The sequence below is a fragment of the Oryx dammah genome, unplaced genomic scaffold, assembly GCF_014754425.2.
Source record: "Oryx dammah isolate SB20612 unplaced genomic scaffold, SCBI_Odam_1.1 HiC_scaffold_5, whole genome shotgun sequence".
Classification (NCBI taxonomy): domain Eukaryota; kingdom Metazoa; phylum Chordata; class Mammalia; order Artiodactyla; family Bovidae; genus Oryx; species Oryx dammah.
Genome location: NW_024070189.1, coordinates 73,859,238 through 74,003,416, shown reverse-complemented (window position 1 = coordinate 74,003,416; position 144,179 = coordinate 73,859,238).

Here is a 144,179-nt window from a genome sequence, read left to right as displayed (position 1 = left end):
GTGTGTGTTTATATAGCATGTGTGTCTGTGTAATATCTGTGTTTTACTGTGTGTGTGTTAGGATGAGTGATTAATCAAATTCTGTTACTCTAGTCAATAGATATTTGTCCACTTTAATGATGAGTATTGTTCTATGTGCTGAGATGAGATGAATTCTTTATGTGACACATATAAAATCTTAATGGGAACATGCATTCTCCTAGGAAAAGCCAGAAGAAACCAGAGGAGGATAAAAAAGAAAGACAAATAATGAAAGGATATAATTTCACATAATAATATGAAGATTATTAACAGGAAGATTAAGAGAATACAAAATGATAAGGTGATCAGGAAAACAAAAATTAGGATGTAAGCTGTAGGGAGATGAGGGGAAGAACATTCTAGTCTTTGAAGAGTAAGTGAAAGTCTTTAAGGAAGACGTGAGCTTATTGTGTTTGAAGAATGACAGGAAGGCTATGCAAGAGATGCTTTGGTAGGATATGAGTTGAGATAAATTAAGATAGTCAGGGGTTAGATATCAAGGTCTTACCTGTTTTGTTTATTAGTGTCTTCCCATCATGAGTTATGGTTGAGGGATTATGAAGAGCAGGGGAGCATAAAAGGATTGACGCAAAGGGTAGGATGGCTGTAGTTATAAATCAGCCAGGAGAGGATGGTGGTTTGTGGAAGAGGATCAGAGACTACACAGGTATTCAAGGTACAGCCAACAATATTTGCTGATGGATTAAGTAGAGAATGTAGATGGAGAGAGGATGGAAAGCAAAACTAACCTTGTTTTAGGTCTCTGCAGCTAGGTGAATGGTGACGGCATATGCTGAGATGGAAAAGATTGGGAAAAGAATGGATTTGAGGAGAAATTAAGTATCTTATATCATATTTTGAGCATTTTACCATGTCAGGTTATGCATTCAGATGTGCCTGTTAAGCACCCAAGTAGAGATTTGATTATGAAGTTGGGTACGAGTATGGTTGCATTTAAAAAATCTCTTGTCTTTGACACAGAACAGATTGTTGGGGAAGCACTCTTATCTCACACCCTACTCTTAGTAACCAAACTGTAGTCAAAGTGTGATTTAAATACACATACTTAAAGGAGGAGGTGGTTTAAGAAGGAGGTGTAGTCATAGTCAAGAGTTCCAAACATCATTTAGGTTTCATAGTGGAGTTGGGTATGAGGGTTTCAATATTTCCCTAGGTATTAGCTGTCTGCCAAATTAATTTGGTTCTTGTTTCCTGATGGAGGAGGAAAATGAGACATCCTCCGCTTTCCCTTTAATTATGTAACTCCTCCACAGAGCATCATGTAAGGCTGCAGACTGTGCCTACACAAATTTAGGAGTGATGCGCCAAGGATAAATCCTAACACTACCCCTTGTAGTTGGGTAAACTGGCAGACTTTCTCCTACTCTACTGATGAGTATAAAGCTATGCTGTATAATACAGGAGTCGCTGGGCACACATGGCTATTTAAATTTATTTAAATCAAAATAATATTTAAAATTCAGTTGTTTGGTGACACTAACTTCATTTCATGTGTTAAGTAGCCATGTGAGGCTAGTGGCCATCATAATGAACAGGGCACACAGACACAATATTTCTATCACAGGAAGTTCTTTTGGACAGAAAGAAATGGCTTAGAGTTTGGAGTTATTTTTGTATTTTAGTCCAACCTCTTTCTAGTGAGACTAAAAGCAGATATTTCTTTAGTTTGGATAATCTAGTCTAGATTCAGATTTAACAGGGAGTTTATCATTGGGACTACCAAGTAAGTTGGAGCCATCTATCTCCAAATTTTTCCTTTATGGATCTTACCTTGAAAATATTAAACACACACACACCAGCTCATATAATAAAACAACAAATCATTGCTTTTTGGAATTGAGGCCAGGGATCATGGCTTCTGCATTAATGCAAAGAAATATAATGAAAACTAGAGCCAGTCAAAGACTGTTCATTCTATTTAAATTCCTAGAACTGTACCTTCTATTCCTATTGTCCCGGTTTGGTGAAGCTTTGCCCTTATAGTGAATTATCTAAGTTGTAAACAAAGAGCTGCGTCATTATGAGCAGAAGCTAATGTAATATCAGCTTTTACTGGTCTTTTTATAAACCTTGTATGAACAGCAGTGCCTCTCAGAAAAGCAGCACAATTGATTTAAAGAAAACTCATTGTACACACTAACTAGAACAAGAACAAAGGACATCCCACCAAACAGTGAATGGTACTGAAATAGAAAAAAATATGTGAGGCAAGACTGCCAAATTATTTATCTTTCATAAAAGGAGAAAATCACACGTAATTATCTCTGGTAAATGAGCATGTTTGTGAAAGCTGGCAATGAGCTCAGAAATAATAGGCATAAAAAATATCCTACCCTTAATCAACTTAAATAACTGTCTGTTTTTATATTAATTGTAGAAAAGGGACTTCTGAATAAGGAGTGCATTCAAAAGGGCGTAGAAATAGTTCCCTGAGCCCTGCTTGATCCTCACTATGGATGGCACACTATAGATCTCCTCAACCAAGCTGAGTAGTTAATCCAGGCTGAAGGGTTCCCCCCCCCACCCCTGTAACCTAAATGACTAAGAAGTTACAATGTGAAGCTTCATAATTCATGTATAAGCAAGTAACAACTAAATGTTTTTTAGTCAGGGACACTTAGAAGCTCATGTTCAGAAAGGATGCACATATGCAGTACTTTGTGATATGTGTGTGTGAGTCTGCAAAATTAAATGGAATGTGCCAGAATTAGACATCAAGTAAAAATTTGCATTTTAGCATGGAGCTAATGTGCAAGTGTCATCTCCTTGCTCTCAGCATCAGAAGGAAAAAGTCTCAGCCTACTAAACCTGAACACTTTCAAATTTTAGAATAGCTTCGCTTGGGATTCTATAGATAAACCTATTGGTATGTAGAAAGCAAGGATCTGCCAAATCAAAAGTTTCTTGGGCTGTTCAGAGAAACTCTCTTTCTCTTTCTTCTCTCTTTTTAAAGGGGCAAACTACTCTGCCTGTATATATTCCTGGCAGAACTTCTGAACAGGCCTCTCTTGATATTCATTGAAGACTCTTGTCACCTTAGAAAAAATGGAAACAGACTCCAGCTCTTAACTATTCTAGGAGAAACTGAAGTGAGAGTGGAAGGGTTTTTGTTTATCTAGCATGATCGAGCGAAAGCTTTTGCAAACTTTGAAACTTCTGAGAGAGGTAAAAACTCACCTCAGAAGCAAGGTGGCTGTCTCTGGCCACTGACTGCTTCTCCATGATTCACAGTTACTTTAAGAGCTCAGATAAATGTTCCCTGATACTGCCATGTTAGTTAATGATTATGGCACCTCCAGCCCCCTCCTCTTTTTCTTGCTGTCCTTTAAATAGAAGACTAGATTCCCTTTTCATGGACATTCTTTCTTTTAAGGAAATGTGTACATTACTTCATAAAACCATATCTTAGAGTTCTTATTATTATTACTATTTTTTGGCTTGAAGAAGCTCTTGGGCCCTTCTCTTTTTATGTACACTTCCCAACTTACATAGATAGCCTGAGTTCACAACAGCCATTGTTTGTTACAAGGAAAGAGAATTTTAGGAGCCACATTGGTATCCTTTTTGCTCTCACTGTTATTTTACCTTGACAGATTATTTAGATTTAAAGGCTCTCTTTCACTCTGTTGTCAAAGGTAACAACTTGGATTTTAAAGAAACAACTTCCTTCTTCATAGAATTGTTGAATGTCAAAGCTGGAGGAAACCTGAAAAATAATCATGTCTATCTCCTTAAGTTTAAAGATTTTAAAATGATGATCTAGACACAGATGAAAGTCAAGAACATGAAAGGAGAGTCTAAGGTTTAGGTCTCTTGATACCCTTTTTTTTTTTTTTCAACACCTTGCATTCTGATATTGATTTCCCACAGTGTTAAATCTCTTATTTATTTCCTTTCCCTCCAAGTGGAGTTGCCAACATGCCCCCTTCCTGGCCTCTGGGGGGCTTGATTCTTTCCTTGTGTGCCCCACCTCATCCTCATGCCTTACTGACCCTCTGTGGCTCCCACCCACCTTCCGTGAAACAGCCCTATTCCTTTCTGTGATCCTCTGACCTCTGTTTCCCAGCCATCATTTTCTTTCTCCTCCTCTGTCTCTGTGCCTAGGAGTTTATCTGAAATCTCTTCTCAGGATAAACTAGGCAGGCTATCAATTTCCCTTATAGGGATTTTTAGACAGGAACAGCCTGGATTATCTAGAACTTTGTCACATCAAAGATTTAGGAAATGTACTTCATCTTCTCATGGGAGACATCTCTCAGCAAAGCTGGAAAAGAAGAAAAATTAGCATTTCTCAGGTGTACTCTGTTCCTTTCTAACTTTATGTGTTCCTTTATGTGTTCCTTTCTAACTTTTTAGTAAGTAATTCACTTCCTGGACTATCATGAGAATACAGTATTGGTAATAAACACAATAATGAAAAGCTTAGCCTAGTGAGGGAGAGAATTGGGGGTGATAAATCATACTGAACAGAAGAGGAAACTAGGATCTAAATATATCATAATTATTATTGGTGAAGAGGAGTTGAGTACTGCTATTGGAAAGATCTTCCATGTTGAATTGACCATACTTTTTCAGACAGATTTAATTCCCTCCAAAGGAGGGGAAAGCTGGTTATAAGTGGGGGTTGGGAAGCAGAGAAGTGACCTGACCATGACGCTCCAGGTAGGGAGGAGAAGGGAAACCCCAGGGAAGTGCCTCCTCCAAGGAGGGACCTCTAACCCAGTGACTTCCTTACTCACAATCCTACCCAGATGGAAGTGAGGTGACTTCCAGTTATCCTCATTAGGGATGTTCCTCCTGTCACGAGGGCTGAGTAAGCCTCAGGAAGGATTGTTCAAAGATTCATTTTGAGTACCTCTAGAGAAGTCAAAGATGGAGAAGCTCTATACAGTCAGCAAAAATGAGACCGGGAGCTGACTGTGGCTCAGATTGTGAACTCCGTCTTGCCCAATTCAGACTGTAATTGAAGAAAGTGGAGAAAACAACTAGACCATTCAGGTATGATCTAAATCAAATCTCTCATGACTATAAAGTGGAGGTGAGAAATAGATTTAAGGGACTAGATCTGATAGAGTGCCTGATGAACTATGGATGGAGGTTCATGACATTGTACAGGAGACAGGAATCAAGACCATCCCCATGGAAAAGAAATGCAAGAAAACAAAATAGCTGTCTAAGGAGGCCTTACAAATAGCTGTGAAAAGAAGAGAAGTGAAAAACAAAGGAGAAAAGGAAAGATATAAGCATCAGAATGCAGAGTTCCAAAGAATAGCAAGAAGAGATAAGAAAGCCTTCCTCAATGATCACTGCAAAGAAATAGCAGAAAACAACAGAATGGGAAAGACTAGAGATCTCTTCAAGAAAATGAGAGATACCAAGGGAACATTTCATGTTAAAGATGGGCTCGATAAAGGACAGAAATGGTCTGGACCTAACAGAAGCAGAAGATATTAAGAAGAGGTGGCAAGAATACACAGAAGAACTGTACAAAAAAGATCTTCATGACCCAGATAATCACGATGGTATGAGCACTCACCTAGAGCCAGACATCCTGGAATGTGAAGTCAAGGGGGCCTTAGAAAGCATCACTATGAACAAAGCTAGTGGAGGTGATGGAATTCCAGTGGAGCTGTTGCAAATCCTGAAAGATGATGCTGTGAAAGTGCTGCACTCAATATGCCAGCACATTTGGAAAACTCAGCAGTGGCCACAGGACTGGAAAAGGTCAGTTTTCATTCCAATCCCAAAGAAAGACAATGCCAAAGAATGCTCAAACTACCGCACAATTGCACTCATCTCACACATTAGTAAAGGAATGCTCAAAATTCTTTCTTTTGTCTACTTAAAATGGTTCGTTGTTATGGAGTAAATGTATCCTTCAAAAGTTCATATGTTGAAAGCCTAACTTTCAATATGATGGTATTAGGATGTGCATCCTCTCGGGGTGATTAAGTTATAAGGATGGAGCCCTTGTCAGTGAGATTAGTGTCCTTGGAAGAAGAAACACTGGAAAGCTTGCTTCCACTCTATTTTCTAACCTGTCAAGACACGGAAAGAAGATGGCCATCTGTAAACCAGGAAAAGAATTCCCAGCCAAAGCCAACCGTGCTGCTACCCTGATCTCAGATTTCCAGCCTCCAGACTTGTGACAAATTTATATATGTTGTTTAAGTCATCTTGTCCAAGTTTTTGAGTTGCAGCAGCCTGATCAGACTAAGATACTAGTTATCAGATGCTATTCATATAGTTTCATGGGGAAATTTTATTTTCTTTGAATTCATTGAATTGATGTAAATGAAGGTTGGTCTTGTAGTTTCCTTCTTTAACTTTGTCTCAGACTTCTATTTACAAATAGGCGTATACTTTGGCCTTTTGTTTCTACTTGTAAATAGGTCCTGGGTATTTTCCATTTATGTGTGTTAATTTTTCTCAAAATAGGACTTCATGATGTTGAGGTTAGGTGACATCAGAAGATTCCAAAGGAATAAATCTTTAAAATACAGTATTTATTTTCACAAGTATTTAATGAATTCTAAGCACTATTACAAGAATTGGAATATATTACTGAAATCAGACAAAAATCCTTGTCTTCCTGAAGCTCATGTATTTCTATGAGCTTTTCTATGAGCATTTCTCTTTCCATAGTTTTTAATGAGTTATACATTGGTATCACTGAGGGAACTTAAAAAAATATTGCTGTTTGTGCCCTTTTACAAAATATTTGATATACTTGGTCTGGAGTGTGGCCTGGGTGTCATCAGATTTAAAAGATCTCCACAGGTGTTTTTAACATGCAGCCAAGAATTGAGAAACACTGTATTAGTATAAAAAAGGGCCATGTACACAATGTAAGGCAAATATTTTTTTATTGACTACTTTGTTAAAATCACTCTCATTTTTACTTATGGTATTTAAACTCTAGGAAAGTGAGACAAATTAAGAAACTTTTTTTATGTGAATTGTTGAATTGTTGAATTGAGAGGCTAGATATAAAACACCAAATGGATCAGTGATTATAAAGCTAAAAGATGGTAATGAAAGGAGAGCTTGAGACTTGTATAAATATCCTCATCAAATGGATGTTCCTTGGCCAAATCATCATACTGCATTTTGATACCCTATTCTTCTCTCACATAACTCACATACATGACAGTATAGTGTTTTGCTGCAAGATTAAATAACTGGACCTGAAAAAGCCTTTTCTTTTGCATGTTTCCTTTAGCATCAAAGTTCTTCTTTACTGGAGGGCTGTAAACAAATGTCCAGGGCTATTGTTGTTTATTCTTGAGGAGGGGGGGTGGATGCAGTGCATGTATGAAATCTCTTAATACACAGTTTCGACTGCAGATCACATGCCAAGTCCTAAATCCAGGAAATTATGGGGCATCTGTTTTTTTAATTGTGGATTTATGTTTGTGCTGGCAAGGTTGAAAATGAGAGCTTTTCTGCCCTCTCCCCTGTCACCCCCTACCCCAGGGGGAAAAAAAAATTTTTTTTTTTTTAAATTCTGAAAAACCTGACTTGGATGAGCTGAGCTATCCAACTATGTTACCACCTCAGTCTTGTATCATCAGTCTTAATCACATGGAATCCTTCTTTGAAATGATGCCTGTTTAGGTTTGCATTTAAGTGTGTCTCCCTCCTGCTTATTTAGCTGGAGAGACCCATGGACAGAGGAGCCTGGCAGGCTATAGGCCGTGGGGTTGCAAAAGAGACCAACAAAACTTAGCAACTAAACAGCAAGAAATGTATTAGTGCATACCTGCACACACATATACGTGAAATGACGGACCTAATCTAGTAAACTTCGGACACTATATAATGCCAACACATTCCTGTCATCATAAGACTTCTCTGCTAGTTAGGTTTTTAAGGAAAAAAATCTTATGCTGTGGTAAAGAGTATGGCCTGGATTCAAATTTGGATTCTGCCAGTTACTAGATCTATTAACTGTGTCTAGTTATTAAACATTTCTGTGACTCATTTTTTACAACTGTAATACAGAGATGATATAATCAGTTCAGTTCAGCTCAGTCATTCGGTCATGTCCGACTCTTTGCAACCCCATGAACTGCAGCACACCAGGCCTCCCTGTCCATCACCATCTCCCAGAGTTCACTCAAACTCACATCCACTGAGTTGGTGATGCCATCCAGCCATCTCATCCTCTTCCCCTTCTCCTCCTGCCCCCAATCCCTCCCAGCATCAGAGTCTTTTCCAATGAGTCAGCTCTTCCCAGGAGGTGGCCAAAGTACTGGAGTTTCAGCTTCAGCAGCATTCCTTCCAAAGAACACCCAGGGCTGATCTCCTTCAGAGATCTCCTTGCAGTCCAAGGGACTCTCAAGAGTCTTTTCCAACACCACAGTTCAGAAGCATCAATTCTTCGGTGCTCAGCCTTCTTCACAGTCCAACTCTCACATCCATACATGACCATAGGAAAAACCATAGCCTTGACTAGACAGACCTTTGTTGGCAAAGTAATATCTCTGCTTTTCAATATGCTATCTAGGTTGGTCATAACAATTCTTCCAAGGAGTAAGCATCTTTTAATTTCATGGCTGTGATCACCATCTGCAGTGATTTTGGAGCCCAAAAAATAAAGTCTGACACTGTTTCCACTGTTTCCCCATCTATTTCCCACGAAGTGATGGGACCAGATGCCATGATCTTTGTTTTCTGAATGTTGAGCTGTAAGCCAACTTTTTTACTCTCCTCTTTCACTTTCATCAAGAGGTTCTTTAGTTTTTCTTCACTTTCTGCCATAAGGGTGGTGTCATCTGCATATCTGAGGTTATTTATATTTCTCCTGGCAATCTTGATTCCAGCTTGTGCTTCTTCCAGCCCAGAGTTTCTCATGATATAATCAGTAGGTATCAAGTGTGCAGAGAAAAATGTGGTACTTAGTAATAGTTGTATACATATTTGTTGTTATTATTGCTATATCACTAGTACTCTTTTTGGTTTGATATATTCCTTGAAACCAAATTATGAAGTTAACTGGCCAAAGAACGTGCTCTGCTACAGAGCAATGCCAAAATTGAACTTATTGTATTAAGAAATTGTTATCAAATAAATTATAATTCTCATCAATATCATGTTATATTATTAAAGACTCAGTAGTGATAAGCTTCTAGTCATTATAAAAGTAGAATTATGCTCTGCTTTAGGAAATGTGGATATATATTTATTATTTGAAATTTCACAGATTAGAATTATAAATAAATACCTCCAGTACCATACCTTCAGTTCAGTTCCGTTCAGTGGTTCAGTCGTGTCCGACTCTTTGTGACCCCATCCATGGACTGCAGCACTCCAGGCCTCCCAGTCCATCACCAACTCCTGGAGTTTACTCAAACACATGTCCATTGAGTCAGTGATGCCAACCAAACATCTCATTCCCTGTCATCCCCTTCTCCTGCCACCTTCAATCTTTCCCAGCATCAGGGTCTTTTCCAGTGAGTTAGTTCTTCACATTAGGTGGCCAAAGTATTGGAATTTCAGCTTCAACATCAGTCCTTCAAATGAATATTCAGAATGGATTTCCTTTAGGATGAACTGTTTGGATCTAATTGCTGTCCAAGGGACTCTCAAGTGTCTTCTCCAGCACCAGAATTCAAAGGCATCGATTCTTTGGTGCTCAGCTTTCTATATAGCCCAAATCTAACATCCATACATGACCACTGGAAAAACCATAGCTTTGAATAGATGAACATTTGTTGGCAAAGGAATGTCTGTGGTTTTTAATAAGCTGTTTAGGTTGGTCATAGCTTTTCTTCCAAGGAACAAGCATCTTTTGATTTCATGGCTGCAGTCACCATCTGCAGTGATTTTGGAGCCCCAAAATATAAAGTCTGACACTGTTTCCACTGTTTCCTCATCTATTTGCCATGCAGTAATGGAACCAGATGTCATGATCTTAGTTTTCTGAATGTTGAGTTTTAAGCCAACTTTTTCACTCTCCTCTTTCACTTTTTTTTTTCATATTTTATTTTATTATTATTATTTTTTTTTTAACTTTACAATATTGTGTTGGTTTTGCCATACAACAACATGAATCCACCACGGGTGTACATGTGTTCCCAAACCTGAAAAAAGAGGCTCTTTACTTCTTTGCTTTCTGCCATAAGGGTGGTATCATGTGCATATCTGAGGTTATTGATATTTCTCTCAGTAATCTTATCTAACGTGTGCTTCATCTAGTCCAGTATTTCTCATGAGGTACTCTGCATATAAGTTAAATAAGCAAGGTGATGATATACACACTCCTTTCCTGATTTGGAACCAGTCTGTTGTTCCATGTCCAGTTCTCACTGTTGCTTCCTGACCTGCATATAGGTTTCTCAAGAGGCAGGTCAGGTGGTCTGGTATTCCCATCTCTTTCAGAATCTTCCACAGTTTATTGTGATCCAAACAGTCAAAGGCTTTGGCACAGTCAATAAAACAGAAATAGATGTTTTTCTGGAACCCTCTCACATTTTCGATGTCCCAACAGATATTGGCAATTTGGTCTCTGGTTCCTCTGCCTTTTCTAAATCTAGCTTGATCATCTGGGTGTTCACAGTTCACATACTGTTGAAGCCTAGCTTGGAGAATTTTGAGCGTTACTACTAGCATGTGAGATGAGTGCAATTGTGCGGTAGTTTGAGCATTCTTTGGCATTGCCTTTCTTTGGGCTTGGAATGAAAATTGACCTTTTCCCATCCTGTGGCCACTGCTGAGTTTTCCAAATTTGCTGGCATGTTGAGTGTAACATTTTCACAGCATCATCCTTTAGGATTTGAAATAGCTCTACTGGAAATCCATCGTTTTCCACTAGCTTTGTTTGTAGTGTTGCATCCTAAGGCCCACTTGAATTCGCATTCCAGAATGTCTGGCTCTAGGTGAATGATCACACCATCATGATTATCTGGGTCATAAAGCTCATTTTTGTATTGTTCTCCTGTGTATTCTTGCTAGCTCTTCTTAATATCTCTGCTTCTGTTAGGTCACACGAAAAGTTCCCTTGGTGTCTCTAATTTTCTTAAAGAGATCTCTAGTCTTTCTCATTCTATCATTTTCCTTTATTTCTTTGATTTGATCACCGAGGAAGGCTTTCACACCTCTACTTGCTATTCTTTGAAACTCTGCATTCAAATGGGTATATCTTTCCTTTTCTCCTTTGCCTTTCACTTCTCTTCTTTTCTTAGCTGTTTTAATGCCTTGCTCAGACAACCATTTTGCCTTTTTTTCATTTCTTTTTCTTGGGGATGGTCTTGATCACTGCCTCCTGTACTGTCACAAACCTCTTCAGGCACTCTGACATAGTTCTTCATCAGGCGTAGTTCTTCAGGCACTCTGCCTATCAGATCTAATCCCTCGAATCTATTTGCCACTTCCACTGTATAGTTGTAAGGTATTTGACTTAGGTCATACCAGAATGGTCTAGTGATTTTCCTTACTTTCTTCAATTTAAGTCTGAATTTGACAATAAGAAGTTCCTGATCTAAGCCACAGTCAGCTCCCGGTCTTGTTTTTGCTCACTCTATAGAGCTTCTACTTCTTTGGCTAAAAAGAATATAATCAATCTGATTTTGGTATTGACTTTCTGGTGATGTCCATATGTAAGTCTTCTCTTGTGTTGTTGGAAGAGAGTGTTTGCTATGATCAGCGTGTTCTCTTGGCAAACTCTGTTACCCTTTGTCCTCCTTCATGCTATACTCCAAGGCCAAATTTGCCTGTTACTCCAGGTATTTCTTGACCTCCTTCTTTTTCATTCCAGTCCCCTATAATGAAAATAACATTTTTGGGGGTGTTAGTTCTAGAAGGTCTTGTAGTTCTTCATAGAACCATTCAACTTCAGCTTCTTCAGCATTATTTTGTGGGGCATAGACTTGGATTACTGTGATATTGAATATTTTGCTTTGGAAATAAACAAAGATCATTCTGTCATTTTTGAGATTTCATCCAAGTACTGCATTTCAGACTCTTTTGTTGACTATGATGGCTACTCCACTTCTTCTAAGGGATTCTTGCCCAGAGTAGTAGATATAATAGTCATCTGAGTTAAATTCACCCATTCGAGTCCATTTTAGTTCTCTTGATTCCTAAAATGTCAATATTCACTCTTGCCACCTCCTGTTTGACCACTTTCAATTTGCCTTAATTCATGGGCCTAACATTCAGGTTCCTATGCAATATTGCTCTTTACAGCATTGGACTTTACTTCCATCACCAATCATATACACAACTGGGTGTTGTTTTTGCCTTAGCTTTGTCTCTTCATTCTCTCTGGAGTTATTTCTCCACTGATATCCAATAGCATATTGGGCACCTAGCGACCTGGGGAGTTCATCTTTTAGTGTCCTATTTTTTTTTTTTTTTTTTTGCCTTTTCATAGGGTTTTCAAGGCAAGAATATTGAAGTGGTTTGCAATTCCCTTCTCCAGTGGAGCACATTTTGTCAGAACTCTCCATCATTATGTGTCTGTCTTGGGTGGCCCTACACGTACAAGGGCAGAGAAGCCCCAGCAAGATGGTAGGTGCTGGAGCAGAGACTGCATGGTGCTGGAGTGACTTTGAGGAGATACCCAATGTCCATGGGCACAGGTGAAGCCCCAAAAGGACGGTAGGCGGGGCAAAATCGCGTTTAGAATCAAACCCCCTACTGCCAGAGAAACTCAGAGGGCTCAAACATACCTTGTGCACACCAGGACCCAGAGGCCACACAGACACTGAGAGAGAACTGTGTTTGGGTGTCTCCTGAGGCAGTACGACGGATTCGAACTCCTGACCTCCGGAACCTAGCCTGCCTGCCTGCCTAACTGCTATGCTATGGCAGCTCGCTAAAGAAGAGGTGGCAAGAATAACAGAAGAACTGTACAAAAAAGATCTCCATGACCCAGATAATCATGATGATGTGATCACTAATCTAGAGCCAGACATCTTGGAATGTGAAGTCAAGTGGGCCTTAGAAAGCATCACTAAGAACAAAGCTAGTGGAGGTGATGGAATTCCAGTGGAGCTATTTCAAATCCTGAAAGATGATGCTGTGAAAGTGAGGCACTCAATATGCCAGCAAATTTGGAAAACTCAGCAGTGGCCACAGGACTGGAAAAGGTCAGTTTTCATTCCAATCCCAAAGAAAGGCAATGCCAAAGAATGCTCAAACTATCACACAATTGCACTCATCTCACATGGTAGTAAAGTAATGCTCAGAATTCTCCAAGCCAGGCTTCAGCAATACGTGAACCGTGAACTCCCAGATGTTCAAGCTGGTTTTAGAAAAGGCAGAGGAACCAGAGATCAAATTGCCAACATCTGCTGGATCATGGAAAAAGCAAGACAGTTCCAGAAAAACATCTATTTCTGCTTTATTTACTATGCCAAAGCCTTTGACTGTGTGGATCACAATAAACTGTGGAAAATTCTTCAAGAGATGGGAATACCAGACCACCTGACCTGCTTCTTGAAAAAATCTGTATGCAGGTCAGGAAGCAACAGTTAGAAGTGGACATGGAACAACCGACTGGCTCCAAATAGGCAAAGGAGTACGTCAAGGCTGTATATTGTCATCCTGCTTATTTAACTTATATGCAGAGTACATCATGAGAAACGCTGGACTGGAAGAAACACAAGCTGGAATCAAGATTGCTGGGAGAAATATCAATAACCTCAGATATGCAGATGACACCACCCTTATGGCAGAAAGTGAAGAGGAACTAAAGAGCCTCTTGATGAAAGTGAAAGAGGAGAGTGAAAAAGTTGGCTTAAAGCTCAACATTCAGAAAACGAAGATCATGGCATCCGGTCCCATCACTTCATGGGAAATAGATGGGGAAACAGTGGAAACAGTGTCAGACTTCATTTTTTGGGCTCCAAAATCACTGCAGATGGTGATTGCAGCCATGAAATTAAAAGACGCTTACTCCTTGGAAGAAAAGTTATTACCAACCTAGATAGTATATTCAAAAGCAGAGACAGTACTTTGCCAACTAAGGTCCATCTAGTCAAGGCTATGGTTTTTCCAGTGGTCATGTATGGATGTGAGAGTTGGACTGTGAAGAAAAATAAGCGCCAAAGAATTGATGCTTTTGAACTGTGGTGTTGGAGAAGACTCTTGAGAGTCCATTGTACTGCTAGGAGATCCAACCTGTCCATTCTGAAGGAGATCAACCCTGGGATTTCTTTGGAAGGAATGATGCTGAAGCTGAAACTCCAGTACTTTGGCCACCTCCTGGGAAAAGCTGACTCGTTGGAAAAGACTCTGATGCTGGGAGGGATTGGGGGCAGGAGAAGAAGGGGACGACCGAGGATGAGATGGCTGGATGGCATCACGGACTCGATGGACGTGAGTCTGAGTGAACTCTGGGAGATGGTGATGGACAGGGAGGCCTGGCGTGCTGGTATTCATGGGGTCGCAAAGAGTCGGACACAACTGAGCGACTGAACTGGACTGAACTGAGGAGGTAGGTTTCAGCAGCGGACTGCTGTGGGGGCAGGGGCTCTGGGGGCAGTAGACCTGGGTCTGGCATAAGCTCTTTGGAGGTGGTCGCCATTAACTAACCATAGAACCACCAGAACTTACACAGCACTGGGAAACAGACTCTGGGAGAGCACAAAAAGAAACTTATGTGTACCAGGACCTAGGAAAAAGGAGCAGTGACCCCACAGGAGCCTGACACAGACTTGCCCATGAGGGTCCAGGCGTCTCCAGTGGAGGTGTGGGTCGGTGGTGGCCTGCTGCAGGGATGGGGGCACTGAGTGTACCAGAGCCTGCATGAGACCTTTTGAAGGAGGTCTCCATTATCTTCATTATCTCTAGCACAGTTTGGCCTCAGGTCAAATAATAGGGAGGGAGCACAGTCTCCCCTTCAACAGAAAATTGGATTAGAGATTTATTGAGCATGGCCCCGCCCATCAGAAGAAGACCTAGTTTCCCCCTCAGTCAGTTTCTCCCTTCGGGAAGTTTCCATAAGCCTCTTATCCTTCTCCATCAGTGGACAAAAGGACTGAAAACCACAATCATAGAAAACTAACCAATCTGATCATATGGACCAGAGCCTTGTGTAACTCAATGAAACTATGAACCATACCTTAAAATGCCAAACGGTGGTGGTAAGGTACCTCGTCCAAGGTAAGGAGCAGCGGCTGTGCTTTGCTGGAGCAGCTGTGAAGAGATACCCCACGCCAAGGTAAGAGAAACCCAAGTAAGATGGTAAGTGTTGCAAGAGGACATCAGAGGACAGACACACTGAAACCTACTCACAGAAAACTAGTCAATCTAATCACACTAGGATCACAGCCTTATCTAACTCAATGAAACCAAGCCATGCCTGTGGAGCAACCAAGCCATGCCTGCGGGTCATGGTGGAGAGGCCTGACAGAATGTGGTCCACTGGAGAAGGGAATAGCAAGCCACTTCAGTATTCTTGCCTTGAGAACCCCATGAACAGTAGGAAAAGGCAAAATGATAGGATACCAAAAGAGGAACTCCCCAGGTCATTAGGTGCCCAATATGCTACTGGAGATCAGTGGAGAAATAACTCCAGAAAGAATGAAGGGATGAAGCCAAAGCAAAAACAATACCCAGTTGTGGATGTGACTGGTGATAGAAGCAAGATCCGATGCTGTAAAGAGCAATATTGCATAGGAACCTGGAATGTCAGGTCCATGAATCAAGGCAAATTGGAAGTGGTCAAACAGGAGATGGCAAGAGTGAACGTTGACATTCTAGGAATCAGTGAACTAAAATGGACTGGAATGGGTGAATTTAACTCAGATGACCATTACATCTACTACTGTGGGCAGGAATCCCTCAGAAGAAATGGAGTAGCCATCATGGTCAACAAAAGAGTCCGAAATGCAGTACTTGGATGCAATCTCAAAAACGACAGAATGATCTCTGTTCGTCTCCAAGGCAAACCATTCAATATCACAGTTATCCAAGTCTATGCCCCAACCAGTAATGCTGAAGAAACTGAAGTTGAATGGTTTTATGAAGACCTACAAGATCTTTTAGAACTAACACCCCAAAAGGATGTCCTTTTCATTATAGGGGACTGGAATGCAAAAGTAGGAAGTCAAGAAACACCTGGAGTAACAGGCAAATTTGACCTTGGAAATATACATACACATAATAATACAAATGACTGTTCTATATCACAACATGATCAAGTTAATATGTTATTGACCCAAGTTAAATAAACATTTAATAGTTTTCTGTTTATCAGTACATTAGAATATCTCATTTATGCCAGTTTTTTTAATGCTAGTTTTAAGAATTAATGATTTGTACATGTAACAAATATGCTCAATGTTATTTATATTTATAGAATGGATTTTTGGAAGTAAAATTGCTGGCTCAAAAAATATGTACATCTAAAATTTATTAGCTACTACCAAAATATCTTCCAAAGAGACAGTACAAATTTATACTTCCAACAAGAACGTGTGAATGCTCACACTGTCTATAATAAACTTTCTTTTTCTAAACTAAGAGAGAAAAATTGATATCACAAAATTTTGATGTGCTTTTCTTTCAATAATTGTGTTGGTTATTTAAAGGTTTATGTAAGGGTATGTGTGTGCATAGATTGCTTGTTCATATCCTTAACTCATTTTAAAAATTGAGGTTTTTACCTGTTTTCATCTTAAACTTATTTATCCATATTAATGATCACCCATATTAACAGCTGGGGTCCTTCAGAAATTCTTAGATGCTTTAGAGGATGGCATTAAGTTTTGTCAATATTGATTTTCAGATAAGGAGAGTTAGAAATAAGGAACTTTGTTAAGAGATAGGGAAAGGTCACATAAAGTGATAGCTAAAAGTAACAGGGACAGTTTTTCCTTTTCATCAAATAATTAATGCCCCGTTTATACAGTGGAGAATATTTGTGAAAAAATTTCATCATTTTCCTCTTAAAGTTCAACAGGATGCACCTTTACTTATTTTTTGAGTACTTTATTCTTTCCGTCCATTTGTACAGCTTCTGTGCTAAAATATACAAGGTCAGCAAAATACATCAAAGAGATTCAAAAATATTGTTTCGGTTTTGACCTCTGGATATTTGAATAGATCATTTTTATGTACCCTGGTCTTAGATAAATGTTTCTTCCAAAATAAACTTCTATGTCTTTCAGATTTGGTAAAGCAGTTAATTCAAGGCTATTAGCAACTTTCAGAAAAAAATATTATGCCTGCTCTGACTTATTCATTAGATATATTTCCTCTGGAAAATATTAAACAGTATATTCTCAAGACAACAAAATATTATGTAACTATAAATATAATGCACAATGATAATCATATGAAGGCAGATATAAATAGACATTTTAAAGTTAGGAATAATTTTATTTTAGAGTATTCAGAAGAGACTGATTTAAACAAATAATCATATACAAGCCACGTAGTCAAACATAACATTTAAAAATATATTTAGAAATTGAAATGTCATGTGAAAGATTTAACTTGACTAATTCTTTGCAGACCAGGTATTTTTGAGACAGACCTCCATTTATTGATATGATCCTCTTTATAGTCAAATATAGCATTGATTTTAAGTTCTCAGAAGAAACTTAATATAATCTCATATATGAATCTCCTTTTATATGAAGACATTTCTGGTCCACTCTCAGAAAGTTTATTGCAACCTTCTCCTCAAGAAATGATGATAAGGTTGAAGAAATGTATTCACATGATCCAAATATGATTCCCTTAAAGAAATAAGCCATCCTGTTTTTGAAAGGGTACCAGTTTTTTTGAGGAAGTGAGATCATACACTAAAAATAGCTTTTTGAAGTTTAATAGCAATGGATTATGTATTTTATTTTCAATATTTCTTTTAAAAATGTAAATAATGTTTTAATGCAAAGGCAGAAAAGTGAAGAAAAACTCAACAAGCTTCTAAGAGATGTTGAATACTGCTGGGCTGTGTACCACAGTGTGAGTGGCAAAGCTTAGGAGCACTTTTTACTTTTGGAGTCGAACACGTACCCAGATGGAAAAGTGGGATGAATACACTATGCATCAGTCTCCTAATCTGTAAAATGGGATCTTGATGAGTTTACCTTTATAAGTTTATTGAGAGGATTACATGAGTAAATACACCTAAAGTCCATTTAATAGTCCCTGACAGGTGGTAGAAATTCTTGACACTATTATTTTAATTATTATTTATTTCTAATAAAGCAATAATGTGCTGTGATATTATTGCACCCTTTGTGATATTACTGCACCCTTATGGCAGAAAGTGAAGAAGAACTAAAGAGCCTCTTGATGAAAGTGAAAGAGGAGAGTGAAAAAGTTGGCTTAAAGTTCAACATTCAGAAAACTAAAATCATGGCATCTGGTCCCATCACTTCATGGCAAATGGATGGGGAAACAGTGGCTGATTTTATTTTTCTGGGATCCAAAATCACTGCAGATGGTGATTTCAGCCATGAAATTAAAAGATGCTTACTCCTTGGAAGAAAAGTTATGACCAATCTAGACAGCATATTAAAAAGCAGAGACATTACTTTGCCAACAAAGATCGGTCTAGTCAAGGCTATAGTTTTTCCAGTGGTCATGTACAGATGTGAGATTTGGACTATAAAGAAAGCGAGTGCTGAAGAATTGATGCTTTTGAGCTGTGGTGTTGGAGAAGACTCTTGAGAGTCCCTTGGACTGCAAGAAGATCCAACCAGTCCATTCTAAAGGAGATCAGTCCTGAGTGTTCATTGGAAGGACTGATGTTGAAGCTGAAACTCCAATACTATGGCCACCTGATGCAAAGAACTCATTCACTGGAAAAGACCCTGATGCTGGGAAAGATTGAAGGTGAGAGGAGAAAGGGATGACAGAGGATGAGATGGTTAGATGGCATCACCGACTCAATGGACATGTGTTTGAGTAAACTCCAGAAGCTGGTGATGGACAGGGAGGCCTGGTATGCTGCATTCCGTGGTGTCACAAGGAGTTGGACGTGACTGAGTGACTGAACTGAAGTGATGCTGTGATATGGATATAGAAATGATACAGCAATGATACACTGCTACCCTCATCAGAGACATTAGAAATAATCTAAGCAAAATCCCTTGTTTACAGTCTCAGGGTTCAGATTGGTTAAATGACAGAAGCAGCAGCATATATTAATCTCCTGGTATATAGACTGGTGGGCTTCTCTGGTGGCTCAGCAGTTTAAGAATCCCCCTGCCAGTTCAGGAGATGTGGATTCAATCCCTGGGTTGGGAGGATCCCCTGGAGCAGGGAATGGCTAGCCACACTGGTATTCTTTCCTGGGAAATCCTATGAGCAGAAGTAGCCTGTGTAACAGTTTATGGAGTTACAAGAGAGCCGAACATGACTCTCTATAGTGTTTGGAATTACAAGTCAAACATGACTTAGTGACTAAACAACAGCAACAATACATACTGTTGCTTGTTGCCACCGTTGCTGTTGCTGTGTAGGGCCACCCAAGATGGACGGGTCATGGTGGAGAGTTCTGGCAAAATGTGGTCCACTAGAGAAGGAAATGGCAAACCACTTCAGTATTCTTGCCTTGAGAACCCCATGAACAGTATGAGAAAACAAAAATTACCAAGAGGCAAATCATAGTCTCTATCAGCTAGAAACCCAGATATTTCTTCAAAGTGACATAAGAGCAATTTGCTATTATGCTTCTGTTTGCTATAGTAGTGATACACTGCTACCTTCAAAAGTATAAGCTATATCCCTGATGTTATATTTTCTTTGAATAAGATAGAGAACTGGAAAAAAATAAGGTGGATGGGATTCTTTTCAAGCTCCTGCAACGCATGCATTGATGGTCTTTGCTTACAAGAATGTCATTGTTATGATTGGAAAAGTGGGTTAGGAAAAATGTAACTTCTCTGAAGCCCTGGTAGCGCAGTTGGTAAAGAATCCACCTGCAATGCAGGAGACCCTAGTTCAATTCCTGGGTCAGGAAAATCTACTGGAGAAGGGTTACGCTACCCACTCCAGTATTCTTGGGCTTCCCTTGTGGCTTACCTGGGAAAGAATTCGCCTGCAGTGTATGAGACCTGGGTTCGATCCCTGGGTTGGGAAGATCCCTCTGGAGAAGGGAAAGGCTACTTAGTCCAGTATGCTGGCCTGGAGAATTGCATGGACTGTATAGTCCGTGGGGTCACAAGGAGTTGGACACACGACATAGTGGCTTTTACTTTCACTTTCTGCAGCCAGAGGATGCTTCTATGGCTCAAAGATATAACATGGCACTGTTGGAAAAAGCACCTGTGTTCCAGTGCCTGCATACATCTAAAGACCAGAAAGAACAAAAGCTGCTGCTTGTTTTTTCTTATTCCTTTATAACAGCAACTGGTATTTACTCTCCAGAAAAGATAATTTCTGCTAAGATTGACTGGATTGATCTCCTTGCTGTCCAAGGGACTCTCAGGAGTCTTCTCCAACACCACAGTTGGAAGGCATCAATTCTTTGGCACTCTGCCTTCTTTACAGTTAAGCTCTCACAACCATATGTGACCACAGGAATACCATAGCCTTGATTATACAGACCTTTGTCAGCAGAGTCTCTGCTTTTCAACATACAATCTAGGTTTGTCATAGCTTTCCTGCCAAGAAGCAATTGTCTTCTTATTTCATGGTTGGAATCACCATCTGCAGTGACTTTAGAGCTCAAGAAGTGATTTCATAGCCCAAGGTTAATGATTTAAGAGTTACTAAATAATTACTGGGGTCAGGTACTGTATTTAGCATTAAGGAAGGTGCAGATATATAGATAAAGCAAAGTTCAGCTTCCAAGAGATTCATAAACTATAAAAGTATACAAGGATACTCACATTTAGTTACTTCTAAGGAACAATAAGACAATTATTACAAAAGAAATATTGGTAGTATTCTGAGGTGGACGTCAGTTTTTCAGGGGAATCTTCCAGAAGGAAGGGATACTTAAACTTACCTAGAAGATAGGAAAGAATTTTAATATATAAACAGAGGGAAGCATATCAGTTGGAGAGTAGATGACAGAGAAAGTCCTGGGAAAGTTCTGGTTACTCAGGCATTCACATTTTGGCATCAGCATAAATTAGTTAATGGTGTGAGAGGAGGGCATTTTAAGACCAGGTTTTAAGGAAATTTGTTTGCTGTGTTAAAGAATTTGGAAGAGACCTTGCTGATGGGAAAGACTGAAGGCCAAAGGAGAAGAGGTAGCAGGGGATGAGATGGTTAGATAGCATCACTGACTCAATGGACATGAATTTGAGCTAATTATTGGAGCTAGGGGACGGCAGAGGATGTGCCCATGGTGTGCTGCAATCCATGGGCTCGCAAAGAGTTGGACAAAATTTATCGACTAAACAATGACAAGGAATTTGGACTGTTTGTCTTCTAATAGAAATGGGGAAACACTAAAAGATTTTACACAACAAAGGTGACATATCAGAATTGTGTTTCCTGGGCATGCCCAGATGAACTGGTGGATCTGGGACAAAGATTAGTGAAAATACAAGTGGGCAAGACAGGATAATCTGTGGCTGTAGGCTTCTTCCTGCTTTATGATATGTCAGAAGGCTGAGACTAAATAACCCTTAGTTACTACATAAATCTAATTTCCATGTAACCCCCATGTCATATCTATTAAATTCTATGATTAAAATCTATTTTCCACTCTGTCAGCACAACAGAGTAAATATGTAGTGTAGAAACTGTGGTGTGAGCACCATCTGAAAAACAGCTTTGCTGTATTCTGAATCTAGACAGAAGCTTACCTCTTAGTCAAATCTAAGGGGAAAGGAACATCGGCTGTGACAGAAGATATTGTGTTTCTAATGGTAACAACTAGTAAGGAAATTATTTTAATCAGTCAAAGTTGATGGAAGTCAGAAGATAGATTGAAAACAATATAATAAGTTTATAAGATTTAAGGATCAATTAGTACATTAAAAGGCTAGCATGTTAGCATGTTTTGTTTTTGTTTGCATCATGTACCTAATATTAGCCTAAATTATAGACTTTTTATTTCATTTATATAAAGCAAAAAGATTTGTTTTAAATCTGGGGTCAGAGGAACTATATGAAATCTTGATGACTTGTCAAAAACCATTTGGGCATATCTTTCAATTAGTTCTTCAGTTCAGTTCAGTTCAGTCACTCAGTCGTGTCCGACTCTTTGCGATCCCATGAATCACAGCATGCCAGGCCTCCCTGTCCATCACCAGCTCCCGGAGTTCACCCAAACTTATGTACATCGAGTCGGTGATGCCATCCAGCCATCTCATCCTCTGTCATCCCCTTCTCCTCCTGCCCCCAATCCCTCCCAGCATCGGGGTCTTTTCCAGTGAGTCTTTACACAGTTCTATTTCATAGTTGCTATTAACTCCTTCTTCACAGATGAGGAAACAGTCTTGGAAATAAAAGCATTTTTCTATATTCATACAGTTAGCAAATAACAGAGCCAAAGCTAGAACCACATTTATGGGCTCTAAACCCCATATTTAAAATGTTCACTCATGTTGCCTCAAGCTCCATTAATCTATTTTACAAAAGAATTATAAAGCAGGTTATTTCAGTCATTGAATTTGAGTCTGAGTAGCCAAGTTTATGTTTGGGCTCTGCTCCTGAACTAACTTGGTGTCATCATATATGAATTGCTAATTATTTCTGGACTTCTTTGTAAGGTCATGGTATGTGTCACCTGCCTTGTGGATACTGCTAGACTAATGGAAAAACTTGATATCATCTTGATCTTGGGTGGTGTCAGCCTGCAGCAGCTAGAAGTGAAGCTTTGTTCCCAGACAGAGACTGAAGTCGGGGAACACTGAATCCTAGCCACAAGACCACTGGCCCTTTGCTTTGCAAAAAAGCATCCCTACAAATACAGAAAATAGTGAAACAAGTAGAGAATTTATTAGCAGGAAAAGAGTACAGCATGTGTAGATAGACACATGGGTAGATTCAGAGATAATTGCTCTTTTGTGATAGTTTGATAGTTTAAATTACATTTATGGAGCATTTCTTCTGGATTTCCTTTAACCAGTCATCTAGCTTTGCCTGGTTCAGAGTTTGTATTTGATTTATATCAGGGTCCTTCCATGAGTGTGCGTGCATCTCTTAGCCAAGATGGACTCTAGCAAAGAGGCCTATGGGTAGGTTGACATCTCTTACTATGAGGTGATGTTCCCTCTCTTTTGACCTCCAAGGAGCCTTTCTGTGCATGTGTAGTCGAAGAGGTCTCCTGACTCTGAGAATAAGAAATATATGTGGTCTCTTCTATCTGGGCAGGGCCCAGCCTCCTCCTTTGATTGTCCTGCTGTTTTTGTCTTAGAGCATACAGAAAATGAACTCCAACTCTTTGCCCTGGGAGCTCATCTATATCTTGCCTCAAACTCATCTTGCAGTGTCAGTTAAGCTTAATATTATATAAATAATATCAGTGTCTAATATTTCATTAAACATTAATGATAATAATAAGAATATTGACTGGGTTTTGTGAAGTTTATATATTGCTATTAGTATGTTGCTATTGGTTCTTATGTTTAAATAGAGTTATTTCCATCTGTCCAAAATATACACAATATCAATTTAGAGGCAGAAAACCAAATGTAAATGGTAGATAAGCAGCTTGGGATATTGGTAAGCATTTGGTTTATAAGTCCCATAGACTTGGCTTGATTGTCAACTCAGACAACCCTGGCTGTATGTATGCAGGTAAATTACCTAACTCGAAATATTTCCATATTTACAAAATGAGGCTATTAAAACATGTGGTTAAAGTTGTTTTGAGGATCTGAGATCCTGTACTTAAAAAATCTGGCAAATAGTGAAAAGCAGATACTACCATAGTTACTAAATTAATTTTCTATTTAATTTCCTTTTGTAGATGAAACTGTCACAATGATGTGGCAAAGGAGATAGCTTTGGCAAAGAATATTTTATTTTCCTTCTGAAAAATTAATGACAACTAAGATAACTAAAAATTAATAACAAATAAGGGCCAAAATTCATAACATCCACATTCTCAGGTTGTTTCTTGACTTTTACTATCATGTCAGTCCTAAGTAAAATTATATACTGACCAAAAATAAAAAGGAGATGATGTGTTCATGTTGTTGAGGTTCCTTTACTACAAAGCAGTCTTATGTTTAGGTACATAAATGATAACAGTTTTTTGAGATCACATGTATATAGAAACTTTGTATATTACTTAATTTATAATCTGTTACAGGACTCATACTCTCTCAGAAATAATGTAAAAGGAAGTAATTAACCAAAAGACAACCTCCTTTGAAGATTGCTCATATACATTCTAAAGATCATAAAATAAATAATCTCAGGTCAGACCACTTAGTTTTATTCTGGCTTGTTTCCTGCTACTTACATGAGGTCCTGGTGTGCACAAGGTGTGTTTGAGCCCTCTGAGTTTCTCTAGGGGTAGGCAGTTTGATTCTAAATGTAATTTCACCCCTCCTACCTTCCTTTTGGGGTTTCACCTTTGCCCCTGGATATGGGGTATCTCCTCACAGTTGCTCCAGTGCTGCACTGGAAAACAGTAGAACAGGAAAGACTAGAGATCTCTTTAAGAAAATTAGAGACACTATGGGAATTTTTCATGCAAAGATGGGCATAATAAAGGACAGAAATAGTATGGACCTTAAAGAATCAGAAGATATTAAGAAGAGGTGGCAACAATACACAGAAGAACTATATGAAAATGATCTTCATGACCCAGATAATCATTATGGTGTGATCACTCACCTAGAGCCAGACATTCTGGAATGCAAAGTCAGTGGGAAGCATCAAATGGGATGCTTAGGAAGCATCACTATGAACAAAGCTAGTGGAGGTAATGGAATTCCAGTTGAGCTATTTCAAATCCTAAAAGATGATGCTGTGAAAGTGTTACATTCAATATGCCAGCAAATTTGGAAAACTCAGCAGTGGCTACATGACAGGAAAAGGTCAGTTTTCATCCCAATCCCAAAGAAAGGTGATGCCAAAGAATGCTCAAACTACCATACAATTGGACTCATCTCACACATTAGCAAAGTAATGCTCAAAATTCTCCAAGCTAGGCTTCATCAGTACGTGAACCATGAACTTGCAGATATTCAAGCTGGATTTAGAAATGGCAGAGGAATGAGAGATCAAATTGACAACATTTGTTGGATCAATGGAAAAGCAAGAGAGTTCCAGAATAACATCTATTTCTGCTTTATTAACTATGCTAAAGCCTTTGACTGTGTGGATTGCAACAAACTGTGGAAAATTCTTAAAGAGATAGGAATACCAGACCACCTTACCTGCCTTTGGAGAAATCTGCATGCAGGTCAAGAAGCAACAGTTAGAACTGTATATGGAACAACAGACTGGTTCCAGATCGGGAAAGAAGTTATGTCATGGCTGTATATTGTCACTCTGCTTATTTTGCTTATATGCTGAGTACATAATGAGAAATGTTGTACTAGATGAAGCACAAGCTGGAATCAAGATTGCCTGGAGAAATATCAATAGCCTCAGATATGCAGATGACACCTCCCTTATGGCAGAAAGTGAAGAAGAAATAAAGAGCCTCTTGATAAAGGTGAAAGAGGAAAGTGAAAAAGTTGGCTTAAAACTCAACGTTCAGAAAACTAAGATCATGGCATCCAGTCCCATCACTTCATGGCAAATAGATGGAGAAAAAATGGAAACAGTGACAGACTTTATATTTTGGGGCTCCAAAAATCACTGCAGATTGTGATTGCAGCAGTGAAATTAAAAGATGCTTGCTCCTTGGAAGAAAAGCTATGCCCAACCTAGATAGCATATTAAAAAGCAGAGACATTACTTTGTCAACAAAGGTCCATCTAGTCAATGCTGTGGTTTTTCCAGTAGTCATGTATGGATGTGGGAGTTGAATTATAAAGAAAGCTGAGTGCTGAAGAATTGATGCTCTTGAGCTGTGGTGTTGGAGAAGACTCTTGAGAGTCCCTTGGATAGCAGGGAGATCCAACCAGTGCCTCCTAAAGGAAATCAGTCCTGAATATTCATTGGAAGGACTGATGCTGAAGCTGAAATTCCAGTACTTTGATTACCTGATGCAAAGAACTGACTCATCTGAAAAGATCCTGATGCTGGGAAAGATTGAAGGTGGGAGGAGAAGGGATGGCAGAGGATGAGATGGTTGGATGGCATCACTGACTCAATGGACATGACTTTGAGTAAACTCTGTGAGTTGTTGATGGACAGGAGCCTAGTGTTCTGAAATCCATGGGATCGCAAAGAGTCTGACAGGGCTGAGTGACTGAACTGAATTGAATGTGAAGTTAGATAATTTTAGTTTCAATTTCAGCTTGTTCAGTTGTTTAAAAAATAATGTATAAAAGGACTAACATCTGCTCTTAAGGCTGTAAAGATTAATAAGAACATTTATGCTGAGTGTATTATGCAATGCCCTTCCCAAATGCCATTGTTACTACCATAGTCAGGAACATCAGCAATCATTGTGGAGCCTCTGGTCTTATAGAAAATACTGGGCACAGGGCTGCCTCTGCCCTGAGTAGAATACTCCTTTGGGTTCAGTATGTAGTCATCATTTATTTGCTTGCCATTTTTAAAATCTTTCTTCCCAAAATAGGTTAGAATGCATTATGTGTATTTGAAATGTCTCCATCTTTGATTACAGACTGATGACAGTTTTCTATTTCTGTCTAGAAATGTCTTAGTCTGTTTGCAGTACCAAATTTAGAATATTTTACTAATTGAAATCAATTTACAAAAGCAAAATCAACTTTTAGCTTTCGAGATAGACCCGTAATTTTTCACCTCTGATTTCTCTGCATGCCAGAGTGCACACTTCATGGGCAAATCTCATTTTCTCTTGAAAATCTGCAGACATAAATTTGCAAGCCGCTTTCAAAATGTTGCTTCATTACGCCTAATCCTTTTTGGAATCATACTAAACTATTTGCTTCAATAATTTCCTTTGGGAACTAGTTCCATGGGTTAACTCAGCTTTATGCAGAGAAGTATTTCTTTTTATCTATTCTTAATTTCTTGCCTTTTAATTCTATTGTGCCTTACTAAAATGGAACATCTAATTTATATTCTCTGTACCACTTATTCAAATTTAATCCTGTGTGTGATTGACAGGATATATGCATATGCTGATAGTTTGTTAAAATATTAAGAAAACATGTAAAAACAGCACAAATAGTCTACAACTTACTCAGAAACTAGACATCCAAGTCTTGTTTGTAATTTTATTTTTTGCAATAGGGAATGGATTTTCCATAATAATGATTGAAGAAATAGTAATTAGAATATAGTTAATTTAGATTTATATTTATGGCACACATACTATGTATGAGGCTCTGTGTCCTATTCCCTACTGGGGACATGATTTCTTACCTAACATATTCTACAACATACTTGTTTAATAATAATAATGAGTGATCATTTACTGAGAACTTATGCTAAATATTCTACAATAAATGCTATATGTACATTATCTCATTTATCCTTCCCAAGTGCCCAGTGAAGTAGATGCAAATGTTATATTCAATTTATAAATGAAGAACCAAGACTTACAGATATTTAACCAAGACTTACAGATATTTAGTGTGCCAGTAGCCATCTATGGTGTCGCACAGAGTCGGATATGACTGAAGCGACTTAGCAGCAGCAGCAGCAGCATTCAGGAAGTGGCAGAGTCCTTATTTGAAACCAAGCCTGTCAAACATCAAAATTCATATTCTTACCCATTAAGTGGTAGTCTCATTTGCCTTGCATTGCTACTTCTAAGAAACACTATTTACTGGATATATGTAGGTTAAACTGAGTACCTAATTACCATGTATGGCACCACTTTCGTCAAGAGTATCCCTCAGAATGTCAGTACTGGAAGTTAGCAGGGACCCCTTCCAACCTCAGGTCTAAAACTGAGTCCTGCTGGCTTTGTCTCAGCGATGATGGCAAGAGCAGGCATGCCAGCGGAAGAGAGTAGAAAGGTGTTAAGGTCCCACGTGAGGTCAGTATCTTTGCCCTGAAGAGAGGTTTGCATTCTAAATACAAATGGATGAAAAGGGTGATTCTCCAGATACAGACTTGTTCATCTACTTGTTCCATGTATATCATCTTGAGTTGGTATTTTAGGAAGCAAATTGTAAATGGGAAGGAGTTTCAAGGAAAAAATGGTTAACTAATGGAATAATAAAATAGAGAGAAATTAGGAGAATATAGTGTTGTTCAGTCACTCAGTCATGCCTGACTCTTTGCGACCCCGTTGACTGCAACACACCACACCAGGCTTTCATGTCTTTCACTATCTCCCAGAGCTTGCTCAAACTCATGTCCATTGAGTCAGTGATGCGATCCAACTGTCTCATCCTCTGTCTCCCCCTTTTCCTCGTGCCCTCAATCTTTTCAGGCATCGGGGTCTTTTCCAGTGAGTTGGCTCTTCATAATAAGTTGCCAAAGTACTGGGACTTCAGCTTTAGCATCTGTCCTTCCAATGAATATTCAGGGTTGAATCCAAATCTCCTGCTTTGGCAGGTGGTTCCTTACCACTTAGCACCACCTGGGAAGCCTGGAGAATACAGTGAAAGTTAAGTCACTCAGTCGTGTCTGACTCTTTGAGACCCTGTGGACTGTAGCCTACCAGGCTCCTCTGTCCATGGGATTTTCCAGGCAAGAGTACTGGAGTAGGTTACCAATAGTAGGAGTCTCTTAACACCAAATTTTAAAACACAGCAAAGCAAAACACTTTCCTAAAAATTTTTCTCAAACTTAGATATGTGTTTTTTATTGCACAGACATTTCTATTACACATGAAAATCTCATGGCTTTCTGATTTTGACTCAGATTCAAAGTATTTAAAGAGGAAAAGCCAGATATAATGGGATACAGTCCAAGAGATTACATTATTATTCACATGCAGATAACTGCACAGTGAATGGACTGTTAACGCTAAGGAGTGCTGTAAACCTCTTCTGGAAGCTTCATGGGTTGAACTGGATGGAAGAGTTTATGAAGCAAACCTGGAAGCCTGTATAAATTTTAAATTGGCAGAACAAATTTGAATATTCTCCTGATGGGAGGTGAATAGGCTAATCTGTGGAACCTTTTATTTATCTCTAGATTATGCAAACCTATGATTCTGTCATTAGACATTTTCTGAATAATTACTAAAACATAAAAGCTGCATCATGATTAAAACATGAAATATAGAAGATGTTTATCAGAAAAATTATCCAGATCTCTTTGAACTTAAAATTCCACAAGAGTAGATTCTTTTGAGATTACCTCCTGGGGAAAGCATGACTATCTAATCATAATAAAAGTTTTTCTTTCTCTGTTTACAGAATTGACTGATGTGATTTTCAGAAAATTAGACAACTCAGAAGTTGAGAAAAAGACAAAAAATAAATGGTAAGTTTGTAAAATGGCCTAAACTTTTTCACTTTTTCTTTATCTTAGTGTTTGAGTTTGAAGAAGTTGCAGACATTCTTTTGTTGTTGCTCCTGTTATGATCACACATGAATAAATTATCTAAAAGAAATAAAATTATAAGAATTTTAAAATGAATAAACCATTTGGTGAATGTATTTGAATATTGGAAACCCAGGGTTCACACCAGTTAGTTGGACTTGTCTCAGCAACGTTGTTTGATAGCTTAAAGCTCATGAGATTATGAAGCTGGAACATCTTGGAGATTATTCTAAGTGTCTTATTTTTTTAATAAATTTATTTATTTTAATTGGAGGTTAATTACTTTACAATATTGTATTGGTTTTGCCATACATCACCATGTATCCGCCACAGGTATACATGTGTTCCTCATCCTGAACCCCCCTTTCTCCTCCCTCCCCATACCATCCCTCTGGGTCATCCCAGTGCACCAGCCCCAAGCATCCAGTATCATGCATTGAACCTGGGCTGGTGACTCATTTCATATATGATATTATACATGTTTCAGTGCCATTCTCCCAAATCACCCCACCCTCTCCCTCTCCCACAGAGTCCAAAAGACTGTTCTATACATCTGTGTCTCTTTTGCTGTCTTGCATACAGGGTTACCATTCCCATCTTTCTAAATTCCATATATATGCATTAGTATACTGTATTGGGGAGAAGGCAGTGGCACCCCACTCCAGTACTCTTGCCTGAAAAATCCCATGGACGGAGGAGCCTGGTGGGCTGCAGTCCATGGGGTTGCTAAGAGTCGGACACAACTGAGCGAATTCACTTTCACTTTTCACTTTCATGTACTGGAGAAGGAAATGGCAATCTACTCCAGTATTCTTGCCTGGAGAATCCCAGGGACGGTGGAGCCTGGTGGGCTGCCATCTACGGGGTCACACAGAGTCGGACACGACTGAAGCGACTTAGCAGCAGCAGCAGCAGCAGCATACTGTATTGGTGTTTTTCTTTCTGGCTTACTTCACTCTGTATAATCAGCTCCAGTTTCATCCACCTCATTAGAACTGATTCAAATGTATTCTTTTTAATGGCTGAGTAATACTCCATTGTGTATATGTACCACAGCTTTCTTATCCATTCATCTGCTGATGGACATCTAGGTTGTTTCCATGTCCTGGCTATTATAAACAGTGCTGCGATGAACATTGGGGTACACGTGTCTCTTTCAATTCTGGTTTCCTCGGTGTGTATGCCCAGCAGTGGGATTGCTGGGTCATAAGACAGTTCTATTTCCAGTTTTTTAAGGAATCTCCACACTGTTCTCCATTTTTACAAATGAGAAAATTGAAACAAGACATTATGGCTTACCTGCTGCCGCTGCTGCTAAGTCGCTTCAGGCCGACTCTGTGCGACCCCATAGATGGCCTCCTGCCAGGCTCCTTTCCCTGGGATTCTCCAGGCAAGAACACTGGAGTGGGTTGCCATTTCCTTCTCCAATGCATGAAAGTGAAAAGTGAAAATGAAATCACTCAGTCGTGTCCGACTCTTAGCGACCTCATGGACTGCAGCCTACTAGGCTCCTCCGTCCATGGGATTTTCCAGGCAAGAGTACTGGAGTGAGGTGCCATTGCCTTCTCCGAATGGCTTACCTGCTGCTGCTGCTAAGTCGCTTCAGTCGTGTCCGACTCTGTGCAAGCCCAGAGACGGCAGCCTGCCAGGCTCCCCCGTCCCTGGGATTCTCCAGGCAAGAACACTGGAGTGGGTTGCCATTTCCTTCTCTAATGCATGAAAGTGAAAAGTGAAAGTGAAGTCGCTCATTTCCGACCTAGGTGACATAAATTGGCGAAATTTTACTGGAAGCCGATTGTTAGAATTCTCAGTTGACTTTTTTTTTCTATGATTTTTTTCTTATGTTTATTCCATTAAATTGCCCTTACTATGAAAAAAAAAAAAAACTTCTCCCTTTACTCATTATTTATAAGAAATGCTAAACAGTAAACATATGGAGTAAATGCTTTATAGAAAAGCCCAGTAATACACATATGCTAATTTTTTTTTACTGCTTTACTTAAAGATACCATTTAACTAAATGAGAAAAACAACTGGCTTTGTTTGGACAAGTCTGCCCATATATTCTATTTATATTCTATTGTCTGTGCCAAAGTGATAAAAAGATTAGGTCTAATTTTCATGTGTCTAAAGAGGCTTTTGAACTGTGGTGTTGGAGAAGACTCTTGAGAGTCCCTTGGACTGAAAGGAGATCCAACCAGTCCATTCTGAAGGAGATCAGCCCTGGGTGTTCTTTGGAAGGAATGATGCTAAAGCTGAAACTCCATACTTTGGCCACCTCATGCGAGGAGTTAACTCATTGGAAAAGACTCTGATGCTGGCAGGGATTGGGGGCAGAGGAGAAGGGGACGACAGAGGATGAGATGGCTGGATGGCATCACTCACTCGATGGATGTGAGTCTGAGTGAACTCTGGGAGTTGGTGATGGACAGGGAGGCCTGGCGTGCTGCGATTCATGGGGTCGCAAAGAGTCGGACACGACTGTGCAATTGAACTGACTGAAAGACTCAGGTGGCTACTGGTTTAGAGATATCTTTTAAAAAATAGCAAAATTAAATACGAACTAACAGTAAAAGAGAAGCTTCATGTGTTGCTTAGTCACTCAGTTGTGTCTGACTCTTTTTGACCTTGTGGACCAGTGTAGCCCACCAGGTTCCTCTGTCCTTGGGATTCTTCACGCAAGACTACTGGACTGGGTAGCCATTTCTTCTCCAGGGGAATCTTCCTGACACAGAGATCAGACCCAGGTGTCCTGCACTGCAGGTGGAATCTTTACTGTCTAAGCTACCAGGAAATCTCCAAACATTCATAATAATGCTAACTAAATAGGAAAATAAAGAGGGACTAAAAGATCTAAATGCAGATGAAAGGAATTCTCCCCTCTCCCTGTGGTCTTTCTGTGGAGAGGCAGAGCAGATGTACTTCAAGAGTGTGTGTGTTTCAGAGCCAGCTGGTCTGATGACACATTCTGCTGACTAACTCTCAGCTGATGCAGGAGGGGACCTCTGGGGATCCCCAGAGTCGTGTGTCTGTGTAGCCATATTTTTCCTGTGCTCCACCTTGCCACTTCAAGCTGACTTGGCTTCCCTGGACTTCTAACTCAGCGTACTCCATGCAAGGAAACGACGATGTTCTTTTTGGGTTTCTACTTTTGTCGTTGAAGATATGATTTTTAATCATTCCAGGTAGTACACTGGGGCTACTGTGAGGCTGATCTTGTTTGTTTTCTGTGCTTTCCAATGTCTGAACACTCTTGTTTCATATTTTTTGTCTGGTTTTTCAGTCATATCAAGTGAGAGGGTAAATCTAGTCTCAGTTATGCCATTTTGGTTGACAGAAAAAGTCCTTTTCATGTTTTGATGCACAACTTGTGACATAATCTAGTTTACCCATCTCTGACCATCTCTCTAAGCCAAGATGAGAGTGAGAGAGGGAAATATGATTCAAGACTGAGGAGAGTTCAAGAACTGGGGAAAAGAAACCTGAGATCAGGAATATATTTTTAGCATCTTATATAACCTTGACAGATGCTTTTATATTTTATTATTGAAAAACAAATGAATCAAGTTGTCCAACTCTCTGTGCTCATGGGCTCAGAGCATGAGCCCATGACTTTGTGACCGTTTGGACCATAGCTCACCAGGCTCCTATGTCCATGGGATTTTCCCGGCAAGCACACTGAAAAAGCCATTTCCTTCTCCAGAGGATCTTCCTGACTCAGGAATCAAACCTGTGCCTCCTGCCTTGGCAGGTATATTCTTTACCACTGAGCCACCTGAGAAGCTCTCTCTTGACTTTTCTCCTGTAAATTATTAGAACTACTAGCTTGAGAGAAAAATACAGAGATTGAGTTTCACATTGTTTTGTCTCCCATAACCATCCTCCCTTATGCACACACCACACACACATACCCTCTTGTTAACTTTTGCTCTGTTGAATGTTGCACAAAATACCAGAATTGAACATTCTATTGAAAACAGTGAACTCTCTCTCTCTCCTTGTGCTGTACTGTGCTTAGTTGCTTCAGTTGTGTCCGACTGTTTGTGACCCCATGGACTATAGCCCGCTAGGCTCCTCTGTCCATGGAGATTCTCCAGGCAAGAATACTGGATAGGGTTGCCATGCCTTCCTCCGGGGAATCTTCCCAACCCAGAGATTGAACCCAAGTCTCCTGCATTGCCAACAGATTCTTTACCATCTAAGCCACTAGGGAAGCCCAAGAATACTGGAGCGGGTAGCCTATTCTCTCTCCAGGGGAACTTCCCAACCCAGGAATTGAACTGGGGTCTCCTGCATTGCAGGTGGATTCTTTACCAGCTGAACTACTATGTTATACAAACACACAAACAAACAAACAAAAAAAGACATTTGACAGAACTTCTTCTCCCCTGAAGTTCCTTTGTGTGTTTTTATGACAAGCTCAGCATCCATTTTTCTTATCTCATGGCTTTTCTTTTCCTTAACTCATTTACAAAAAATTGATGAATAAATTACCTAGGTAACCTCAACTTTTGTTTTGGCATACTTCTATATTTATTGGCTAGAAAATCACTTCTTGTCTATTTTAGCTGTAACTCACAAGCTTTTTAAAATTTTTATTAATTTTAATTGGAGGATGATTATTTTACAATAGTGGTTTTTTGTTTTTTTTTTTTTTTTTGCCATACATCAATGTGAGTCAGCCATGGGCATATGTGTCCCCCCTCATCCTGAAACCCCTCCCCCTTCCCTCCCCACCCTATTCCTCCAGGTTGTCACAGAGCACCGGAATGTCTTATGTTTAGAAAAGTGCATCCAGATATAGTTTTTGCTTTGAAACCAATCAACTTAAAAAGTCAAAGGTAGGCAATAATGATTTAAATGGTTGTGTTTCACATCTTTGCTTTTCAGTGAAAAAGCAGTTAATATCTTCAGAGGTAAAGGGAGATATGATAAAAGAAAACTATCTCTGTCCCTCAAAACCTACAAAAGAAACTCAAATAAATAAAAATCAGAAAAAAATGATAACAGAAAATGCATTGTTATATATATTGAAAAGACATAGTCAAAGATAAAAGAGAAGGTTTTAAATAACTATTGCTTAATCAGATCCAATTCCCTTCCTATGCACAAGTTGGGCTTCCCAGGTGGCTCAGATGGTAAAGAATCCTCCTGCAACGTGGGAGACCTGGCTTCTATCCCTGAGTTGGGAAGATTCCCGGGAGAAGGGAAAGGCTACCCACTCAGTATTCTGGCCTGGAGAATTCTATGGACTGTATAGTCCATTGGAGTTACAAAGAGTCAGACATGACTATAACTTTTACATTCACAAGTTGGGGAAAAAACGTTAAGGGACAGATCATGAAAAATCTCCTCATTATCTGGCCCCTGAATTCAATATGGAGACAAATAGAAGGAACCAGAGGAAAAATTCCCCTTAAAATGAAGATCAGAGCAGAAAATTTTGCATTTAGAATACATCCTAAAATCTTTGCTTGGCCCATAAAGTGTTACATGGCCTGATGCCTGCCTACCTTGCTTTACTATTTCAAATCAGTTCAGTCAAACCAATCTAGGAACTTGGTCTTTGCCAGAAATGCTCTTATGCAAGATCTCCATATAATTAGCTTCTTTTATTTTTGTTTAGATCTTTATGCCAAAGGTGATTGTTTTGGCAAAAATTCATGATAAAATAAGCAGAATTCATTTCAGTTACTAAGTCTGAATAGAGCTTTCCCTTGTAAGCTTAGTGATGGAAGAGGACAATGACAAGAAGTACTTCCATGTGGAAAGGGAATGCAAGTGTGTCAGTTTCTTAGTCTAGCATGTGAGTAAATTTTGTGTCTAGGCTTGGACATTGAATCTTTAAATTTTTTTAAATTAGAAGATAATTGCTTTACAATGTCATGTTGGTTTCTGCATAATAGAAACCAACAACATGAATCAGCCAAAATTCCTCTCCCTCTTGAATCTACCTCCTACCCCCTCATCCTACCCCTCTTGGTCATCACAGAGGGACAGGTTGGGCACTAAGTGTTATTTAGCAGCTTCCCACTAGCTATCTATTTTATGTATGGTAATGTATATATGTCAATGCTACTCTCTCAGTTCATCCAATTCTCCTTCCCCTGCTGTGCCCACAAGTCCATTCTCTCCATCTGCATCACTGTTTCTGCCCTGCAAATAGATTCATCAGTACTGTCTTACTAAATTTCATATATATGCATTAATATATGATATTTGTTTTTCTGACTTACTTCACTCTGTGCAACTGGCTCTAGGTTCATCCACCTCAGCTCAACTGACTCACATGCATTCCTTTTATGGCTGAGTAATATTCCACTGTGTATATATACATGCCACAACTTCTTTATCCATTCATCTGTTGGTGGACATCTAAATCGCTTCCAGGACATTGCTTCTTGAATATGTTTGAAAAAATCCATTGATCTGCACAATTATTTCTTCTAGTTCCATGGAAAATTTCACGGGCATTTTGATAGGGATTGCATTAAATCTATAGATTGCTTTGGGTATTATGGCTATTTTAACAACTTTAATTCTTTCAACCAAGAGCATGGAATATTTTTCTATTTCTTTGTATCATCTTCCGTTTCCTTCATTATTGTTTTATAATTTTCAGAGCATAATTCTTTTACCTCCTTGGTTGAGTTTATTCTTAGATATTTACTTTGTTTGATGTGATTTTAAATGGGATTTTTTTTTTTTGGTGAGGATTTCAGTTTTTTATATGAAGTATCATGTCATCTGCAAATAGTGACATTTTTTAATTTTCCCTTCCAATGGAAGATTTTTATTTCTTTTTCTTGTCTGATTGCTATGGCTAGAATTCTCAATAGTATCTTAAATAGAAGTGGAGAAAGTGAACATACTTATCTTATTCCTCATTTTGGAGGAAAGGCTTTCTGTTATTCATCATGATGATAATGTTAGCTGTGGGTTTGTTATACACAGCCTTTATTATGTTGAGACATGTACCCTCTAAACGCACTTTAATGAGAGATTTTATGGATTTTGAATTTTGCCAAATGACTTTTGGCATTTTTGAGAAGATTATATGGCTTTTACTCTTGATTTTGTTAGTGTGATGGACCACACTGTTGATTTGTGAATATTGAACTATCTAAAGGTCCTTAGAATAAATCCCACTTGATTCCTTTTTATATGTTGTTTAATTCAGTTTGCTAACATTTTGTTGAGAATATTTATATCTGTATTTATGAAAGATATTGGCCTGTAATTTTCTTTGAATGTAGTGCCTTTGTCTGGTTTTTGTATCAGGGTAATAGTGGGTTTGTAGAATGAATTTGGAAGTGTTGCAGTCTCTTCAATTTTTTTTTAAATAGTTTGAAAAGACTAGTTATTAGCTCTTCTTAATATGTTTGGTAAAATTGTTCTGAAGCCATCTTGTCCTGGACTTGTGTTTGCTGGGAGTTTTACTTTATTTTAAATCTTATTTTATTTCTGATTTTCTTAAAAATCATGGGTAGTGATTGGTTAGTTTAAATTGTCTGCTTCTTCATGCTTCAGTCTCAGCAGGTTTTATGTATCTTGAAATCTGTCTGTTTCTTCTAAGTTCTCTAATTTATTGGCATACATCTGCTTGCAGTATTCTCTTACGAATGTTTTTCCAACCTTTGTGGTATCCATTATTTTTCTCTTTTCATTTCTTATTTTGCTTGAGGCCTGTCTTTTTTTCTTCTTGATGAACCTGGCTAAAAGTTTATCAATTTGTTTATCTCTAAAATTAAAATAACTCTAGGTTTCATTGATCTTTTCTTGTTTTTATTTTACTCTCTGTTTCATTCTCTGATGTTTATTGCTTCCTTTCTCCTGCTGCCTTTGTGCTTTATCTCTTCTCTTTTTTTCTTTAGGTGGTAGATAAGGTTGTTTATTTTTCTTATTTCATGAGGATGGCCTTTACCACTATAAGCTTTCTCCTTAGAACTGCTTTTACTGAATTTCATAGATTTTGGAGTGATGTGTTTCTGCTTTCATTTTTATCAAGTATTTCTGAGTTCCTTTTGATTTCTTCATGACTCATTGAGTTTTTAGTAGCATGTTGTTTAGTCTTTATGTTTGTTCTTTTCCCATTTTTCCTTCTGTGGTTGATTTTTTAGTTGCATTCCTTTTTGGTCAGAAAAAAAAAATTGACATAATTTCCATCCTCTTAAATTTGGTGAGACTTCACAGACTTAGGGAAAAATCTTATGGTTGCTATGGGGAAAGATAGGGAGAAGGGATGGTTTGGGAATTTGGGGTGGACATGTACACGATGCTATATTTGAAATGGATAACCAACAAGGATCTACTGTATAGCACATTAAACTCTGCCCAATGTTATGTGGTATCCTGGAAAGAAGGGGAGTTTGAGGAAAAATAAATACATATATGTTTGGCTGAGTCCCTTTGCTGTTCACCTGAAATTATCACAACATTCTTAATCAGCTATACCCAATATAAAATAGTAAGTTAAAAAAAATTTTGGTGAGACTTATACTGTGGCCTAGTGTGTGGTCAGCCTTGGAGAGCATTACATGTGCACTTGAAAAACATGTGTATTTTGCTGAGATCCTTTAAGCTGTTTTCATTTTTTAATATTTGTTACCTCTTGGTTGTATGGGAGTCTTTCTGCTATTTTCCAGTTATTTTCAGTGAGAATTGTTCTATATGTAGATATATTTTTGATCTGTTCATGGTAGAGGCAAATTCAAATCTTTTACTCTGCTGTCTTGCTCAGTTTCTCTCTGAATTTGATGAGTAATTCCATCAGAACGATCATATGGTTGGCTGCTAGATCTCATTTGTCCTCTGAAATATTCCTTCCTGTTGCTAGATCTCATTTGTCCTCTGACATATTCCCTCCTGTGGCCTCCTGCTCTAAAAGCTCAAGAAGGCTCTTGCTTTAAGACAGCAGCACAGGCTCACCTTAGAGTGACAGTGATGGGGAGACTCACCTTTGGTTCCAATCACCCTTGCCTATTTTACCTAGCTGAGCTTTAAAAATCAGGAGTTATTATTATTATTTTTTAAATGCACACATAATGGAAGGAAAATCCAAGAGGATAAGGATGGGGAAAAAAGAAGCCCCTAGGACACCAGAGCCTATGATGAATGAACTGAATTTGATCTATTAATTCAATGCTTTAGGTATTCTTATTACAATATTTTAGTTTTCACTTATAATATGGAATGTATGACAGGATAGAGGGTGACTTCTATGGGATGTATTATAGGATAGAAGTCTCAAATGACAGTTGTACAGAAGCCTAGCCTAGAAGTATGAAGTATTTCAGAATAGAAAGTAATAAGCAATCAGAAAAAAGCAATAGAAGTGCTCTTCTTAGTGAGTGAACATCACTCAGTCGTGTCTAACTCTTTGCGACCCATGGACTATAGATTTCATGGACTTCTCCAGGTTAGAATACTTGAGTGGGTAGCCTTTTCCCTCTCCAGGGGATCTTCCCAACCCAGGGATAGAACCCAGGTCTCCTGCACTGCAGGTGGATTCTTTACCAGGTAAGCCACAAGGGAAGCCCAGGAATACTGGACTGGGCAGCCTTTTCCTTCTCCAGCAGATCTTCCCAAACCGAAAATTGAATCATCCTGAATTACAGGCGGATTCTTTACCAACTGAGCTATCAGGGAAGCCCTGATAGTCAAAGAGCAGAGAAGTGGCCTAGGCATGAAACTGTGACTGTTTACTATGCATGATTGAACTGGACCATTTGGATTCAACCGGTCAAACAAGTGATACTCCAGGCCTAATATGATTTAAGGTTGCTTAGGAGATACTCACTAAAAAAAAAAAAAAAAAATCCTACTTGTTTCTTTTCCTGAAAACCTCATTCCACAAGGTCTAACCCTTCTGTGTTGTATTAAAGTTTTCCTGCTTTTTCTAGCAATACATTCAGGTGAATTTTTGTTACATATCAAAGGTATTATTTTTTCCTTATCAACTCAAAACATAATTTGTATCTAAAGTTGTATTATTGTATTCTAAACAGAATTTTTATTTATCTCCCACATGTATATGCCTTTGTGTTTATTATTGAATAATTGGATAATGAGTGTTTTAAATGTATTATACAGTAAAGGAATTCTCAGTAAGGTATTATGGAAGTACCTAGGGTGTATAAGTAGTATTTGGGGGAAACTGGTTGAGATTTTGAAATAGACTTGGAACAAAATATTTTTCACATTTAAAATAATAGAACAAAGACTCCTGTTATTCAAAATTTAATATTCAATGACTTTTCAGAATTCATTCAGATAAAGAAATGCCTGTATTAGCAAATTGAATTAGATGATGCAGAAGTATAATATGTCAGTATATCATGGCCAGTTAAAGTTCATGCCATGTATAAAAAGAAGAAAAGAAAAGAAACCATCACTCAGTGGTAACAAATACAATACTGTAGAGAATGAGGCAATTTAAAAACTACTAATGTTATCACCATGCCAGTTACTAAATTCTTATATTTCAAATAGTTTGTCAGTTGATTTTATGAGGGAAATTTCTAGTATTGCAGTTAAATTATCTGAGAGAAAGTGAACATTTTTATACTCTTGTATAAGTTTTATATTTCTTATTTCTGTATCTTGTCAAGTTACATCACGATCTTCTAAAAAGGGCAAACAACAGTGGTGACACAATGGGGATTGATGTCTTGTTCTGGACTTAGTAAATATGAATATACTTTATGTGAGCAAGTTGCATTTCATATAAGTGGGGAAATATGAGGATTATTCTATACATAGGACAGAGAAATGACCAGCTACTTCATTTTATATATGTCTTTCTTCATATACCCAAATACATTTCAGGTGCAGTAAAGCTTTAATTGTAAAGATTTAATTTATAAACTTGTTAGAAGAAGGTAAGAATGAATTTATTTACTGGAATAAGGTAGGCTATTCACACCAGCATTCTTGCTTGGAGAATTCCATGGACAGAGGAGCCTGGTGGGTTATCGTCCACAGGGTCTGAAATAGTTGGACATGACTGAAGCAACTTAGCACGCTCACGCACACACACACAAACACACACACACAGAGGCTATTCTGAACAATAAAGGAAACTGAGAGTCTATAAAGAGAAAGATTAGGGTAATTTTACTGCTTTTAGATGATAAAAATAACCAAGAAAATGTTAAATGATACATGATACATAATGAAAAATGAATGTATTGCAAATTTCAGTCAAAAAGCAAATTTACTTGATTTACAGATCCCATGCAAGTTAATGAGAAAAATACAAAAAAAAACTTATAGAAAATAATATATGAGTTATATGCATGATTATTTCAGTGAATAAAAACTAAAGATATTAATAAATATATTAGAAACTCAGTCTTACTTATAATTAAATAAATATAAGGCAAAATAACAGATAATACTTTAATCCATACTCTTGGCAACTATTTAAAAATCTTAATGATATTTGGTGTTGACACATAAATTGGCAAGCAGAAACTCTTATATTTCATGAAAGAAGCCAAAATGCACAATATGATATGCCTTGTAGCATTATTTATAATAGTAAAAAGCTAGAATATTAGCTAGGAAGTGGGCACAAATTTTAATTGTACTTATCACATGTTAAATAGAATGAAGTAAAATCTGCATGTTGTAAAATCTGCATGTTTTGACATAGTGATATGGGATGCTTTTGATAAAAATAAACAAGTAAATACTATATATATGCCAGTATATACACTCTATCAGAAAAATACATTTGTAAAAATGTCCTTATCTTTGAGGAAATACACAGAGGAAATTGGCTATAGGAATTTAAAAAAGGATATTCGCATTTCATATCAAAGACTTTTGTAAGTATTTTCTGACCATTTACAGGCAATATGCATTTTAATGTCAACAGGGGTTCTTTGAGTAATGAGATTAATAACCTTTTTTTTTGGTTTATTTCTGTATAATATTCTTTAATAGCAGAATAAAAATATAAAGATTAAAGTAAAAGTTTGCTACCTCAGATATTTTTTCATGAATGAATATTCTTGAAGACATTTTCCCCCAACTGTACTCTAGGGTGATTTTTCTAGATATTTTAAATATCAGAATTGTAAATTAAACCATCTATTAAACAATCTGAACTTGAAGTGATATTAAACTTGAAGTAGAATTATTTTTATCTCATCTCTCTTTCAAATAGTATGTATTTATGCATATCAAATCATCCTTTATCATCACTAAACTATCATACAATTTTCCTGTCGGTTTTGTTTATTTAAAAGCACAAGTAGGCCCATTTTAAACCTCTGATCTCATCTTCTTCACTTTGTCTTGACCTTGGCTTGGAGGGAGCTGGGGAGCGGACCATTCTTTCCATTCTGTTTCTTCTTTTTCTGGTACTGGAGTAGGAAGGATACATCAAAGGAAAGAAACAAAGTATTTTCCCTGAAACCAAGCACCGAAGTGTGCCATTGTTCGGAGGTGTCTGAATCCAAAAATTCCTTGGAGCACATGTGTAAATGTTTTGGAATGTCCTTCAGAAGCCTCTCCATTACCCAGGTTCTTAGTATATGAAGTCTAACTCCATCATCCTTTTCCAATCCTATGCCCTTTCTTGGTAGAGTGGGAAGTGGTAGGCATCTAAACCCCACTGAGGCAAAGCACACTTGATTCTCCTGACTACCTTTCACTCTCATTCTAATTCTTTCCTTCCGTGTTACAGTGATGAAGACAAGAAGTACAGGTTATACAAACAGATGCTGTTAACCAGCTAGTTCTTCTTTGATAAGATGGAAGGACAGGGTGCTGACTTCTACTAGGTCCAGTTCCAGGACAGCAAGATTACCATCCATTCTTATTTTCCACTAAATTCTCTCATCAATTCAGTTCAGTTCAGTCGCTCAGTCGTGTCCGACTCTTTGCGACCCCATGAATCGCAGGACGCCATGCCTCCCTGTCCATCACCAACTCCCGGAGATATATCCCAAATGCTAGCTATCTTTTTACATTTGAGTAAGTCTTTGATGCTAGGGATCTGACAATTTATTCTAAATCTCTTGTTAGATACAAGATTTCTTGAGGATATTACTAAGTTGATAGTGCTAATAGTTATTCTGTGCCTATAAGAGATAAAATGATAAGACATAAAGGCTGAAGAGATAAACTAGAATAAGATCCTTAAAAGTATTTATTCCACCATAAAATGAGAATTTTGCCCTGAGAACTCCTCTTAAAAATCTAAGTTTACATGGAGTTTCAGAGAAGGAAAGTCACAGGATTTGTGAAATGATAGAATTTAAAAGAGACACAAATGATACCCCAAATACCATTTTGAGAAACTAGCAAAACGATATTGCCATTTATTTTAATAATGAAAATTTTAGCAAGTTGGAGAGGATATTATAATTTCAATTTTTAGATATAGAGTAGTTGACTAGACTAGGATTTCTCAACCTTGACATCCTGTACACGGTGACTCTTTGCTGTGGGGTAATATTCTATGCATTGTACATGCTGGGCAGCATCCCTGGCCTTTTCTCTCTAGGTGTCACAGATCCTCAAGCTGTGAAAACAGACTCCAGACCTTGTCAGCTGTCCCCTGGAGGTCAAATTGCCCCGAATGAGAAGCACTGACATAGAGGATATGAAAAAAAGTGAAAGTAAAAGTTGCTCAGTCGTGTCTGACTCTGCAAGCCCATGGACTATACAGTCCATGGAATTCTCCAGGCCGGAATACTGGAGTGGGTAGTGTTTCATTCTCCAGGGTATCTTCCCAACCCAGGGATCGAACCCAGGTCTCCTGCATTCCAGGTGGATTCTTTACCAGCTGAGCCACCAGGGAAGCCCATAGTGGATATCACCAAGGCAAAAAGTTAGTTGGGAAATTTACTAGGATAGGGAAAAATTACCAGTTACATCAACATTAATTGTATACATAAACAAAGAACCATTTTCAAAACATAGTGAAGAAAGTCTACCCCAACAAAGGAAGGAAACAGAGGAGTATGGAATCATAAAATCATGAGGAGAGTTCAAGAAAGAAGTGCTAAGTTATATGGAAAACATAAAAATAAGATAAACATATTCATTTTCTATTGATACTGCTGTTGCACTACAAATTTGGTGACTTAAAACTACAGAATGTTGTTTTCCTATGGCAGAAGAGTTCAAGGAAGACAAGGGTCTCGCTGAGCAAACATCAAGGACTCTTCAGAGCTGTATTTCTTTCACAAAATTCTAGGGGAAATTTGTCTCTTCACCCTTCCCAGTTTCTAGAGTCCCCCCACTTTCCTTGGCTTGTGTCCGCTCTTCTGCATCTCTGAAGCCGGTAGCATTGCATCTCTTTGACCCTCCTTCCTTTGTCATATATCACATCTCTATTTCTGGCCACAGCTTGGAAATTTTCTGTGTTAAGAGTTTGTGCAATTATATTGGCTACTGTAATCACAGGATTTCTATGGGTCATCCAGACTTCTCCCTCTATCTTATTGTCCTTAATTTAATAGCATGTACAAAGTATCTTTTGCCCTGTTATGTGATATATTCTCTGACTCTGGAATTAGGACATGAACATCTTGAGAGAGGGATTATTTTGCCTTCCGAAATGAATCAGTGAAGGACATTCAGATTTAGAGAACCCAGGTCTACTCATTTTCCTTTAAGTTCAGATATATTTTAATTAATAGTCCATGCTGACCATTTTTCAAAGCAAATGCAGTGACAATGTATGTGTGTGTGCGCTCAGTTGTGTCTGACTCCTTGTGACCCCGTGGACTATAGCTGACCAGGCTCCTTTGTCCATATTGATTTTCCACACAAGAATATCGGAGTGGCTGCCTAGCCATGGTCAGGCATATTAAAAAAGAAATCTTAAAAAAATTAGAAAACTATTTCAATTAAAAATAAATATTATATATAAAATTTTGTGAGATGCAGATAAATCTTTGCTGTGAAAAATATAATCTGATAGGTTTGTATTAGAATAAAATACAGATTTATATTAGCATAAAACATAGGCTTATATTAGAATGGTGAGCAAAGAGTACATTTCAAGTAATTAAAAAAGAAACAGAAAATAAAAGAAGGTAGAAGAAGAAGATAAAGATTTAAAGGGAATATGGTTGAAAGCAAGAATATATGAAAGGAGATCAGAAGAAAAGAAAGCTAATTCTTTTTTTTTTTTTTAAGCCTTTACAGTAGAAAATTTTGGGGGAGTGCTGATCAAGAAAATAAAGAAAAGAGGTGCAATTAAATAAAAATAAAATGCTAAAGGAAGGGGAAGTAGGGTGTGAGAGGGAAATGGAATAGTGTGAGTTCCCTGGGAGGTTGGGTGGTGATGAATTCTCCAGATTTTGTCGAGCAGTTTGTCTTAGAAAGGAGTAAATTTCACTGTAAGAAGAGAAAATGAGGAAGGATGGGTGTGAGTGCAGGCCAATTTGTTAATTAGGTGACTGAAAATTTACAGAATGCATTTACTTTATCTGGGATAAATAAAGCAAAAATAATTTTTTAAGGTGAATATCAAAGATTGGTAGGAAGTTTTGAGGAAGGAGGCAGATGGGTCCAGGGTAAAGTAATTGGAGATTCATTCCCTGTTAACCAAAACTTCAAGATAGGAACAGCAGATAATTAAGGCAGGGAGGCTGAGCCCTGCCCAGACCACATGTTTCTTGTTCCTGAAGTCAGTCAGGAGACCTCCTCGACCAAATCCGCACAAAAAGGGCTCCTTGCAGGCCAAAGGAAGAGTGATGTCAAGGGATGCTCTACCCAGATGCTTGTGGTAGGATCTATCTTGGCTAAGAGATGTGTGTGCGAACATGGAAGGGTCCTGAGATGTACCAAATATGGACTATGAACCAGGTAAATCAAAATGATTGGCTGGAGGAAAACTGGAAGAAATGCCCTATCTAAGCAATTTAAACCGCCACACAGGCCCAACTCAGGGACTCTCCCTCTGAGTCTGCCCATGTGTCTATTCACACGTACTGTACTCTCTTTCCTCTTAATAAACACTTTACTTGCTTCACTACTTTCTGTCCTTGGGAATATTCTTTTCTGCAAAGCCGAAGAGCCAGGGCCCTTGTCACTGACTGCTGGTCTAGTAGTTAGGATCTGGTGCTTTCACCACCACAGCCTGGCCTCACTCTCCAGCTAGAAACCCAAGTCCCACTCCAAGCTGCTGCAGGCCAAGACCACTGGATATTATATTGAGAAAACTGGAAAACATATGAAATATTTCACTTAGGAGATCAAACTATGGAAATATAAGAAGTGTTGATGGACATTGTTGAGTAGCTAGAGCAGTTCTCTTTGATATCTTTGTGAGCTTAGTGTATTCCTGAATAACTTTCCATAGGCATTCACCCAAAACTCTGTTACTGAAATGACAGGGTCTGCTTGTTCCAATTTTGACACCTGGTTGTTATGCTTTATTGACTATGCCAAAGCCTTTGACTGTATGGATCACAATAAACTGTGGAAAATTCTGAGAGAGATGGGAATACCAGACCACCTGACCTGCCTCTTGAGAAATCTGTATGCAGGTCAGGAAGCAACAGTTAGAACTGGACATGGAACAACAGACTGTTTCCAAATAGGAAAAGGAGTACTTCAAGGCTGTATATTGTCACCCTGCTTATTTAACTTCTATGCAGAGTACATCATGAGAAACGCTGGACTGGAAGAAACACAAGCTGGAATCAAGATTGCCGGGAGAAATATCAGTAACCTCAGATATGCAGATGACACCAGCCTTATGGCAGAAATTGAGAGGAACTAAAAAGCCTCTTGATGAAAGTAAAAGAGGAGAGTGAAAAAGTTGGCTTAAAGCTCAACATTCAGAAAATGAAGATCATGGCATCTGGTCCCATCACTTCATGGGAAATAGATGGGGAAACAGTGGAAACAGTGTCAGACTTTATTTTTGGGGGCTACAAAATCACTGCAGATGGTGATTGCAGCCATGAAATTAAAAGACGCTTACTCCTTGGAAGAAAAGTTATGACCAACCTAGATAGCATATTCAAAAGCAGAGACATTACTTTGCCGACTAAGGTCCGTCTAGTCAAGGTTATGGTTTTTCCAGTAGTCATGTATGGATGTGAGAGTTGGACTGTGAAGAAGGCTGAGCGCCGAAGAATTGATGCTTTTGACCTGTGGTGTTGGAGAAGACTCTTGAGAGTCCCTTGGACTGCAAGGAGATCCAACCTGTCCATTCTGAAGGAGATCAACCCTGGGATCTCTTTATAAGGAATGATGCTAAAGCTGAAATTCCAGTACTTTGGCCACCTCATGAGAAGAGTTGACTCACTGGAAAAGACTTTGATGCTAGGAGGGATTGGGTGCAGGAGAAGAAGGGGATGACAGAGGATGAGATGACTGGATGGCATCACTGACTCGATGGATGTGAATCTGAGTGAACTCCGGGAGTTGGTGATGGACAGGGAGGCCTGGCGTGCTGCGATTCATGGGGTCGCAAAGAGTCGGACACGACTGAGCGACTGAACTGAACTGAACTGAACTGAATTGATGGTGTTTATTTGCAGGACAACAAGCCAGGAACAAAGGGCAACTCTTGTGCAAAAGACTGGAACTCCCTGATAGCATTTAGGAAAGACTTTTAAAAGAGAGCACTTGGGGTGAGGGTTTTAGTCATGGAGTTCATTCTGATTGTGAATTCATTCTCACTGCCAAGTGAGGTAACAGGGTGACTTTTCAGGACTCTCAATCTTCATCCTTCTCAGTCTAAGGTCTGCATGCTTGTGGTCAGCAGTGGTCAACTACCTGGATGGGGTGGTTATTTTCTGCATAACAACTCAAAAATATGCATCAGACATCCCTTGAGTAGTAACTAGGACTTTGTTTGATTGCTAAACTATAGTTTTTTTTTATTGCTTTTCCTTTGTTTTTGCATTTCTTCATTTCCCTAATTTGTAGGGAGTCTGCTTGAGTCTGCTCTTTGGAACTCAGGGAAGGCCTAGGAAACTAAGCCTTTCCTACAAATAGCAATGAGAGACCAGAGGGGCTTTTGTACCCAGGAAGGCCCCATTGGGTGCTGCTCAGTTTCAAGTTCCCCTTTCCTTTAATACTCCTCATTACTGAGGGGAACAAGGGTAGGATAAGAAAGGAAACAAGTTTTGGATGGAGAAGTTCATCATAAACTTGTTAGGGGAGCTCAGTTTTAGGGGGACTCAGATTCAGCTGCTGTGGAACACTGGGTCTAATCTTCCTTCAAATCCTATCTAAATTATATTCCACTGCATCTAGATATAGATCTTTGGGATGCATCCTTAATGTCCCACTCTATGCCTGTGTGGAAGAGGAAAAGTAATTTTTCTGCTATGTATCATTTTAGGTTCTTAGCTGAGATCCTACCTCTCCCCCCAAATAGTAAGAAAAAAACAAATAGAAGTTTAATAACATGTATAGTTTCTGGATACATGGGAGATACCCAGGAAAACTGAGAAACTCCCTGAAACAGTCCAAGACTTTGTTCACTCAGTTATGTCTGATTCTTTGTGACCCCATGGACTGTAGCCCGCCAGGTTCCTCTGTCCATGGATTTCTCAGGCAAGAATACTGGAGTGGGTTGCCATTTCCTTCTCAGGGGATATTCCCAACCCAGGGATTGAAGCCAGGTCTCCTGCATTGTAGGGAGATTCTTTACCATCTGTGCCATGGGGGAAACCCTGAATTGGTTTACTACCTTAAATACCATCTTAAGTTAAAGAAGATGTTTGGACTGGGGAGTCAGTTATGGGAGGTTACTAGGAAAAGCACAATAAACAGAGTAAGGTTGTTATGGGGATATAAATCATCGCCTGATGCATTGATGAGTTTCTACAGATTCATAGTCAACATTCTCTTACTAGTGCAAAGAGGAAGACACTCTTATAAATGGAAATTATCTTTATAAATATAAATATCTCCTGAAAAGGGTAACTCCTACTTAGTTTACATAGCTTCACCTTAGTTTGCTGTTTCTTAAAAATAACCAGCTCACAATAATCAGTATGCCAAAGAGGCGTGTTTGGGTTGTAGATTTTGCGCCCTCTCACCTGGAACCATAGACATTTCACATCTTTTCTTCAGACAGAGAATTTCATTCTAGAAATTCTGGCAGACCTTTGTGTGCCCAGTCATTTCAGTCATGTCGTCAGACTCTTAGTGACCCCATGCACTGCAGCTCTCCAGGTTCCTTTGTCTGTGGGATCCTCTAGACAAGAATACCAGAGTGGGTTGCCTTGCCTTCCTCCCAGGAATCTTCCTGACCCAGAGATTGAACTCACATCTCCTGCATTGCAGGCAGATTATTTACTGCTGAGCCTCTAAGCCCTGCTAGTAGGCCATGGTTACATTAAATTCAGAAATGTTTAAGGTATTCTATAAGATTTAATTTAGGATTCAAATTGTTCATTTAGCCTGTACACTATTACACAGGTCTCATTTTTGAACTAAATGCTATTTCTATTTTTAAATCATTGTTAGTCTCACTGCTGCCCCAAATATCATATTCATTTTGCATCCATGCAACTGCTTAGAATCATAACTGCTTAATTTTTTGAATTTTTAAAAATGCTTTTTTTGCCTTTTTCTTGACTATGCATATACATGCTGCTGATTGAAACAGTATCCAACCATAAACACATGTTACACAATCAATGATTTCCAACTTGAAGTCTAAGGCAGTTGGTCAATGTAAACATTTCTGAATAATCAAAGTATGCAGCATATTTTATTACTGTAGCCCTCAAAGGGTTTGTCTGTTTTATCCACCATATTGATGTTTTTATGCTGTTGCTCTCAAGGTAGATGATTAAGACTTTCTGCTATAAATTGTTTTTGATGTTTTGTGATCTCTTTTGGAAATAAAGTGAGTAATGGCCCAGAACTGAGGGGTTCCCAGACTTTGAGATTTCTTAGCTTTAAAACAAGGACAATCCTGGGCAAAATGATAAAATTGGTCATCCTATCTGAAAGCCAAACTGGGTTCAGGGTTTGTATTCTTTCTTTTTCTGGTCAGAATTCAATCTGTCACCAATTTGTCATTATTTCATTTTTTCTTATACTAATAAATATGATGGGCTTCCCAGGTGGCAGAGAGAGAAAAAATCTGCCTGCCAGTGCAGGAGATGCAAGAGATGTGGGTTCAGTCCCTGGGTTGAGAAGATCCCCTGGAGGAGGAAATGGCAACCCAGTCCATTGTTCTTGCCTGGAGAATCCCCATGGACAGAGGAGCCTGGTGAGCTACAGTCGATAGGGTTGCAGAGTCAGACATGACTGAGTGCACACGCCCACAATAAATACGATAGTTACAGTCATGTGTTCTACCTTATACGTTTGACTTCAAAAGTCTGACAAAGTGTGCATTTTAAATGAGATACACACACAACAAAATCTAAGAGACCAGTTTGAAGAAGTAATATTTGTTCTGTAAAACTCATGCACTTATGTGTATGAACTTTTACAGAGAACAGCATCTCAAAAAGTCTGGAAGTAATTTGAGGTTGCAGACCGTGAAACCCTTTGCCTTACATCTGAAGTCAAATGTCAAGACATTTTACCAGATTTGTCTGACACAAAAAAGAAGTGAATAGATATATGAATTGGGGGACCAGGGTATTGTTGACTTGCAGAAAGATATGCAGCATAAGAATTGTGAATTTAAGTTTTATTTAGAGTCTTACCTGGGACTATCGCCTGAAAAGACAGCTCTGAGGAACTGCTATGACGAGGTGGGGGAAGAACCAGTAGAAAATACGTGTAGTCAAGCACACATTTTGGTAAACGTTTACTGCTAATCTCAAAGAATAGATATCTCAAACTAATGATTTTAGTGCTTTCTTAAGTATAGGAAGAAGAATCTGTGGCCACTGAAAGTCTTCCTGGGATATGCATCTAACTGTCTAAAGGCATGCTTCAAACAAAGCACAGAGTGTCTCACCCTTTTTTTCATCCTGAATTCCTCTCCCTCTTGGGGTGCACTCTCAGTGGGCTGAAACATTACCCTTGTGTAATTGGATGTTGGTAAGGCTCTTTGTCCTTTTATGTTGTTACTATTCACAGTACTATCTAAGTTATGCGAGAAGAAATTGTAAGGGTAGAAAAAATTTCCCTTATTCCTTTCTAAGTTTTTTGGCTGATCTAATAATTAAATTGACATGAGAGATTAACTGGAGAAAAAAACAAAATTACTTACATACAGGCATGCCATAAAGGTATGAAGACTCCAAAGGCAGCCAGATAATTAAAGCTTACATAACATCATGAGCTAAAAGAAGGAAAGGGGTCTGGGAATACAAAGGAGAGAAAGAACATTCCCAGGAGGGCAGAGGGGATGTTTAGAAAACAAAGTTTTCTCTGTTATGCAGGTAAGTTTCTGAGCTCGAAAGGTGTCTCTGGTAGTGGTTCTCCTCCTGGTACAGGCCCCCTTTCCAAAGAAAATGTAGGCAGTTGACACAGTAAAGAGCTTTTCCTGAATTTGCTGGGTTTCAATTGCCTTTAACTCAGGATAATCCTGATGCCAAAGTGATGTATTTTGGGGGTGACAAATTCTGCTCCTCGTGGAGAAGGATGTAACTTTGGTATTACTGCCTGGGAGCCCACCTTCTTCCTCTGCATTCCAGCTTCCTTTGCCTCCTGGGACATTACCTAATAAACTTTCTGCTAAATTCTGCCACTTGGTGATTTTGGTTCAAGGAGAATGGAAAAAAAAAAAAAAAACAATTATACAGAAACAGGTATATTGTGCAACAGGTATATTTCTGCACACTGTGGTCAGGGAAAACTTAGAATATGGATAAATATTTACATTACTGAAAGACAGGATAATCTATTAGAAAGAGCCAGAAGTGATATTTTTATACATCTTTCTTTTCCTTCATGGTAATTAATGCCAAGGATGACTACTGTTCTGGGGAAGAATGTGAGGATGGTCATGCCATGATTCTGAGTGAATCATTTCTGTGTGGATGAGATCTAAAGATTTCCCAGGAAGGATTAGTGACTTTTGAGGTGACTGTCTGAAATAAAATTACTCTTTCTTGATATAGGAGAATGAAGGAAGAGGAGAAGATCTGTAAACAGCATGTAAACAAAGAGGGTAAGGTCAGAGGAGAAGATTCTTGATAATGATAAGCTTTTCTGACAAGGCCCTCAAAACCCATCAAAGAGTTGATGGAGCTCCAATTGTGGCCAGGCTTGCAGAGTGGTAGCTTTCTTTGCAGAGAGCACAAGAGAAACTAGTATCACCAGGTGACTTGTTTAGTTTTCACCTGCTTTCCTTGAAGCGGGTGAATGAATGGGAAGGGAGACTCAGCAGTGCCTGTCGTTGCTCTCCTCTCCCCCCACTCCCCATTGCCTACCTTTTCATCTGGGTGAAACAAAGGGTGAAACAAGGCAGGTGAAACAGCTGGAGAGATTCACATTATATAATACAGTTTCCTTGACTTATGGGTATGTCCAGAGAGTAAGCTAGATGTATGTTGGCTGGTAAGGTTAATTCATTCTTTTAATCATAAACCAAGGACCTAGGGAATTCCTTCCCATGATCAACGTTTATGAAAAAGGCTGAATTTTTATGTGTATTTCCTCCTTCCACCTGCTAATTTTTAATCAGCAAATTCACAAATGACAAGGCCAGGACATGGTGCAGCCTTATTTCGCCCTGGCCTGTTCTGTCCCTAAATGTGAGGGCCTCATGATATCCAGCCTGTTTTATCTAAATCCAGAGAGTGCGTCTGACCATTTCTTGAAAGCCCAATTTTTCTTCCTTTTTTATATTGATTTGTTTACAGCACTGCCAAATGCATTGATTTATCCTCTTACCTACTGTCAAAGCAGCCCTGTTCTGATGTTGAACACGGGCTATTTCAGGTAATCTATCACGAAGTGGCTCAACAGTGCCAAGTTTTTCTAAACTCCTTTTCTGAATGTTTTCTTACTCCACAGCAACCACTTTGTGGAGTGACCCCTGCACCTGGTGTGTCAAGATTTGATAACTAATTGAATACACAGTGATTTCAGTTTTCCACCTGAGACAGTCCTGATAATCAAACTGAGGCTTATCTCTCACAGTGGGTCCCATAAATTAGTTAGTCCATCAATCCAGGCTCTGTCAAAAAAAAAAAAAAAAGGAAGGAAAGGAGAGAAAGAACTGTTAGCAAAATTGCACCCTTCTACATTTGTACTCAACAAGCAAATAATCATCAGCACACTGATGCATGTTAGGAAGTGGAATAAATATAGCCCTCTATTGAAATCCTTGGCACGTAGAAGGAAAAGAAAGCACTCATTTGGGTTGAACACATTTTACTTAACAATGAAGGTCTAAATCCCAATTTCATCTTCACTGTCATGAGCCTTACCTATTTTTATATATAATAGGCATTATTGTTGTACAAAATATATGCTTGTTACAGTATAAAAACAAGGTGATCTAATAAATGTGGGGCTGCAGGTCAGTTCTCTGAGATTCTGAAATGAAATTTAGCAGAAAGTTTACTAGCCAATGTCCCAGCAATCGAAGGAAGCTGGATGATGCAGAGGAAGAAGGTGGGCTCCCAGGCAGTAATACCAAATTTATATCCTTCCCCACGAGGAGCCTGATGCCTTGGATGCCCACCCACGATATATAGATTTGGGGTTAGGTCCTTGTACTCTTGGTTAGTCACTATATACAGGATGGTCAGGGGAAAGGGTGTGACCTTGGCCAAGGTGAATATCCTCAAGTTCAGGACAGAACTTAAATGACAGCACTCCCAACAGCTGAGGGAACAAACCTATGAATTCTGAAGGGGGATCCCAGCTGCACAGCAGAGTGTTCACTAGATCAGGCTAATGACAGCTATAACAATCCAGTTGAAGGATCCAGGCAGATGCAGGAATTTAAAAAAAAAATCACTTGGATTTCAGGTGAAATCCAAGTAAATTAACTATCATATTTCTTCCCAAAAGAAATACTGGTGAAAATCCTTGAATACAAATGTCCCACTATTGAATTCCTGATTATTTCAATCCTTTAAGCATACTTTGGTTGAGATGGGATTGAATTGACTCCACAAGATATATCACAAATTTTGCCTGATGATTTAACTAACTAACAAGTCAAAAGATTTTTGATAGCATCCTCGGGAGCAAAGGGCATTTTGAGACCCAGAGAATGTGCAGCTACAGATGTCATCACTTTCCCAGAGATTCTATTGTTGTTGTTCAAGGAATATTATAGAAATAGGTGAGTTTCCACAGACCACAGACTCATATTATATAGTTAAAAGGCCATCAGTACCTTGCACTCCATTAAACTGGAGATAATAAGTAAGAACAAGTTACAGGCATTAGAAGAGTTGATTGAAATTAGTTGGCGCATGGACAACTAGCGCTTTGCAAGAAACATTCTATTATAGGAGGCAAAAGTTTGCTGTGAGAAAAGACATGGAGAAGACCAGATGGGAGTGATGTGGGGTGAAGTGTCTCTCTTGGGCAGGTCTTGTGGCTCAGACGGTAAAGCGTCTGCCTGCAATGAGGGAGACCCAGGTTCAATTCCTGGGTTGGGAAGATCCCCTGGAGAAGGAAGTGGCAATCCACTCCAGCACTCTTGCCTGGAAAATCCCATGGACGGCGGAGCCTGATAGTCTACAGTCCATGGGATTGCAAAGAGTCTGACACGACTGAGCGACTTCACTTTCACTTTTCTCTACCTCAACATTATTGACATTTGGGGTTGGATGATTTTTTTGTTGTGGGGGATGCCCTATTCACTGCAGGATATTAAGCATCATTCCTGGGCTTTAATCCTGTAAACCAAAGACCATTGCCCGCTATTCCCTTCTGCATGGTTTAAATCGCTAGCCACTGCACTCACTGGCCAACAATGCAGCACGGAAGGAATTCAAGACAAAAAAACGTGTAACTCTGGGCTTTGGGAAAAACAGTTGCCTTAGATAGTTAGATGTATATATCAGAAAGCATTTTAAGGAACCAAGGTTTTGGATCTTCTCATACAGAGGAAGGCACTAATATCAGTGGCTTGAGATACATGTTCTTTTAGACTAGCAGTAATCTTCCACCAAGATATAAGCTTTAGTGCATGTATTCCTTAGCCCAAAATCCTATATATTCTGGCTTCTCCCTCTGTCTATTCAGAAGAGGTCTTTCAGATGTTCTGGGAGGCTGTTTCCTGGGCTATTGTTGTTTAGTCACTAAGTTCTGTCCAGCTCTTTGTGACCCCATGGACTGCAACATGCCAGGCCTCCCTGTCCTTCACTATCTCCCAGAATTTGCTCAAACTCATGTTCATTGATCAGCGATGCCATCCAACCATCTAGTCCTCTGTCATCCCCTTCTCCTCCTGCCTTCAGTCTTTCTCAGGGTCTTTTCCAATGAGTCAGCTCTTTGCACCAGGTGGTCAAAGTATTGGAGCTTCACCTTCAGCACTAGTCCTTCTGATGAATATTCAGGGCTGATTTCCTTTAGGATTGACTGGTTGGATCTCCTTGCAGTCCAAGGGATTCTCAAGAGTCTTCGCCAACACCACAGTTCAAAAACATCAATTCTTCGGCACTCAACTTTCTTTATAGTCTAACTCCCACTTCCATACATGACTGCTGGAAAAACCATAGCTTTGACTAGACAGACCTTTGTTGGCCAAGTGATGTCTGTGCTTTTTAATAAGCTTTCTAGGTTGGTCATGGCTCTTCTTCCAAGGAGCAAGCATCTTTTAATTTCACGGCTGCAGTCACCATCTGCAGTGATTTTGGAGCCCCCCAAAATTAAGTCTCTCATTGTTTGCATTGTTTCCCATCTATTTGCCATGAAGTGATGGGACTGCATGCCATGATCTTAGTTTTCTGAATGTACTCTTCATATAAAAAATTAAATAAGCAGGATGACACTATTTAGCCTTGAAGTACCCCTTTCCCAATTTTGTACCATTTCACTGTTTCACATCTGGTTCTAACTGTTGCTTCTTGACCTGCATGCGAGTGTCTCAGGAGACAGGTAAGGTGGTCTGGTATTTCCACCTCTTTAAGAATTTTCCAAGTTTGTTGTGAGCCACACAGTCAAAGAGGTAGTCAGTGAAGCAGAAGTAGATGTTTTTCTGCAATTCCTTTACTACATAGTCATATATATATAAGAATATATATGTGTATATATATTCCTCGGCTATAGTCCTCTATAAAGTCCCTGAACAAAACTGAGACTCATATCTCTTATATTAAGCCTTTTCCTTTCAATCAAAATCTACTAGATTTCAGTAGTAACCCCCACCTAAAATCATGATGTTCAAAAATGTTTCCAAATTGCCATTTGTCCCCCAGAAGTAAAATTACCTTCCACTCTCATCTTCCACTAAGAACAACTGATCTGAGAGAAACTATATTTTAATTACCCCCTCAAATTGTTTTAATCCTATATTGTGTTGTTATTGAATGATAGTATTGTCTGTTCATCTAATGAACATGTTCCTTACTTAATAGTTATCATATTTTTAGGTCATGGTAGCTGTGAGTGTAGAAGAAACCATCTAATTGGAAAAGATGGAAATTGGATGCAGAAAGAATGAAAAGCGTAATGGAGAGAGTCGATGACTGTTTAATCCTCAGGAGATTTGTACAGTATTTCAGGGGTGGTTTATCACTGGAAATATCTAATAGCTGTATTCTAGAGGCACATATGATAATCAAGTCTTTCTTGGACTACATGATTGGAGCTCAATCATTTCATTCTTCATCTGAATTTTTAATAGAAGTTTTCACTGTTATGCATATATTAGGCATCCTTTTCTCATTTTCCAAATGTGTGAATTGGAGTAAATGCAATTCAGTGTTACCTGATTCTAAATGGCTCTATATCACGTTGCGTGAAACACTAAGACAACATAATGTTACATAATATAAAGGACATGTCAAATTATGCTATCACTTTTTTCCATTTCAGGGACAGTTTTATAATATTGTTTAGATTTATAATGCTATACGAGTTCTACGAAGCAGAAGTGTCCCATTTCCTTTCACACACTTAGAAAATAAACATTGTGCCAGATTTATCTGTTCCCACAGCTGTGTGTTTGTAAATGTCAAAGTAAAACATGTTACTTTCGATCGGAATCTATTATCATTCATGAAAATAAGTTGCATTTGTATAGCTACAAAAAAGGGACAGAAAGCTTAAAAAAAATTAAATTCTTCTAGAACGTAAAGAAATAATAAAGACAACCTATATTTTAGCTGGCTGTTACAAAGACTTTGCTTTCAAATTCCTTATGGTTGTTGGTGTCGTGTTCAGTCTTTGAAAATCCAAGTAGGTTTCTATTACATTTTCTTTTAGCCAATGGAAATATTAAATATCTTTGTAGTGCGAATTGTATTCAGCTTAGTTCTTTACAGACTCTATTCCTCCTCCCACCGGTTGAAAGCAGCACTGTTGCTCATTGTGTGTGTGCGTTATGTGCTAAGTCGCTTCAGTCGTGTCTGACTCTTTGCTCCCTCATGGACTGTAGCTCACCAGGCTTCTCTGTCCGTGGGATTCTCCAGGCAAGAATACTGGAGTGGGTTGCCATGCCCTCCTCCAGGGAGACTTCCCGACCCAGAGATCGAACCCGAATCTCTTATGTCTCCTGCACTGCAGGTGAGTTCTTTACCACTGAGTCATCTGGAAGACTGCTGCCCATTTCAAATTACTATTGGGTTGGCCAAAAGTTTGTTCAGGATTTTCTGTAACATCATACAAAAAATTCAAACTTTTTGGCCAATCCAATACATGACCAGAGAGAGGAACAAGGATATAGTATTTTGAGAAATGAGAATTTAAAATGTTCATCAAAATAGTTCTTGAATTTCCTTTCACTAACATTGGATTCCTTCCTGTTCCCCAAACCACACCTTGATTCCCATTTTTGACTGCATATTCTCTTCCAGCTGAATATGTTCAATCTCAACTCTGATCAACTCATTCTTAATTTAAAGACTATATTTTTCCGGGTGTCTTAAATAAGTTATAATTCCTCCTTTGCTGGGTCTCTCAGGCTGCAATGCCCATGAGTAAGATTATGCCTTCCCTTTTGCTAGTGGTTTCCATCCTTAGCATCTGGTTTTCCAGGGTTGATCACCCACCCTTGCCAGACTGTCCTACTTCAGCTGGATATAAGCTGGCTCAAGGGTGGATCTATTTCTCAGTATTTCATATCTGTGTTGGGAGACAGTTCTCCAAGTGTCTGTTGTGTTCCTGTGTGTCTTTTGAGCCTAGGCACCATCTGTCTTCGTTCCAGACTACCTTTTCAAGAATGTTTGTATAGGGAGCACTCTTGGAAAACAAAGAATTTCTAACTCCAGGGCAAAGAGGGATTGGTTTGTTGTTCAGTATAATACAAATAATATCTGCCCCTGGGGTAAATATCATATGGAGTACTGCTAGCTATAAAGCCCTGTGTTCTTTAAGCTCAGGGTTCCTCTCTTGTGATCCAGCCCAATGCCTGTGAAAGTGTGTCTTAGTTCTTTTGTATCGCCCCGTGGGTGCTGGGGCTTGGGCAAGTAGTTCAAATGCGATTCTCCAGCTATTATTATTTCTGTGACTAGTAAATCAGCTTTTGTCTCTGACTCAGGACTCTTGTTTCTCTTGTTAGTTTACAGGAAATTTGGGCAGCATGCCTCGTTAGCTCAAAAGTAGGCTAAAGTCTCAGACTCTTCACACTCTCGACATTTTTGTTGAGGGAAAATGTTAACCTCAACTTCTCGACATTTTTGTTGAGGGAAAATGTTAACCTCAACTTCTTACCTGTCAGTGGGTTATTACTCCTTAGACAATGCCCTCTTGTCTCTCTTCTCTGATGCTTCCCATCTTTAGATTCATCAGGTATGTGTCAGCTCAGAGTCAAATGAAATTTCAGACTCAAGGGCAACATCTCTGACTCTCCCAAATGGTTCTTTCAAAGCCTCTTCTCTCTAAGGTCATGCTGAAGAAAGCAGCATCCCCTCCCCCTGGAGGGCAGATTATAGTATGGAAGTAATTCTCTCCAAAGAATCTTTTCAAAAATTTATTTTTTCTTCTCTAATCTGTAGAATTTTTATTTTCTTAATCTAAGAGTACCTAAGAAGGACCCCAAACTAATACAATTACTTTTTGAAAACCTACATTGAAAAATGTGCCTTTTGATATACATCCTAACTGTTGTATTGGGTATCTATTACATTAAGGCCTTCATTGAAACTGAAGCAAGAAAAATCCCATTTTCAGTTTCTTTTTATATATAGTTTAAAACATGCAGAAGTTTATTATATTATTTAATAAACATTTTAAATAAGTTCCTGGAGCATTCATGGGAAATATAAACATCAAATTCAGACAAGCATTTACACTTAGACATGAGTGGAGAGAGAGAGTGGAATGGGAGAGTTCCAGAGGAAATAACTTCAGCTGTATTTGTAAGAGATGGGGCAGAAGTGGGGAGAATAGATAAAACATGAAGATTTGACATAGACTGGAACTGTTAAATATGTGGTATTTGCTATTTTAATCTCTGTACTGTTCTGTATCCTAGACCGACATTAACAAGTAATATGTAATGTTTATGGTACTGTATTGGCTTGATTATTTCAAAATTACTATTTGTTTTCCTAATAATTGTGTGACACCCTATCATGTTATATAGTCCTTGGAGCACACTTTGTTTCTCAAAGTTCCTAATTCTCTAGTGTCTTTTGAAGTTAAATGTTGCCATGGTTTAAGGCTGATGCCACCCACATCATCTTTTTCAATTTAACTACATTCCTTCCTTATTCATACAAGATTCTCCTCTGATGCCCTATTTGTTATTATCATCATCCTCCTCAAAATCACCTAATATGAAGATAATAATAGTAAATGTTTTGAAATCCTTTCTTTTTGTTGAGGATGACTCTAAACAAATAGCTCATATTCGTTTGTTTAATTTTGCTTGTAACTCTCTATAAGGTGTGAGTCATTGTTATTCACCTTTTATATATAGATAAACAGACACACAGAGTACATTACACCAGGCCATTCAGAGTGTTAATCTGGGTTTGAACACAGGCAATATGGCTCCAGAGCCTGTATTCTTAATCACTATGGTATGGTGCCTTTTCGAGTTATATAAATTGTCCAAATAACATAAGTGCACGCACAATTCCTAAGCATTAGAATAATACATATACAGATAGCAAAAGCTGAAATTCCTTTGCTCACCAGTTCCACTTCCCTCTGTAGAAGCAAATAATCACTTGAGCTTGTATCCTTAATTTTTGTGAATCATACAAGCATGCACTCATGAGATGTTTTCTGCAATCAGTAAGATCATGGCATAATGTTCTACAATTTAAAATATGAAAATACATATTAGAATTTCTCATGTCCATGAACTTAGAACTGCCTAATGTTTTTAAGTGTTTCTGAACAATCCAAATGTCAATTAACTATAAACTTATTCAACCACTAATCTATGTATTGACATTCTCCTGCTGCTGCTGCTGCTAAGTCACTAGTCGTGTCCGACTCTGTGCAACCCCATAGACGGCAGCCCACCAGGCTCCCCCGTCCCTGGGATTCTCTAGGCAAGAACACCAGGGTGGGTTGCCATGTCCTTCTCCAATGCATGAAAGTGAAAAGTGAAAGTGAAGTCGCTCAGTGTCTGACTCTTCACGACCCCATGGACTGCAGCCTACCAGGCTCCTCCATCCATGGGATTTTCCAGGCAAGAGTACTGGAGTGGGGTGCCATTGCCTTCTCCAGAACTATAAACTTATTCAACCACTAATCTATTTATTGACATTCTCCTACTGCATCTTAAATACATGCATAAAATAATTATGTCTTCAATGTGACTTACACTTATTTCATAACAGAAGCAGATATGTGTGTTAGATTCAGTTGAAGGAAATTATAGAGGGATACTAGGTGGTTCTTTCATATGCATCTTTCTTTGATGTCAAACACATACTAGAAATACTAGAAGAAAAAATGTGATGCCTATGGATTGAGCAAACTTAGACCACGTGGGCTTTTTCCTAATTTCTTACCTCCTAAGACTGGAATGATCAGCCCAGTGTATACATCAATAACTATCACCAAAATATGCACTTATGAGGACCATTCATTAGCTGCACTTAAGAGGTAGTCAAGCTTAAGAGCTTGTCACATTGCCTTTTCAGAAACCTCATACTCCGAAGTTCAGCCTTGCAAGAATTTTGTCTGAATAATGTCACTTGGGTTCTTCATTTGCAAAGGGTTAAACTTTTGGATGAAGCACAGACACTATCTCATGGATTGTCCTTGAGTAGGGGAACTTAACCTCTACATTATTTTTTGTCTTACCACCTATCAGTCTATTGTAGCTTTGTGCCAATTCGTGGTTGTCAAGCTCTTTAATATCCTTAGCTGAAATGTGTTCTAATAAATAGATAATATTAACATAATAATGTGATAACAATAAAGAGATGGGAAAAATGAACTCAGAGAACCTTTAGTTAGCTTATTTTAAAATGAAAATATCAGATGAAGATCCCTTATAAGTATTGTATTTGCATATAGAGTTATAAGGATTTAATAGTGAAACTGAGCACAGTAAAGCCTGACAGTTTTATCCAGAGACTTTCCATGTTTAAAAAAAGCCATAATACTGAGTTCTGTTCTTTTCTGTGGTGGTGAAACGATTTAAATGAATTCTGAGACTGAATCTTTCTGCTAATTTCAGAAATAGATAGCATGTCTTAAGCAATTAAATAAAAATCCATTTTCCTTTAAGCTGATGGCAGAGGACAGGAGGGAGTCTTGTTTCAAAATAAGTTAAACATTTTCAAATATTTGTGCTTACCACTCTGACAACAATAGAAAATAAAGTTTCCACATAATACCAGCTCCTTCAAGTAGAAATACCATGAGAATTTTCTTCACTTCACTAAAACTATCACAAGCTAAAGAAAAATGGGCAGTATACCAGCTAATGAGACCTTATATTTGAAAAGAGTTTCGAATGGCTCACCAAAAATTTTCTGAATTATCTCATTTGAGTATACAAATTAGCGATGTATTTAAACCAATTTAGATTGTATATTCTACTATTTTTCAATATGATACTGTTTTTGCCAGTTTATTATCTGAATGTAAGGCTATGTGTGTGTGCTCACTCATTCAGTCATGTCCGACTCTTACAACCCCAAGGACTGTAGCCCGCCAGGCTCCTCTCTGCTCATGGGATTTCCCAGGCAAGAATACTCAGGTGAGTTGCCATTTCCTTCTCCAGGAGGTCTTCCCTACCTAGGGATCAAATCCACATCTTCTGCATTGGCAGGTGGATTCTTTACCATTGAGCCACCTAGGAAGCTGTAAAAGTATATAGTGAAACACTATTTTGAAATACTAACAGACCAGATGATGGAAAGTGTACTTGGAAACTTATGGAATTTGAAAACTTTTTAGAGTACAAAGGTTCACTATATGCTATTTAGGTTTGATTATCAATGCTTTTTTAAAAATAAGATTAAAGAACTAACGCTAATGGATACCACATGGTAGTTTAACTATTCTTGGTTCCGTTAGCAACTCTGTGTTATTATACAAAGAAAATAACTCTGGCTCTATTTCCACATCAGTGAAATGACAATAGCGCATTTTTTTTGCACCAATTTTTCTTTATTTTTGTTCTTTACTGCAGTGTGTTTTCTGATCAAGGGAAGGTGAATATCTTGACTGTTTGATATTGATGTTTGTCCCTCATCTGTTAGCCTTTATTTGTCATTCAATGAACAGCCATTGTAGGGCACTTATCATACAAGTGTGGCTACAGAAATTGTAGGGATTATCATGTTCCCTCAGGATTTCTGAGGCTCTCCAGGGAAAGCTTACAACTCCCCCATTTCTTTTCTGCTACATTCTCCTAAGCATCCAGTGTGAGTAGCAAACTTGAGATTTCCTGGAGTCTCACTAATTTCATGCCTTTCCCAGAAATCATCCTCTTGTCCAAGTCGTGACAATTCCCAACCTTCTTGGAGAAAGCAGTTTAGCTACTCTTCTTCTCAAGCTCTTATTTTGGAACTGGATCTATGCTGTTCTAAGCATAAATAGAGGTTCTGGTAGTGGTTTTGTTTGGTTTTCTTTGCCTCCTAAATGAAGTATCAAGATCCTGCAAGTGGGAATCTAACTATCTTCAGTAAAAAGAAGAGACCATTGGCATTAAAAGAGCAATGAGTAGAAACCAAAAACAGTATTGACACGTGCTTGTATTTCTTGGCTTCTAAGAATTTATTTTTGATAAATAATTACCCCTGCATATTTAAAGAGAAACCGTATGATTTTGAAATTAGGTCAGGTGGACCCAGGGTCCTCCAGTGTTCTGTTTCTCTTCCATATACCCCAGGTTCCCAAGGGTCTTGCGAGACCCCCAAGGGTTGTACTACCAGGGCCTAAGACTGAATATGGGCGAAGGTCACACCCGGATGTATGGGGGTGCTCGTCTAAGAGGGCACAGACATGACACACCTCAAGCAGAAGATGGGATTTGTATACTGTCACAGAAAGACAACCCTCAGAGAAAGCAATTAAGAACAGAGAGGGTTTTGCAAAGCAGCCACTGCAAAGCTCTGCCTCCTCTGTCCCATTTGCTCCCACATCAGACAGAGAGTTTGTGTGAAGGGAAACCTTGCTTTTCTCTCTTTGTCCCTAGGCAACTGCCGATTTAGTCTCTGTAACCGTAATCGCTGTCGGGAAAGTTTGTTGATGCTATTTAATTAAAAATAAGATTATAACTTAAAAAGAACTGGCAAAACTGAGTCTCAGTAAAAATGTATTGAGATTCTGAATGGTCCGGAAAAGGGAGAGCATAAAAAACTCAATACTTATTAACAAAGTCATTATCCTGTAACGAAAAGGACTGGATATAATATACCTGGGGCAGACGTTTGAGAAAACTGCTGTTAGGTCTATTTTCAGCAAGTTGAAATTCAAGAATAAATTGGTTATATAATCAAGGAAGGTGATCGTGGGGAGACTGAAAATAAGTGCATTTTATTTTTTTTCCCTAATGCAGATGTAGAAAATAAGTCCTGGCAACTGAGAATCTTGGTGCAAGTTTAACAGTCTCTGAGGTATTTATTATTGTCACTGTCCTATCAAACGGCTTTCTGTTTCTTTTATCTTGAGTTTGAGAACCCTTTCTTAATACTCTATAGCCCCAGGAAATCTGTTTTTGGATCTGGTTCCATTTAACTGTGCCTCAGATTTGCTTAATTAGTACTTTCCTTAGCATCAACACTGTAAACTCATCCAGAACACTTTGGGTTCTGTTTCGCAGGATGCCTGCTCTCTCCTGATTATGGGTGACATGGAGGAGCATTTAGATAGTGAGATCAATTCCCAAAGATGTAGAGTAGTGACAACAGTTAGTGGAAAGGTGCTCCTAAAGTTCAGACATTTGGATGGAGGAAGTCAGGGGTCAAGGATTATGCTCCGAGCACTCTACCTTACTAAGTCAAAAATAGTTGCATTGGTGCAAAGATTCAAGCAGTGGTCCCCCAGAGGATAGGAGGGTGCAGGAGAGAAGCTACTGGGATTGCCTGTTAGCTGTGTTCAGTTGCAGAGTTAAGGAGTTGATTCTCAGCTACAGAGCCTAGAGAGTGAGCTGAAAACACAATAGCATGCAGAGATAACACAAGGTTCTTCTAAGCCCTGGACCTAGGCAAACGGATGGTCTGGGATTAAATGACTCAATCACTGAAATAGCTGCAGCTGGTTGATGGACAGGATAAGAGTGATTTTACTTAGAATGAGGTATGTTGCAGGTGGGAACAAATGAAGGCATTAGGTGCAGAGCTATTTTCATTTAAAAAAATTACTCTGAAAGGGAGAAAAATTTAGATTTTAGAGACTTGAGTCTTAGTGATCTTGAAATATATACTTTTGTTATCATAATACACTAAAGTTTATTATATAGGCTTTTGTGATGAAGGGCTTCCCTTGTGGCTCAGCTGGTAAAGAATCTACCTGCAGTGCAGGAGACCTGGGTTCAATTCCTGGGTTGGCAAGATCCCCTGGAGAAGGGAACAACCACCCACTCCAGTATTCTGGCCTGGAGAATTCTATGGACTGTATAGTTCATGAGGTGGCAAAGAGTCAGACAGGACTGAGTGACTTTCCCTTTCACTTTGTGATGCAGACTGCTTAATCATTCAAATCTATTTCACTTCCCTCCTATGCTTTTAGCTACATAGGATACTGTGTTTCCTAACCTCCATGGCAGTTGGTGAAGCTTTGTGACTGAAGTCTGTAATTGCATCTGCAAGGATATAGAGAACACTGGGTTTCCATGGTGGCTCAGCAGTAAAGAATCTACCTGCAGTGCAGGAGATGCAGGTTCAATCCCTGGGTCAGGAAGGTCCCCTGGAGAAGGAAATGGCAACCCCCTCCAGTATGCTTGCCTGGGAAATCCCGTGGGTAGAGGAGCCTGACGGGCTACAGTTTATAGGGTCACAAAGAATAGGACTTGACTTAGTAGTTAAACAACAATATGAAAGAACTAGTAGGGCAGCCGGCATCGTCTCCTTCAGTAATTTCAATTATAGGAATTTCTACTTTAAAAATACATTTTTGGAAAATTGATGGGGATAGGGAAGAAAAGAATGAAATATGCAGCTATTTATAGTGTGTGTCAAAAGCAGGGTGGAAAGTTAATCATCAGATGCCTTTTTTAGCATTTATGGTGAGGATCACAGGTGATTCCTAATTGGATAGGCTCATAGAAAGATAAATCAGCACAAAGATGTGATTCAAAATATTTTCTCAACTAGGCTGGGTCTTGTATGGTCAGGCCACTCAAGGTGACTGCTCTCTTGCTCTCTGTACATCTGCTTGACCAAGGCCTGTTTTACGTACATGCTCTTCACATGACTGACCTTACTACATACTTGCTCCAGGCCCCAGTTGGTGATTGTTTTAATCAAAGGGGTGGTGAGGGGCATGCCTCTTTGCTGGTTTCCCTGAAAACTGGTGAGCCCACCTGATATCTATTCTCCCTGTAACTAGCAATCTGACAATCTCACTCTCACCCCAGCAAAGACAGCTCCCGTGTCCTGCCCACCCTCTACTGCGCATTGTGGGGAGTTGCTCCAGGACTTGCTTCAAACATGTAAGCTCCCCCATCCATTAAACCACTGATATTTGTTTTCTCCTCAGTTGCCCGAAACTCAGTGTCATGCCAAGTCATAATTAGCTTAATGTTTTATTGGGTCACTTTTTCAATAGCCTCTATCCATTAAAGTTATTTTGGTCTCCAAATATGTACATATGTTCTTAGAGGTTATCCTAAAATAACAGGAGATAGTTCACAAAGTTTGAACCATTGAATTTGATGTTTTGAATTAAACAAAGATCAAAGCAAATATGTGAATATGAATTTCAGACTGGTTTAGATAGAATGCCATTGGAAACAATTAACAAGAAGCATTCATTGGTATCCCAGCTTTATAGCAGTTGAAGACATTTACTCAGGGCTCAGTGAGGTCTCTTGTTTTGGGTGATGAAGTGGAGGTAAGGGAGGAAGACCTGGCAAGAGCAAAAAAAAAAAATGTTCCTTTACCTTATGCATTTTTATAACCCATGCCATTTTTGATAGCGTTAACTGACCTCTGCTTATTACAGTAGATGAAGTTAAGCTCCTTTCTTTGCGGGTAGGATGAAGTCTCAGTTTTTAGATTCTAGTACAAGTATTGAATTTGTCTGCACACTCAAGGTCAGCACCCTGTGTCACCTTGCACACTCAGGCATTTACTCTGAAACTGCCCGAGTGCCTATGATTTCTGTTCTGTGTTCAGACTGCAGCTGGCTTTCTTCCACTCACTCTGAGTGTTGAGCAGGCTTGTGATTGCCTTCAATCAGAATAAATAAGGAGATTACTGTGGCACAACAAATAAATTATGGGCTAAGTCCTGTCATAATAATAGTTTTCATGTTTATAACAGATTGACTTGGGAGATCTTGAAGAATTTGCAAATATGGTTTCCCCTGTTTTGCTGATAGGAAAATAGTCCCTGGCACCAGTTTAGAATGACAAATCTCAGGGACCAAAGTTTAAAACCAACGACTCACATTTTAGAGATTTGGACTCTGTGCATTAGAGCAAGATGATAAAACATGACCAGGATCTGCATCCCTCTGTCATTGGGAGGAGGTGGATTTGCTGATTCTGCTAAAGAAATACTTGACAAAGTATTATTGTTTCCTGTGTTGAGACTCCAAAAGTGTCTAGAAAATGTGGAATGTGAACCCTAAAAACTAATGGCAGAGGGTCATACCTACCTAACTGCCATCTCCTAGGAAAATCTGGAAGCACATTTGCCACTTTGAATAAACACTTGTATTTATGGAGTACAATCTATCTGTCAACACAGCAAGAGGCTCTGCTTGGTTAAATATTCTAATACAATTAGCAAGCTAATGTAATTGGCTGGCCTTAATAGACCTCAGCTCTATGGGCAGTATCACTAAAATTAACAGTTGTTATTCTGGAGATGGGACCAAGAAGCTGCAAATGAAGCCAGATGTGCACACAGAGGGGCTCTAGACTCATCGGGGTTTCCTGGGGGAAATAGTCATTAGACTGTACATCTGGCAGAGTTCTTTAGAAACCTGTGCCTCCTAAATGATCCTTTGGTACATGTGTTTGAAAATACTCCCCACCTCCACATCCATTTGAAAGGCAAACATACGTATGATCTTAAATTAATATTTTCACTAAAAGCATTGCTCAAGACAACATGATAGCTTCCTAAAAGGAAGAGGAATGGTAACCCTCCCTATCTCCTACTGTTAGAGAAATTAAAAAGAATGTACAGGAGTGGATTAAAGAGGGTTGTCCACTCCTTGACACTGTCCTTATTGAGAAATGGAGGTCGGTGTTTCTTCTCCTTAAGTATGAGGAGACCCTGTGACTGTGTTGGCCAATAAAATATCGCTAAGTGGTTTTGTGTCAGTTTTCAGACTCAGGCTCTAGATGTGGCAAGTGTCCATTTGGTATCTCTGACAGTCACTTTTGGAACCCAGGTGTGAGGAAACCAAAGCAATGCCATTGGACAGGCTCCTGTAGAGAGGAGCTGGGGCCCCAGATCACAGTTCTAGATGAGTTCATTTTTTTTTTTTAATTGGAGGATAATTTCTTTACAATGTTGTATTGGTTTTGCCCTACAAAATTATTTAGCCATGAGTGTGTGTATATGTGTGTATGTGTGTGGTGTGTGTATGTATATGTGTGTTTGTGTATATATATGTATGTATGTATATATATCCCCTCCTTCTTGAGCCTCCCTTCCACCACGCCCTCTCAACCCACCCCTCTAGGTCTTCACAAAGCATAGGGATGAGCTCCCTGTGTTATGCAGCAACTTCCCACTAGCTATCTATTTTACATCTGGTAATGTATATATTTTAATACTACTCTCTCAGTTGATCCCACCCTCTCCTTCTCTCACTGTGTCCACAAGTTCATTTTCTACATCTTCCTCTCTATACCTGCCTTGGAAATAGGTTCATCAGTATCATTTTTCTAGATCCCATATATGTGCATTACTACACAATATTTGTTTTGTTTTTCTGACTTCACTCTGTATAACAGGATCTGCATAACAGGTGGAGCTTCCTCCCTCTCAGTTCAGTTGACTCAAATTCATTCCTTTTTATAGCTGAGTAATTTTCTATTTGATATGTGTACCACAACTTCTTTATCCATTCTAGATGAGTTTACATTAACAGCCAGTAGGAAAGTGCTATCTTTGAAACTGTCCCTCTACCCTGATCCAGCTGCCCTAGCTGATTGCATATGGAGCAGAGATGAACTTGCCCACCTTGCAGAATTTTGACTCAAATAATTTAGCATTATCATTTTAAGCCACGATGTTTGGGGACATTGTTAGAGCAAATGGTAGATAATTGGAATGATCCACAAGGAAAGGTATCAGCAAATGGATATTTTCTTTTACTTCACAATTTCTATTGCTTTTTTTGATCTGAAAATACATTTCCCCCAATAAAGTACTCACCAGCTGTTTTCTCTAGGTCTGTGTTCCTAATCGATAGCTTAGAATCTCTTTAAAACTCGATTCCCAAATGTGTTAGGTCTCTAATTCATCTGTTGCCATTCACTCTCTGGATACACATCCCTTGCTTTGGCTTTCTGAAACTCTCATCAGGGTAAAGAAGACTGCTGACGGCACCTTCGCTCATGAGCACAGAGAACGTAGAGAGGAAAAGCTTCTTACAAGAATTAAAAGGGCTTTAACTGTATTATTAGTAATTGAAGTATTGTTTTTCTTTGTGTGTTTTCTTTTTTATTGAAGGATAGTTGATTTATAATACACTAGTTTCAGATGTACAGCAGAAAGGTTTAAGAGATTATACTCCATTAAAAGTAATTACAAGATAATGGCTATAATTCCCTGCGCTATACAATATATCTTTGCTTCTTACTTATATTATACCTAGTAGTTAGTATTTTGTAAGATCTCATACTTCTGTTTTGCCACTATACCCTTCTTTCTCCTCACTGGTAAACAGTAGCTTGTTTTCTGTATGAATGAGTCTGTTTTGTCTTGCTATATACATTCATTTATTTTATGTTTTAGATTCAACATATAACTGATACCATATAACATTCATCCTTCTGTGTCTGACATTTCACTAAGTATAATATTCTCTGGGTCAATCGATGTTTCTACAAATGGCAGAATTTCATTCTTTTTATGGCTGAGTAATATTCCATTGTGTGTGTGTGTGTTTGTGTGCATGCATCTAACTTTTCTGGATCCATCCTTTTGTTTATGGATACTTCAGTTGCTTCCATATCTTGACTTTTAGAAATAATGCTGCTACGATCACTGGGGTGCATATATGTTTTCAAGAGCGTTGTTTTTTTCTGGCTCTATACCCAAGAGTAGAATCGTTGAATTGTATGGTAATGTTTTGTTTGTTTTCTGAGGAATCTCTATATTGTTTTCCATAATAACGGCACCAATTTGCATTCCCACGATCAGTGTAGGAGTGTTCCCTTTTCTGTGCATCCTTGCCAACATTTTTTACTTGTAGATTTTTTGATAACTATTTTGATGGGTGTGAAGTAATATCTCGTTGTTTTGCATTTCTCTGATAACTAGTGATTTGAACATTTTGTCATGAGCCTGTTGGCCAGCTGTATGTCTTCTTTGGAAAAATGACTATTCAGATCTTCTGCCTATTTTTTGACTGATAGCTTGTTTTTGTTTTTTGATATTGACTTATATGAGCTGTTTATATATTTAGGGTGTTAACCCCTTGAAGTTTGCTTTATTTTTCTTTTTGCCTTGAAGATAGATCAAAAAAATATTGCTACAGTTTAGTTTAAATTGCCTATGTTCTCAAGTAGACATTTTATTATTTCAGATCGTATATTTAGGTCTTTTTGTTGTTGTTACTATTTGTTTACTTATTTGACTGCATTGGGTGTTAGTTGAGGCATGCAGGCTCTTTATTGCAGTGCATGGGTTCTCCCTAGTTGTGGCATCAGGGGTCATTAGTTGTGGTTCATGTGGGGCTTAGTTGCCCTGTGGCATGTGGGATCTTAGTTCCTTGCTGCTGCTGCTGCTAAGTCGCTTTAGTCGTGTCTGACTCTGTGCGACCCCATAGACAGCAGGCAGCCCACCAGGCTCCCCCGTCCCTGGGATTTTCCAGGCAAGAGCACTGGAGTGGGTTGCCATTTCCTTCTCCAATGCATGAAAGTGAAAAGTGAAAGTGAAGTCGCTCAGTCGTGTCCGACCCTCAGCGACCCCATGGACTGCAGCCCACCAGGCTCCTCCATCCATGGGATTTTCCAGGCAAGAGTACTGGCGTGGGGTGCCATTGCCTTCTTCACTTAGTTCCTTGACCAGGGATCAAACTCATGTCTCTACTTTGGAAGGCAGATTCTTAACTACTGGACCACCAGAGAAGTCCCACACACTATGTCTTTTGATTAGAGCATTTAGTCCATTGATAATTAGAGTAATTATTGATAAGTATGTACTTATTGCCATTTTATTATTTTCTGATTGTTTTTATATTTCTTCTATGTTCCTTTCTTTTTCTTTTGCTTCTTCTCTTTCATTGAAAGGGAAGTTTTATTAGTTTTAATAGTTTTATTTAGTAGTATGCTTGCGTTCCTGTCTTTAGTTTCCATGTATCTGTTGTAGATTTTTACTTGTGGTTACCATAGTAGTCATATATGTTTGGGCTATAACTTTATCTTCTTGTTTGAAACTAATAGTCATTTAGTTCAAACACTTTTCAGAAGATAATACCTTTTCATTCCCTCTCCCACATCATGTTCCTGATATCATATTATATCATCTTCATGGTTACCCTTTTACTGATTATTGTAGTCATAGTTGCTTTTACATTTTTTTGTTTTTTATATCTTTGTTTATTTGGTTTTTGTACCTTTATAACTTTTTATTTTTTAAACCATGGTCAATCCTGAGCCCATACTATATATTTGCCTTTCCTTCTGGGATTCTACCTCTCTTATTGATTCTTTCTTCTTCTCCACTTAGATGAGAGCTGTTAACATTTCTTTTAGGATTGCTTTTGTATTGAGAAACGTTTTTAGTTTTTGCTTGTCTGACAAGTTATTTGTCTCTCCTTTATTCTAAAAGATAATCTTATTGGGTAGAATGCCTCATTTGCAGTTATTCCCCTACAGCACTTCAAATATCTTATACAAATCCCTCTGGCCTGCAATTTTTCTGCAGAGAAATAAGCTAATAGTCTTCTGGTAATTCCTTTGTATGTGACTCTTTGTTTTTATATTGCTGACTTTAGAATTCTTTATCTTTAAATTTGCCATTTTAATTATGATATATTTGGGTTTGAATCTGCTTAGATTTATATTGTGTGGGGACCTCTGTGCTTCCTGTACTTAGATATCTGTGTCCTTCTTTAGGTTTGGGAAATTTTCAGGCATATGTTTCTCAAGTACATTTTTGATTCTCTTCTCTTTCTCCCTCTCTTTCTTATCCTTCTGGGACCTCTATAACACAATCTCAGAGGTTTTAAAGCTCCCCCGTGGTTCCACCTGTGAGGGAGCTTCCTGGGGCCTGGAAACTTTTCCTCCTTAAGGACTCCCTTCCTTGGGGCACAAGCTCCTATAGAAGTTCTCTGTCTTTTTCCTTTTTAAGTCTTTATCCTCTCTTCTATATCATTCCAGGGAGCTTAGACTGCCCCATGGAGGCCTGGGGTCTTCTGCTGTTGCCTAGAGGTTGCTTTGTAGAAGTTGTTCCATACCTTGATGAGTTTTAGATATATTTGTGTGGAGAAGGAAAGGGCAACCCACTCTAGTATTCTTGTCAAGGGAATTCCATGGACAGAGGAGCCTGGTGGGCTGCTGTCCCTAGGGTCACACAGAGTTGGACATGACTGAAGCGCCTTAGCATGCATGCATGGATGCAATGGAGAAGGAAATGGCAACCCACTCCAGTATTCTTGCCTGGAGAATCGCAGGGACAGAGGAGCCTGGTGGGCTGCCTGCTGTCTATGGGGTCACACAGAGTCAGACACAACTAAAGCAACTTAGCAGAAGCAGGAGCAGATGTATTTGTGAGAACCTGGAGATCTTCCCGTCTTATTCCTCTACCATCTTCTCACAATGCTCTCAATATTGGTATGCTTAATTTATCTGAAATGTCTCTTACATAGTTTTCATTAAAAAAATTTTTTTTAATCTTCTTATGAGATGATTCCCATTATCCTGTCTTTCCAATCACTTATGCATTCTTCTATATAGGTTAGTCTGCTATTCATTCCTTCTAGTGTGTTTTTATTTGAGGTATTAAATTCTTCATATCAGAGTCGGTGTTTTTTATGTTTTCCAGTTCATTGTTAAATATTCAGTGTGTATATCTCTTGTCTTCCTTCATTCAGTTCATATTTTTATTACCATTGCCTTGAATGTATTCTCTTAATCTAGTTGATCATTTATTTCTGTTTCATTATTTACTTATTAGGAGTTTGCCCTTGCTTTTTAAGTTGAGACCAAGTCCTCTGCCTCTTCATTTTGCTTAATTCTTTTTGCCTCTATTGCAGTCTTGAAAGGGTTTTCATGTGTCTTTCTGAGTGGGGCTTGTGTGGGGCTATTTGCCTGTGTTGGCTCCAGACAGAAATCTAAGTGGTCTTCAATGAGCTACCTGTGTAGATGACTGCGGCTGGCTTTGCTCATTCCACTCAGACTCAGCCTCGGATGCTAGTCCCCTTTGTCCCTCACAGCCGATCACTGCCTCCCACCTGTGCCACCCCTGCCTGATTGTGGGGCTACATTGCGGGGCTACATTGCGGGGCTGTGGGCACTAGCAAGGACTCTCAGCATACATCAGTGGGTGAGCTGTGATGGAGTGGCTGCTGTCAGAGATCTGGGCCGTTTCTGATGCACTGCTTAATTTGTGCCAACAGTGCTTGTCTCTACCCACTCAAGTTCTTCTTCAGACCAGGTAACCTCTGTGTCCATGGTCAAGTATTCTTCCTGGTCATGACTGCCCCATATCCAGTTCTGCTCTGTGATATGACATAGTGCTGCTCAAACAAGGTTAGATTGTTCACTTGACTTGGGTCATGGGAAACTTATCATCCAACCTAGCAGACCTCTCTCTGCCTTGCTGGGGGGGCAAGCCAGCATCCCTGTCTTCCTCCTCAGTAGAAGACTCCAGGTTTCCTTCAGTCTCTCTGTTAATCCCTGAGGTCTTTCAGCCAGCAAAGTGGGCTTGTCTGTTGTGCATAGGACCTCAGGCTTGGGGTGCCCAGTCTGTGGTTCTTATCACTCACTCCCCAGGCAGGTGTCTGCCCATATATTCTCCCTTTTCTAGGGTCCTCTCCTAGGGTACAGGTCCAAGCTTGATTGCTTTTCTTCCCTTACTACATGGTTGATTACATGTGTGTCTTTCTTATAGCTTTGGTTGTACAGAAGCTCTACTGCCAGTTTCCAGTGAGAATTATTACACATGTAGATACATTTTTGATTCATTCATGTGAGGAGGCTGAGTTCCATATTCTCTTACTCTGCCATCTTTTTTTTTTCTAATTTGTTTATTTTTTGGCTATGCTGGGTCTTCATTGCTGCACCAGCTTTTCTGTAGTTGCAGTGCACAGGCTTCTCGTTTCAGTGGCTTCTCTTGTTGTGGAGCACAGGCTTTAGAGTGCGTGGGCTTCAGTAGCTGTGCTTCCTGGGGTCTAGATCATGGCCTCACTCAGTAGTTGTGGTGCGTGGGCTTAGGTTGCTTCGAGGCATTTGGAATCTTCCTGGATCAGAGATCGAACCTGTGTCTCCTGCATTGGCAGGCAGATTCTTTAGCTCTGAGCCACCAGGGAAGCCCTTCCTCTGCCGTCTTGATCCGTCTGCTACATTGCTTCATGTGTTTCTGTAAGATGTGAGATGTCTTTGAAGACTCTTCACCATCTGAGCCACCAGGGAATCCCTTTGAAGAACACAGTTACATGTATAAATTACTACAATGATAACACTCTTACTAAATTAATAGGATTCATCTCTATGCTTGTACCCTGAATCCTAGCTCTTATAGATTCTCTGTGAATTATGACTTCCTCCATGTCCAACTTCTTTATCTAATGATGCATTGAAGTCTTTACCTTATTTTAAGTAAACTGAATCCTCCTCCAGCCTAGTTTCATAGTTTTTATTATAAACATTTTAAAAAGAATAATTTCTGCTCTTGATTTATCTCCCTTATTTCTGTCACTATTTCACTGATAATAACTCTCAATGAGTCACCAATGCCCGTTTATACTCTGAGCCTAAAGGATTGTTTAGTTCCAGTATAACCTTCTGCATAGTAGTTAACATTGATAACCATTTCTTCCTTCTTAAAACACTATTTCTTTGACCTCTGTGGCATTGCTATCACCACATTTTCTCTTATTTCTGTGACTGCTCATCCTTCAGTTTTTTTATTCCCATCATATTCTTTTCTCTTTCTAGATGGTCCTCTTTATAACTGTGGCAAAAAAAAAAAAAAAAAAATTTCTCTGTGGATCAGAACTCTCTGTTGAGCTCCAAACATTTATAACTACTTTCCTACGGGATATGTCCACCTTTCCCTTATTAAACTGGCATTTTTCTCTTTTCCACTTCTGACCAAACTGTCCTATCTTTTATGTTACCAATTTCAGTGAGTGAAAACATTTTCATTTGTCAAAGAAAAACCAGGAATCAAGTTTGATTCTTCACTCTCTGTTACATCTCCCAAGTTCAATCAATCACTAAGGGCTGCTTTTCCCACGCTCTTTAACTCACCCAGCTGTCCACTACTTTGCAGTTGCAGTGTTCCAGCCCTAGCTTAGGCAGTCATCACCTGATATTTCTTACCCTGTCCCTCTGACTCCTTTATTGATCTCTCCAGTCCATTTTTTTTCATTCCTCTCAAAATAATCATTCTAAAATGCCATTCCCATAGATCAAAATCTTCTCTGATACCTAAACCCTGTTTGAATGTAGGATCTTTCACATTTTCTGCTTCCCAGAGTTCCTTTCACTCTGCTTGCTTTCATTGGCTGTGGACTTGGCACAGGTGCCATTCAAATTCCTTTTCTAAACCATCATTGAAAAACACCAGTTTGCAGTTCAAGTCACTGTGATAAATGACAGAGGGCTAGGTTACCTTTCTTCATAGACTGCTTTTCTGTGACATGCTGGGCAAACCTCAAGCTGTACCACATATAAAATGAGACCAAAATCATTTGAACTTTGACACAACATCTCTTAATAATCCCACCTGCTAAGCTTAGAGCACCATTTATTTTGATTAAATATCCCTTTTGAACCACATCCTTCTGTTTTTCTCTATGAGACAGTTCTTAACTACATTTTGCTGAATAATAGCAGCATGTGTCACATTAAATTTTTCTTTGTCTTGTTTCTCTTTTCAAACTAAAGTCAGTCTGTTTCTGGAGGTTGCTTGTCCATTGACAGGACCTACTAGGATTCTGTGATAACCCAAATCCAGTTTCATCCAAGTAACAATGTATTCATTCATTTTCATTTTCAGTGAGAGTCACCAAATGATGGCTGTTTTGTGGGTGTAATCTGATCTTTAAAAGACAAATCTGTATGTTTATTTACTATTTTTTAGGTTTGTATAGTTCAGAATGTGTGGTGGCAAGTTAAAATATATCTTCTCACTGATTTTTTTGTTTACTCTTAGAGCTCAGGGTTTTAAATCAATGTTTTTAAACAATTCTAGTTACACTCCAGTGCAATAGCAAAGCCCAAGGAAAAGCTCAAAACAACTCAGCTTTCACTTATTGATTTACAAATTGAGTAGCTGATCTCATAAACAATGCATAGAGCCATACTCTGACTCAGATTTCTCTAAGCTTAAATTTTACTTTTAATATCCTCATAGAATGATACTGTGCTAGTTATAAATGTTTAAAAAAAGTTTTAGAAGTAATTTCTCCTCACTATAGAAAGTAGGAAATACAAAAAAAGTGAAAAATATTAAAATTTTATATATTCTTTATGTATTAAAAATAAGATCTGTTAACATTTTTAGTGTTGTCTTTTAGCTAAATATAATTTCTATCACAGTATAAATACTCAATAAGTATAATAAAGGTTGTTGAATGAATGGAGAAAAGTGTATAAATGTAAATAATGGTATTTTCTCATGTCCTAAAGTTGTTCCTTAATATCACAATAACAAAAGCATGCTCTCCATTATATAAGTGATAATTTTCCTATGGGTAACATTTTTTCTATTATTAGGCATCTAAATAATTCCATATTATAGATAAGAGTAATTATGAAATAACTTGGGCTGCAGCTTATCTGAATTTTAAAATAAAGATTTTCTTGTCTATTATGTTTGAATATGTGTAAAAAGTTGTTGATATATATTATCAAATTGCTTTTCAAAATGATTGTATTTATTTCAAACAAAAAATGGTTGAGAATATCTGCTGCATAGTAATTTTATTATATTAAACATTGTTATTTTAAAATATGAATTTCGTGGCACAGTCATTTTATATTATATGAGTTACAATTTTTTTAGTATTATAGTTAAATATTTACCAATACTTTGACTTCTGTGGGTTTATTGTGTGAACCTATTGACAAGATTTTTTTTCTAACACTTAGTAGATACCAGGGACTATTCTGAGTGTTTAACATTTATTGATTTACATGATCCTTACAACAACCTTTTAAATCATGAGATGCCCCTATAATCCTCATTTTAAAGATGAAGGAAATAGATCGCTGGAATGATTTCTGATGTTGTCTAATAAGATGTTTTTGGTTATGGATTTGTAGAAACTGTTTGCCTATTGAAAATATTAGCCAGGGTAGAGAGATGTATTTCAAATGATTCCCTATTACATGGATTGTCTTTTGTTAGTTTACCAATACATTTTATTTTGTAATTTCAGTCATTATACCATTAAGTTCATTAAAAGTTTGAGTTCATAGGGTTAATTATTTATACATTATCCGTATAATTTATAGGTTTTCTTGTTTTATTTTGTCTCTTTGTTTCTTCTGTTTATTTATAACTCTTATCCATTTGGAAATTATGTGTTATGTTAAATGAGAATCTCATTATATTTTCCCTCAATAATCAATAAATTCTCTACTGATTTGTAATACTCTATGAAGTATACTGAGCATATGTACATCTCCAGCTTCAATGAAAAAAACATTATTTTTCTCTTACCATATATGATCATTATGTACCATCTGGATATATTATGCTCTCTTATACAGTAGCATAAATATGTATCTAACATTTGACATTTATTTGTTCTATTAAAAACTTCTTTAGTTGGTGCTACTTTTAAGTAATTCTGAAACAAAATGAAAATTTATGATCTATATATTTACATGATTTATTCTTTAATTAGCTATAGCTCTTTCATGCTTCAGCTATATCTTAGATGAGCCAAGTCAACATTCATTTTAAGGCCAACATCTAAATGCATATGAGAAGGCATGGGGGTGTGTGAAAGTTTTTATATGGCAAATAGAATGTCAATAAAGACAGTATTCTTGCAAATTTCAAGACATCTAAAAATGCCTTCCAATGCTATTTAATGGGATTTATTTGATTAGTCTCTATTTAAAAGTTGTGAATTGTATTCTAATTGTCACTGTTCAAAGAGTACTTCTCATTGACAGTGTGTATATAATATGTCATTATAGTTCAGTAAAGATAGACTTTGATCATATATACTGTTTTTCATGAAATAATGATGTTATTCATTTATTGTCTGCTTTATAATAGATATTTTGCTAGATTTTTAATATATAAACTTTATATCACTTTTATCAGTTTCATTTTTCATAACTACTGTAATCCTAGGTATATTTGTAGATACAGATATTGAAACATATAGAAGTTAAATAAAGAAGTAGATTATAAAAGAAGGAATATCTCAAACACCCTAACTTTATACCTCAAGGAGCTGGAAAAACAAGTCACACCCAAATTTACAAGGAGGACAGGAAAAAAAAAGACAAGAGCACAAATAAATAAGATAGAAAAACAAAAGAAAAAAATAATTGAAACCGAGCTGATGTTTTGAAAAGATAAAATTAATAGAACTTTAGCTAGACTGACTAACAAAGAGAAGAGGTTAAATAAAATCCAGTGAAAGAAGAGACATTACAACTGATGGCACAGAAATTAAAATGATTATAAGAGATTTTATGCCAACAATTTGGAAATCCCAGAACAAATGAATAAATTCCTAGAAAAGTATAATATGATAAAATTAAATCATAAAGAGGGCAAGCAAACAGATCCACAACTTGTATGGAGATTGTATCAGTATTCAAAAACCTTCCTACAAATGAAGAAAACCCTGGGACCGGATGACATCACTATTGAATTGTACAAAACATTCAAAGAAGAATCCTTTGAATCAAGTCAGTTCTTTTCAAACTCTTCCAAAAAAGTCACACTACTCTAAGTGAGAGTTACTTATAAAGCAGTAGTTTCTAAAGTTCTAATAGCTGATTACCAAGATCACTAAAGAGTTTTTAAAAGACAGAGATTATTAAATCTCTTCCCCAGAGGTTATGATTTAAGTTGAGGCCTTGAATTCAGTATTTTAAAAGTCTGACTCTGACACAGGGTTGGTTTTCACTAATGTGATCACCTCTTATGGACTGCTGTCTCTTGTCGAGAGAATGGTGGGCAGGTGCTGGTCATATGTGATACTTCGTGTTTTCTTCACCTTTCATCTAGTGATTCAATACCTTTCCTCATTTTCAAGCTGTATTGAGATATGTCTGGATTTACCTAAGAGTCTTCCTGAAAATACTCCTCAAGAATCACTTCTGGGTTTAGGGATGGCTTCCTGATTACTTCTTAGATCTTTTTGTTGTCTACCATAGGAATTGACCTGTTTCTCTAAACCATTGCTGTAGAAAAACTGCAGCTCTTTCTTCTTATAACTATCCTTCTTTTACAGTCTGAAACCAAATGATATAAAATCTTCTCCTTCCCATACAGTAGCTATTTAGGAATGAACACATTTTCAAGTTTATTGTCTGTTTCCTTTTCAGCGTTTTCACTAATAATAACATGTAGAGAAAAAAAAGAATGAAATAAAGTTCACCAACTCTTTAAAAGCACCTATCCAAGTTGTCTTCCAAGTGTAACTGTGAAAACAATCTTCTTTCTTATCCTTTAACTCCTCCTGGGAGTTAGAGATAGCCAGACAAGCCTTCTAGGTAACATTTCATTCCTTAGATTAATAAATCACCACTCTTTAACCTCTTAGATCCTCTTTTTCGTTCTTATCTTAGACATTACCATAATTCACATATGTGTGTGTGTGCTGTGTGCTAAGTTGCTTCAGTTCTGTCTGACTCTTTGCAACCCTATGGAGTAAGCCACCAGGCTCCTTTGTCCATAGGATTTTCCAGGCAAGAATACTGGAGTGGGTTGCCGTGCCCTCCTTCAGGGAATCTTCCCAACCTAGGGATTGAACCCACATTTCTTGTGCTTCTACATTGGCAGGTGGATTTTTTACAACTAGCATCACCTGCGAAGCCCTCAATTCACATGTGGGGGTAAGCAAATACAGCACTGTGGGCCCTTGGCTTGAAACCAAGGAAGCAAGACAGTTTATCTTAAACACTAAAATGGAAATGTTAGCATCATTTGTGGTCCAAGAAAGAATCATTTCAGGAGATTTCAAGTTAATCACTTCCAAACGCTCATGGTTCTCACATAATGGAGACATTTGGAATAATGCACTTTTGGGGTTGGTTAGGAAGATCCTCTGGAGAGAGAGATGGCAACCCACTCCAGTATTCTTGTCCGGAAATCCCATGGACACAGAAGCCTGGTGGGCTACAGTCAGTGGGGTTGCCAAAGAGTGGGGTACAACTTAGTGACAAAACAACAACTTTTGGAGTTAATGCACAATACACAAAAAAAGTTAATGCACAAATATTCATTTGAGGTGACTCCTAGATAATAGTTTCCTCTTTCCTACATTTTCTGGTAATCAGTGTCAAACCTCACATTCCCTATTGATGCTAGAAACTATTCACATAAACATAGTGCTTTACATGTAAAGGAATTTCAAGATAGGCTGGTTGATGATGTTTGTCATGTGTCAAAATATATTATTACATGCAAATAAGTCAACCAATTTTAAATACATATCCTCAAAGATTATCTTCCTCCCTTCAATTTTTTTCTCTAAGTCCTTTTGAGTTTTGAGGGTTTTTATTTTGGAAAAGAATTAAGGAAGAGTTCTGGGAAGGTGCTCTAGAGAAAGTGTCTGTATAACAATCTGGCTATTGGTTATGAAAATTTGACATCTTCAAATGAAATGCCCCATAATATGCAGAAATATAAAAGTATTTCCAAAGTGATTTATCAACATACTTCCCAATTCTTACAATTAGAAAATCATTTACAATGGAAACACTTTATCATTCTTTGTATTTCATTTTAGTACATCTCAAATAATATGACTTATGATATACAATGTATTTCTACAACAAAATTATCTTTATACAATATATATGATTTCCCTTTTTGTCTTGCACAGGATTCATGTATATGTTCAGTGATTTTCTGTGCTATGGGAGTTAAAGAAGTCTCATCCTCTGAAAGCTGGTGCCTCTTAGCTGTGTTCTCCATAGGCACCTTCTGAACACCAGAAGAGTGGATACACGTACAACAACTCCCTTTGACTGTTTTGTTTTGTTTTGTTTCAGATCTCAGGCTGAGAAACCTGTTGTTGCTTACAGCAATGTCTCATCACCTCTGCAATAACTCAGCAACTCTGGGCACAATGAGGTACTATGACCTTTTTTTTTGTTTTACTCTGCTCACATGTTGGGATATAAGATTGTTTTTCTGTAGAAAGATTGCATTATTCCAGATCAAGCCCTCAAGAGCTTTAGAAATACCATTGTCAATACCTAGATGAAGTAAAAGGACGGCCACAAGGTACAGTCTCTGAGAAAACATCTTGTTGTTCTACATCTCCCTCTTGTAGACGAATGAGTTTGTGACTTTTCTTTAAGAGGAGGAGTCAGGAAGGCTATCATCAGTGGTCGAAGATGATTTAGTTGATTCTAAGAATTAAGCAGAGATGATTGTGATTATCTTTTTTAAGAAATTAAACATGATGTCACTGAGTAGCACTGGGCAACATAGCCATAAGGAAGACAATATGACCCACTTGTTTTGTACACTTTAGTTCTTGGAGTTGATACTTCTTTCAGCCTTTCTTACTTGTCAGCTTATGCTTTGGCTTGATTAATTCAATTTGTTTCCTCAGTATTTATTTGTGCTGGTTTTGTTCTAAGGTGACAAATTTTCTGTTGCTGTTTTTAAATGTCTCATCAATAAAAAGTGGTTTTGGATGTAAATTGACTTTGGCTGGGAGTTGACTCATCAGTAAAAATTGTTTTTGGACACAAATAAGGCTTGGGCGTGATTTGGCTCAAGTATGAATTTTGCATTATTTTAAAAAATTGTTCTACTGTGAGATACTAAAGTTATAAAACTATGAATAAAATGTTCAATTCTATAATAAATACTTCAAGTTTAGTTGAATATATGTAAAAGGCATGAATTACTTTGGAAAAAGCAAATATATGGTTGATATGTCTAAAGTTACAAATATTTAATAGTTAGAGGATTACATAATGGAGAGTAGTGTTAGTTTTCAAAGAACATGTTTATTGATTCTAATTCTTGCATGTTCTATGAGACCAAGTTGTGACATGTATTTGTTATATATTCATAATATCCGAACATCTTTTTTGTCCCTGTTCTTAACCTCTGACCAGCTATTTTAAAATTTATGGTTTGTTTTCTAACTGGCTGGTGTCTTATAATATGCTAGTGACAATGACAATCAATTCTATGAAATGGAAGCTAAAACAGTGAAAACTACATCATCATTAGGCAGAAAATATTGAAGGGGGAGGGTTTTCAGAAGAATCCTGGGCATGAGATACAAAGATGATTGGGACAGGGCAGAGAAGTGAGAAGCTACTCCAGGCAGGAACAGGAGCAGAAACATAAGTCTTCAAGGGTGGAATGAGCATGATAGGATTGGAAAGTGGGGAGATGGATTGTCTGCAGTAGAAGGTGACTCCATACCAGTCATGGAATTCATAGGCAGAGAGGTTCTGATAATAAAATATGGGCTTTTTAGATTGGGTGTTGAAAAGCTTGATAGGTTAAGAGAAGCTTCTGTGCAGACTCTGAACAAGGAAGAAGCATTGTAAATCAGGAAGTTTCTGGGAGAAGTATCTGTTTACAAAAAAAGTGAAAGAAGATATATTTGGGTTCATATACAAGAATAAGCAGCACAGGAGATGGAAAAAGCTGTAAGGTCTATCTCTGACAAGACAGCTTTTGAACAGTGGGCAGGTGGTAAAGAACACTGTAAATGTTGAAATAAAGAGGCAAGTACATATAAAAGTGATACTGAGTTGAACATTCAGATAAATATAACAACTGGATGTGTGCAAAATTTAAAGAAAAGTAGATAGAAAAGAAAACAGAAAGAACAGGATTTTAGTTCAGACCTGAAGACAAAGGAAGGAAAAAAGCATATCAGATTGACTCAGCATATTTTAGGTCCATGAAAACAAGCATTATACCTTATTCCTTTTTTAAAGTCACAAATAATACTTTGAACCTGAAGTCACTCTGTAGGTACTTGTTAAATGATGAATAAATGAATAAAAGGAGCCTAGTCATTAACAACTGATGATAGTAGAATTGAAACAAAAGTGGCTTCCAGATTTTGAGATGGAATGACTAAAAGATGGGAAGCATTTGAAGTGGAGTGGTACAGTAGAGAGAATCAGTTCAGTTCAGTCGCTCAGTCGTGTCCGACTCTTTGTGACCCCATGAATCGCAGCACACCAGGCCTCCCTGTCCATCACCATCTCCTGGAGTTCACTCAGACTCACATCCATCGAGTCAGTGATGCCATCCAGCCATCTCATCCTCTGTCATCCCCTTCTCCTCCTGCCCTCAATCCCTCCCCGTATCAGAGTCTTTTCCAATGAGTCAACTCTCCGCATGAGGTGGCCAAAGTACTGGAGTTTCAGCTTTAGCATCATTCCTTCCAAAGAAATCCCAGGGTTGACCTCCTTCATGATGGACTAGTTGGATCTCCTTGCAGTCCAAGGGACTCTCAAGAGTCTTCTCCAACACCACAGTTCAAAAGCACCAATTCTTCGGCGCTCAGCTTTCTTCATAGTCCAAATCTCACATCCATACATGACCACAGGAAAAACCATAGCCTTGACTAGACAGACCTTTGTTGGCAAAGTAATGCCTCTGCTTTTCAATATGCTGTCTAGGTTGGTCATAACTTTTCTTCCAAGGAGAATAATGGCCCTCAAATTTATATACCTGTTATGAGACCTGTGAATATGTTAGGTTATTTGGCAAAGGGAAATTAAGGTTGTAGATGGAATTTAGGTTGCTAGTCAGCTGACCTTAAAATATGCAGATTATTTTGGATAATCTAGGTTGGCCCAGTGTGGTCACAAGTGTCCTTAAGTTTTGGAAGAAAGGAGCAGAATTTCCATATCCGAGTGATACCATGTAAGACAGACTTGAGGGGCCTCTCTTGGCTTTGTAAATGAAAAGAAGCCACAAGCCAATGAATGCAGGCAGTTTCTAGAAGCTGGAAAAGGCAAAGGAATAGGTCCTACTCTAACGCCTCCAGAAATGAGCCAACCCTACTGAAATGTTGATTTTAGCTGAGTGTGACCAATTTCAGACCCCTTGTCTCTAGAATTGTAAGAGAAATACACTTAATTTTGTTAACAATAGCGAACAGGAAACTAATGGAAATTGTGAAGGAGGAGTGTGTCAGGATTTAGTAGTGCTAGATTTGATATTTGGAAGAATGACTCTGTGATTATCTAGCTGGAAGGTCTTGGGGAAATTGCTTATCTTCTTAGGATATTATAATATTTCCTTATTAATGATTACTTTGGTACCCAACAAAACTTGTTCTTGATTGTATTGCTACCTTTCTTACTGATTTTTCTTTCATTTCTCCTTTCTATCTCTTAAAACTCTTAACTTGCTTCTGGTCTCCAGTATTTGGATTTCCTCATTTCTGATCTTTTTAATAAATTGACTGTTATACTCTGGTAGTTCCAATTGTCACATATTTTCCCAAACGTGAAGCATGTTTATCTACTCAAAACCCAATTGTTTTTTCAAATTACTTCCATATTTACAAATGACTCCCTAGCACCATTAGAAGTTCAGCTTGTATGTAAAAAGAAAAAAAAAAAAAAAAAAAGAAAGAAATTACCACGTTCTCTTCCCCTGAGATTCCTTTTAAGCATTTCAGTTTCACTTAAGCAAATGCCTTTTAAGCACCTAAAATAACAATGTTTTGATCTTTTTGGTTTAAGTTACATACTTTTATTCTTTCTCATCATCCTCATGAGAAGAAGAGGTCTGGAAAGGAAATTAACATTTATTGAACATTCAGTATATGTCAGATATTGAAATAGATCTTTTCTTATCTTTGAAATGGGGATTTTTAAAAAGTGTTAAACATTTACCAAGCTTTACTGTACCTTTCCAAGCATTTAAACTAAGTCATTCATAACTTCTGTAGGAGAGAAGATACCAAATAGAACAAGGATTGGCAAGCTTTATCTGTAGAAGACTCATTAAGCCAAGTATCATTTTTATCTCATATTCTTCTGTGACTTTGGGTTCTTTGGTCATTTGTTTGTTCTTTAGCAACTTCTTTTATTTATTAAACTGTACTGATTTACACTGTCATGTTAATTTCTGTTGCATAGCAAAGTGATTGAGTTCTATGTACATACTATTTTTCATATTGTTTTCCATTATGGTTTATCACAGGATATTGAATATAGTTTCCTGTGCTATATGGTAGGATTTGTTTATTCATTCTCTATATAATAGCTCTAGAAACATCTGTGAAATGTAAAATCTACTCTTAGTACATGGACCATTCAAAAGCAGACTCAATTTAGCCCAGGGACTGAATTGGGCTTGCATACCAAAGCTTGGCTTCCCTGGTAGCTCAGACTGTAAAGAATCTGCCTGCAGTGCAGGAGACCTGGATTCCATTTCTGGGTTGAGAAGATCCCCTGGAGAAGGGCATGGCAACCCACTCTAGTATTCTTGCCTGGAGAATCCCCATGCACAGAGGAGCCTGGAGGGCTGTATTCCATGGGGTGGCAAAAAACTGGACACTACTGAGCAACTAAGCACACCCCCTGTAGCTTGCCTACTACACAAATAGGGCCATGATGAATTTTATCATAGTGAAAATATTCTTGCAATTCAGATTTCATTGGGGAAAAAAAGTAAGAACTAGTTCTAAGGAAATGAGCATTTTTACAATTAGCTATTGAACAGAGGAATGGATTTAAGGGATATTCCTCAAAGACAAGAAAGGGAAGTAGAAAGACCTTCTGGATCTGAGAGGTGAAGCCAAAGAAAAAAGACGAGAGAAACGCAAGTGGACATTAGAGCTCTTGCATTTTTTTCAAGGTCTTAAGTCAAATTACAAGGATAAGGGTAAAAAATATGAAGGGAAAGATTTCAGAAGACTGGAAATTGTCATGGACTCCCAATGTATATCCCCCCAAATTATAGCTCATTAAAGAGGTACCTTATCCCCAAGTTATTAAATGTTGTAGAGCAACTTTGGCAGAAGGTGGTGGTTGAGATGGCCTGAGTATCTCTTCTGGCATACTTAGTTGCTGATGGCTTATAGGAGATTTACAATATCCTAATGCCCTGGAAGCAAGCAGCAAGGTACTGAAAGGACAGGTAGTTAAGAAGCCTGGTGTTTGAGATGAAGGGGTTTCATTGCTTCATAATAGTGGAATCTATAAGGGACCATGCACTTCAAAAGCTGATACACTTTTGATGCTCTGATAAACAAATTTAGCAGTAGAGTACCAGGGACCAGATCAGAGTGACTATTTTCCAGTGAGTGTCCACAGGACAGTATGGTGGACATTATTGCTTCTTGAGATTCAGCCAAACAATAATAGAATACAAGCAACCAAAATTTCTTATATTCCTCCCATCATGTAGTGGGGATTATATCACCCTCCCCTTATATCAGATCAGATTCTGTAAATGTTCTGACCAACATAACGTAATGGAAATAACATGCCAGTTTTCATACCCAGGCCTTCTGGGGCAGGCACACTTTTCTTCCTGTCTCTTGAAACACATGCTCTTGGGACACACCCTCTGAGAATCTCTAAACTCATTGTTTTGACAAGCTCAAACTACAAGAGAAAGTTTCATGCAGGTGTTCAGGTCAACAGCCTCAGCTGACCTGCCAGATGCATCCAGTGATATAAGAGAGCCAGATCGGATGCCTAACCCAGCTGCTCTCTTAGACATATCTGGAACCTCAGTTGATTTCAGATGTTTCTATATAAGGAACCTTAAGTTATAACCCTCCAACAGAGCCGTTAGTCCACAGATCCATGAGAGACAGGACAACAGTACAATAGATAATTGCATGACAGGCCAGGAACACTTCATCCTACATGGAGGAGAATTCTCCGGGTGAATCTCCTACCCCAGGAGTGGGCATTTTATGAGTGAGAAGTAGTTGTTTGTGTATTAAATCACTTAGATTTCAGGGTTAATTTTTGCCACAGTCAAACATATAGTTTCTCAAAAGATGTAGGCTTTGGAGCTCAGCAGTTATCAAAATATGGTCTGCAGAACTGGGACTCCCGAACAACACAACTGTGAGGTCATAAACTAGTGGTAATTTATTATGGCAACAACAGAAAACTGACACATTTGGAAAACTTTTATTTGTTACCTTATGCTCAAGAGACATTGCTCATGAGATCAGTGGTATTGCTAATGGATTTTATTTTTGACTCTGTGTAATGAAATGTGTCAACCAAATGGAAGATCTGCGTAAATTATTCAACCAATATTTTCCAAGAGATGTTGGGAAATCATGCATGACTAGAAGAGCTATTCAAATTACAAAGTAAACTTGAGAACAAAAAAAAAAAATTATTGATATGGTTTCCGATTACTTAGCTATTATTTGCTTTTAAGACGTTCTCACCCATTGAGTTGGGTTTTGTTATAGTATCAAAGAATACCCAAAATCATATGAAAAGACCATTACAATACTCCTTCTTTTTCTAATAAAATATGTGTATGAGCCAGGATTTTCTTCAAATATTTCAATTAAAAGAACATATCTCAGCAGATTGAGTGAAATATTTATGAAAATCCCAAGTATCTTCTATTACGTTAGTTAGCCAGACATTAAAGAGATTTGTAAAATGTAAAGGAATGCCATTCTTACCACTACTTTTTGGAAAATGTTATTTTTCATAAGAATATTTCTTATGTCAATATAATGAATTGTTAGGGTTAATTTAAAATTAATGTGCATTTAACAATTTTCTGTTTTGATTTCTAATATGGTGACTATCAATGACCCACATAATCACAAAAGCAAAGCAACCCACATAAACACATTTTTTTGGTTTCTTTTTTTTAAATTGAAGTATAGTGTACAATATTATATCAGTTACAAGTGCACAGTATAGTGATTCACCATTTTAAAGGTTATACTCCATTTATAGTTACATATCCCTGTAGCTTGTCTTATACATAATAGTTTGTACCTCTCAGTCTGCTACCCCAATATTGCCCCTCTGCCACCCTGTCCCACTCCCCACTGGTAGCCACTACTTTGTTCTCTATATTCATGAGTCTGTTTCCTTTTTGTTATATTCACTAGTTTGTATGGATTTCTTAATAGTTTTTAATGTGAAGGGAATCCTCAGATCAAGACATTTAAGAAACAATGTCTTCATCAATTCCCACAAATACACATTGCATGTGAACCAGAGAGCCCTCCTCCTTCTTCTTTAAGAGGAGATGAGCTCTTTCTTCTTCTCTCTGTGCCTGGGACATTTTAAGCAAGAGGAAAGGGAAGAAAATGCTTTCAGAAGGGGAAGCAGACTTGGTTTTGAACCTGAGCTTTGAACTGATAGAAAAAGTAAAGCTAAAAAACTCTATCTTAAACCAGAATAACCAAGTTGTTTTTCATTGGGCAGGTTAAGTTTATTTACCTTGTACTCTCACTTCTTTTGTTATCAGCAAAAACAGAATCCAGGATATAATAAAATCAATTTTTAAATTGTACTTTAAATTTTATCATTTATCATTTTTATACATCACTCAATTTTATCATTTATAAAAATGGAGAGAAAATATAAATTATACTTTTGCATTAATTTTTTAAGCTATTTATTTTGTATTGGGGCATAGCTGATTAACAATGTTGTGATAGTTTCAGGTGGACAGCAAAGGTTCTTAGCCATCATCTACATATACCCATTCTCCTCCAAACTCCCCTCCCTTCCAGGCTGCCACATAACATTGAGTAGAGTTCCATATTCTGTACAGTAGGTCCTTGTTGGTTATCCATTTTAAATAAAGCAGTGTATACCTGTCCGTTGCAAGCTTGCTAACTGTCCCGTCCCCCCGGCAACCATAAGTTTGTTCTCTAAGTCTCTGAGTCTCTTTCTGTTTTGTAAGTTCATTTGTATCATTTCTTTTTATATTACACATATAGGAGATATCATATGATATTTCTCCTACTCTGGCTTACTTCAGTCATTATGACAATCTCTAGATCCATCCATGTTGCTACAAATGGCATTTCATTATTTTAAATGGCTGAGTAATGTTCCATTGTATATATGTACCACATCTTCTTTACCCATTCCTCTGTCAATGGACATTAAAGTTGTTTCTGTATCTTGGCTATTGTAAATTGTGCAGCAATGAGCACTGGGGTGCATGTATCACTTTGGATCATGTTTTTCTTCAGATATATGCCCAGGAGTAGACTGAGGTGTCCTTTCCTGGTGGCTCAGATGGTAAAGAATCCATCTATAATGTAGGAGACACAAGTTAAATCCTTGGGTTGGGAAGATCCCTTGGAGAAGGGAATGGCTACCTACTCCATCATTGTTGCCTAGAGAATTCTATGGACAGAAGAGCCTGGTAAGCTATTGTCCATGGGGTTGTAAAGAGTTGGACATGATTGAGGAACTAACACTTTCTTTCCCTTTCACTCTCATGGTAGCTCTATTTTTAGTTTTTTAAGGAACATCCACTGTTCTCCATAGTGGCTGTACCAATTTACATTGCCATCAACAGTGCAGAAGGGCTCCCTTCTCTCCACATCCACTACAGCATTTATTGTTTGTGGATTTTTTGATGTTAGTCTCTCTGGCTGCTATGAGGTGATATTGCATTGTAGTTTTGATTTATATTTCTGTAATAATTTATGATGTTGAACATCTTTTCATGTGCCTCTTGGCCACCGATATGTCTTCTTTGGAGAAATGTCCATTTAAGTCTTCTGTCATTTATTGATTGAGTTGTTTGTTTTGATTCTGTTAAGCATCATGAGCTTTCTGCAAATTTTGGAGACTAATCCCTTGTCAATCACATCATTTGCAAATAATTTCTTCTCCCAATATGTAGGTTTTTTTTTTTCATTTATTGTTTCCTTTGCTGTGCAAAAGCTTTTAATTTTTATTTCCATTATTCAGGGAGACAGATCAAAAAAGATGCTACTGTGATTTATGTCAGAGAATATTCTGCCTATGTTTTCCTCTAAGAGTTTTATAGTGTCTGGTCTTACATTTAGGTCACATTTTGAGCTTATTTTTCTGTATGGGGTTAAAGAATGATCTAATTTTATTTTCTTACATGGAACTGTTCAGTTTTTCCCAGCACCATTTGTTGAAGACACTTTATTTCCAATATTGTGTAATCTTACCTCCTTTTTCATAGTTAATTGGCCACAGACACATGGATTTATTTCTGGGTTTTGTATCCTGTTCCATTGATCTATATTTCTATTTTTGTGTCAGTACAATACTGTTCAGATGACTAGCTTTGCAGTATAGTCCAAAGTCAGGGAGCCCGATTCCTTCAGCTCTGTTATTCTTTCTCAAGATTGCTTTGACTATCAGGCTCTTTTGTGTTTCCATAGTTATATAGGATTTTTTTGTTCTAGTTCTGTGAAATATGCCATTGGTAATTTGATGGGGATTGCATTGAATCTGTAGATTGCCTTGGGTAGTATAGTCATTTTGGCAATATTTATTCTTCCAACACATGTTTGCAGATTGGCACTTCTTGCTTAAATAGCTTCTCATTGCCTTCTGAATGATGTATTGATCCCAGCCTGGACACTGTAGTATGGCTGGTTTCTTGGCAGTGTTTTCTGCCACCAAAATTTTATATCTTGTGTGTATACTTAAATTCTATTCAAATATGGTGACTTTCTGTTTCCTAAATACAACAGTTTTCTTTCCTGCCAAGCCCTGTGCATTTCTTTTCTGTCTTTAAAGTGTCCTTTTCCTTCTTATACACCCAAGGTTCCTACTTTAAAAAGACAATTATGTCACCTCTTGTGTGAAACCTACCTTAATTCCCCTAAGATCTCCACCAACCATGATTAATTCCTTCTTTCTCTGTCTCCTTTTATATTTCACATTTATTTCTAAATGGAACTGTACAATGTTTAGTGGTGTTTCTTAGTGGGTGAAAGATGAGGTAGCATGCTATTTTCTTAGTAAATGGTAGGATTCTACCTTTCCACTTTTGACTTCTATTGTACTTTTATTTCCTGTCTGCTCATCTCATCTGGCTACTCCATTCATGTTGGCAGCAGAACTTTTAGTCCACCGGAATATGTCAGTCAAGATGGAATTGCACAGGAAACAGAAGACGTTCTGTGAAACTGGGGACAGGTGAAGGTTGTTTATTTGTTAATTGTGCCACTGCACTACAAATCCTTAGAATATAGTATTCTATCTTTGTGTTCTTAGCACAGTTCTTGGCACATTTAGATGCAGTGCTGAGTAAATATGTGGCTGATAAGTGCCTTAGTGTTACAATGGTTGAACTGGATAATCTCTCACTCTTTCCAAAGGTCCTTCCAACTCTTTATATCTTTTTCTGTGAACTGGCTTTCTCATTTTCTCCATTAATTATTCTTTTCAGTTCTGGTTTTATTTTCCTTTGTCATTTTTGTATCTAGATTTCTTTCATTTTCTCTGATTTTTTCCTACAACAAACAAATGTACAGACCTCTAATTTAAAATGACACTCAAAAAAAATAAAATAAAATAAAATGACACTCAGCAGTTTTCCCTGTAGACTTTCCTGTTTCCTATTTTCCCACCGATGCATGCATGGAGGTACAGAGGGAATGTTGCCTTAAGGAAAGATGAGCAGAGTACGTCTTGTCATTATAGTGAAGGTATATTTTAATTGAGATAAATTATCAGGGGCCCATTCATGGCTTAAATGATTAGGTTGGTGATGATGAGAATTATGACAACCATAACCAAAGAGAACCACCAAATATACTTTAACTATAAACACTTAGCAGCATATAATATTTACTAAGCCTTTAGGAAACCAGGAATATGGTTTAATGCATTTACCATCTGGGTCCAATAAACCTTTTTAGGTTGTTATAAATTTTGTCATTTTATGAAAATTTACAGCAGTAAGAATAAGGAGATAATAAAAATAACTAGATTTGTTAATGTAAACATGGCAACATTTTTGGTATCAAAGAACTGTGGTATACAACCAGATAAAAGGTGAAAGAATATTGTCACATATATTTTTAGCAAAATGGGATCATCTAGGTTCTTGCTGTGAAATAGTACGTGGATGGTTAGGTTAAGGTCCTACTTGTTTTATGACTAACTGGTTGGTAATATGTTTTTTCTTTATGTTCTCACAAAGGCATTTTTCACTCAGAACTTCTTTAGTTTTAAGAAAATTCATCTCAGATTTCACTTATAGGAACCATTTCACTGTCATTAAAGTCTAGGGTTCTGCTCTCAGACTTTTGAGACATCTCCTTCTATCAGTTTTCTTCCTTTGGTGGTTTGGGTAGAAATTTAAAAATTCTGAATTCTCATTTGTATCTAATATAAGTAAAAAACAAAATACAACAAGTGTCTTCAGTCTTCTTTTATACTTTCTTGAAAGGTGGTATAAAACTTTAGACAATATAATAAGAAAACTAAGGAAGGAAATATATCATCCTTCTGGACTCTTCTTCCCTGTTTTCTCTATTCCTGTTTCAAACATCAGTGGTGATAAGTGATGTATAATGAAGATTAATGATAAAATAAACTCTAAAATGATTAATAATCTCTAAAATGATTAATAATAAACTATATGAAGATATAGAAAAATTAAGCTCCAAAGTTCCATAATGTAGCATGCATATAAAGGGCTCTATGGCTGGATTGGGTAATAGAAAGACTGAATATGTATTTTATGTTTTGCAAAATGAGTAAAATTTCTCTCTGATACCAGGAAAAATTTAAGCAAGAATAAAAGTTATTAAATATTAATTCTCACAAATATTTAGACCTGATTTAAAAAAGTCAAAAACTAAAATTTGATCTGATGGATTCTGATCATATACTGAGGGTTTATACATGCCGGCATAATAGTAGTGCTGAGAAGACATTACTCATCTTTGTACTTCATCTTTCTTATTCTATTCAGAACAACTAATCAAGACAGGAAATGGAGTTTGCTGGAAAGGGGAAGGGCAAGGAGGTTAGTGGAAGCACATTTTATCATAAAAATTATATAATTATAGAGACTATACATTCAGTATTGTAGGAGAATTGGAACCTGGAGGAAACTCAGTAGCAATGTGAGCTCCAGACGGCTCTTATTTTGTCATCCTGTTCTCAGTGATCACAACCACAGTATCACATTTATACGGGACACTGAGCATTTCGCTGGGTACCATTTGTATAAAGCTATTCTACTTCTCAAATCTAGGTGAAGTTTTTCATCAGAATAAGAGTACAGATCTAAGATCTGAGCATAGTTCTAAGGTCCACTTCTCTGTGAGCAATCAGTGCATCAGAAGAGTTTTTCTCCTTCAAATAAGAGAATAAGTTGTTTGTTTTTAAAAAAACTAACCAACATGGGACCTACAAACAGATACTACAGTACAAAAGATAGAAAATATAATCTTAAATATTCTGAGGAAGAGTATTTCAAAAGTGACTTTTGGTATAATCCATGGTTATGTGTTCTATACTAAGCAGAAGCAAAAAAAAAAAAAAGAAGAAATTTGAAAAGGAATGTGCAAAATAAAGAAGAATTTCAAGGAGACTAAAATTGTACTATAATTCAACTTATTATAGAAGACAAAGAAGGGATCTGACATTGCAGAAAATGAATCCATGATGTGGATGATAAACTTTAAAATAGAAATAAAAGACATAAAACTAAGAAAGGAGATGAAAATGCAAAGTGCAGAAAATGGCATCCAACCTAAAACTTTTCTTAGGAAGTTCAGAAAAATTACAAGGGAAAAAGGTTTAAATCAGTAGTATTTACTACAAAAGAAACAACTATAAACCTTGCTCCTAGATCATGACTGGTTGAATTAAGGAAAGATTAATTGATGATAATTACCTAAATGCTGTCAAATGATAGTTTATAAGCAAATAAGACTAGCAGGTATATTTTACTTGGCTCGTGCAATGTCACTCAAAGAGAAACAGATTTAATCCAACATGTAGACAGTGTGATTTCATACCTTCTCTTGAAAAATTAGACTGTTTGGGTACACTTAGACCCCATTTCCAAATGGCAACCCTTTCTTAAGTTTGAGTAGCAACTGCTCCCTTTAGGTAGGGCCTGTATTTTCTCTCAGGATACATTTTAATGTTTACATTACTTGCCTAGACACTGGAATTATTGGAATTTATGAACCCTGCTTTACAACAAAGAAAAAGAATCAGTAAGAGCATATTAAAATGGCTTATAACAATGTAAGTATATCTGAAGAGAGGTCAGTGAGTCTAGACACATTCGGGCAAAACAATTACAGAGATCGAAAACAAATTTTTACAATCATCTGTGCTAAAAATATGGTTTCCTTACCAAATAAGAGAAGTCAGAATGAATTCAGTTTTACTCTTGAGCAATAAATATGGAACAATAATGGAGCAATAACTGCAAAGTTTCAAGAGAAAATTTTACAATTTGTAAAATATATACTGAATTATCTTTCTGAATGCAACATTTTATAGCAGAAACAAAGCATTAAAAACATTATCAACATGCTACTGAAATACACACACACACACACACATATTTTACAGTGACATTTTAGTTAAGTAAAGCTCAAGAATAGTGAATGTTTTGTTTAATGGTATGGAGATGATCTCTGAAGACATTTAAACATACAATTGCCCATGTAGCCATGACAATTATTATGACATATAGCCATATAGTGGCAAAATAATTTAAAACACAGGAAGTAACAACACAGACACATATGCCAAACTCCAAATCCCATACTAACAAATGTTGAAAAAATAGACACATCATCAAAGGTCAGTGAAAACCTGGTGAGTTACTAGTTTTATATAAAAGGAAGAGATTCAAGAGATACCAATTAGTTCGTGACTTTGATAATCAGGTAAATTCACATGAAAGAAGGCTTTCAAAAATTTTAAAGCTGAATAGTAGTGTATATAAAACAGTAAGCAAACAAAATAGCACATAACAGTGATGATCTTCCCTTACCTAAATGGGAAAATTCACTAAAAGAGAACTATAACCATCTATAATCACAAAGCATCTAAAAATCATCATGACAACAGTTAACATTTATTGAGTTCAAGATTTATTTTTGAATGCTGCAAATTGGGTACCTCCTTTGCACTAATGGGTTCACTTCTATTTGCTAGCCCATTGAATTCTCAACTGATATAAATGCTGTTACCCACACCTTTAAAACGAAGAAACAGAATTTGGACAATTTGAAACAGTCCACACATATAGTACTTGATAGCATGAAAATTCAATCCCTAGAAACATCAGGCCACTCTTTCCACTAATTGACATTCAAATTCCCTAGGAATGACTCAATAGGCAAACTAATTGCAGGAAGCAACAAATCCAGAACCCCACCCAACAGAGGGGGTAAACGTTTTCAGGTGACATTTCAAAAAGAGCTTTGAAATTGCTTTGTAAGTAAAAAATGGAATTTTGTTACATTTGTTTATACTTATTTTAAAGTCTAGTATTCTTATTTGTAAAAACATTTCAGTGTGTGTGTGTGTATGTTTTGGGAGTGGGGACTATAATTAATTCAATGCTTAGGTCATGAAAAAAAAACAAAACAAAACAACATTTACCTGGATCACTGTTCCCTCAAATCATGGTCTGCACATCATTTATGTTGTAATCTCTAGAGGGAGTGATAAAAATATGGGTCCACCTCACCCCAGCTTTGGCCTCTTGAATTGAGCTTTATAGTGATGAGACCTAAAGGCTAAGGGTTTAATATGCTCTCCAGATGCCTTTAATGCACATTGGAATGTAAAGACATGTATTTAGATAAAATCTAAATGAAGCTAGGCTTTTTCTGGCTGGATAATACTTATTCTAGTTTTTCTGTTATCCTTTTTGGTAGATATCTTCTAAAGTAGCTGCCAACTGCACTTCACTCCTGGTAGTCACGCCCTTGTATATCTCCTTTCTCAGTGTCAGCTGAACCTCATGACTTGATTCTGTTGAATGACAAAGTAATGGGACTTCTCTTCTGAGATTAGGTTACAGAGAGAACATAACTTAGGGCTCCAGTGTGTTCTGTTCTCTCTTCCGTTCCCTTAGACAATCACCCTGCAGGAGGCCAGCTGCATGTTGTGAGGCTGATCTAGAGGCTCAAGAGAGTGGGTCTGGAATCGGATCCTTCAGCCCCAGGCAAATCTTGAGATGAGGGCAGTAGCCCGGCTGACAGCCTGTCTGAGGACCTTGTACCAGAGGCACCAGCTGAATTGTGCCCTGACTCCTGACCCACAGAAACTATGAGATAATCACTACTTAGTGTAAGGTGCTAAATTCTGGGGTAACTTGCTACACAGTATATAACTAATGCTCCTTTGAGGCATAAAACCCATAGGATTGTTCATTAGCATTATTATGATCCCACCTGTCTTTATATCCCTCTCTTTAGACTGTTACTTCCCTAACTCATCCTAAGAGGATCCCCATGACCTAGTTTCCTTGCCATCTAGTGACCTCTGACTCAGGTTTGTATATTCAATCAAGTCAACTTCTGGATTAGGTCAGCCTGGACAGTAAACCTGGTCTCTCAACTTTGAGCTCCAGGTGGACTGGCACAAGATGCTATTTACTGAAGTTCTGAATGTCATTAAAATTCAACATCAAGTGTCTCCCTTTAACTGTGTCCCAAGGGACCTATAAAAGATGCCAAAACAGTAGTCTCCTTCCAAGAAGTTGAGTTGCTCAGGCCAACGAATTTTATAAACTTAGATGTTGTTTGAGGGTTATTCACCTAGAGCTGATAGTCAAATTCAAAATAAAGGATGAACCTTCTACATGTGGAATGTAGAGGCTAAAAAAGTTTGATGGTGTATATATGTGTGTGTGTGGCAGGTAAGTATAATAGTTTTTGTACATCTAGTCTTTTTGACACCCAACCATTCTGTAACATTTGCTATCACACTTAATTTGTAACAAAAATGCATGTGAACTTCATTTTGAAAAGCTTTATTACTGCTAACCTATTGAACTCTCCTAGGATTTGAAAATGTTCTTTGTGTAGCCACACTCCTAAAGTCATTGCCTCAGAGTAAATCTGTTGAGATGGCAATAAGATGATGTAGAGGGCATATACTGTCCTCTAAATTTCCCTGAAACCCGCTGAGCTGTGAAGACTGGGGCTGATGTACTCTGCTGTGGCTTGAACCTCTGCTGGGAATACATGATTCACGGGGTTATGAAACAATGCTGACGGAGACTCTGGCCAAGAGCCTCCCTATAGTATATGGTGGCTAGACAATGACTTTGCCTGCTGATGCCAAATCAACTGATGTGCCCTGTCAAAACTACTAGTCAAGCTGTTTATTTGCCATTGGGGAGAGAAAATGGCCTGAAGATTGCCTGGAGTTTGCGATTTACAACTGCCTTTGTTGGCACCAACAAGACAGACTTACAGCTGGAGCTCTTTACTTCAACCTTTTATTCTCCAAGCTAGTACTTTGTGTTAACACTGTAGAATTGAAAACATGGGCTTTGAGGTTAGAGTACAAGGGTCGGGATTCTGGCCCCATCACCTATCAGTCTGTGTCCTTGCCCAGAGTGTTTGAATTTTCAGTCTCAGTTTTCTCATCTGTAAATGGTTATCAAAATAGTAATTCACACCCAAGGAATGAACATAAGAGAAAAATACACAGAAAAAGCTTAAAATACTAGCTGGCACACAGCACTTAATAAATGTTAGCTATGAATATCTTAATATTATAAATATTGTTAATAACTCAATTCTATAAAATCACCCATAAGCTTCAGTGAACAATCCTTTCTATAAACTATCATTTTAAAATTCCACTTATCTCTACTTTTATAGTTAGGACATTGAACACTTTTGGAGACTACTGCTCTGATGAATGTTGAAGCCTTTAATTTTAAAAATTTAAAATGTTTTCTTAAAGTTAAAGGCAAAATTAAATATATGATTATGATATACTGTTAGTTCAGTTCAGTTCAGTTCAGTCACTCAGTCGTGTCCGACTTTTGCGACCCCATGAATCACAGCACGCCAGGCCTCCCTGTCCATCACCATCTCCCGGAGGTCACTCAGATTCACGTCCATCGAGTCTGTGATGCCATCCAGCCATCTCATCCTTGGTCGTCCCTTTCTCCTCCTTCCCCCAATCCCTGCCAGCATCAGAGTCTTTTCCAATGAGTCAGCTCTTCTCATGAGGTGGCCAAAGTACTGGAGTTTCAGCTTTAGCATCATTCCTTCCAAAGAAATCCCAGAGTTGATCTCCTTCAGAATGGACTATTTGGATCTCTTTGCAGTCCAAGGGACTCTCAAGAGTCTTCTCCAACACCACAGTTCAAAAGCATCAATTCTTCTGCGCTCCGCCTTCTTCACAGTCCAACTCTCACATCCATACATGACCACAGGAAAAACCATAACCTTGACTAGACGGACCTTAGTCGGCAAAGTAATGTCTCTGCTTTTAAATATGCTATCTAGGTTGGTCATAACTTTTCTTCCAAGGAGTAAGCGTCTTTTAGCTTCATGGCTGCAATCACCATCTGCAGTGATTTTGGAGCCCAAAGAAATAAAGTCTGACACTGTTTCAACTGTTTCCCTATCTATTTCCCATGAAGTGATGGGACCGGATGCCATGATCTTCGTTTTCTGAATGTTGAGCTTTAAGCCAACTTTTTCGCTCTCCTCTTTCACTTTCATCAAGAGGCTCTTTAGTTCCTCTTCACTTTCTGCCATAAGGGTGGTGTCATCTGCATATCTGAGGTTATTGATATTTCTCCCGGCAATCTTGATTCCAGCTTGTGTTTCTTCCAGTCCAGCGTTTCTCATGATGTACTCTGCATAGAAGTTAAATAAGCAGGGTGACAATACACAGCCTTGACATACTCCTTTTCCTATTTGGAACCAGTCTCTTGTTCCATGTCCAGTTCTAACTGTTGCTTCCTGACCTGCATACAGATTTCTCAAGAGGCAGGTTAGGTGGTCTGGTATTCCCATCTCTTTCAGAATTTTCCACAGTTTATTGTGATCCACACAGTCAACAGCTTTGGTATAGTCAATAAAGCAGAAATAGATGTTTTTCTGGAACTCTCTTGCTTTTTCCGTGATCCAGCGGATGTTGGTAATTTGATCTCTGGTTCCTCTGCCTTTTATAAAACCCGCTTGAACATCTGGAAGTTCACGGTTCACGTATTGCTGAAGCCTGGCTTGGAGAATTTTGAGCATTACTTTACTAGCATGGAGATAAGTGCAGTTGTGTGGTAGTTTGAGCATTCTTTTACATTGCCTTTCTTTGGAATTGGAATTAAAACTGACCTTTTCCAGTCCTGTGGCCACTGCTGAGTTTTCCAAATTTCCTGGCATATTGAGTGCCTCACTTTCACAGCATCATCTTTCAGGATTTGAAACAGCTCCACTGGAATTCCATCACCTCCACTAGCTTGTTCATAGTGATGCTTTCTAAGGCCCACTTGACTTCACAATCCAAGATGTCTGGCTCTAGATGAGTGATCACATCATGATTATCTGGGTCGTGAAGATCTTTTTTGTACAATTCTTCCATGTATTCTTGCCACCTCTTCTTAATATCTTCTGCTTCTGTTAGGTCCATACCATTTCTGTCCTTGATCAAGCCCATCTTTGCATGAAATGTTCCCTTGGTATCTCTAATTTTCTTGAAGAGATCTCTAGTCTTTCCCATTCTGTTGTTTTCCTCGATTTCTTTGGATTGATCACTGAAGAAGGCTTTCTTATCTCTTCTTGCTATTCTTTGGAACTCTGCATTCAGATGCTTATATCTTTCCTTTTCTCCTTTACTTTTCACCTCTCTTCTTTTCACAGCTATTTGTAAGCCCTCCCCAGATAGCCATTTTGCTTTTTTGCATTTCTTTTACTTAACTATAAACTTGGGGTGTTTTAAACTGTATATTTCTCCATGTAGTTTTTAATATAAAATGTAAAAACTTTTATATTTGTCAACTGCAAATACTTGTTTATTAAAATTAAAAAAAAAATGGTCCCTCTTTACATTTGAAAACAGATCGTCCCAACCATAACAACTTTTATGTATTTTTCCTCAAATAAATTATTCTTAGTTCTTTATTCATTACTAATGAAAAATTTTTATATTTCCCCTCTATATTTGCATAAAAAAGAAATCATGTATTCATAATGCAGGTATATACCCCAAGTGTAGATGCTTTTCTTATGAAAAATTGACAGATGTAGCCAGATGTTCATTTTTCTACCAGCATGATCATCATTTAACCAGGAATCCTAAATGTGTTTCTCCTTTTTTCTTTTCTTTTTATCCTCGGAGACAACTATAACCAAACTACCTTGCTGCACGAGGTCAATGTAGTCAAGATGTCTTTTCATTATTAGTGACATCCACACCCTATATTTAGAGAAGGTAATGCAGATTGGCAAGTAAGTCTGGATCCTTAGAGGCCTTGACCAGGTCAGTCCATTAGCCACAGAATCTGGCTGATTAAATACTACTTAGCATTCTTGATTTAGTGGCATTTATCCTAATATTGGCATAAGATCTTTGCTTATTTAGTTCAAAAAGAATTTTTAATCTCTATTTTATTTTGAGAACACCCTATCCTGGTCTATCTTCCTTGCAAACTAATATGTACCAGAGTCATTATTGTAGTAACTGAACCTCCTAACCTTTTCTTAAAATAGAAATCTAGATAAAACTTTACTGTCATTTCCATATATAATGACAGCATTCAGAACAGCCTTGGAACTTAGAAATGTTCCCAAACCAAAGGATGTTTGGTGATTCTTCCAATTGCCACAGTTTTGGAAAGGCATTTACTCAGAAAGGATGTCAAACAATAGGTGAGTGTTTTAGATACATTCACCTCATAAGTGTATGAGACTGCTGTGGATTCACAGCGTATTGTAAAATACTAGACTACATATATTTTATACCCAATGTAGCTCTATTATCATTCCCAAGAAGATGCATTGAGTTCTCAGAAGTTGATTCCTTCATTAATTCAATCATTCTATGATTATTTGTTAAATTTGTGGAATTTATTGAATTATTTGCATCCTGTGATTACAATAGTGAACAAACAAGTCCTTTTGCTTTATGGAGCTTACTTTTTAATGGGAAGAGACAAACAACAAATCAACACTTTAAAAATGCTATGGGAAAATAAAGTTACAAGAAATAGAAAAGCAAGGAGGATAGGAGGGGGTGGTATAATCAATGTAGCTAGATGAAATCACTCTACAAAGGCACTGTTAGAATATGGGAGGAAATGAGGGGGCTAGTCATATTTCAGTTCAGTTCAGTCACTCAGTCATGTCTAACTCTTTGCAACCCCATGGACTGCAGCAAGCCAGGCTTCTCTGTCCATCACCAACTCCCAGAGTTTACTTAAACTCATGTCCATTGAGTCAGCGATGCCATCCAACCATCTCATCCTCTGTCATCCCCTTCTCCTGCTGCCTTCAATCTTTCCCAGCATCAGGATCTTTTCAAATGAGTCAGTCCTTTGTATCAGGTGGCCAAAATATTTTTCAGCTTCAGAATTAGTCTTTCCAAAGAACACTCAGGACTGATTTCCTTTAGGATGGACTGGTTTGACCTCCTTGCCATCCAAGGGACTCTCAAGAGTCTTCTCCAACACCACAGTTCAAAAGCATCAATTCTTCAGCACTCAGCTTTCTTTACAGTCCAACTCTCACATCCATACATGACCACAGGAAAAACCATAGCCTTGACTAGACAGACCTTTGTTGGCAAAGTAATGTCTCTGCTTTTTAACATGCTGTCTAGTTTGGTCATAGCTTTTCTTCCAAGACGTAAGCGTCTTTTAATTTTATGGCTACAGTCACCATCTGCAGTGATTTTGGAGCCCCAAGAAATAAAGTCAGCCACTATTTCCCCATCTATTTCCCATGAAGTGATGGGACCGGATGCCATGATCTTTGTTTTCTGAATGTTGAGCTTTAAGCCAACTTTTTCACTCTCCTCTTTCACTTTCATCAAGAGGCCCTTTAGTTCCTCTTCACTTTCTGCCATAAGGGTGGTGTCATCTGCATATCTGAGGTTATTGATATTTTTCCCAGCAATTTGATTCCAGTTTGTTCCTCATCCAGCTCAGCATTTCTCATGATGTACTCTGCATATAAGTTAAATAAGCAGGGTGACAATATACAGCCTTGACATACTCCTTTGCCTATTTGGAAATAGTCTGTTGTTCCATGTCCAGTTCTGACTGTTGCTTCCTGACCTGCATACAGATTTCTCAAGAGGCAGGTCAGGTGGTCTGGTATTCCCATCTCTTTCAGAATTTTCCACAGTTTATTGTGATCCACACAGTCAAAGGCTTTGGCATAGTCAATAAAGCGGAAATAGATGTTTTTCTGGAACTCTCTTTCATTTTTGATGATTCAACGGATGTTGGAAATTTGACCTCTGGTTCCTTTTCCTTTTCTAAAACCAGCTTGAACATCTCGAAGTTCACGGTTCACGTATTGCTGAAGCCTGGGTTGGAGAATTTTGAGCATTACTTTACTGGTGTGTGAGATGAGTGCAATTGTGCAGGAGCTTGAGCATTCTTTGGCATTGGAATGAAAGCTGACCTTTTCCAGTCTTGTGGCCACTGCTGAGTTTTCCAAATTTGCTGGCATATTGAGTGCAGCACTTTCACAGTTTCATCTTTTAAGAATTTGAAACAGCTCAACTGGAGTTCCATCACCTCTACTAGCTTTGTATTTAGGATATGCCAATAGACAGGAGTATGACTGGCATCATCATACAGTGGGTCAAGGAACAGTGTTAAGACTAATGTGACTGAAGCAAAATGAACAAGAGAAAGAATAGTGTAGGGGATGAAATCAAAGGGTTGGAGTGAAGGAGTTATGATGTTGAACATTGGTGAGAATGGGAAAACTGCTACTAAGATCGAGCAGGCAAACATTAGAGAGTCTTGAGCAGAAGAGAGAGATGAGTTTTCTTATATTTTATAAAGGATTGCTCTGGTTGTTATATGTGAATAGACTGAAGAATTTAGGGCATGAGAAGAGGACAAAAGCCAGTTACTAGTCTAAGTGGATAAGAACTGAAAGGTGGTCATTAGACTTAGCAGCATGATGGCCATATTCTGACTTTGACAAGAACTTCCCAGCATGGCATTCTACATAAGCGGACACTGATATGGACCTCAGCATCCTAGGTATACATTAGAGATCCACCCCTGTGAAGGGAGAATAAGAAAGCAAAAATGGAGTAGAGGATGAACTTGAGCCATGATGCATTTGCATGTTGAGGCAGATTCTAAAAAGGATTGGGCAGTTCTATGGAGTGCTAAGAACATAATTGGAGTGTCAAGGGTGTTTTCATTGGGCTTAAATATCTGGATATTGATAACCTGGTACAATCAGTCATTGGATGCATGTGCGCTGGGAGAGGCACGTGCTTGGTTAGGTAAGGCCTCTTTCTGCAACTGAAACAAACCCTGAAGTAGCTGGTAGCTGGAATTTTTCTGTGCAGTGATCCAGCATCAAGGGAAAATATGAACGCAAGAGAGTGGGGACTTGCTGGAGTGATGTACCTTTGAAGGTGAAAGAAACTGGCATCTAACTGATCTTTGAACAAAGTAGTGTTAACCAGTGGTTATCAAAATGTATGCATCTAATTATAATGTGACCTATTTCTTTTCCCCATTAAATATTTCAGTGACATTAAATTTATGCTTATTAGAGGAAAACCTAGGGAAGGAAATCTTAGGTTATTTCCTACTCACTTTAAAATAGTCATTTTTAGAAGGTGAGTCTAGAAGAGTTTCCTTTCATAGATCTCTCATCAAATTATTGAGTTCAGCAACCTATAACAATGTTATTCTGCCATGATACTTAACATTTGAAGAGAAGTTGGAAGTCATGTTGGAAAAGACGTTTGTTTTTCACATTTGTGAAGTTTGGCCTGAAAGCTTCTGAAACCTGTTGCAGTGGTATCATACTTTACTGCCACTCCCCAACCCCAGGGCCTGAAACACACATTTTAGTGGCACAAATGAGATGGTATAGAAACCTGGAGTAGAGGAATAGGGTGAGGTTCTGTAACTCCTACTGGGATGACATGTATTTTTCTTGTCAACTCAATTGCTTTTTGGCATAGAGCATGCTAGTCACATGAACACACTATACTGAAGAGAAATAAAATATGTAACAAGTCACATAAATTCAAATTTTGTGTGTGGTAACTTAGTTATACCTTATTTCATGTGTTAAAGTCCAAAAAAGACCTCCTAAGGACTCCCCTGGTGACTCAGCAGTTAAGACTCTGAACTTCCACTGCAGGGGGCACCAGTTCAATCCCTGGTTGGGGAACTAAGATCCCACATGCCACCTGCTGTGACCAAAAAATTAAAATTCTTCCTAACTTTGTAGTGGACATGGTTTTCAAATTCACATTGGAAATGAATCAAACTGGCAGTACTGTGCTTTATGTGCAAGCAATTAAAATACTAGGAACACATTTGTTGGAGAGATATTCACTCTAAGTGGGCTGCAGTCAGGCAGGAGCAGTTCTAGGAGAGATAACTAACATACACTTGTAGAATTTTGAGAGGTCAGTGAAAAAGGACACAGAAATGTCTCCTCTGGAGGGCACTGGATAACACAGTTAGCAGTCCAATGAGAATGACAGTTGATGACCTCTGACTGTTTCTTTCAACCTTAGGATTCTCTTCCAGTCTGTCCCAGAAGCACTGTTGGCTGATGGCTGAACTACTTTTATTTCTCTATGCCTCATTTCTCTTCCTAATAAATTTGTGAATGTTCTTCTAACATCTGTTGGAATGGTTGTAAGGAAACCCACCCGCAAAGATTATTTTCACCTTAAGTTTGGATTCAAACTTGGTTCTATCACTTGACATGACAACAGCCCTATACTTTTGCCAGCTTTTTTTTTAAGAAGTAAAAGAGAAAGATACAGGTGTGTTAAGAGTTTATAATTATTGGTTAATCAAGGTTGTAACCAGAAAGAAATCATAAAAGTTAAGGACTTTTAAAGACCAACCAGAGTTTGTGTTAGATTCCATTATATCCCCCATTTTATTTTAATCCATACTTATTTCCACTTTTCTCCAATATCGCCAGCCACAGCAGTTAGGGGATTCCATTGCCAGGAATGCACTTCTTGCTATAACATATGCAAGCCCTATTCACTCTTCAAATCACTCTCATTACATATTCTTCTGTTACTTCAGGTCTCATTGATCTTTTTTTCTAATTCACAAATCCAATAGGATTTATAGTTTGCAGAAGACTCTTCTAGATTTAATTACACAAGGTCATGTATTGTTCAGAGTTTCCATTGTCTCATTTTATTCCCAACACCTACCACAGTGTTCTGCCATTAAAAGATCCCTGGTAATTGCCCTCTTAAAACACTGATTTAGTCATGAGGTTTCTAAAGGAACACTTTGTGCATCTTTCAAGGGCATAGTCCAGGTCCAGTTAGACCTGGACTTCTAATTGATTGCATTTCTAAGGAGTGACTGCAGTTTTCATTTTTCAAAGAGCTTTAGACTAGATAATTTGGATCAATTATCATGAAAGTAAAATCGGCAGACAGTATTTATTTATCTGTGGAGTCAGAGAAAAGGAATTTAAAAAAAAAACTCTCACAAAGGCATGTAATTTTCCTCTTTAACATAATCGTACAAGAGTTCAGAAATAAAATATAGCAAAAATAATTATCTACTTAAAAAATACTCTTTGTTGTTTCATGGTTCAAAATGGTAAGCAAAGTCATTCATTTAGAACTAAAATCTTGACAAATATTAACATAAATGATTGAATGTACACATGGATAAATCACCTCTGAATGAGTTTTTGTCATAACAGTTAACCTTAAAAACATACTACTGTGAAAATTGAAGCATAAGTAAGGAGGCATACAATGTCAGGGTGGTTGTTCCTTGAGGGGAAATGAGATTGGGGAAGGTTTGAAAGGTAATTCAATTGAATATGTATGATTTATTTAAAAAGGAATGATCTGGAGCAAATATGGTAAAAGAGAATAACAGTCTTTAATTTAGAGTTAATTGGGCTTCCTTGGTGGCTCAGCTGGTGAACAATCCGCCTGCAATGCAGGAGACTTGGGTTCAATTCCTGGGTTGGGAAGATCCCCTAGAGAAGGGAAAAGCTACCCACTCTAGTATTTTGGCCTGATGAATTCCAAGAAGTGTATAATCCATGGGGTTGCAAAGAGTTAGACACATCTGAGTGACTTTTACTTTCACAGGTATGAAAATTACTGTATTATTCCCGGTATTCATTTTCTAAGTTTTTGTTAAGCAAAAAATGTTAGTAATCTAGTGTCTTCAAGTTTCCTATTTTCAAAGATAACAGTCATATTTCATTGTTAATTGACATTTTGATGAGCCAATTAAATCTGCCTAATATATATTAAACACCTAACATATACATAGAACACACTCTCAGGAAGTTAATGGGGTGGGAGAATAAATAAATGAATTATAGGAATAAAAATGACTCACTGGATATCAGGAATGGTAAGATCTGCAGTAATTTTAAAGGTGGAATGGAGTGAAATGGGAATTCTGGAAAGGATACAACCTGAAAAAAGCAAATAGGAAACTCAGTATATGTTTGGGAAATAGTGAATCATACATTTTAGTTTAAACCTTGGAAGCAGGAAGAAATCAGGCTTGCCCTGTTCCTTAGAGTATTAAGTATACATTCCCCCCACCCCCGATACACTAGGAGAATTAAAAACTAGATTATAAGCAAGTCACAGTAGGAAATAAAAGAAAATAAAACATTGTTTTCCTTCTTTTTTTTTTGCTATATATCATTGTCCTCAACCAAAAATAGGATCATAGTCATTTTGGAATTTTTTAAAAGAGAAATAGGGCAAGGATGAATTTTCTATTAATGAAAGTTATAAGTTAATCAGAAAATATTATAGCTCTCAACTTCTAAGCAGTAAATAAATTGGCAATATAACATTTAAGGAAAGATTGTTAAACATGCAAGTGTAAATTAACAGGAACCCAATTAGTAGTAAATTTTAATGTATCATTTTCAGTTCTGGCCAGGAAAAACATATACAAAAAAGTAGTAATGCTTTTTGTTACTCAACTGATGAAAATGAATATATGTATCTTGTAAACATAGATTACGGTTCATTCACACATTCACTTGATGTAGATAAAATCAGAATAAAAATTAGTCTGCACATTATTAGAGCCAGTCTAATAGAGAAGTGTATATTGGCTACTGTAGCCCAGCACTGTGTAATAAAACATTCAGCAATGATGAAATGCTCTGTATTTGCATAATTCATATCAGCTTTCTATACACTATTATAACTGCTAGATATATGTGGCTATTGCATACTTCAGATGTGGCTAGTGTGACTGAAGAACACAATTTTAATGCTATTTAATTTTAATTGATTTAAATTTAAATGGTCACATGGAGGTTACTGGCTTATATATTGAGTAACCTACCTCTAGCATTTTATATGTTTATGTTTTCAAGTGATTGAATTAAAAGACTTCCCAATCTAGCATTAATGTCAGGTTTTGCTAATAGGTGGATTCAAAAGTGATGTGTATTATTTCTGACTTTTTAAATAATGAATGCTTTGTGTCCTAAGGTAGATTCCAGTTTTGTAAATGTTCTTCAATGCACATAGTTCACTGTATATGCACTGTTGCATATAATATCAGACAGTAATAGCTCAGTTGCTGAAAAGAAAGTAGATGTGATTTCGAAGACTCTACATATTAGTACTGTTGTATTAGAAAGTCTGTACAGACACTGTGCATTTAAGAGTGTCTTATTGTAAATAGTTTTGGTAGATTGCAAAATGCGAATCAAATGGTGCTTAGTTAGCAAAAAAAGTAAGAACTCAGAGAGGTCTTTTCTCTAAAAATCTGATCAACAATCAAGGTGACTTAAAGCTTCCTAGTTTTCTGAGAGCTAGTGAAAATAATTTAAGGATTTAAAAATATTTTTTATTCATGTATTAAATATATCTTGTGGATGTTCATGCATTTTCATATCACTTACTACTGCTGCTGCTGCTGCTAAGTCACTTCAGTCGTGTCCGACTGTGCGACCCCATAGACGGTAGCCCACCAGGCTCCCCCATCCCTGGGATTCTCCAGGCAAGAACACTGGAGCAGGTTGCCATTTCCTTCTCCAATGCATAAATGAAAAGTGAAAGTGAAGTCGCTCAGTAGTGCCCAACTCTTAGCGCCCCCATAGACGGCAGCCCACCAGGCTCCTCTGTCTGTGGGATTCTCCAGGCAAGAGTACTGGAGTGGGTTACCATGGCCTTCTCCGTCATATCACTTGACTAAACAGAAAAGCAGGCCATCATTCCCAATGCTTTGAAATTCTGAAACCTGAAATTACTCAATACCTGCACCATTTAGTTTTGATCAGTTTCAGAAAGCAGAAAGTGATTTATTATGATAGTAATTTAATAGAACTCACTTAAGATTAGTTTCCTAAACTAAACATTTAACATATTCCTCCTTGTAATACTTCTTGAATCATGTGTTCTCTTTTCAAATAAATACAAATATAAATCTAAGCTATCAAGGAAATAAATGACCCAGATCATTCCAGTGACCCATACATGAAGCGACTATCATAACGAATGAATTTAGATCTTTGAGGAAAAACATGTACATTCAAATGTGTTCAGGAAAACAGAATATAGCTACAGATGATACTAGGAAAGTAGTGTAGGGATATTTCTGAAATAGCAAGAGCAATTTGAAAGTTTTTTTGTCTTAAAAATAACTATGAATATTAAGTAGTTCAGCTATAGAGCATTTGAAATGCAAAAGCAAATTTCTAGAATTTTCTAAATCTGTGGACCAAGTATAAATTACAATTTTTCAATAAATCTCCTGAGGATAAGAAATTGGGAACTATCTAGTGAGACCTGAACTCTCATCAAACAGGTGTCAATAATATATTACATCTGGGACTTCCCAGGTAGTGAAGTAGTGAAGAATCCATCTGCCAATGCATGAGACATAAGGCATGCAGGTTAGATTTGCAGGTCAGGAAGATCCAGTGGAGGAGAGAATGGCAAGCCACCCCAGTATTCTAAATGTGATAATCCCATAAGGGAGCACTGCAGGCTACAGTCTATGAGGAAGCAGAGAGTCAGAGATGACTGAGCATATACACACACACTATAAAAAAGAGAACTTAATGACCCAGATAGCCATGATGATGTGATCACTCACCCAAAGCCAGATATTCTAGAGTGTGAAGTCTAGTGGACCTTAGGAAGCATCACTGTGAACAAAGCTAGAGGAGGTGATAGAATTCCAGCTGAGCTATTTCAAATTCTAAAAGATGATGCTGTGAAAGTACAGCACTTAATATGCCAGCCAATTTGGAAAACTCAGCAGGGGCCATAGGACTGGATCAGTTTTCATTCTAATCCCAAAGAAAGGCAATCCCAAAGAACATTTAAACTACCGCACAATTGCACTCATTTCACAGGCTAGCAAAGTAATGCTCAAAATTCTCCAAGCTAGGCTTCAACAGTATGTGAACTGAAAACTTCCAGATGTTCAAGTTGGATTTAGAAAAGGCAGAGGACCACAGATTAAATTGCCAACATTTGGATCACAAAAAAAAGTGAGAGAATTTGAGAACATCTACTTCTGCTTCACTGACTACACTAAAGCCTTTGACTGTGTGGATCATAGCAAACTGTAGAAAATTCTTCAAGAGGTGGGAATACCAGACCACCTGACCTGCCTCCTGAGAAACCTATATGCAGGTCAAGAAGCAACAGTTAGAACCGGACATGGAACAATGGACTGGTTCAAAACTAGGAAAGGAGTATATCAAGACTGTATATTATCACCCTGCTTGTTTAACTTCTATGCAGAGAACATCATGCGAAATGCCGGGCTGGGTGAAGCACATGCTGGAATAAAGATTGCCAGGAGAAATATCAATAGCCTCAGATATGCAGATGATACCACCCTTATGGCAGAAGGTAAGGTAAGGTAAAATCACTCAGTCATGTCCGACTCTTTGCGACCCCATGGGCTGTAGCCTACCAGGCTCCTCTGTCCATGGGATTTTCCAGGCAATAGTACTGGAGTGGATTGCCATTTCCTTCTACAGGGGATCTTCCCAACCCAGGGATCGAACCTGGGTCTCCCACATTGCAGACAGATGCTTAACCGTCTGAGCCACCAGGGAAGTCAGAAAGCAAAAAAGAACTAGAGAGCCTCTTGAAGAAGGTGAAAGAGGAGAGTGAAAAAGCTGACTTAAAACTCAACATTCAAAAAACAAAGATCATGGGATCTGGTCTCATCATTTAATGGCAAATAGATGGGGGAACAATAGAAACAGTGACAGACTTTATTTTCTTGAGCTCCAAAATCACTGCAGATGGAGACTGCAGCCATGAAATTTTAAAAAAAAGATGCTCGCTCCTTGGAAGAAAAGCTATGACTGCCTTAGACATCATATTGAAAAGCAGAGACATTATTTTGCTGACAAAAGTTCGTCTAGTCAAAGCTATGGTTTTTCCAGTGGTCAAATATGGATGTGAGAATTGGACCATAAAGAAGGCTGAGCACTGAAAAACTGATGCTTTTGAACTGTGGTGTTGGAGAAGACTCTTGAGAGTCCCTTGGACTGCAAGGAGATCAAACCAGTCAATATTAAAGGAAACCAATCCTGATATTCATTGGAAGGACTGATGCTGAAGCTGAAGCTCCAATTCTCTGGCCACCTGATGTGAAGAGCAAACTCATTAGAAAAGCCCCTGATGCTGGGAAAGATTGAAGGAAGGAGGAGAAGGGGACGACAGAGGAAGTGATAGTTGGATCATATCACCAACCATATGCACATGAGTTTGAACAAGCTCTAGGAGACAGTGCTGCAGTCCATGGGATCACGACTGAACATCAGTGATACACACACACACACACACACACACACACACCCATGCACACACATTATATATTGCACTGCCAAACCAACATCAATGACATCAGATATTTTGCTCAGCTTCACTTTTACTATTTTACTTCCTTGACCAGATTAAGATTATAAAATAATGCCCCAACATGGAAACTTATATTCATATCAGTATATGTTTGCTTATGTATGAGTATGTTTGTATGTACATATATATACATGTGTATTTTATGTGTGTATTTTAAACTGAAAAATTGCACCTTTTTACTCTATACTTCCCATGTCCAGGAAATATAGTTTGCAAAATTCAACTATTAAAAAGTAATTTGAGGAAATTCCCTGGCAATCCAGTGGTTAGGGCATGGTGTGGCCCAAAAAAGAAAAAGTAATTTGATTTTATGAGAATTTAGAGAAGTATTTTGTTGTATTTTATATAACCCATTAATATATGTTGTATTTAACATTAAAAATAAACTTACTATCTTGTTAAAGTAACTTAAAACCTGGAAATAAGGCTCAAATGGTTTTATGTTCTTTCAAGGTCATATTAGAGTTTTACCTATCAAACTAGGTCATCTGAATTTCTAAGGGAATGTGACTTATTTGACTTTCTGTTTAGGATTAATCAGGACCCAGATTCTTTAACGTTAGAGTTTAACTTGGAGAAAACAGATAATATGCAAGCTATTTTGGTACAATACTGATTTATTGATTTCTGTCTTATAAAGAAGATATGTTCCAAGATTATTATTTTTTGAATCATTTTAAAAAATCTAAACACATTTTTGCAAAATTTTTTCCATTCTTATATGTCATTTTGCATTCTCTCTTGAACCACTTTGGTCATTCTCATTAGTGAGTCAAACAAAATTTTGACACATGCTCACTGTGAATTTATATGACAATTAGGCTTTTAATGTTTTGTTTGAGACCACTATTATATGTTGGTGATAAGATTTTTATAAGCTAACAGAATTTCATGGAATGCTTGCCACAATGTATCATTAGGAAAAAGTCATAAGGTTACATGATATTTCAGGCTGAGGAAACCTGAGAAGGAACATCATCTCTGTGGGAAATAGTTTACAATTCTCCACATACCATCTGTTACAATCAATGCAATGACCATCAGAAGTAAGAGGAGGCAAATCTGTAAACTTCCCATTTAGTACAGTTTTTCAAAACTGTAATTATCATTAAGGCAAAATTCATTAAATTATCTTTTGTGCAGAATAGTGGATACATCAATTTAACAACATGTCTCTTGCCTCCTGGGAAGGATTAAAATAAATACTAGTGATAAATCCAAGGGCAAACTGACACATACATAAGATTAGCACCATGAACACAGTAAATGGATAAGATTAATATTTGTTTTAGAAAGAAGAGAAAGTGCGACTCTCACTCAGAAGTTACAGAGCTGTGGTCTTTTTTTAGTCTTGTATCTGAATTATAACTTCCAGCCCCATTGTATGGACTTAATCATGAGAGGCCACTGGAGAAGGGAATGGCAAACCACTTCAGTATACTTGCCTTGAGAACCCCATGAACAGGATGAAAAGGCAAAAGATAGTACACTGAAAGATGAACTCCCCAGGTCAGTAGGTGCCCAATATGCAACTGGAGATCAGTGGAGAAATAACTCCAGAAAGAATGAAGAGATGGAGCCAAAGCAAAAACAACACCCAGTTGTGGATGTGATTGGAGATGGAATTAAAGTCCTATGCTGTAAAGAGCAATATTGCATAGGAACCTGGAATGGTAGGTCCATGAATCAAGGCAAATTGGAAGTGGTCAAATAGGAGATGGCAAGAGTGAACATCGACATTTTAGGAATCAGTGAACTAAACTGGACTGAAATGGGTGAGTCTAACTCAGAAGACCATTATATCTACTACTGTGGGCAAGAATCCCTTAGAGAAAGTGGAGTAGCCATCATAGTCAATAAAAGAGTCCAAAATGCAGTACTTGGATGCAATCTCAAAAACGACAGAATGATCTCTGTTCGTTTCCAAGGCAAACCATTCAATATCTCGGTAATCCAAGTCTATGCCCCAACCAGTAATGCTGGAGAAGCTGAAGTTGAATGGTTCTGTGAAGACCTATAAGACTTTCTAGAACTAACACCCAAAAAAGATGTGCATTTCATTATACAGGTCTGGAATGCAAAAGTAGAAAGTCAAGAAACACCTGAGTGATTGGCAAATTTGGCCTTGGAGTACAGAACGAAGCAGGGCAAAGGCTAATAGCGTTTTGCCAAGAGAACACACTGGTCATAGTAAACAACCTCTTTCAACAACACAAGAGAAGACTCTACACATGGACATCACCAGATGGTCAATACCGATATCAGATTGATTATATTCTTTTTAGCCAAAGATAGAGAAGCTCTATACAGTCAGCAAAAACAAGACCAGGAGCTGACTGTGGCTCAGATCATGAACTCCTTAATGCCAAATTGAGACTTAAATTGAAGAAAGTGGGGAAAACCATTAGACTGTTCAGGTATGACCTAAATCAAATCCCTTACAATTATACAGTAGAAGAGACAAATAGATTCAAGGGATTATATCTGATAGACAGAGTGCCTGAAGAACTATGGACGGAGGTTCATGACATTATACAAGAGGCAGTGATCAAGACGATCCACAGAAAAAGAAATGCAAAAATGCAAAATGGTTGTCTGAGGCGGTCTTACAAATATGTGAAAAGAAGAGAAGCAAAAGGCAAAGGAGAAAAGGAAAGATATACCGATTTGAATGCAGAGTTCCAAAGAAAAGCAAGGAGAGATAAGAAACCTTCCTCAGTGATCAATGCAAAGAAATAGAGGAAAACAATAGAATGGAAAAGACTATAGAGATCTCTTCAAGACAATTAGAGATATCAAGGGAATATTTCATGAACAGATGGGCACAATAAAGGGCAGAAATTGTATGGACCTAACAGAAGCAGAAGATATTAAGAAGAGGTAGCAAGAATATACAGAAGAACTATACAAAAAAGATCTTAATGACCCAGATAACTATGATGGTGTGATCACTCACCTAGAGCCAGACATCCTGGAATGCGAAGTCAAGCGGGCTTTAGGAAGCATCACTATGAGCAAAGCTAGTGCATGTGTTGGAATTCCAGTTGAGCTATTTCAAATCCTAAAAGAGATGCTGTGAAAGTGCTGCACTCAATATGCCAGCAAATTTGGAAAACTCAGCAGGGGCCACAGGACTGGAAAAGGTCAGTTTTTATTCCAATCCCAAAGAAAGACAATGCTAAAGAATGCTCAAACTACTGCACAATTGCACTCATCTCACATGCTAGCAAAATAATGCTCAAAATTCTCCAAGCCAGTCTTCAACCGTGAACTTCCAGATGTTCAAGCTGGATGTTCAAGGGGAACCAGACATCAAATTGCCAATATCCATTGGATCATCAGAAAAACGAGAGAACCAGAATAACATCTGCTTCTGCTTTATTGACTATGCTAAAGCCTTTGACTGTGTGGATCACCTCAAACTGTGGAAAATTCTTAAAGGGATGGGAACAACAAACCACCTGACCTGCTGTCTGAGAAATCTGTATTCAGGTCAAGATGCAGCAGTTAGAACTGGACGTGGAACAACAGACTGTTTCCAAATCGGGAAAGAAGTATATCAAGGCTGTATATTGTCATTCTGCTTATTTAATGTATATGTAGAGTTCATCATGAGAAATGCTGGACAAGATGAAGCACAAGCTGGAATCAAGATTGCTGGGAGAAATATCAGTAACCTTGGATATGCAGATGATACTACACTTACGGCAGAAAATGAACTAAAGAACCTCTTGAAAGTGAAAGAGGAGAGTGAAAAAGTTGGCTTAAACCTCAACATTCAGAAAACTAGGGTCATGGCCTATGGTCCCATCACTTCATGGCAAATAGATGGGTAAACAGGGGAAACAGTGACAAACTTTATTTATTTATTTATTTATTTGGGAGAGGATGCAAAAATCACTGTAGATGGTGACTGCAGCCATGAAATAACAAAGATGCTTGCTCCTAGAAAAATTATGACCAACCTAGACAGCATATTAAAAAGCAGAGATATTACTTTGCAAACAAAGGGTGTGTAGTAAAAGCTATGGTTTTTCTGGTAGTCATGTATGGATGTGAGGATTGGATTATATAGAAAGCTGAGTGCCAAAGAATTGATGCTTTTGAACTGTGGTGTTAGAGAAGACTCTTGAGAATCCCTTGGACTGTAAGGAGATCCAACCAGTGTATCCTAAAGGAAATCAGTCTTGAATATTTATTGGAAGGACTGATGCTGAAGCTGAAACTCCAATACTTTGGCCACCTGATGAGAAGAACTGACTCATTTGAGACAATGCTGATGGTGGGAGAGATTGAAGGAGGGAGGAGAAGGGGTCGACAGAGGATGAGATGGTTAGATGGCATCACCGACTCAATGGACATGAGTTTGAGTAAACTCAAGGAGTTGATGATGGACAGGGAGGCCTGGCGTGCTGCAGTCCGTGAGGTCGCAGAGTCAGACATGGCTGAGCAACTGAACTGAACTGAACTGAATCATGAGAGGTGATTGTGGACATTTAAAAAAAATTTTTTTTTTTTTTTTTTACTCTAAGCCAGAGACCCAGTGGTCTTAGTTGGGAATGTAGCACTAAGAACTTTGAGGGTAGAGGGATCACTGAAAACTATACAAGTTATTTTCTGTGCTTAATGAACTTGTCCAAGTAACGTGTTCCATTAATCAGGTTTGTCTCAGTTGCATTTTTTTGTGTGTGTGTATTTTTACTGCAGTCTGTCAATAATTGTGAAATGCTGCAATATCCTTTGAAATAGTTATTTTGAAGCCAAAATCTGGATGCCATGTGGGCTCACTGATATTTGGATGTGATTGCTTCTAGGGCCTTTCCAGGGACAGAGCTGAGAAATTTAACTGTGACCTCACACTGACAGCTCCAATTTTAGTGCAACCCCATAGGTTTCTCCTTAGTTTTCCACAATTCATATTTTTCTCCCCTATTTCACATTGAAGATGACTAGAACTTATAGTGATGTCACCTCTTTCAATTCTTATGTTATTAACAAACATACATCTTTTCTTTCATAGTTAATCTGATAAGGGATTTATAAATTTATTTCCTCTCAAAGAATCAGCTTTTGATTTTAATTTTTATTTTATATTATAGTTGATGTGCTAGTTTCAAGAGTATAGCCAAATGATTCAGTTATCCATATACATAGGTTAGTTCTTTCTCAATCTTCCCATAAAGGTTATTGCAGAGTATTAAATATAGATCCTTTTTCTATATGGTGGGTCCTTGTTGATTATCTATTGTATATAGTGGTATGGATATTTTATAATCTTCTTTTGCTTTCTATGAAGGCTCATGGCAGAGACAAGGTGGAGCAGGAATATGTGAGGTCATGCTCTGGGATGTATGGAGGATTTTTCTCTTAGTTATGTTTATTTTGTTGTTTGTTGTTGTGTTATTCAATCGCTCAGTGATGTACAACTCTTTGCAACCCCATAGACTGCAGTAGGACAGGATCCCTGTCCTTCACTAACTCCCAGAGCTAGGTCAAACTCATGCCTACTGAATCAGTGATGCCATCCAATCATCTCATCCTCTGCTGTCCCCTTCTCCTCCTGCCTTCAATCTTTCATAGCATCAGGGGCATTTGCAATGAGTCAGCTCTTTGCATCAGGGGGCCAGAGTATTGGAGCTTCACCATAAGTTCTTCCAGTGAATATTCAGGGTTGATTTCCCTTAGGATTGATGGGTTTAATCTTCTTGCAGTCCAAGGGACTCTCAAGAGTTTTCTCCAGCACCACAGTTGAAAAGAATCAATTCTTCAGCACTCATCTTTCTTTATGGTTCAAATCACACATCCATACATAACTAGTGGAAAAACCATAGCTTTGACTATTCAGACCTTTGTTGGAAGAGTAATGTCTCTGCTTTTTAATACACTGTCTAGGTTGGCTATAGCTTTTCTCCCAAGGAGCAAGGGTCTTTTAATTTCTTGGCTGAAGTCACCATCTGCAGTGATTTTGGAGTCCAAGAAAATAGTCTGTCATTGTTTCCAGTTTTTGTCCATCTATTTTGCCATGAAGTGATGGAAGCAGATGCCATGATCTTAGGTTTCTGAGTTTTAAGCCAGATTTTTTTCTCTCTACTTTAACATTCCTCAAGAAGCTCTTTAGTTCCTCTTTACTTTCTGCCATTAGGGTGGTATCATCTGCATATCTGAGGTTATTGATATTTCTCTCCCTGCAACCTTTAGGCCAGCTTGTGCTTCATCCAGCCTGGAATTTCACATGAAATAATCTGCATATAAGTTAAATAAGCAGGATGACAATATACAGCCTGACACACCCCTTAAATAATTTGGAAGCACTCTGTTCTTCCATGTCTGATTCTGTTGCATCTTGATTTGCATGCAGATTTCTCAGGAGCCAGGTAATGTGGTCTGGTTTTCCCACTGCTTCAAGAATTTTCCATAGTTTGTTTTAATCCACACAGTCAAAGGCATTAGTGTAGTCAATGAAGCAGAAGTTGATGTTTTTTCTGGAATTCCCTTGCTTTTTCTATGATCCAACAGATGTTGGCAATTTGATCTCTGGTTCCTCTACATTTTCTAGATACATCTTGAACATCTGGAAGTTTTCAGTTCATGTGCTGTTGAAGCCTCGCTTGGAGAATTTGGGGCATTAGTTTACTAGCATGTGAAATGAGTGAAATTTTGTGGTAGTTTGAACATTCTTTAAGGAAATGGCAACCCACTCCAGTACTCTTGCCTGGAGAATCCCATGGAGGGAGGAGCCTGGTAGGCTACAGTCCATGGGGTTGCAAAAAGTCGGACACTACTGAGTGACTTTACTTACTTACTTACTTGAATATTCTTTGGCATTGACCTTTTTTGGGATTGGAGTGAAATTTGACCTTTTCCAATCCTGTGGCAAACAGTGAGTTTTCCAAATTTGCTGGCATATTGACTGCAACACTTTAACAGCATTGTCTTTTAAGATTTGAAATAGTTCAGCTGGAATTCCATCACCTCCAGTAGCTTTGTTCTAAGTAATGCTTCCTAAGACCCACTTGACTTCACCCTCCAGGATGTCTGGCTCTAGGTGAGTGATCACGCCATTGTGGTTATCTGAATCAAGACCTGTTTTTTAAAGTACTTCTGTGTATTCTTGCCATCTCTTTCTAATATCTTCTGCTTTTGTTAGGTCCATACAGTTTCTATCCTTTACTGTGCTTATGTTTGCATGATATATTCCCTTGGTATCTCTAGTTTTCTTGAAGATATCGCTAGTCTTTCCCATTCTATTGTTTTCCTTTGTTTCTTTGCATTATTCACTTAGGGAGGCATTCTTATCTCTCCTTGCTATTCTTTGGAACTCTGCATTCAGAAGGTTATATCTTTCCTTTTCTCTGCCTTTCACTTCTCTTCCTTTCTCAGCTTTTGTAAGGCCTCCTCAGACAACCATTTTGTGTTTTTGCATTTTTTTTTTCCTTGGGGATGGTTTTGATCACCACCTCCTGTACAGTGTTACAAACTTCTAAGTCCATCATTCTTCAGACATTCTGTCAGGTCTAATCCCTTGAATCTGTTTGTCACTTCCACTGTATAATCGTAAGGGATTTGATTTAGGTCATACCTGAATGGCCTAGTGGTTTTCCCTGCGTTCTTCAATTTAAGTCTCATTTTTGCAATGAGTTCATGATATGAGCCACAGTCAGCTCCTGGCTGTGTTTTTTGCTGACTGTGCAGAGCTTCTCCATCTTCTGCTGCAAATAATATAATCAATCTGATTTTGGTATTGGCCATCTTGTGACATCCATGTGCAGAGTCATCTTTGTTGGAAGACCATGTTCTATGACCCATGCATTCTCTTGGCAAAAACTCTGTTAGGCTTTGCCCTGTTTCATTTTGTAATCCAAGGCCAAACTTGCCTGTTACTCTAGGTATCTCTTGACTTCCTAATTATGCATTCCAGTCCTTTATGATGGAAAGGACATCTTTTTTTAGTGTTAGTTCTAGAAGGTCTGGTAGGTCTTCATGGAACCATTTAAGTTCAGCTTCTTCAGCATTAGTGGTTGGGGTGTAGACTTGGATTACAGTGATACTGAATTGTTTGCTTGGAAACAAACCGAGATCCTTCTGTTGTTTTTGAGGTTGAACCCAAGTACTGTATTGTTGGACTCTTTTGTTGATTATCAAGGCTACTCCATTTCTTTTAAGGGATTATTGCCCACAGTAGTAGATATAATAGTCATCTGAATTAAGTCTGCCTCTTCCCATCCATTTTAGTTCACAGATTGCTAAAGTGTTGATGTTCACTCTTGCCATCTATTTGAAAATTTTCGATTTATCTTGGCTCATGGAACTAACATTTGATTTCCTATACAATGTTTTTCTTTACACTATCAGACTTTACTTTTACCATGAGACACATCCACAACTCGGCTTCATTTCTGCTTTGGTTCAGCCCCTTCATTCCTTCTGAAGTTATTTCTTCGCTCTCTTTGAGTAGCATACTGGATGACCTAGGGGGTTCATCTTTCAGTGTCATATATTTTTGCCTTTTTAATATTTTGATGTTTATGTGTTTTCTATATTCAGTTATGCTGAGGACATGATTTTTGTATAGTGGTTTTTTTTCTTGTTTTGTACTGTTTTTGAAGGGATTATTGAAAAATGAATACATAGAAATCTACTATTGTCTTTCAATATCTGGAAATCAAGAATGTAATTTTCATCTATTAAACCAATGATAGTTTAATAGTATTTTAATATAGATTAGCTATTCGTTATATTACTACCCTGACTTTATTAATGAATATTTGAAAGACATGAATTATTTTTATTTCTTTACAAAGTCTTAATAATTTTGGAATCGTGGGTATTCTTTAATGAATTTACCCCAATATTCTGCCTCCATCATAAAATGATCCAAAACTATCATTTCCATTAATATCAGTAATAAGCCAAGTACATTTGCTATGTAAATTATTATTTAATATTGTTTTAGAAGTTATTTTAAAAAGTAATGTCTTGAAGCAGTAATAGAGATATACAAGTTGTAGAAGATAAGAAAAACACATTATTTCAAATACTATTTATATAATTAACAATCACTTAAGGACTTAATGTCTAGCATTGAAAGACAAATTAAATACAGATATTTCAGACTTAGTTAAAATAGTAACAAGCTTCTGGAAAATTACTGAAAATAAAATTTCCACTCATAGTTTAGCAGAATTAAATTATTTGCATTTCAAAAGAAGAGATAAATGATACCAAAATCAGTTCAGTTCAGTCCCTCAGTCATGTCCGACTCTCTGCAACCCCATGAACTGCAGCACACCAGATCTCCCTGTCCATCACCAACTCCCGGAGTCCACCCAAACCCATATACATTGAGTCGGTGATGCCATCCTGCCATTTCATCCTCTGTCGTCCCCTTCTACTGCCCTCAGTCTTTCCCAGCACCAGGGTCTTTTCAAATGAGTCAGCTCTTCACATCTGATGGCCAAAGTATTGAAGTTTCAGGTTCAACATCAGTCCTACCAATGAGCATCCAGGACTGATCTCCTTTCGGATGAACTGGCTAGATCTCCTTGCAGTCCAAGGGACTCTCAAGAGTCTTCTCCAACACAGTTCAAAAGCATCAATTCTTTGGCACTCAGTTTTCTTTATAGTCCAACTCTCACATCCATACATGACCACAGGAAAAACCATAGCCTTGACTAGATGGACCTTTGTTGGCAAAGTAATGTCTCTGCTTTTCAATATGCTATCTAGGTTGTTCATAACTTTCCTTCCAAGGAGCAATCACAATCTGCAGTGATTTTGGAGCCCAAAGAAATAAAGTCTGACACTGTTTCCACTGTTTCCCCATCTATTTCTCATGAAGTGATGGGACCAGATGCCATGATCCTCGTTTTCTGAATGTTGAGCTTTAAGCCAACTTTTTCACTCTCCTCTTTCACTTTCATCAAGAGGCCCTTTAGTTCCTCTTCACTTTCTGCCATAAGGGTGGTATCATCTGCATATCTGAGGTTATTGAGATTTCTCCCAGCAATCTTGATTCCAGCTTGTGTTTCTTCCAGTCCAGTGTTTCTCATGATGTACTCTGCATAGAAGTTAAATAAGCAGGGTGACAATATACTCCCTTGACATACTCCTTTGCCTATTTGGAACCAGTCTGTTGTTCCATGTCCAGTTCTTCCTGACCTGCATACAGATTTCTCAGGAGGCAGGTCAGGTGGTCTGGTATTCCCATCTCTTTCAGAATTTTCCACAGTTTATTGTGATCCACACAGTCAAAGGCTTTGGCATAGTCAATAAAGCAGAAATAGATGTTTTTCTGGAACTCTCTTGCTTTTTCCATGATCCAGCGGATGTTGGCAATTTGATCTCTGGTTCCTCTGCCTTTTCTAAAACCAGCTTGCACATCTGAAAGTTCACAGTTCACGTATTGCTGAATAAGTATGTCAAAAACTGAAAATTTGTTGAATTAAAAAGAAAATGAAGTATTTATCAACTTTGAATACTTAGTATCATAATGCCATAAATCATTTTCCATTGAATTTGAAATCATTTTGTTAAGTTAAAGACAAAAAAATTAATTTTGCTCTTTTGCTTTATGTTTACTGGAGAAGGGAAAGACTACCCACTCCAGTATTCTGGCCTGGAGTATTCCATGGACTATCTATCTAGTCCATGGGCTCACAAAGAGTCAGACATGACTGAGTGACCTCACTTTTCACTTGATGTTTACATACTTCATCTATTAGAAGAGCTATTATTTTGAAAAAATGTTTTAATAGGAAATACAATGCCAAACGGAGAAGGCAATGGCACCCCACTCCAGTACTCTTGCCTGGAAAATCCCATGGATGGAGGAGCCTGGTGCGCTGCAGTCCATGGGGTCGCTAAGAGTCGGACACGACTGAGTGACTTCACTTTCACTTTTCACTTTCATGCATTGGAGAAGGAAATGGCAACCCACTCCAGTATTCTTGCCTGGAGAATCCCAGGGACGGGGGAGCCTGGTGGGCTGCCGTCTGTGGGGTCGTACAGAGTCAGACATGACTGAAGCGACTTAGCAGCACAATGCCAAAATTTACAACATACTAGTTAAGGCATTCTGTGATTGGAGCAGGACTATTCTAATAGTGAATGTATGAGAGATAAGTACTTGCTAAGCTAAAAAAATGTTATTTTTGCAGAATATTTACTATGCTATGAAATTATCAATATTTTTTCATTCTTTACATAAAATATTTGTCATGAAATTAGCATGTATGGTAGTAATTTAAATATTTTTGGAAATGAATGTGCATTCAAAAAGAACTTTTAACTAGGTATATTTTTAAAAAATCTTTGTATATTTTTATATTTTCTAAAATGTATATAGTGAAATTAAAAATAATTGTTTTGAAAACCTTTACCTCATTATTTTATTGCCAGATATGTGTCCTATTAATAATGAGGGATATTCACAGGATTTATTTATATGTATATTAATTATAGTCTTATTTACAATTAGTAAGATAATTATGTTGGAAAAACAAGAGTTGTTATTATACATGCTGTCATAACATTAAGCAATGTTACCTTTTAAAGTAAAAATTCAAATTTGACTTAATGGCAATTTCAAAATATTGAGTGAAAAAGCAGTATACATCATTATGTATTATAGATAATTACAGTAAACAAAGCTGAAAGCAGAAAAAGAGTTTTGCATACACACACTAAATGTAGGCACTTCTGCATGGTTGTATTAAAGGTGATCATAAAACAACTTTCTATATGAAACTTTCTAAAATAAACGATTTAATGTATTATCAGAAGTAAACCAGTAGATGATAGTTTTTTTAATAGAGTGATAGATCAGTAGTGTCAAATGCTACATAAATTTTAGTGAAATAGGAATGGAAGTGTATCAAGTAGAATTTAATAAAGAAAAGGCCTGGAGAGACCCTTTACCCTGGAGTCTGCTGGATCACATCAATAAGCAGATGAGCAAGCAGTTGAATGGATATTAAAGAGGAGTCTACTTTTAAAGAATTCAGCAGTAAAGGTAAAGAGTATTAGGGCAATGGTGGGAAACATGGAGTAGTAATAAAGAAAAGTTTTGAGCCAAATGAAATGCTGATGAAACGACCCTTGAAAGAGGAGAAAGGAAAAGAGCTGGGAAGAGGACATGTGAATCATGATACGAACTCCTTGAGGAAAAAGAAGGAAATAATTGGGATGTAGCATATGGGTGAAATAATTAGGTAAGAGGTTGGATATCTTTGTCACAGTACCTAAAGAAAGAAAGTGAAAGTGAAGTTGCTCAGTCGTGTCCGAGTCTTTGCAACTCTGTGGACTGTAGCCTGCCAGGCTCCTCTGTCCATGGGATTCTCCAGGAAAGAATACTGGAGTGGGTTGCCATTTCCTTCTCCAAGGTATCTTCCCAACCCAGGGATCGAACCCGGTTCTCCTACATTGCAGGCAGACGCTTTATCCTCTGAGCCACCAGGGAAGCCCCTCAAGGAAGGGATAAAAGATGGAAAAAGACTCAAATATTCAGTAAATATTTAAGTTGGGGCCAAAATATGGATGACTGTCACCTGATATTTGTTGCTCTCTTTGTAAGAGAAAATGTGTGTTGTGGTAAGTTGCTACAATCATGTCCAACTTTTTGCAACCCTATGGACAGTAGCCTGCCAGGCTCCATTGTCCATGAAATTCTCCAGGAAAGAATACTGGAATGGGTTGCCATGCCCTCCTCATGGGGAATCTTCTGGACCTAGGGATCGAATCTGTATCTCTTATGTCTCCTGCATTGGCGGGAGAATTTTTAAAAGAGAAAATAGAGAAAAATATCTCTTCATACTCACTAGTCTTTCCAGAGTATTTAGCTAGCATGCTGTATTATAAATACAAAAAAAAAAAAGTCTATGTTGGTGATTGGTCTAATAATACCACCTTTAAAAATTAAAATATGATTTTGGATTTGACAGTTTAAGACATGTAGAAAAGTCAAAGTGAATGTGTTAGTTGCTCAGTCCTGTCTGACTCTTTGCAACCCAATGGACTGTGGCCTGCCAGGCTCCTCTGTCCATGGAATTCTCCTGGCAAGAATACTGGTGCCATTCCCTTCTCCAGGGGATCTTCCCAACCCAGGGATTAAACCCAGGTTTTCTCCATTGCAGGCTGATTCTTTACCATCTGAACCAGGGAAGCCGAAGGCATGCAGAAGTTTTCTTTCCTTTTTTTTTTTTTTTTTTTTTTTCTTTTTTGGACCTTCAAGTTTCTTGACTACTCTGTTCAAACTTGACTACTCTGTTCAGTGATTTGGTACTATAGATTTCTCAGTCCTCAGTTTAATGACACAATATTTGAAAATTCTAACTACTGATAAGGTTTTAAGAAAAGAGAATTGTTACATATTGTTAATTAATGTAACTACTCTGGAAAATGATTTGGAATTATGATTAAAGTTAGAGACAGCACTTTTGACTTCTGCCCCACATAAACTTTCATATGTACAAGGAAATGGCTGTAAAGATGGTCTTTAGAGCACTATTATATTAACAAAGAAATGGAAAAACTTCATTTCCTAAAAAGGACATGGAGGAACTATGATTTATTTACTAAAATACAAACGAAATACAAAGATACAAAAATAAATTTACCACATAAAATAATTGCCAAATATATACTAAATAAAAAATCAAGTTGTAAAAGGATACATATAGTATGATATAGTCATCTTACTGATGATTATAAACATCTATTGAAAAAAACATAGATGTACATAGGGATAATTTAGAGAACTTTAGGGGTAGGGTTACCAATTATTAGAAAGGGAAAAATGATAAGGAGTGGAGTTTTTGCTGCATCTGAAACCTTTTTCACTTAGAAATTTCTTAAATTTAAAAAATAATTAAAAGTTTATTTGCATAAGTCAAACACAGTTTTTAATCACATGAACAAACTCTTACTTCTGTGACTACCTATGTTGAAGACAGATGAACTTTAACTAAAATTATCAGTCATTAATTGCGGACTTAAAAACTAATGTGTAATATCAAGTATTTTCATATTTAAGATTAAGTATTCATGAAGTAATATATTTGAGAAGGTAAAAGAGGCAAATCAGCGTTCAGGTGGGAGGAAAACAAACTCCACCTATGATCTTTCAAAGAACTCGACTGACCCTCACCTAAGAATTAGTGTTTTGAAATTCAAACTCAAAAAAAAAGAGTTTAAAAATCTGCTTTTGAAATGTAAATTAAATTATTGTGTTGTTGTAAAATATTATATTAGGATTATTTACTGGAAGCTATAGACAGTTATAAACTCAAGGAAACACTGCTTAATAATGTAGAGATAAATCTATTTGAATGAATCCCAGTGATGGAGAATTTTATACATCCTAAAAAATTAAATCAATTGAATAATACTTTAGGATAGTGTTTAGAATTTCATGGAAAATATAAATAATTAGTTCCTCTAATTGAGAGATTTCAAGATGTTTTTCTCTGGGGTTTATGAGTATGTATACAGATTCAATGGATATGAAGGTTGTAGGTTCAGTTCAGTTCAGTCGCTCAGTCATGTCCGACTCTTTGCGACCCCATGAATCGCAGCACGCCAGGCCTCCCTGTTCATCACTATCTCCCAGGGTTCACTCAGACTCACGACCATTGAGTCCGTGATGCCATCCAGCCATCTCATCCTCGGTCGTCCCTTTCTCCTCCTGCCCTCAATCCCTCACAGCATCAGAGTCTTTTCCAATAAGTCAACTCTTCGCATGAGGTGGCCAAAGTACTGGAGTTTCAGCCTCAGCATCATTCCTTCCAAAGAAATCCCAGGGTTGATCTCCTTCAGAATGGACTGGTTGGATCTCCTTGCAGTCCAAGGGACTCTCAAGAGTCTTCTCCAACACCACACTTCAAAAGCATCAATTCTTCGGCGCTCAGCCTTCTTCATAGTCCAACTCTCACATCCATACATGACCACAGGAAAAACCATAGCCTTGACTAGATGGAACTTAGTTGGCAAAGTAAGGTCTCTGCTTTTGAATATACTATCTAGGTTGGTCATAACTTTTCTTCCAAGGAGTAAGTGTCTTTTAATTTCCTGTCTGCAGTCACCATCTGCAGTGATGTTGGAGCCCAAAAAATAAAGTCTGACACTGTTTCTACTGTTTTCCCATCTATTTCCCATGAAGTGATGGGACCGGTTGCCATGATCTTCATTTTCTGAATGTTGAGCTTTAAGCCAACTTTTTTGCTCTCCTCTTTCACTTTTATTAAGAGGCTTTTTAGTTCCTCTTCACTTTCTGCCATAAGGGTGGTGTCATCTGCATATCTGAGGTGATTGATATTTCTCCTGGCAATCTTTATTCCAGCTTGTGCTTCTTCCAGTCCAGTGTTTCTCATGATGTACTGTGCATATAAATTAAATAAGCAGGGTGACAATATACAACCTTGACGTACTCCTTTTCCTATTTGGAACCAGTCTGTTGTTCCATGTCCAGTTCTAACTGTTGCTTCCTGACCTGCATACAGATTTCTCAAGAGGCAGGTTAGGTGGTCTGGTATTCCCATCTCTTTCAGAATTTCCCGCAGTTTATTGTGATCCACACAGTCAAAGGCTTTGGCATAGTCAATAAAGCAGAAATACATGTTTTTCTGGAACTCTCTTGCTTTTTCCATGATCCAGCAGATGTTGGCAATTTGATCTCTGGTTCCTCTGCCTTTTCTAAAACCAGCTTGAACATCAGGGAGTTCACGGTTCACGTATTGCTGAAGCCTGGCTTGGAGAATTTTGAGCATTACTTTACTAGCATGGAGATGAGTGCAATTGTGCGGTAGTTTGAGCATTCTTTGGCATTGCCTTTCTTTGGGATTGGAATGAAAACTGACCTTTTCCAGTCCTGTGGCCACTGCTGAGTTTTCCAAATTTGCTGGCATATTGAGTGCAGCACTTTCACAGCATCATCTTTCAGGATTTGAAACAGCTCAACTGGAATTCCATCACCTCCACTCGCTTTGTTCAAAGTGATGCTTTCTAAGGCCCACTTGACCTCACATTCTAGGATGTCTCGCTCTAGATGAGTGATCACAGCATCATGATTATCTGGGTCATGAAGATCTTTTTTGTACAGTTCTTCCACGTTTTCTTGCCACCTGTTCTTTTTTTTGGGGGGGGGGTGTATTTTATTTATTTATTTTTATTTTACTTTACAATTCTGTATTGGTTTTGCCATAAATTGATATGAATCCACCATGGGTGTACATGATGTTGTGGGGAGGGGGGTGGGAAGGGGGTTCATGTTTGGGAATGCCACCTGTTCTTAATATCTTCTGCTTCTGTTAGGTCCATACCATTTCTGTCCTTTATCGAGCCTATCTTTGCATGAAATGTTCCCTTGGTATCTCTGATTTTCTTGAAGAGATCTCTAGTCTTTCCCATTCTGTTCTTTTCCTCAATTTCTTTGCATTGATCACTGAAGATGGCTTTCTTATCTTTTCTTTCTATTCTTTGGAACTCTGCATTCAGATGCTTATATCTTTCCTTTTCTCCTTTGCTTTTCATCTCTCTTCTTTTCACAGCTATTTGTAAGGCCTCCCCAGACAGCCATTTTGCTTTTTTGCATTTCTTTTCCATGGGATGGTCTTGATCCCTGTCTCCTGTACAATGTCACAAACCTCATTCCATAGTTCATCAGGCACTCTATCTATCAGATCTAGTCCCTTAAATCTATTTCTCACTTCCACTGTATAATCATAAGGGATTTGATTTAGGTCATACCTGAATGGTCTAGTGGTTTTCCCTACTTTCTTCAATTTCAGTCTGAATTTGGTAATAAAGAGTTCATGATCTGAGCCACAGTCAGCTCCTGGTCTTGTTTTTGTTGACTGTATAGAGCTTCTCCATCTTTGGCTGCAAAGAATAGAATCAGTCTGATTTCGGTGTTGACCATCTGGTGATGTCCATGTGTAGAGTCTTGTCTTGTGTTGTTGGAAGAGGGTGTTTGCTATGACCAGTGCATTTTCTTGGCAAAACTCTATTAGTCTTTGCCCTGCTTCATTCCGTTGTAGTTTAATTTATATTAAAAAGAATGAAAGTGATATTAATCTCTTACCAGTCATATCATTCACAAATGCGGGGAGGGACAATATAGGGGTCAGGGAGTGGGAGGTATGAACTATTGTGTATAAGATATTCTGCAAGGATGTATTGTACAACATGGTGAATTTAGCCAGTATTTTGTAATAACTGTAAATGTAACCTTTGTATTTATAAAAATAAATTAAAAATAAAAATGAGAAGAAAGAGAGAAGAAAAAAAAAGGATTCTTTTATTTTTATGTTTAGAGAAATAATGTTCTGAGGTGTTTGTACATTCTACTTCTGGAACTGGGTGGGCTTTCACAGATATGCTCAATTGTGATAATACATTGAACTATCTCTTAATGAACAGTGCAGTTTTTTTATTTGTATCATACTTCAGTTAAAAAAGAAAAGACTCTGGCATTTAAATTTTGCAAGTTCAGGGTCAAATAACAGGTCAAAATAAAGTCAATGAACTAGATCTTTTGTATAATACTGTAGGTGTGAAAAGTACCATGACCTCGAAAGTCATTAAATCTCATTTTTACTCTTCAAGATTCACAGATGAAAATCCCAACATGGAATGAGATAATGAGTCTGCAAAGCTTCTCTGAGGGCTTAATGAACTCAAGGAGAGAAAGGACATTTTGAAATTTCTATCACTAAAATATTAATGCCAATATTTAATCAAGTACAGTGATTTTTTTCATAGGTTCCAATTTATATTGATCATAGTGATGAGATGGCTGACATTTCATCATTATTTCAGTGCATCTTGTCCATGTGTTGACCGAAAGTATTTACTTCACAAGTCTGCATAAACATGAAACAATATGGAAACAAAAGCTACAATATGGAAATGAGGGCTATTGTACTTCCAAATATATGGATAGAATAGAGTTACAAAAGCCCGCATAAAATTTTTGGATATGAACTAATAACTGCAGTTACCAACTTGATGCCTTTTGTGAAAAGCTTTATGAATTTTAATTTTATCTCCTTTCAGAACCACTTACCTTAAATATAACTTAGATTACAGCCAGCTATGATGTATCACAGCCATTTTCTGGGGCACATCCCCAGCATACTTTTAATGGAGGGCAGAGGAGAAATTATTTCCTTTATAATTTACATGGACTTATACCAGAAATATGCTTGGATAATCCTAAGAAGCAACTTGTTCTATGAGTTAATACAACTGATATCTTAGCTGAGCTTCTTTCTGAAGGTATTGTTTTGAGAGCACCCTGATTCTTTAGCCAATTAAGCTTTTGTCTAACAAAGCCAAGCAATTGGTCACGACCTTTTAATAGAACAAATTCAAAAAAATTAATATTTAAAATAATAAAATAACTCTGAATGCTCTTCTCCTTTTTAATAGTCTTTCTAGTTATCCAAGTTCAGTTCAGTCACTCAGTCGTTTCTGACTCTTTGAAACCCCATGAATCACAGCAGGCCAGGCCTCCCTGTCCATCACCAACTCCCGAAGTTCACTCAGACTCACGTCCATCGAGTCTGTGATGCCATCCAGCCATCTCATCCTCGGTCATCCCCTTCTCTTCCTGCGCACAATACCTCCCAGCATCAGAGTCTTTTCCAGTGAGTCAACTCTTCACATGAGGTGGCCAAAGTACTAGAGATTCAGCTTTAGCATCATTCCTTCCAAAAATCCTAGGACTGATCTCCTTCAGAATGGACTGGTTGGATCTCCTTACAGTCCAAGGGACTCTCAAGAGTCTTCTCCAACACCACAGGTCAAAAGCATCCATTCTTCACAGTCCAACTCTCACATCCATACATGAACACAGGAAAAACCATAGCCTTGACTAAACGGACTTTAGTCAGCAAAGTAATGTCTCTGCTTTTGAATATACTATATAGGTTGATCATAACTTTCCTTTCAAGGATTAAGCATCTTTAATTTCATGGCTGCAATCACCATCTGCAGTGATTTTGGAGCCCCCCAAAATAAAGTCTGACACTGTTTCAACTGTTTCCCCATCTATTTCCCATGAAGTGATGGGACCGGATGCCATGATCTTTGTTTTCTGAATGCTGAGCTTTAAGTCAACTTTTTCACTCTCCTCTTCACTTTCACCAAGAGGCTTTTTAGTTCCTCTTCACTTTCTGCCATAAGGGTGGTATCATCTGCATATCTGAGGTTATTGAGATTTCTCCCAGCAATCTTGATCCCAGCTTGTGTTTCTTCCAGTCATCATGTTTCTCATGATGTACTCTGCATAGAAGTTAAATAAGCAGGGTGACAATATACAGCCTTGAAGTACTCCTTTTCCTATTTGGAACCAGTCTGTTGTTCCATGTCCAGTTCTAACTGTTGCTTCCTGACCTGCATACAGATTTCTCAAGAGGCAGGTTAGGTGGTCTGGTATTCCCATCTCTTTCAGAATTTTCCACAGTTTATTGTGATCCACACAGTCAAAGGTTTTGGCATAGTCAATAAAACAGCAATAGATGTTTTTCTGGAACTCTCTTGCTTTTTCCATGATCCAGCAGATGTTGGCAATTTGATCTCTGGTTCCTTTGCCTTTTCTAAAACCAGCTTGAACATCAAGGATTTCATGGTTCACATATTGCTGAAGCCTGGCTTGGAGAATTTTGAGCATTACTTTATTTTAGCATGTGAGATGAGTGCAATTGTGTGGTAGTTTGAGCATTCTTTGGCATTGCCTTTCTTTGGAATTGGGATGAAAACCGAGCTTTTCCAGTCCTGTGGCCACTGCTGAGTTTTCCAAATTTGCTGGCATATTGAGTGCAGCACTTTCACAGCATCATCTTCAGGATATGAAACAGCTCAACTGGAATTCCATCACCTCCACTAGCGTTGTTCATAGCAATGCTTTCTAAGCCCCACTTGACTTCACGTTCTATGATGTCTGGCTCTAGGTGAGTGACCGCACCATCGTGATTATCCGGGTCATGAAGATCTTTTTTGGTACAGTTCTGTGTATTCTTGCCACCTGTTCTTAAAATCTTCTGCATCTGTTAGGTCCATAACATTTCTGTCCTTTATTGAGCCCATCTTTGCATGAAATGTTCCCTTGGTATCTCTAATTTTCTTGAAGAGATCTCTAGTCTTTCCCATTCTGTTCTGTTCTTCTATTTCTTTGCACTGATCGCTGAAGAAGGCTTTCTTATCTCTTCTTACTATTCTTTGGAATTCTGCATTCAGATGCTTTATCTTTCCTTTTCTCCTTTACTTTTTGCTTCTCTTTCTTTCACCGCTATTTGTAAGGCCTCCTCAGACAGCCATGTTGCTTTTTTGAATTTCTTTTCCATGGGGATGCTCTTGATCCCTGTCTCCTGTACAATGTCACGAACCTCATTCCATAATTCACCAGGCACTCTATCTATCAGATCTAGGCCCTTAAATCTATTTCTCACTTCCACTGTATAATCATAAGGGATTTGCTTTAGGTCATACCTGAATGGTCTTGTGGTTTTCCCTACTTTCTTCAATTTGAGTCTGAATTTGGTAATAAGGAGTTCATGATCTGAGCCACAGTCAGCTCCTGGTCTTGTTTTTGTTCACTGTGTAGAGCTTCTCCATCTTTGGCTGGTTTTGTTTTTGTTCACTGTGTAGAGCTTCTCCATCTTTGGCTGGTCTTGTTTTTGTTCACTGTGTAGAGCTTCTCCATCTTTGGCTGCAGTCTGATTTTGGTGTTAACCATCTGGTGATGTCCATGTGTAGAGTCTTCTCTTGTGTTGTTGGAAGAGGGTGTTTGCTATGGCCAGTGCATTTTCATGGCAAAACTCTATTAGTCTTTGCCCTGCTTCATTCTACATTCCAAGGCCAAAGTTGCCTGTTACTCCAGTTGTTTCTTGACTTCCTACCTTTGCATACCAGTCCCCTATAATGAAAAGAACATCTTTTTTAGGTGTTAGTTCTAAAAGGTCTTGTAGGTCTTCATAGAACCATTCAACTTCAGCATCTTCAGCATTACTAGTTGGGGCATAGACTTGGATTACCGTGATATTGAATGGTTTGCCTTGGAGACGAACAGAGATCATTCTGTCGTTTTTGAGATTGCATCCAAGTACTGCATTTCGGACTCTTTTGTTGACCATGATGGCTACTCCATTTCTTCTGAGGGATTCCTGCCCACAGTAGTAGATGTAATGGTCATCTGAGTTAAATTCACCCATTCCAGTCCATTTTAGTTCGCTGATTCCTAGGATGTCGACGTTCACTCTTGCCTTCTCTTGTTTGTCCACTTCCAATTTGCCTTGATTCATGGACCTGACATTCCAAGTTCCTAAGCAATATTGCTCTTTACAGCATCGGACCTTACTTCTATCACCAGTCACATCCACAGCTGGGTATTGTTTTTGCTTTGCCTCCATCCCTTCTTTCTTCCTAGAGTTATTTCTGCATGGATCTCCAGTAGCATATGGGGCACCTACTGACCTGGGGAGTTCCTCTTTCAGTATACTATCATTTTGCCTTTTCATACTGTTCATGGGGTTCTCAAGGCAAGAATACAGAAGTGGTTTGCCATTCCCTTCTCCAGTGGACCGCATTCTGTCAGACCTCTCCACCATGACCCGCCCATTTTGGGTTGCCCCACGGGTGTTGCTTAGTTTCATTGAGTAGGACAAGGCTGTGGTCCTAGTGTGATTAGATTGAGTAATTTTGAAAAAGCAAGAGAGTTCCAGAAAAACATCTATTTCTGCTTTATTGACTATGCCAAAGTCTTTGACTGTGTGAATCACAATAAACTGTGGAAAATTCTGAGAGAGATTGGAATACCAGACCACCTACCCTGCCTCTTGAGAAATCTGTATGCAGGTCAGGAAGCAACAGTTAGAACTGGACATGGAACAACAGACTGGTTCCAAATAGGAAAAGGAGTACGTCAAGGCTGTATATTGTCACCCTGCTTATTTGACTTCTATGCAGAGTACATCATGAGAAACGCTGGACTGGAAGAAACACAGGCTGGAATCAAGATTGCTGGGAGAAATATCAATAACCTCAGATATGCAGATGATACCACCCTTATGGCAGAAAGTGAAGAGGAACTAAAAAGCCTCTTCATGAAAGTGAAAGACGAGAGTGAAAAAGTTGGCTTAAAGCTAAACATTCAGAAAACGAAGATCATGGCATCTGGTCCCATCACTTCATGGGAAATAGATGGGGAAACAGTGGAAACAGTGTCATACTTTATTTTTTGAGGCTCCAAAATCACTGTAGAGAGTGACTGCGGCCACGAAATTAGAGACGCTTATGCCTTGGAAGAAAAGGTATTACCAACCTAAATAGCATATTCAAAAGTAGAGACATTACTTTGCCAACTAAGGTCCATCTAGTCAAGGCTATGGTTTTTCCTTGTTTATGTATGAATGTGAGAGTTGGACTGTGAAGAAGGTTGAGTGCCAAAGAATTGATGCTTTTGAACTGTGGTGTTGGAGAAGACTCTTGAGAGTCCCTTGGACTGCAAAGAGATCCAGCCAGTCCATTCTGAAGGAGATCAGCCCTGGGATTTCTTTGGAAGGAATGATTCTAAAGCTGAATCTCCAGTACTTTGGCCACCTCATGCGAAGTGTTGACTCATTGGAAAAGACTCTGATGCTGGGAGGGATTGGGAGCAGGAGGAGAAGGGGACGACAGATGATGAGATGGCTGTATGGCATCACTGACCTGACGGATGTGAGTCTGAGTGAACTCCAGGAGTTGGTGATGGACAGGGAGGCCTGGTGTGCTGCAATTCATGGAGTCACAGAGAGTTGGACACAACTGAGCGACTGAACTGCACTGAACAGAACTGTGGTCCTAGCATGATTAGATTAACTAGTTTTCTGTGAGCATGGTTTCAGTGTGTCTGCCCTCTGATGCCCTCTTGCAACACCTACCATCTTACTTGGGTTTCCCTTACCTTGGGTGTGGGGTATCTCTTCACGGCTGCTCCAGCAAAGCACAGCCACTGCTCCTTACCTTGGACGAGAGGTATCTCCTCACTGCCGCCCTTCCAGACCTTCAGTGTGGAATGGATCCTCTAGGCCCTCCTGTGCCCGTGCAGCCATGGCTTGGTGGACATGGGGGTTGCTCCTCCTGGTCTCCGCCCTGGCCTCGGGCGTGGGGTTGCTCCTCCCGGCCAATGCCCCTGATCTCAGGTGCAAGATAGCTCCTCTCGGCCGTTCCTGTGCTGTTGCAGCCTGGCACTCTAGGCCACTTCCCCTGACTTCACATGTGGGGTAGCTCATCTTGGCTGCAGGGACATGTATTTGGTACTGAAAAAATAGTGACAGAATGTGGTCCACTGGAGAAGGGAATGGCAAACCACTTCAGTATTCTTGCCTTGAGAACCCCATGAACAGTATGAAAAGGCAAAATGATAGGATACTGAGAGAGGAACTCCCCAGGTCAGTAGGTGCCCCATATGATACTGGAGATCAGTGGAGAAATAACTCAAGAAACAATGAAGGGATGGAGGCAAAGCAAAAACAATACCCAGCTGTGGATGTGACTGGTGATAGAAGCAAGATCTGATGCTGTAAGAGCAATATTGCATAGGAACTTGGAATGTCAGGTCCATGAATCAAGGCAAATTAAGTGGTCAAACAGGAGATGGCAAGAGTGAACGTCGACATCCTAGGAATCAGTGAACTAAAATGGACTGGAATGGGTGAATTTAACTCAGATGACCATTATATCTACTACTGCAGGCAGGAATCCCTCAGAAGAAATGGAGTAGCCATCATGATCAAGAAAAGATTCCGAAATGCAGTACTTGGATGCAATCTCAAAAACGACAGAATGATCTCTGTTCATCTCCAAGGCAAACCATTCAATATCACGGTAATCCAAGTCTATGCCCCAACAAATAACGCTGAAGAAATGGAAGTTGAACGGTTCTATGAAGACCTACAAGACCTTTTAGAACTAACACCTAAAAAAGATGTTCTTTTCATTATAGGGGACTGGAATGCAAAAGTAGGAAGTCAAGAACCCCTGGAGTAACAGGCAACTTTGGCCTTGGAATGCAGAATGAAGCAGGGCAAAGACTAATAGAGTTTTGCCAAGAAAATACACTGGTCATAGCAAACACCCTCTTCCAACAACACAAGAGAAGACTCTACACATGGACATCACCAGATGGTCAACACCGAAAGCAGATTGATTCTATTCTTTGCAGCCAAAGATGGAGAAGCTCTATACAGTCAACAAAAACAAGACCAGGAGCTGACTGTGGCTCAGATCATGAACTCTTTATTACCAAATTCAGACTGAAATTGAAGAAAGTAGGGAAAACCGCAAGATCATTCAGGTATGACCTAAATCAAATCCCTTATGATTATACAGTGGAAGTGAGAAAGAGATTTAAGGGCTGAAATCTGATAGATAGAGTGCCTGATGAACTATGGAATGAGGTTTGTGACATTGTACAGGAGACAGGAATCAAGAGCATCCCCACGGAAATGAAATGCAAAAAAGTAACATGGCTGTCTGGTGAAGCCTTACAAATAGCTGTGAAAAGAAAAGAGGTGAAAAGCAAAGGAGAAAAGGAAAGATATAAGCATCTGAATACAGAGTTCCAGAGAATAGCAAGAAGAGATAAGAAAGCCTTCCTCAGCGATCAATGCAAAGAAATAGGAAAACAACAGAATGGGAAAGACTAGAGATCTCTTCAAGAAAATGAGAGATACCAAGGGATCATTTCATGCAAAGGTGGGCTCAATATAGGGCAGAAATGGTATGGACCTAACAGAAGCAGAAGATATTAAGAAGAGGTGGCAAGAATACACGGAAGAACTGTACAAAAAAGATCTTCACGACCCAGATAATCATGATGGTGTGATCACTCACCTAGAGCCAGACATCCTGGAATGTCAAGTCAAGTGGGCCTTAGAAAGCATCACTTTGAACAAAGCGAGTGGAGGTGATAGAATTCAGTTGAGCTGTTTCAAATTCTGAAAGATGATGCTGTGAAAGTGCTGCACTCAATATGCCAGCAAATTTGGAAAACTCAGCAGTGGCCACAGGACTGGAAAAGGTCAGTTTTCATTCCAATCCCAAAGAAAGGCAATGCCAAAGAATGCTCAAACTACCGCACAATTGCACTCATCTCCATGCTAGTAAAGTAATGCTCAAAATTCTCCAAGCCAGGCTTCAGCAATACATGAACTATGAACTTCTTGATGTTCAAGCTAGTTTTAGAAAAGACAGAGGAACGAGAGATCAAATTGCCAACAACTGCTGGATCATGGAAAAAGCAAGAGAGTTCCAGAAAAACATCTATTTCTGTTTTATTGACTATGCCAAAGCCATTGACTGTGTGGATCACAATAAACTGTGGAAAATTCTGAGAGAGATGGGAATACCACACGACCTGACCTGCCTATTGAGAAATCTGTATGCAGGTCAGGAAGCAACAGTTAGAAGTGGACATGGAACAACAGACTAGTTCCAAATAGGAAAAGGAGTATGTCAAGGGAGTATATTGTCACCCTGCTTATTTAACTTCTATGCACAGTACATCATGAGAAACGCTGGACTGGAAGTAACACAAGCTGGAATCAAGATTGCCAGGAGAAATATCAATCACCTCAGATATGCAGATGACACCACCCTTATGGCAGAAAGTGAAGAGGAGCTAAAAAGCCTTTTGATGAAAGTGAAAGAGGAGAGTGAAAAAGTTGACTTAAAGCTCAACATTCAGAAAATGAAGATCATGGCATCTGGTCCCATCACTTCATGGGAAATAGATGGGGAAACGGTGGAAACAGTGTCAGACTATTTTGGGGGGCTCCAAAATAACTGCAGATTGTAATTGCAGCCATGAAATTAAAAGACGCTTACTCCTTGGAAGAAAAGTTATAACCAACCTATATAGTATATTCAAAAGCAGAGATATTAGTTTGGCGGCTAAGTTCTGTCTAGTCAAGCCTATGGTTTTTCCAGTGGTCATGTATGGATGTGAGAGTTGGACTGTGAAGAAGGCTGAGTGCCGAACTGTGGTTTTGGAGAAGATTCTTGAGAGTCCCTTGGACTGCAAGGAGATCCAACCAATCCATTCTGAAGGAGATCAGCCCTGGGTGTTCTTTGGATGGAATGATGCTAAAACTGAAACTCCAGTACTTTGGCCACCTCATGCAAAGAGTTGACTCATTGGAAAAGACTCTGATGCTGGGAGGGATTGGGAGCAGGAGGAGAAGGGGACGACCGAGGATGAGATGGCTGGATGGCATCACTGACTCGATGGACATGAGTCTGAGTGAACTCCGGGAGTTGGTGATGGACAGGGTGGCCTGGCATCCTGTGGTTCATCGGGTCGCAAAGAGTCAGACACGACTGAGTGACTGAAGTGAACTGAAAGTAGTGATAAAAATAATAGCTAATATTTACTATATACTTTACATAGTCACAACAATCTTAAAAGGCAGTTAGATTCATTTATCCTTGTTTTTTATGAGGTGTAAATTGAAAGTCCAGGCAAATAAGTAACTTTATGGCCTCTTAAACAAAGTCCCTTCTAATATGGATCATGAAAATGAAAGTTGATCAGTAGTGTCTGACTCTTTGTGACCCCATGCACAATACAGTACATGGAATTCTCCAGGCCAGAATACTGGAATGGGTAGCCGTTGCCTTCTCCAGGGTATCTTCCCAACCCAAGGATCGAACACATGTCTCTTGCATCACAGACAGATTCTTTACAAGCTGAGCCTCTAGGGAAGCCAAATACTGGAGTGGGTAGCCTATTCCAATACTGGAGTGGGTAGATCTTCCCAACCTAGGAATTGAATCAGGGTCTCCTGCATTGCAGGCAGATTCTTTACCAGCTGAGCTACCAAGGAAGCCCAGGGATACTGGTCAAAACTTCCTTCATGTTTTCTGTTGAGAAATAGCATGTTTAGCCTCTTAGTCCAAAAGTTTAATTCCTAGGGACATCTTTAATTATTTCTTCCGTGATTCCACTTGTCTATTCTAATTGCATAAAAATTATATTAAAAAATAGGAAAATAAAACCAAAGAAATAATATGTCCATATTGTTGTTCAGTCACCAAGCCATGTCCAACTCTGTGACCCCATGGACTGTAGCATGCTAGGCTTCCCTGTCCCTTACCTTCCAGAGTTTGCCCAAGTTCATGTACATTGAATTGGTGATGCCATCTAACCATCTCATCTTCTGTTATACCCTTCTCCTCCTGCCTCTAATCTTTCCAGCATCATGGGCTTGTCCAATGAGCTGACTGTTAGGATCAGGTGACCAAAATATTGGAACTTCAGCTTCAGTATCAGTCCTTCCAGTGAGTATTTAGGGTTGATTTCCTTTAGGACTGACTGGTTTGATCCCCTTGCTGTCCAAGGGACTCTAAACTCTTCTCCAGCACATTTCAAAAGCATCAGTTCTTTGGTACTCTGCCTTCTTTATGGTCCAATTGTCACATCTGTACATGACTACTGGAAAGATCATAGCCTTGACTATACAAACGTTTGTCACCAAATTGGTGTCTTTTCTTTTTAATACACTGTCTAGGTTTGTCGTAGATTTCCTGCCAAAAAGCAATTGTCTTCTAATGTCCTAGCTGCAGTTACCATCTGCAGTGATTTTAGAGCATAAGAAGAGGAAATCTGTCATTGCTTTCAACTTTTCCTCTTCTATTTACCATGAAGTTATAGGACTAGATGCCATGATCCTAGTTTTTTTCATATTGAGATTTAAGTTGGCTTTTTCACTCTCCTCTTTCACCCTCATCAAGAGGCTCTTTAGTTCCTCTTTGCTTTCTGCCATTAAAGAGGTCAGTCAGTTCAGTCACTCAGTCATGCCTGACTCTTTGTGGACCCCATGCACAGCAGCACACCAATCTTCCCTGTCCATCACTGACTCCCAGAGCTTACTCAAACTCATGTCCATTGAGTTGGTGATGCCATCTAACTATCTCATCCTCTGTCATCTCCATCTCCTCCTGCCTTCAATCTTTCCCAGCATCAGCATCTTTTCCAATGAGTCAGTTTTTCTCATCACATAGCCAAAGTATTGGAACTTCAGCATCAGTATTTCTAATGAGTATCCAGGACTGATTTCTTTTAGGATTGACAGGTTGGATCTCCTTGCAGTCCAAGGACTCTCAAGACTCTTCTCTAACACCACAGTTCAAAACCATCAATTCTTCAGCGCTCAAGTTTCTTTATAGTCCAACTCTCACATCCATACATGACTATTGGAAAAACCATAGCCTTGACTTGATGGACCTTTGTTGACAAAGTAATGTCTCTGCTTTTCAATATGCTATCTAGGTTGGTCACAACTTTTCTTCCAAGGAACCAGTGTCTTTTAATTTCATGGCTACAGTGTAATTTCATCTACAGTGATTTTGGAGCCCAAAAATATAGTATGTCATTGTTTCCCCAACTATTTGCCATGAGGTGATGGGACTGGATGCCATGATCTTAGTTTTCTGAATGTTGAGTTTTAAGCCAATTTTTTCACTCTCCTCTTTCACTTTCACCAAGAGGCTCGTTAGTTCTTCACTTTCTGCCATAATGGTGGTGTCATTTGCATATCTGGGGTTATTGATATTTCTCCTGGCAATATTGATTCCAGCTTGTGTTTCATCCAACCAGGCATTTCACATGATGTAGTCTGCATATAAGTTAAATAAGCAGGGTGACAACATACAGCCTGAAGTACTCCTTTCCTGATTTGTAACCAGTGTGTTTTTTCATGTCCAGTTTTAACTGTTGCTTTTTGACCTGCATACAGGTTTCTCAGGGGGCAGGTTGGGTGGTCTGATACTCCCATCTCTTCAAGAATTTTCCATAATTTGTTATGATCCACACAGTCAAAGGCTGCATATCTGAGGTTGCTGATATTTCTCCCAGCGATCTTGATTCCAGCTTATAACTCAACCAGCTCTCATTTTGCATGATGTGCTCTGTGTATAAGTTAAATAAACAGAGTGACAATAAATAGCTTTGTTATACTTCTTTCTCAATCCTGAACTGGTCAGTTGTTCCATACAGGGTTCTAACTGTTTCTTCTTGACCTGTATACAGGTTTCTCAGGAGACGGGTGAGATGGTCTGGTATTCCCACCTCTTTAAGAGTTTTCCACAGTTTGTTATGATCCATACAGTCAAAGGCTTTAGTGTAGTCAATGAAACAGAGGTAGATGTTTTTCTGGAATTCTCTTGCTTTTTCTATGATCCAGCAAATTGTTTGCAATTTGATCTCTAGTTCCTCTGTCTTTTCTAAACCCAACTTGAATGCCTAGAAGTTCTCAACTCACATAACTGCTGAAGCCTAACTTGAAGAACTTTGAGCATAACCTTACTAGCATGGGAGATGAGTGTAATTATCTGGTAGTTTGAGCATTCTTTAGTACTGCCCTTCTTGGGAATTGGGCAGAAGACTGACCTTTTCCAGTCTTGTGGCCACTGCTGGGTTTTCTAAATTTGCTGACATAGTGAATATAGCACTTTAATAGCATCATCTTTTAGAAGTTAAATAGCTCAGCTGGAATTCCATCACCTCCACTAACTATATCAGCAGCAGTACTTCCTAAGGCCCACTTGATGTCATACTCCAGAATATTTGGCTTTGGGTAAGTGAACACACCATCATGTTTATCCAGGTCATTAAGATCTTTTTTGTACAGTTCTTCTTTATGTCAATGGTTGCAAGATACTCAAAATTTATAGGTATTTCATTGTATTCTGGGTTCTACTGTTTAAGGTTCTGAATGTCCTTTTTTTCTGATCTTCATCTCCCTCCCTCCTTTTTCCCCCCAGTTCTTTCAGTTCTTCTACTGTGCGCATTAAGAGCAAACATCAATCTTTAGCCAACTCCTCTGTGATCTCAATGTTTTCCTCTCTTCTTGTTCTAATAAAAAAGCCATCTTTTCCTAAGTTAACTCTTCCTCTGATGTCCTCTCACACAGTGGTTCTTCTTTTCCTTCCACATCTATCATCCTCTTGGACCTTAAGTAGAACATATATCCTTCTTGTTCCTCAATACCATTTTCAGACTATCTTCCCTCCTTTCTTGCAAAAAACCTTCAGTTCTGAATAGCATACCACCAGACCATACAATCCAAGAACGCCTCAATCATCTACCATTAAAACAATTCATTAGTACTTTCTGTATGGAGCACTGCATTCTCTTGGCTTCTAGTCACCAACTATGGTTACACTCTTAACTCACTCACTGATTTTTTTTTTTTTTTGGTCTTCTTTGAAGATCTTTCCTCACATATACAATCTCCAGATTGTAGTTTGCTAGTGATCAGTGCTTAATCCTTTTTTTCTCTATTACATTCACCCAGTTGATTTTCGTTTAATTCTTATCAGTTGTACATCTCTACTCTGAAGACTCCACTGAACTCCAGACTCACCCATCCAACTTCCTATTAAATATTTATATTTGGGTGTATAATAGACCCCTTAGCTGGTAAAGAACCTGCCTGTAACGTGGGAGACCTGGGTTTGATCCCTGGGTTGGGAAGATCACCTGGAGAAGGGAAAGGCTACCCACTCCAGTATTCTGACCTGGAGAATTCCATGGACTGTATATCCTACGGGGTCACAAAGAGTCAAATACTACTGAACAACTTTCATTTTAAACTTGACATCAGTGGCAACTTCTTCCTCCCAAAGCCTTGGAGTCATTCTAGATTACACTTTTTCTTATATATGTCCATTTCTACTATCTGTGCTGTTATCACCCTGGTTCAGCCCATCATTTTCTCTCAACTGGATTATTGTAACAGCTTTCTTACTCATTTCCTTGTTTCTCCTGCAACCTCGCTCACCATGTCCCATATATTCATTCTATTCTCAACACAGTATTCAAGATGGTCATTGGACATTATAAACCAGAGTATGCCACTCTTCTGCTCAAAACTCTGGAATGGCAAACCATTTAATACCATCGTCAAAATTCAAATGCTTTAGTGCCCTTTGAAACCCTATCTTATTACAATCCACCCCATCTCCTACACTTTTCTTCCTTACCTATACTGTTCCTGCCACTGACTTTCTTCCAAACATGAGTGCACTCACTTCCTGTATACTCTGCCCCTAAATTTCAGTGTAGTTTTTCTTCCTTACCTTCTTAAAGTCTTTTCAAAATACCCTTGATAGCAAGGCTTCCCTGACCAACTTATTTGCAATTGCAACCCCTCCCCACCATCTATTATTGCCTCTATATTCTCTCCAACTGCTTCATAGCACTTAACTCTTCCTAGCATGTTCAGTTCAGTTCAGGTCAGTCACTCAGTCGTTTCCAACTCTCTGCGACCCCATGAATTGCAGCACGCCAGGCCTCCCTGTCCATCACCAACTCCCAGAGTTCACTCAAACTATGTCCATCGAGTCGGTGATGCCATCTCATCCTCTGTTGTCCCCTTATCTCCTGCCCCCAATCCCTCCCAGCATCAATCTTTTCTAATGAGTCAACTCTTCACATGAGGTGGCCAAAGAACTGGAGTTTCAGCTTCAACATCAGTCCTTCCAAAGAAAACCCAGGACTGATCTCCTTCAGAATGGACTGGTTGGATCTCCTTGCAGTCCAAGGGACTCTCAAGAGTCTTCTTCAACACCACAGTTCAAAAGCATCAATTCTTCAGCGCTCAGCCTTCTTCATAGTCCAACACTCACATCCATACATACCTACTGGAAAAACCACAGCCTTGACTAGACCAACCTTTGTTGGCAAAGTAATGTCTCTGCTTTTGAATATACTATCTAGGTTGGTCATAACTTTCCTTCCAAGAGGTAAGCATCTTTTCATTTCATGGCTGAAAACACCATCTGCAGTGATTTTGGAGCCCCCCAAAATAAAGTCTGACACTGTTTCCACTGTTTCCCCATCTATTTCCCATGAAGTGATGGGACCAGATGCCATGATCTTCGTTTTCTGAATGTTGAGCTTTGAACCAACTTTTTTTACACTCCTCTTTCACTTTCATCAAGAGGCTTTTTAGTTCCTCTTCACTTTCTGCCATAAGGGTGGTGTCATCTGCATATCTGAGGTTATTGATATTTCTCCTGGCAATCTTGATTCCAGCTTGTGCTTCTTCCAGTCCAGTGTTTCTCATGATGTACTCTGCATAGAAGTTAAATAAGCAGGGTGACAATATACAGCCTTGAAGTACTCCTTTTCCTATTTGGAACCAGTCTGTTGCTCCATGTTCAGTTCTAACTGTTGCTTCCTGACCTATACATAGATTTCTCAAGAGGCAGATCAGGTGGTCTGGTATTCCCATCTCTTTCAGAATTTTCCACAGTTTATTGTGATCCACACAATCAAAGGCTTTGGCATAGTCAATAAAACAGCAATAGATGTTTTTCTGGAACTCTCTTGCTTTTTCCACATTCCAGCGGATGTTGGCAATTTGATCTCTGGTTCCTTTGCCTTTTCTAAAACCAGCTTGAAACAGCAAGTTCACAGTTCACATATTGCTGAAGCCTGGCTTGGAGAATTTTGAGCATTACTTTGCTAGAGTGTGAGATGAATGCAATTGTGTGGTAGTTTGAGCATTCTTTGGCATTGCCTTTCTTTGGGATTGGAATGAAAACTGACCTTTTCCAGTCCTGTGGCCACTGCTGAGTTTTCCAAATTTGCTGGCATATTGAGTGCAGTACTTTCACAGCATCATCTTTCAGGACTTGAATAGCTCAACTGGAATTCCATCACCTCCACTAGCTTTGTTCATAGTGATGCTTTCTAAGGCCCACTTGACTTCACATTCCAGGATGTCTGGCTCTAGATTAGTGATCACACCATCGTGATTAGCTTGGCTGTGAAGCTCTTTTTTGTACAGTTCTTCTGTGTATTCTTGCCACCTCTTCTTATATCTTCTGCTTCTGTTAGGTCCATACCATTTCTGTCCTTTATCGAGCCCATCTTTGCATGAAATGTTCCCTTGGTATCTCATTTTCTTGAAGAGATCTCTAGTCTTTCCCATTCTGTTGTTTTCCTCTATTTCTTTGCATTGATCGCTGAAGAAGGCTTTCTTAACTCTCCTTGCTATTCTTTGGAACTCTGCATTCAGATGCTTATATCTTTCCTTTTCTCCTTTGCTTTTCACTTCTCTTCTTTTTGCAGCTATTTGTAAGGCCTCCCCAGACAGCCATTTTGCTTTTTTGCATTTCTTTTCCATGGGGATGGTCTTGATCCCTGTCTCCTGTGCAATGTCATGAACCTCCACCCATAGTTCATCAGGCACTGTGTCTGTCAGATCTAGTCCCTTAAATCTATTTCTCACTTCCACTGTATAATCATAAGGGATTTGATTTAGGTCATACCTGAATGGTCTAGTGGTTTTCCCTACTTTCTTCAATTTCAGTCTAAATTTGGCAATAAGGAGTTCATGATCTGAGCCACAGTCAGCTCCCGGTCTTGTTTTTGCTGACTATATAGAGCTTCTCCATCTTTGGCTGCAAAGAATATAATCAATCTGATTTCAGTGTTGACCATCCGATGATGTCCACGTGTAGA